Source organism: Muntiacus reevesi, chromosome 2 (assembly GCF_963930625.1).
Source record: "Muntiacus reevesi chromosome 2, mMunRee1.1, whole genome shotgun sequence".
NCBI classification, from domain to species: domain Eukaryota; kingdom Metazoa; phylum Chordata; class Mammalia; order Artiodactyla; family Cervidae; genus Muntiacus; species Muntiacus reevesi.
In genome coordinates, this window is record NC_089250.1 from 106,018,030 (window position 1) to 106,159,652 (window position 141,623).

At 50.4% G+C, this 141,623-nt stretch overlaps 2 protein-coding genes across 3 annotated transcripts; one reads left to right on the forward strand and one right to left on the reverse strand.

Annotated features, from left to right (window-relative positions):
• Positions 1-19,123: 19,123 nt before the first annotated feature.
• On the forward strand, positions 19,124-112,032 carry ADAMTS14 (ADAM metallopeptidase with thrombospondin type 1 motif 14). 2 transcript variants are annotated; one of them, XM_065919881.1, is made up of 22 exons: positions 19,124-19,205; positions 21,000-21,442; positions 45,778-45,934; positions 51,186-51,376; positions 80,870-80,953; positions 81,608-81,764; positions 83,742-83,847; positions 85,856-85,999; positions 86,625-86,757; positions 88,281-88,394; positions 90,264-90,412; positions 92,359-92,534; positions 95,130-95,263; positions 95,641-95,764; positions 96,711-96,791; positions 101,130-101,293; positions 102,715-102,883; positions 103,362-103,494; positions 105,469-105,676; positions 109,482-109,611; positions 109,732-109,842; positions 111,563-112,032. In XM_065919881.1, exons 1-22 carry the CDS (start codon positions 19,124-19,126, stop codon positions 112,030-112,032), a joined length of 3,660 nt encoding a protein of 1,219 aa, XP_065775953.1. The 2 variants fall into 2 exon arrangements, with proteins under 2 accessions (XP_065775953.1, XP_065775952.1); XM_065919880.1 differs by having other exon boundaries at positions 81,608-81,755.
• Positions 112,033-128,315: 16,283 nt separating this feature from the next.
• TBATA (thymus, brain and testes associated) lies at positions 128,316-140,618 on the reverse strand. Its single transcript, XM_065919882.1, has 9 exons — positions 140,572-140,618; positions 139,039-139,274; positions 136,719-136,874; positions 135,802-135,902; positions 134,275-134,448; positions 132,268-132,349; positions 131,317-131,461; positions 129,535-129,587; positions 128,316-128,502 (listed from the first exon to the last, which is right to left on the reverse strand). The coding sequence occupies exons 1-9, from the start codon at positions 140,616-140,618 to the stop codon at positions 128,423-128,425; spliced, it is 1,074 nt and encodes a 357-aa protein (XP_065775954.1). The 3' UTR covers positions 128,316-128,422.
• Positions 140,619-141,623: the final 1,005 nt, after the last annotated feature.

The window sequence follows — 141,623 nt, forward strand, 5'->3', positions numbered from 1 at the left end:
TGGCAGCAAGCAGAGGACATCTGAGGGACAGGAATTCAGGAGCCTGCATAGAGGTGGCCAGCAGAATCCACAGGCTTCAGACCCAGGGTCGGTTTGAAAGTGGTCTTTGCTGTAGCATAAGGCCCTCTGGAGAATTATAAAATGGTTTTGTTGAGCGTTAGCAGCCCAGTGACTGGTACATCTCTTTCTTCTCCTTGAAAAGAATTTCCATCAAAAGAAATACACTCATGACAGGCATGTTTGTTGTTCCTTGGAATCTCAGAGCAGCTTCTACTGATTTCAGAGGTGTATGAAACTTTTCCATGAATTGACCACCTGGGACAGGTGGTTAGGACTGAGTGGGGTGAGGAGGAGGCTAGGACAGCCCTGTTTGGTTCCCATTCCAGGATGAGGAGGATGGAAACAAGGCCCCTAAGTGGTCTGAGGAGATTTGGGACTAGAGCAAAGTCAAGCTCATTGTAGCCCCTTCACTCCCCGTGCAGCAAGGGGCTCCGAGCAGGACAGGTTGGGCCCGAGAGCCACCCAGAGCCCACATTACAGGGTCCGTGTACTTAACAGCAGGCTGTCCTCATTCTCAGAGCTCAGCAGCACGGATCTCAGTGCCCGGTGGAGCACTGGGGGAGCCAGCTAAGGGCTGTATAATGATCCATGAATCCATTGCACAGCCGGGGCACCTTCACAGAGCACCTGGTAGAATAAAAAGCAAGGGAGGTCATACCCCCAACACACCCCCTCCCAGTAGCTCTTGATCTGCCCCGTCAGCCACCTCCTAGCTCTCTCTTTCCTGGACAAAGGACCTCAGCGGAGCTTCCTGGGAACCCAGGCGTCCCTGGTTGCTTTTGGGGGAGGCAGCAGGCCTAGCCTTTGGGTTGACTCCAACCACAGTTCCTGGGAGTTCCCCCAGACTTCCTGAGGGCTGGAGGGCAGTCACCCACTACTCTCGGGTGTGGGGCACCAGGAACCTCAGGAACGAACTCCAGAGACCCTTCACTGAGGGAACAGGAGTCTTTGACCTCTGGCTTCTGGGCAGTAAGTTTGGGGTCACAAGCGCCAAGGCACTCATTGTCCCAGCCAGAGTCCTGCACCCTCAGGTTCCCTCCACCCTGTGGCCAGGAGCACGTCCCCAAAGTCTAGCTGTGTTGTCCACCTGGGGTTGTTATCGTTCCATACTGTGATGGTTCTCTGCTCCTGGCCACTGAAGAAGACCTTCAGATGGGCATCCGTGGCACTGAACCAGTCTCCCTGCAGACCTGTCGTCAGGAAGTTCATGACCTCCCACCAGTCCAGGCCCCTCTGCTGGGGACAGCAGTCCTGGTTGGTGGCCACCAAGCCATGGCACACACGCTGGCAGAGGTCACTGGGGTTCTTCCATTGTCCCTCCAGGAGCCAGAAAAAACTCTGTGCAAGAGGCAGTGGGTATGGATGAGCTCATAGCTTTGATTTTGTTTAATGTTTCCCTCTGACTATAAAAGCAATACTTACTCATGTTAAAAGTTTAGAAAGTATAGAAAAATTATTCAAACAACATAGTAAATGCTCTCTCAGCAGAGTTCTCCATCTCCATCTCCAGCCACATCACTGACTCCCCTCTTAGTAAGCTAGCACTGCGGAGTCAATCCTATCCCAGGAAGGCTCCTTTGAGACCTCCCAAGTGGCCTCTGCTCATCCCCCTCTGTCTCTATGCTTCTCATTGCAAACGGAACATAGCTACTCCTTCCTTCCCAGCATTACATTCTCCTTGCCCTTTCCCCCACCCAACAGGCCTCACCTCTGCAAGAAGCGGCAGTCTACCAAGTGCATGCAGACGCTGTATTGGTCCTGGAACATGGGCCAAGCCCCGCGTCACTTTCTCGGGAGAGTGGGAGAGCTGGTTTTGGCCCTGGCCAGGTAATGCTGGGAGCTGGAGCCCTGGGTGGGCCAGTGGGTGATGGCCTAATGCAGGTGTTGCAGGGTAGCCTGCTGCAGGGCATCAGACCAGAGGGTGCCTGTGCCACTGGGCCACAAGAAGTGCTATGTGTCCTCCAGGAAGGAGCCCAGGTGTCAGAGGCTGGTCACATTCATGTGTTCCCCCACCAGCCACAGCTGGGCCCAAGGGTCACAGCAGGAGGTGGGTGCCTGAAAGAGTTGTGGAGTCAGGGGCACCGGCTCACAGGGAGCTGAGCCTGAGAAGGAAGTATAAGAGCAGGTCTCTGCAGCTTCTCATCTCCCTCCCTCCTCAGCCTCTCCACGCACCACTGACTCAGTCACACCTGCCCTCTTTCTAGCACCTCCACCTCCAGCAGCGGTAGGTCTCCTTGGCAACAACAGAGCGAGTGTCTGGTGTGAAGCAGGAGCTGAGCGTGGCTCTGCTGAGTGTTCTCAGGGGCCCTCTGGAAGGAAATAGGCCCCATTCTGAAGCCAGCGGGTCTTGGTTACTGTTGCTGAACTGAACTTGGGTCTGCTCGTCCGACAAGCAGTGCAGTCAATCGGCTGACACCAGGTTGTGGTGAAGGAAAATACAGCGTGAGTTGCAGCGTGCCAAGCAAGGAGAAGGGGCGGCTCACACACAAAACAGCCAAACTGCCTGATGGCTTTCAGGCCAGGGTTTCCACAGGCACACTAGGGGTGAGGGGCGCGGGGTATGTTGATCAGCTCGCGGACGTTCTTTTGATTGATTGGTGGAGAGGTGACAGGGTGTTGTTTCGGGAAGCTCAATCGTCAATTTTCTAGTTCCAGCCAGTCTTGGGTCTGCGTTCTGGTGGTCATCATGCAGTTAACTTCTTCTGCCTGGCGAGGGGGTGGGGGTGAGTCTTAGTTTCTGCAAAACAACTCAAAGATATGTGTTGGGATGTTATCTATAGCCTTTGAGGAGGAACTAAGTGTCCTTGACTTTGTTTTATGGCTAAGCTATTATTATTGTGTTTTGTTTGACTGCTTTCTTTTGTGCTCCTCTAATTATTAACTCATTACATTTGTTCTCTGGAACTTGGGGGAATGCCTTTCTATAAGCAAGATGCAGGGGACAGGGGAGGTTTGTCCTGGGAAGGCACCACTGGTCCCGCTCCATTTCATGATCAACCATCCCAGTTTGCCCAACAGGGACTTTGATTCTGTGACTGGAAAAGTCCGGGGCAAACCAGGAGGAGTTGCTCACCCTTGTCACCCACTCAGCCAACATTTGATCTGTGAGAAGTATGGCAGAGGCCCTCTAGACCCACGTGGCTCTGGCCCCACTGTGATCACTGCATCTTTGAGACCTTGGGTGCTGTGCTGAATGGGTTCCAGTTCTGGCTCTGTGACCGTGGGCCAGAGCTTCTGTTTTCATGTCTGTAAACAGGAGCACTGATAAACACTTGCCCAACAAATCACACTGGATCATTGTGGATGTGGAAGGACCTCATGGGGACCTCTGATGAGTGGCTGCTGGCATTCTGGTTATCTTCACCCCGTTCTCATTTCAGTGGGAAGAGCTTAGAAAACTCAGCCCAGCTTGTGGTCACCATATCCGGACCCTGCTGCAGCTCTGTTTATTTGCTCTGCTTCCAGGCCTTTCTTATGGAAGCACGTTTGTGGGCCATTTAATCATTGCCTCTCTCTCTTGTACAGCTTAGTACAATTTAAAGGGGCTTTCACATCCACGCTCAATTTTATTTGTTTCATTTACAGAGCACAGACTGTACCAAAGCCCCCAGACCCACATATCTGAGTATTTTGTCATCCTCATTTACAGCAAGAATACTAAATGCACTCAGAATAACAGCGGACATTTATCAAGTCCTTATGATGTGCAAGGCACTCTGCTAGGTACTTTGCATACAGTGATGGTCCAACAAACCAGCTCTGTGATTTTCTCACTTTACAGATGAGAAAACTGAGACATGGCAGGGTGGTTGTTCAAGAAATAGTCCCCAAGTTGCAGAGTTGGTAAGTGGTGAGCCAGCATCGCTTATTTTCATTAAGCCCTTCTGGATCCTGCATCTGACAGGGACAAACCAGTAACAGTCCATAGAATTCCCCTGCCACAGTATCTATTCCCTGAGTTGGGAGCCCCAGGCTGCTGAGGTTGGAGAGAAGATGGAAAGAAGGAGGTGGAGGTGGGTTGATAAGGTACCTCCAGTTACTGCAGGTGCCCTGGGCAGGATGCGGGGGGAACCCAGGTTGGAATATTAGACTTACATTCTCCTGAGGCTTGACTTTGGTCAGTTCACCTCCACTTTCTGCCTTCCATTTTCGCACCAGAGAAATTGTTGGCCTACTAGTAGTCATCATTTGCAGCGCTGCTATTTTGTGACAGCTTAGCATTTTCTGTGGGTTACTGGATTAATCTTTGTAAGATCCCTCATGAGTAAGTACCTTTTTACTTTTCATTTTACAGATAGGGGAAGTGAGACACTTCAGAGGTGAGGTGACCTGTTCCAGGTCACTTGGGTGGTTGGTTAGTGGTGTACTGGGCTTAAACCTGGGCCTGTTTGGTTCCAGAGCCCAAAACTTTAACCTCTGGGCTAAATGTGTGGAGGCCTCAGGTTCCTACCAGCTGAATGAGATCTGGGTTCCTTTGGGGCTTTCTCTCTTGCTAGGGGCAGGAAAGTAGTGCAAATCAAGTAGGAAAAAAGTCCCAGTGTAGGAGTCCTTTGTTGGCAGTCATATCTAAGTCAGGGGCTGCACTCCAGGGGCTCCATTATCAGCCTTATATGGTCCAGGAAGTGCCCACTCCGTCTCTAGGCTCCTTCCCTCTCCTAGACTGCAGTCACCTGGCTCTACCACCGGCTGTCACCTGGAGTGTCTTGGATTCTGCTTCCAGATGCTCTCGTCCAAGGTAGAGCTCAGCCAAGGGAAGAAAAGGATGTGGCTCATGGCTTGCCCTTGTACTTACGAGGCAGGTAGGCTCTCTTGCTTAGCTTATAGTCTTATATAGCCCCCACAGTATCTTTAGGGAGATATCTGTGGGTCTCTGTATGTGTGTGTGTGTGTGTGTGTGTGTGTGTGTGTGTGTGTGCGCGCGCACACGCGCACACACGCGCGCACGAAGTCACTTCGGTCGTGTCCAACTCTTCATGATGCTATGGACTGTAGCCCGCCAGGCTCCTCTGTTCCTGGGACTCTCCAGGCAACGGTGCTGGAGTGGGTTCCATGTCCTCTTCCAGAGGATCTTCCTGACCCAGGGATCAAACCCATTTCTCTCAAGTCTCCTGCATGGGCAGGTGTCTTCTTTACCACTCGTGCCAACTGGGAAGCCCCGAGTATCTGTATATGACTGTCTTTTTGAGGATTTCTGAATAACAAGATGAAGATCTTATCTCTTCCAAGGGCAGAGGGCATATTTGTCCACTGTGTCCTCAGAGCAGTGATGAGGCAGACTTGCTAGTAGCCCCTTATTGTAAGATTGGAATTTCCTAAACTCAGGGTTCCTCATTTGTGAACAACCCTCTGTGGGCACAGTATCCATCTAGGCCTGTGTCCAACCTGGTGGGGCCTGGGGACAAGGGGATGTGAAGCTCATGCTGCTAAGAATGCCATGAGCAGCCAGGTTCTTGGTCAACCCAGGAGTTTAGGGGCTTCCCAGGTGGCGCTAGTGGTAAAGAACCCATCTGCCAATGCAGGAGACATAAGAGATGTGGGTTTGATCCCTTGGTCTGGAAGATCCCCTGGAGGAGGGCATGGAACCCACTCCAGTATTCTTGCCTGGAGAATCCATGGACAGAGGAGCCTGGCAGGCTATAGTCCATGGGTCACAAAGAGTTGGACATGACTGAAATGACTTAGCATGCCAAGAAACTGGGGACTAGCCTCCAAGAAGGGTGACATCTCAGACCCTTCATAGCTCTTCATAGGTTTGGTGATGAGGATAGTAAAGATGGAGACATGTCTTTCCCAAAGAGGAAACGCTAAGTGCCTGATGAAGGCAGAGATGGGGATGTACCCCATGGATGTGGTAGCAGAGGCTCTCCAAGTGTTGGCAGCTGGTTGGGGAGTGAAGGTCCTTCACTGTCCTCCCTGTTAATGAGGCCATAGGGCTCAAGGGAGGAGGGAAGTGTGCTCTCTGCCTGTCACTTTGGCTGTTGTTCACACTCTGTCAGCCAGGAGGAAGGAGGGCCAGGAGTTCCGGAGGCTGGCAGACAGCGCTGGCTGGATCCTATCTGAGCCCAGGCTGCTGCAGCTTTGCTACAAACCCAGAGTGTGGGATGGACCGCAGCTGTGGGCATCTCTTCCGGTGATGGCTCAACCCACCTGCTTCCTGGGCCATTTGCCCTATGACCGCAGTGCACCTTCCAAAAGCCGCTCCCTCGGGACAGAGGGAGGGCTCTCCCCTCCGTGAGGCAGTAAGGGTGTGCCTGCCTCCAGAGAGGGCTCATTTCTCAGCTGCTCTCCGGACCACGGGGCTACAGGGATGTGTGGACATATTCTGACCACTTGGTGGAGGTCAGTCACTTGCGAGTGGGAGAAGCCTGCTCTGGGCCTGCTGGAGTGGATGCAGGGAAGCGCATGGCTTGGGAGCCCTGGTTTTGCAGCTTGGACTGTACAATATCAGGTCCGCTTTTAGCCTGTTCTGGATCTGGGTTTTCCCTCCATACCTCAGTTCTCCCTGGGTTTTGCTCTCTCTATGACCTTCTCTGTTTCTCTACCCCTCCACCCCAGGCACAGCTCCACTGACCCCAAGTAACCATGTGGTGACTGAGTCAGGGGCCCTGGGAGGGATTTCTGACCCAGTTCCCACCCCTACAAGCCTCCCAGTTTCCCAGGCTGACTTGGCTAATTGATCTGGAGGCCTTGCCAAAAAACATATCCTGGAGGCTCGCGGAGTGTAAATGTGCACGGCTGGCTGTGGGGCTCACTGGCCTCAGCTGCTAGGAGTTATAAAAAGAACAGAAGTGCCAGTGGTGTTGGGGTGACTAATGGTGACCACTGGGGGTGTGGCTGTCAGCTGTGAGATGATGTGTATTCAGCCTTACTCAGTTCCCAAGGCCTGAGTGTCCCTGGAGACTGATAGCCTTTCTCAACTTCTAAATGGGGTTGCTTAAGCCACTGAGAGCTTAATCAACACGCAGAATTCAACCAGGCGTAGAACTTAATCAGTGACCTGCAGAGCCACAGCCACTGAGAGCTGGCCGTGGGTCCAGCCCTGTTCTAGGCACCGTAGGAAGCCATGCGCAAGGAGGAGCCATTGTGACCCTAACGCTTTGGTGAGAGGTGGTGTGCTTGCAGAACCCCCAGGAGCTTGGGGAGGGTGGATTTTGGAGTCTGAAGAGCTGACTCCAGGTCCCAACACTGTTGCTTACTTGGGCTGGTTATTAACTTCTCTGGACCTCAACCTAAGTCTCATCTGTAAGTGGAACAGTCCCTGCCCAACGGGGATTACATGAATCAGGATAGTAAAATAAATTTTAACCCAACATTGGGTCCTATGGGAAGGAGATGTTATCCCTGGCTGGGTCACACTTAGAATATGCAGCCACCACCCCACCCCTACCCCCAACATCCCCTGCCTGAAGGCTGAGCTGACCTAGCCCTGCCCTTAACAGCAGCCTATGGTACCCACAATTTGGGCCATCAGCATATCATTATCATTATTATTTAGTAACAGGAGATAGGAGAGGCTCTCTCACTGGGGACTTTTTACTTAAGCCCAGGTTCATAAATCATGGTGGTGATGGTCCTCTCGGGCATACTGTAGAACTGGTGTGTTTTCTTCTGCAATTCTCCACCAAGCCAATGGGAGCTTGGTCTGCAGCTCCCTACACTGGTGCCACTGTAGATATTTTCTATCCTAATCTAATATGAATCCACATGCCCTTCATGGCAATGAGTTCATACTCATGGCAATGAGTTCACACGGAGTCCCATGGAGAGTGCAGCTCACCCAGTGTGGAGGACTGAGGGGAGGGGACCTTGATGCTGGTCCATGAAACACACATTCATTGAGCATCTACTTGGGGCCAAGCCCTGGTGAGACAAAACCTGAGCCAAGAATTGCTCCATCCTTAAGAAGTTGATAAGAAATGATTTAATAAGAAATATGCGTCTTTTTCCAGACCACGATAGGAATCTCCTAACCCCACAGCAGACTTTAGAAAGCACTAATGACTAATTGATGCATTCATTCGTTGATTCGTCAAACATTTACAAAGCGTTTACCATGTTTCAGACTATGTGCTAGGTAGTAAGTAAAGGTGAGATGAGACTTTTAGTTCATAGTTATTAAACTGATAAGTGCTTTCAGCATAGGGACTTTCCAAGATAAAGATGTGGAGCAGAAGAGGGAGCGATTAGATGTTTTGCTAGCTGAGAGTGGGAGTGTGGGAGTAGTTTTGTTTCTGAGAGCATTTCATGGAGGAGGTGACCACTGATACAGGATTTGAAGGAAGAGTCTTGGCCTGCGGGATGGAAGCATGGGCCAAAGGTCCCGCCCCCCTCCCCGGGCTGAGGGAGCAGCCTGTGCAAAGGCCTAGGGGCTGAATCAGGGATAGTCAGGGCTCAGAGGCACCACAAAGACGACCTCATCCCTCCACTCCTGGTGCAGAGGGTTCAGGGACTGCTCAGAGCCACCTAGCCAATCAGCAGCTGTGTTCTGAACCTGGCCTCCTAACTTTCCTGCCAAGTGTTTCCTCTTGCTGAGCAAACACTAGGCTTTGTACAAAACATCGTCTTCCCAACTTGAATCACGAGCAGGTATACACTCAGGTGATCTTAATTTAGTTCAGAGTTTGTACAGCAGAACTGGAGGGGCTGACGTTTACTGGGGTCTGTGCAGTGCTTTCCACGGTACCTTGTACAGAGGTGTTCAGTCGCTCAGTCATGTCCGACTTTTTGCAACTCCATGAACTACAGCACACCAGGCTTCCCTGTCCACCACCTCCTGGAGTTTGCTCAAACTCACGTTCATTGAGTCGATGATGCTATCCAACCTTCTCATCCTCTATTGCCCCCTTTTCCTCCTGCCCTCAATTTTTCATTGCAGAGTTGGTGCTCAGTAAATGTCTGTGGACTGCTCCATGACTAGATGGTGGGTGACAACCTCTCCCTCTTTTGGAGGGCGCACGATGACAGCTTTCAACTCATGATGGCTTGAAGCTAGGGCTTGGGAAAGCTCTGTGCACTCGAAGGCAAGAATTTCACAGGCCAAGCGTGAGCATCTGATTTCCCTCAGTTTGAAAGGGGGCAGGTCATCCTGGAAATAAGCGAACATAGATGCACCTCCAGCTGCTCTGCCCTTTGAGTGGTGCAGGCAGTGAGGCCTGCTCAGTCACACAGGGCTTTCAGTTTCAGGGCCTAAGAAGGCAGCAGAAGTGCCAGTAATATTATGCTTTCTCTGTCCTCGTTCTCAAAGAGCTTTCAGACATGACTGGTGTGGTGTGTGTCCATTCTTACGGGAGATAGATATTTGTAGTCTCATTGTCCAAGTTTAGAAAACTGAAACTCAAAGGTGCTACAGCCCGGGGTAACCTATTGGAGCAAAGCTGGCCTTGGGTAAAGAGAGAGAAATCACCACTGCCTAAATTGTGTTTCAGAGACTCAATTTTACCATCAGACTGCTATTCCACTGTTTTGATAACATAAAAACTGAGTCGTATTCTCTTTCTGAAGTGTATCAAGTATGCAAACCAAAGTGTATATCTTTATGTTATAGTTTATATTGATATATAATTATATAACACATAGTTACTAAATTATATTATACATTAAATATAAGTTATGCATTTAATATCATAGCTTATGATATAATATCATACATTTATATGTAGATAAGATATATAATATTTATTGTTGTTCTTCAGTTGCTCAGTTGTATCTGATTCTTTACAATCCCATGAACTGCAGCACACCAGGCTTCCCTGTCCTTCACCATCTCCCATTTTATAGTGTATATTATATAAATTATATGTTAAAATATAAACTATAATGTAAAGATCTACACCTTAATAAATATCTATCTGCCATATTTCAGAAAGAGGATACTGTGATAAGCACCCCCTTCCACTGTATCTTAACGTTTTCATCCCTTTGGGCGCTAAACCCTCAGGTACTCAGTGCCACAGTGTAAGCGAGGAATTTGAGAGCAGCTTTTAAGTCTCACTGACTTTCTAAATCCTAACGCTGCCCCTGTCCACTCGTAGAAACTTTCTAGTGGCTGCTAAGAGCCCTCTGGATGGGCCAGATCCCTGGACACGACCTTTCAGGCCCCTCGAGGTCAGATCTGCTCACCTCTCTCCACCAGCCACAGGGCACTTCCTCCAGGAAACGTCTTCCAAAGGCTCACCTGTGGGTTTGGAGTCTCTGCTGTGTGCCCTCAAGCATTTGTGTCCACACCCCTCCAAGCAGGTCACCCCCCAACCTGGACTGCCCAGGTCACCCTGGGGTCACCCCTTGTCTGTCTGCCCCACACTTGACGGTGAGCACAGAACACCCAGACTGGTTTGCCATGGTCACTTCTGGACCCCCGGTGCCCAGCACAGAGCTGGGATGTGGGCATGCCAGGGGGAGGTTAGATGTTGGCCATGAGTTGGAAGCTGGGGCAACGAGAATCCATGTCCTAGGAGTGAGGGAGGTTGCTCTGAGCCACAGAGGGAGATGGGACCAGCTGTGGCCCTTTGCTCATCTGGCCCATTTTGGAAGGTTGGACTCATCCTGAGTTCCCCCCTTAGTAACCATTCACTCCCTTCCCTCCTTCTCATAGAAAACTGATTTGTCCATCTTCCTCAGAGCAGCTGTGTCTTCCGAGGAGGGCCTTGGCCCTTGTTGGGGACTGGCTGAGTAACAGGCTTAGGGAAATTCTGGACCCTGAGGGCCAAGGGGGCCTCTGGAAGCCATTACCTTGTTCTTCAAAAGGAACATAAGAAATGCAGAATTCTGCAAGACAAATGTGCTGGGTTCTTCAATTGAAAAAATGGAGAGGAGAAAAGGAGAAGGAAGTTGTTTAGATAAGAGATCTGCAAAACTTCTCTGGAAAGACCAAGTAATAAATATTTCAGTCTTTGTGGGCCATGCTGGCTCTTGAGAAACCAGTCCCCTCCACTTTTGTAGCTTGAAATGATCCCAAGAACATGTAAACAAGAGGAGGTGGCTGGGAGTGTTTACAAAACAAGCGGTGGCGGGATTTGGCCACAGGTGTAGTTTGCCTGTCCCTGGTTTAGATTAAAAGACTCTTCTGTGACGCATTAGCCAAATGCCTTGTGTGGACTTTGTCTGGACCCTGATTTGAACAAACCAAGTCTTAAAAGTAAAACTAAACAAAACAAAAAATTCTGTGACAGTTGGGGAAATTTGAACAATGATTGGATTTAGGATGATTTTAAGGAATTGTGGTTAATTTTGTTAGGTGTGACAGAGACATGATGGTTTTTGTTGTTGATGTTGTTTTGTTTTTATTTTTAAAGAAGAGAGTTGTTTAGTCACTAAGTCGTGTCCAACTCTTTGGGACGCCATGAACTGCAGTACGCCAGGCTTCCCTGTCCTTCACTATCTCCTGGGGCTTGCTCAAACTTATGTCCATTGAGTCAGTGATACCATAAAACCATCTCATCCTCTGTCACCCCTTTTTCTTCTTGCCCTCAACCTTTCCCAGCACCAGCGTCTTTTCCAATGAGTCGGTGGCTCTTTGTGTGAGGTGGCCAAAGAATTGGAGCTTTAGCAGCAGTCCTTCCAATGAATATTGAGGATTGATTTCCTTTAGGATTGACTGGTTTGATATCCTTTCTGTCCAAGGGACTCCCAAGAGTCTTCTCCAGAACCACAATTTGAAAGCATTGATTCTTCGGCACTCAGCCTTCTTTATGGTCCAACTCTTACATCCATACATGACTACTGGGAAAACCATAGCTTTGACTATATGGGCCTTTGTTGGCAAAGTGATGTCTCTGCTTTTTAATATGCTGTCTAGGTTTGTCATAGCTTTTCTTCCAAGATGGGGAAAAAGTGGAAACAGTAATAGATTTTATTTTCTTGGACTCCAAAATCACTGCAGATGGTGACTGCAGCCATGAAATTAAAAGATGCTTGCTCCTTGGAAGAAAAGAAGAGAGAGTCTTTATTATATTAACTTCTGATACTAAATGGGAGATTATGCCTGAGATCCAACCACCTTCTAGGGTGTGGAAGGGAGGGAGTAAAGAAAACAAGACCAGCTGTGTGCTGATAATGATTGAAGCTGGGTTATAGTTAATAGGGTGGGGATCTTCATACTATTTTATCTTCTTTGGTGTATGTTTGAAAATCTGGGTAGTAAAATTTTTTAAAAGTTGGGACAAGAAAGAACACCCTCTTCCATTGCCTCTGGTTATCATTGCATCTGGTGAACATATGTTACTGGCGCTAATGCAGCTATCTTGTGACTAAGAGGGGACAAGCCCGAGGATGAAATTAACCACCAAGCTTGGCAAAGTAAAAAAAGGAAGGAGGAACTGGGTGCTGGATGGTTCTGTTGGGTTGCCAGCTTAACCAGTCCAGAATGTGCCTGCTTCAGTATTCCATATTATGTGGGGTAATAAATTAAGCTATATTTAATTTTGCTGTTGTTACACATAACTCCACTGATCTAGAAAGGGGAACAGAATGGAGGCCTGGCTCCTCTCTGCTGCAGGGCGCCACTATGGCATCTAAGGGGACACCAGCGTTGTGAGAAAAGTTTGTGAGAAGTGGGTCCTTGCCAAAACTCTGAGTCCTTCTAGCAGATCCAAGTGGCTCCAGGAAATGGAAGCAGTCCCTGCTTGTGACCTACCTCTCTTGAACCCCAAAGGGCCAATGTCAAGCTGCACTGGGCTTTGGCTAGAAGGATGGGATGCTAATATTTCAATCATAGACTGCCAGTTTTTGGAGAGGAAATGGCAGAAGCAGAGTTACCGAAGGACAGCTGGCCTTTCTGGCATCCTTCCCTGCAGGGACAGAGAGAGCTCTTCTCTCTGAACCCTCAAAACACAATAACCACAACCACACAACGTCCACACACACGGCACAAACAGCATTGTTTCTAACTGATCTCATGGTTCAGCTGGTCTCAGGGGTATCAGCTGCTCTGTAATGTATGACAAATCACTGTGGTTAACTTAACCCATCCGGGTCTCCTAGATATGGTCATTAGACATTTGCCAAGAAATATGCAGAGGGAATTCTGGGGGATAAGTCTTTACCAGCATCAGGGTCTTTTCCAATGAGATGGCTGTTTGCATCAGGTGGCTAAACTATTGGAGCTTCAGCTTCAGCATCAGTCCTTCCAATGAATATTCAGGACTGATTTCCTTTTGGATTGACTGGTTGCATCTCCTTGCTGTCTAGGGGACTCCCAAGAGTCTTCTCATGTGTGTGTGTGTATATCTATCTATATATATATATATAATATGTATATATATGTATGTATTGGGCAGTGCTGTGTCTTAGTTGCAGCACACAAGATCTTTTAACTGTAGCATTTGAAATCTTAGTTGTGGCATGTGGGATCTAGTTCCCTGACCTGGGGTTGATCCAGGGTTCCCTGCATTGGGAGTGTGGCATCTTAGCTACTGAAGCATCAGGGAATGCCCTCAACAGTGATCCTTAACTAGGATCACCAGAATCCCCTGAAGAACTTGTTAAAACACAGATTATCTGGCCCCACCTTCTGAGCTTCTGATTGAACAGGTCTAGGGCCTGAGAATCTGCCTTGATGATGGACTCGGAAGTGATTCCTCTTCTGTTGCTCTGGGGAACACTGATTTGAGAGCCACTGGCCTAGACCTTGGCAGGACAGTGGGCCTCAGGTATCAGGAAGAAGATAGTCGAACTTTTGTTTGTCGTCACTTTGGGCTGAGGTGGGAGCCAATGATAAATGGCCAGAGAAGGCTCATCCAGGGTGGGAGGAGCCTAGAGTTGTGATGCTCTAAAATCATCTGACCAGGAACCTGGAATCCTGGGGTGTTATTTTGCTTCTGAGTCATCTTGCTGCGTGAGTTGAAAAGACCATGTCTGCTCCCTGGGTTAGTGCTTTATAAAATGAGAAGATGGCACTTTTTTGTATGTGCTTTATAAAATGAGAAGATGGCACTTTTTTGTATGTGTTACAGTTTTCAAGGGGGTTGAGGATATAGACTCCAGGGCAGTTGTGAGAATGGAGGCAAGTATGCAAAGTGCCTGGTCAGTAAGTGGCAGCTGTGATGACTGCTTTGTTATTTTTAATATGTTTTCAAGCCTTGGGGGAGACACAAAGGCAACTCTTCTCTCTCATCTCTTCCTGGAGCCTAGTGACCTTCATGTTGATGGTGGAATCAGAACTTGCAAGCGTATGTCTCAGGTTTCCCCCTGGAATGATTATTCTGGGAAATACTAAACTCTCCAAATTTTCTTTCTTTCTTTTTTTAAAACAGCTTTATTGAGATATAATTCACACACCATAAAATTCATTCTTCCAAAGTGTACAATTCAGTGTTTTTACTATATTCACGAAATTGTCCAACCATCATTTCTATCTGAATTTAGATGGAAGTCCCAAATAACCATTAGCAGGCACTCCCTATTCTTTTCCTCCCCAACCCCTGGCAGCAGATAACCTACTTAGTATCTCTATACAGATTTATCTGTTCTAGCCTGTTTTTATATATATCTCCCCAAATTTTCTATGAACTGTTCCTTCTCCAGCTCCCCTTCATTTGATTATTTAATATTTATTGAGGGTCCGTTAGGTGCCAAACACAGGACAGGCACTGAGGATGCAAGATGGAAAAAAGTCCAGACAAGCTCCCTGCTCCCTGTGGAACTCATGATCTGGGGGGAAGCAGATATTATCTGTGAATCACTCCGAAGAGGTAAAACTTAACAGTGAGAAGTGCTGTGAAGAAGACAGACAGAGATGGTGTTATACATAACAGGGAGACGTGACCTAGTTGGGAGGGCAGGACAGGCTTCAGTCAGTGACAACAGGGATTGTCTGGGCAGAGGCAGGATAGAGCATCCAGGACAGAGGAGACAGCCTGTGCAAAGGCCCTGAGGCAAGACGAGCATGGTGCATACCTGGAGCGAGGCTGGAGGGCTGTGAATGTATATGTCTCGGGTTTCCCCCTGGAATGATTATTCTGAGAAATACTAAACTCTCCAGATTTTCTTTCTTTCTTTTTTAAAACAGATTTATTGAGATATAATTCACATGCCATAAAATTACTTCCAAATTGTACAGTTCAGCGTTTTTATTATATCTACGGAATTGTGCAACCATCATTTCTATCTGAATTTAGGGGGGATATAGAGGCAGGAGGGTCAGCAGAAGCACCCTGTGCAGAGCCTCAGAGGCTGTGTTAGGGTGTCTAGTCTTCATCCCCAGAGTGAGAGAACCTCTGGAGGTTTATAGCAGAGGCAGTTACATGACCTATGGTGTGTTTTAAATATGTCCTTGGATGCAGTTGGAGTAGAGGTTTCAGGGGGCAGAGCTGGGGGGAGAAGGATCTGTTAGGACAAACTTACAGCAGTGGCCAGTGAAGGGATGGTGACTGGTGGTGATTGGTGGTGACTGATGGTGACAGTGGCTGGTGACCTCCTGGGGTTGGGGGGCATGTTTGAGACGAAAGTAGCTGTATTTGGGGGTCCTTTGGAGTAGATTCCACAGGGCTTGGAGTTGAGTTGGTGACTAAGGTGGCCTGGCTGTCAGGCTTCCTAACTGGGTAGATGGTGGCGGCTCTCACCGAACTAGGGCGGGATTCCCTCTCTCCTCGCCTGAGTGTGTCGGAGTCCAGCGGGTCACTGGTCACACCAGGAGTTATAAGAAAGGGATGCTCTGTGTGTGTTTCAGGGTAACATCTAAAGCACAGCAGCTGGCACTCAACAATCGACAGCCACCTGCTGCGCCCCTGAACTGTGACAATATCGCACCTCGACTGTGTCTTGCTCTTGTCCCCCCTCCCCTCTCCCAGGGGCTTCCTGGCTTCTTGCTGCAGAGGCCTGTCTCAGGCGGAGACTCTTACTGTTTTAGGGGGCATCTGTGACTCCACCTGTGAGGGGAGATTTTTTTTGTCTCAACTGCAAACCACTTCCTCCTCCTTTTGGGAGGTGGAGCAGGGGAGGGAAAGAACTGCCTGGAGGAGAGAGGCTGTGCTCCTTCCTGCTAGTGAGCGAGCAGGTGCCTGGGTTCTGAAGCGCGGGGTTCATCCTCCCTCTAGCTGGGTGAGTAGACGCAGGTCCCCTCCCTCTCTAGAGGGCACCTGTGAAATGGAGGGTGGGGCACTGGCTTGGAGACTGTCTCTGGGCATCTCCATCTCAAGTTTCCGGGGTTTTGTCTGTGCTCAGAGAACAGGCTGCCTTCCTCCCCAGGGGCTGCTCACAGGTGACCCTGCTCCTTCATCCACAGGCCGTTTTGCTATCCCCGTCTCCCCTGGTTGTCAGGCTTTCTCACACACTTGTCACATCTTCCAGGGGGTTGCTGACTGTGCAGTGCGAGCTGTTTGCATCTCCTCTTCCCCTGCCAGGGCCTTGGATGGGAGGAGTGTTGGGCAAGTGTCGGAGGGCTGTGAGCACGAGAAACATCCAAGCCATTTCCCCACCCGTGTAGGATCTCAGGTGAGAGACTGGGGACCCAGAACTTGCCTTCCTTGGGGGGTGCCAGCAGATGCCTGTAGATTGCTTTGCTCTGGCTCTGATCTTCTCCAGAAACAGGGCTGGCCACCCAGCCATTTCCCCCACTGTCTGGCCCAGACTGCACTCTGCTCCAATGTCCCCTCTTCCCAACAAAGGCTTCCTCAGCAGAAAAGAGCTTGGACATACATTGTTTGCCAACACAAGCAACCATTGTAGCCCCAGGGAAGGGGGTTGGGGTAGAGAGCCAGGGTGAGGTTTTGCTCTTTGCTTGCCAAGACTGGCTCCAGGGAAGGCCCCAGCCCACAGTTCATGAGTCAGGCTGCTGGGGTCCCAGCTGTAGTCTCTGTTTCTTGACTTAACCAAGTCTAAGGCAGGAAGTAGGGGGTGGAGTCCAGGGAGGAGACTTGGGCCCCTGAGGTTTCTAGGCAAGTTTCTCTGGGATGGCCCCAAAGAGGGAGAAAATTATCAATCACATACTATATTTTCCCTTATGTCACCACAGGGGCCCCCACTCTGCAGCTGGGAAAACTGAGTCCCCGAGAAGGGAGGCAGGCCATTTTATCCTGAGCTCCCCTGCTGAGTTCGTGGAGGCCCAGAATGGAGACAATTCACTGCCTCTCCTGCAAGCTCCCATTAACATATGGGTCCCCCTCACACTCTTGCTTCATCAGCCCTCACACACAAAACCACAGTCTGGCCCTTGACTTCACAGATCTTAAAGAACCAGAAAGAGGAGAAAGAGAACTCTATCCCAGACTTAATATAGATCAGTTTGGTAATGACATTTCAAATAACTGGATGCTCTGATGTTGCGTGAAATAGAACACACATTGCATTTCCACAGTTTAGAGTTTATGTCTGTGGCTCCCAGTATCTTCACCCTTTGACCTCCCCTTTGACAGATGAGGTAGTGCAATACGGAGAAAAATGACTTGCCCTTGGTCACTTTGTGCTGGGCAGAGTCTAGCCCAGAACAGTCTCTGACCCCTACCCTTGCCTCTCTCTCCCACTCAGCACTAGATTCTGGGTTCTAATGCCAGCTCAGCTGCACATGAGCTGTGTGACCTGAGACATGTCATTTCAGCTCTCTGAACCTGCTTCATAAATGTACTGGCCTTCCAAAATCCTGATGTCATTTCATTCATTCCACGAGTGCTGCCTCTGAGGAGGCCCTGAGTCAGGTCCTGGAGCTGTGAGGATGAGTTTTCTAGCTCTCTGCCCACAAATCGGGAACATAGTCAGAGCCCAGGGAGGGTATAGGCTAGGAAACCTCATGTGGGGAGAAAACAGCAGGAACCCAAGTTCTCTTTCAGGGGACCCAGAAATTCCTAAGAGAAGTCAGGTCAGAGAATTTCCATCCATATGTTGGCTTTCCTTTAAGAAGGCCCTATGACAAAATGTCTGAACTCAGAAGCAGAAAGATTCGGGGTCTTTATACACTTTACAGAAAGATTCTTTTATTTGGCAATTCTTAAAAACAAAACAAAAAAACAAAACTGCTGTCTCCAATTCCCATCTCTGGATTCACATGCATTTACAAATTGTTAGCAGCACATTTATAGAGTAAAGCAGGAAAGAAAGCAGGAGTTGGGCTTTTTGCCTGAATGGGTCTCAGCAACATTGCAAAACCAGCACCTATTCTTTTCTCTTAGACTCATTTTTTCCCACCAAAGGCTGTTTGGTGGGTACATGGGTGGTAAGTTTGGAAGCAGAGGATGGTTATCATTTACTGAAACATAACTATGTGCTATAATTAATACCCATTTCACAGATGAGGAAGCTGAGGTGCAAAGCTAGGATTTCAATCAGGGCTGTTTGACTGTAAAGGCAGGGCTCTCTGCCCACCTTGCTCAGCCTGGCTCTGGACTAGGACACAGATCAGTCACTGCACTTGGGGGCAGGTGACTAGACTCCAAAATGTATAGATTCAAAGGGTGGAAGAATTCTGGGGGCATCAAGACCATTAGGAGAGAAAGGAGACCCTCTCGGGGCAGGGGGTGGGGTGTTCACTATCTCCAATCCAAAGGCAGTGGACATCCCATCGGCCCAGTGGCTCTGGAAACAAGTAGGGGGAGCGGAGTAAAGCGTCAAGTAAAGCGGAGCGGAGGAGCCTAGGAAAGTAAGGGTCGTCACTCCGGGGGAGCCAAGGAGGCTGAGGGGACACTCGCCCCGGGCGCCCGGAGCCCCAGCTCTGGCTCCGCGTGGCACTTCCGATCCGCGCCCTGTGCCCCGCCCACGGGCGCTCTGCGCCCCCTGCTCCGACCCGCGCCCGGCCCCGCCCCGCCAGTGTGCCCACCCCCGGCCCGCCCCGTAGTCCCCTCGCCTGGCTCCCTGAGCGTCCCGGAGCGTCGAGGCGCTGGCGGACCGACCGCCGGCAGTTGGCACTGGGGACGCTGGCGCGTCGGTTGCTCCCCTCTCTCGCCGGCAGCCTCGGGCGCCCGGAGCCAGCGGTCCAGGCGGCGGCGCCGCGCAGGGGGCCGGGATCGGGCGGCAGGAGGCTGCGAGGCGGCAGTCGGCGGCGGCGGAGGAGGCGTAGGCCGGCCGGAGCCCCTATCGCGCCCCAGCCTCGCTTGCAGCCCAGAGCTTGGGGCTCGGCGCCCGCCCGGCCCACAGCCACATGGCTCCTCTCTGCGCACGGCTGTCCTGCCTGTTGCTCTTGCACTGTGCGCTCTGCGCCGCCGCGGGCAGCGGGACTCCAGGTGCGTGCGGGTGGGGTGCGCGGGGGCGCACCGGTTCGGTATGCACGAGGGTCGGGGTGGCCCGAGGGTGCCCGAGGTGCCCCGCAGCGTTGAAGTGGGTGGGAGGCTGTGCGCACACTCTGGCTGTGCTCTGTTTTCTTCCCCCAGTGCCGCCGAAGCTGTCGGGGATTTCTCTGCTTTTCTGGTGCGAGACTTCGAAGAGACCCCGAGAGGATTGGGGGATAGAAGCCTTTTCTGAGGGGCTGTGTATCTGTCTCTTTGTCTCAGTGTTTCTTTCTCACTCTCCTCTCTCTCCTCTTTCACTGCCTTCTCTGTCTCTAGCTTTTATGCATGTGTGTACAGATAAGTGCGTGTAGGTGTGTGTCAAGTGGTTGCCCCGCACCCCAGTGAACACCAGACACTCACACTCCTGCACAAACACACACATATCTTTCTCCCCCGGTATTGTCACCCTGTCCCTTGCAGACACTCTCTCACGGATACCAGACACACTCCACCATCAGCCGTGCAGTATGGGGTGCCCTTCTGGTGTCTCTGATCATGGGGAGGTGTCTCTGATCATGGTCTTTCCCCCGCAGAGTGCCTGCTTGTCTGAGCTCTGTTCATGTAGGAAACAGGATCCCTCTGACTGAAGTCTTGGGGGTCTTCTGCTGGGCTGGATAGAACCAAAGGAGAGTTCGTTGTCCCCCACCCCTCATAACTGCCTTGGGCATGCGGGATTTTCAGGACACATGATTTTCTAGGTTTTTATCAGTGCCGTGAAGGGGGCTGGGAGGCAAGAGATAGAGCCGTGTGGAAATGAAAATTCCTCTCAAGCTCCTATCCATGAATCACTCGGCCTGGAAGCCAGGGAGCTGTCATTCCTGCCCGGCCTGGCTGGGCTTAGCGAGAGCTGTGTAAGAACGGGCTGCTGGCACGTAGCCTGGAGCATGGGGCCATGACCTCACACTTAATTCAGTCCGAGTAGGCAGGTCACCCGTGCGTCTCCTTTTATTTTTGAAGATCTATATTTACCCAGCTTGGGGCTGGGCCATGTAGAAATTTCGGCAGCCACTGTGCTGCTTAAAAAAGTTTCCTTTCTAAACTTGGAAAAACGTACAACCTATATTCCTTCCCTTCCCTCTCCAGCTCCTCTTTTCTCCCTGATGCGTGCCCAGGATGCCCTGAGTTTCTAGGTGTGTTTGTTTTGCCAGCTGTGTTCCAGGAGCTCATCGAGGAGGGCCCTACCCCAGGCTGGGCTGGTGACTTCAGTTCCCTGGGGAGTTTGGGCACATCCGTCCTCCCCTCTCTTTGCCCAGGGGCTTTCGGGGAATTTCCTTTGTAGTGCCCAAAGTTGGAAGGTTTGTTGCTAGAGTGACAGGATTCTGTTTGGCATCATTTATTTTCCTCTGCTAAGTGTAACAAAGACCTGGGGATTATTGCGAGCAACTTGTGTCTAGCAGTTTATGAACTTGAACACTGATCATCTGAGTGCAGAGATCCAAGAGCTGAGGAAGCACTGAGAGAGAAATGGATGAATTTGGGCTAAAGGGGTCCCTCCAAAGTGACAGTCAAGGTTGCAGATCCTCTCCTGTCCCCATGGGGTTTCCAGCTTTGCAACCCTATGGGCTGTGCCTGCCAGGCTCCTCTGTCCATGGGACTTTTCAGGCACGAATACTGGAGTAGGTAGCCATTCCCTTCTCCAGGGGATCTTCCTGACTGAGGGACTGAACCTGCATCTCCTGTGTCTTCTGCATTGCAGGCTGATTCTTTACCCGCCAAGCCATCCGGTAACTCTTTCTTTATTTCCAACAGAGCTGCGCTTCTCCAGAAGACTCAGTGACTATGGTGTGACAGTTCCCTGCAGCTCGGATTCTCAGGGACGCTTCCTCTCCCATGTGGTGTCCAGACCAGCGGCAGCCTCTGCGGGGAGTATAAAGGGGGACAGGCGGCCCCCACCACCGTCGCACTCCAGTCACCTGCGGGTGGCTCGAAGCCCACTGCGCCCTGAGGGAGTGACCCTGCAGCCTGGCAGGATGGGACGCTCCTTCCTCTACTTCAATGTCACTGTGTTCGGGGAGGAACTGCACTTACACCTGCGGCCCAACCGGCGGCTGGTTGTGCCTGGAGCCGCAGTGGAGTGGCAGGAGGATTTTCAGGAGCTGTTCCGGCAGCCCTTGCAGAGAGAGTGTGTCTACACCGGGGGTGTCACGGGCATGCCAGGGGCAGCTGTCGCCATCAGCAACTGCGATGGATTGGTAAGGGACAAGCCTCTCATCAAGCTCCACTCCCCCATCCTCTCTCTCACTTCCCGCCGTCCCCCCCTTCACCTATGAGCCAGACCAATGTGGTTTTCTCCTTGGCTCCCATGTGTTTGGGAGTCCTGTGGGCATGACCTGAAGTCTGGGCCAAGTCGGGGGCTGTGCTGCTTTCCAGAGAGAACCCCACATACCCCACTGGCCACGAGGTTCACACTCTGTCGGTTTTAAAGTGGCCAAGATAGGATTGTACCTTATCCTGTTGATCCCCCACCATCTACTGACACACCGGCACCACAGCCCACCTGTCAGGGATCTGAGTACAGATGCATGCAGATGTGAGGCAGGTGGGCTTTGCTGGGGTTGGGTCCTGGCTGCACCACACATGAACCACCATGCTTTGGATATGTTACTTGCCCTCTGGTGGTCCTTTCCCTTACACGTGGAGCAGTGTTTAATCTGCACATATTTACTGTGTGTGCTCCTGTGTCCATGGTGGATATGGCACTGCCTAAGACAGAAATGGCCCCTGCCCTCTGGGACCTGATGTGCTGGTGATGACAATATGACCGACCTCACCAGGCAGCATGGCCAGTGGTTGGCACCTGCTTGGCACATGGTCAAGGCTGTCGGTATCAGCTGCTGTTACTATCTTTACTACTCTGTCCTTTCTCGTGCCCCACTGTCTCTGGCCCCGAAGCCAGCCTGCTCTTCCGTGGCTCTCTGCTCTGAGTTCCCTCTCTTAGGACTCCATCCTCCCAGGCAGGGGAACCTCCTTCTAGTTGGTTCCATGTTGCAAACCAGAAAACCACAGGTGGCTTCTGTCCTCCTCACACTCAACTCCTGCTGGATCCCATTTCCCTCGCTGCTCTGTCTGATGTGTGTCAGGCCCTCGTGAGCCTCCATGTCAGCCCCAGGGCCTGGATGGGTGCTGTTTTCATGGTCTCTGCTTTACCAGGCACAGGCTGATGTGTCCAGGAAAGGACCTGCTCGCCCCTCTGCCTTTCGGCTTTAAGAGAGGGATGAATCAGATGGTGCAATTATAATGGGGGTTCTTTCCTCACTGGCAGGGCTGGGAGCACGTCTTACCATTTTCCCGTTCTTAAGAAGTGCCTTCCTGCTAAATGTCATGGCTCCTTTGTCTAGATCAGTGTTTCTCAATCTTTTTATTCATTATCATCCTCTGGAGGAGCCTTTTAGATACGTTTCCTCTATTTGCTCCCCGATGAAACCCTAATACCATAACTATATTGAATATGTCTTTAAACTCTCTGTATATCTATGCTTTATGTATGAAATGAGTGAATTTTTTTGCTTCCCAAAGAATCAATTTTTTCCCATTGGAGACACCCAGAGCCCCCACTGAAAGGCATGGTCTAGGCAGTGGTTGTTTCTTAGAGTGGAGTGTATACCAGAATCACCTGGAATGTGAGGGTTCTGTGGAGCAGACTTGGAGGAACCCAGACAGGAAGGCCAGCTGGAGGAGGCTGAGACCTTGTTCTGCTGCCAGGGTGAGGCTTGGCTGCCAGCCCACCCTGGCTCAGCAGTCCAGGGACTCTCGTCAGCAGGAGCCCTCAGTCGGCCTTGGCTAGCACTGTGCTGTGGCCACCGGTTTCGGTTGAAAAGCCAGAGTGACATGGGAAGTCACCCAGAGATGCAGTGTCTTTACAGACAGAAGCACTAGTGCACGTCGGTGCCTTGGGCTGAATGACAAGGTTACCTGAAGTCATCAGTCACATGGGTTGTAAGCTGTTCAGTGACAGAGATGGTCTCCTTGACCACCTCAATTAATGTCTATGGGGATCTAAACAAAGGCATGAGTGGTGATCATTGCCAGTAATAGACAGCTACTCACCCTCTTTGCACTCTGGAAACCTTGTCATTGAACACAGCTCAGCCAGTGTTGACAAGTGGTCAGTGGATGCTGACATTGATGACTTGTGGCCTCTGAGTAAGCGTTCTCATTGGCTGTGTGACCTGGGCAGGCCACTCCCCCTCTCTGGACCTATTCTTTTCATTTGTCCAAAGAGGGGCTGCCCTCGCTGCTGGCTGGCAGATGGAAATCAATTCTGCGTGACATTTGCAGGAGTTGGGTCCGGTGCCAGAGGCCGTCCACAGGTAGGCTTCTGGAAGCCTGTTCCACAGTAGAACTGAGGCTCTGGGAGTGGCTTGCCTGGTCCCCTCGCCTTTGTTGGGAGGAAGGAGTGGACGTCATGGGCTGGGCCCCTGCTTGTCCCTGATAGCCCCCAGCTGTCCCCAGAGACCAGTCCCTAAGTCCAGCTCTCGGGAATCTCCCCGCCCGGTTCCCTGACAGGGATCATGGTCCAGCACAGAGGCCCCCTGCCCAGGCGGGAATTTCCTCACCTCCAGTCCCTTCCAGAAAACTGCCCTGTGTCCCATGAGATCAGATGCTATTCGCCCTCACCCAGCTGAGCCACCTTGGGGTTCAGAGGCCACAGTGCAGCCCTTCTGATGATCAGATTTAACTCTGAATCTTTATGCGCCCTCTGGATTTTAACCCCATCTTCCTCTGTATCTTAAATACTAAATACAGTCATTCATTTCAGAAAAATATGTAATGAGAGTTGGCCACAGGCAGGGCCCACAGGGAGACTGAAGAAAGTGCAAGTGACACAAAGAAAAACAGTGACAGTCACAAGTCATAGCCGTAGCCCAGGCGCAGCACACATATTGTCGTGTGCATTCATTAAGCTTATCCGTTACGTAGGTGGGGAAACTGAATCATGGGGAGGAGACACGGAGATAATACAGATAGCTTCTATTGGCACAGGGTTTCATAGTTTGTAAAACTTTCAGTTGTACGAGTTGTGTATGCATATAGTGTTGTTGCCCTGCCTTGCAGAGTTAGGTCCCTGCCCTTAGGGAACTTGGGGTACCCCACAAATAGCATCAACATTAACTTTTTGGTTTTCCATAACATAGTGGGGATGGATACTTGGCAAGTAGGAGTGACTATTATTGTTGTCTTAGCAGAGATGATATTTGAACTGGGCCTTGAAGGATGCCTAGAAGTTTGTTAGGGCCAGTGGGTGAGGAGGGCGTTCTGGGCAGTGGAAAGAGCTTGCCAGTGAGGGAGCAGCATGATGGTGGGGCCAGGGAGGGGATCCTAGAAGACACACTGGGCAGGTGAGCCTTGCTCTGACCTTGAAGGAAGCACAGACTGGGAGAGGGGCCCAGGGCAGTGATGTGGCCATCTGTCATCTGAGAAGAGTCTGGGCCCCGTGTTGGGAGACATGACTGTGTGATCCCAGGCAAGCTACCATCCTCTGGGCCTCCCTTGCTCCTGGGTGAGTCCTGGAGCCTGGACTGGGTAAGCTCAGAGCCCTTCCGCCTCTGGCATTGGTACTTTGTGGCACAGGTGGGCCTTGCTGGAGAAGCTTGAAGCAGGGCTGCTATAAGTCTGTAGTTGACTCTCCCTTCCTGGCGGGGCCTGGGACCTGTTTTTACCAGGTCTGGGCAGGGCAGCAGGTGCAGAGATGAAGGACATTAGTCCTGAGCTTGGCCCTCATGGCTGGGCAGACCTTCCAGTTGTAAATGTTCTGAACAAACCCTCCTTTGTGTGGACAGACTTGCAGCCGTTTGGACTTGAGCTGTTCTGGTGAGAAGTGCTGTCTAAATGGGTGTCTTGATCCTCATTTCCAGCTGGAATCTGCAGTGGTAGGCAGTGACCGTGACCTCTTCCACTTCTTCTGTCATCCCAGAGTCACTCACCATGGGCACCAGGACAGGCATAGGTGGGTTCTGTGCACTGTGGTTAAATTCATACCTGAAACTGAGGAGCAGGCACTTTATCTTACTTCCTTCTGGCTCTGCTGGGAGACCTGGCTTGTCAGAGTCAGAAGGGGGTCAGAGGAGGAACCCAAGAATGAGGAAGCTAGGATCCCTGCCCTGGATGAATCTGGAGGGTAATGGGACTCAGACATAAAAGCAGACAGATTGCAATCTTTTGTGAGCCAGCAGGGGGAAGACCCATTTGTTTTCATTAGGTCATCAAGGAAGACTCCTAGAGGAGGTGGCATTGGCTCTAGACTGTTCAGACATTATAAACACAAAAGAAAGTGTCAGGCCCTTGGTCAGCAAGAGAGAACTGCTGATCCAGGGCAGCCTTGAGGATGTGTAGGGGAAGGGAATAAGGGATGTGGGGAGACCCAGTCATACTTGTAGAGGGTCTCCTCTGGGGTGGGGGGCAGGTGTCAGACACTGGGGTCCCAGATTGGGGGTGGGCTCAGGCAGTGGCAGCCACCTGCTGGACCACTCCGGAGGGCCTCCCTTGGGGAGCCTGAACAATCAAAGCGACAGTCACCTCAATGCTTCTGTGACCCTAAACCTCAGGGTCTGTGGGCAGGGAGGGCCTGGGTCATCTCAGGACCCCTGGCTGGGAGCAGGTGCAGGCCCTGTGCTAGCAACTATGCCTCTGAAGTCCTGGGAAGCAAAAGGACTTTCAGCAAAAGTGAAAGCTTGGGGTGGGGACCATTTTGTGAGTCCTGGAGGGATTGTGGGTTGCAGGAATGGGGTCAGCAGAGTGGGGCCCCTGTGAACCATCTGGAAGCCAGGCAGCCAGCCTCCCGAAGGCCGCTTACCCCAATCCTGTCTCTGCCTCCTGGGGTTGAGCCTTGCCACCTCTGCACTGGGGTGATGGGGGCCGGACTGCCTCATGTCCTGCCTTTTCCCTCAGTGCCCCTGTGAGTCACGGGCCTGGCGCGGAAGCAGCCGCACGTGTGAGATTTGTCACCATCTGGTTCTGTTTTCCACCCTCTGTAGAACGTGCATTTTTAACGGGTTACAGAGGAGACAGACCCCCGCAGGCAGGGTGGGGAGAGGGCAGGGGAGGCCGGTGCCGGCTCTGCTTCCTGCTCCTGCCTAATGTGCAAGTCCCAGCAGCATTCTGAGCCTCAGTCCTTTTGTCTTTAAAATGCAATCACAGTGCCTGGTGGAGGGAGTGTGTATTGGGGATTGACAGTTTAATCAGGTGATGAGATGTCCTAAACTTGATTGTGGTCATGGTTGCACAACTTTATGCAGATACTAAAAACTATCACATTTTGTACTTTAAATGTGTGAATTGAACGGTACATGAATTATGGTTCAATAAAGCTGTTACCAATAGTACTTGGCCTATAGAAAGCCCTGTAATAGACATTTTTAGTCATTAGGAAGAAAAAATGATTTTTAGCCTTTCAGGTTGGCAGAAATTGTGGGGTTGTTCTACTCTAGTGCAGATTAGCTGCGTGACCTTAAATAAATGTCTAAATCTCTCTGTGCCTGGGATTCCTCATCTGTAAGGAGGCAAGGAGAATCTATAGGTGTTCAGAGGATTAAATAAGATAACTAAAAAAGTGAAGAGTCTGATATATGTGCAGCCTTAAAATATGGGTATTGTTAATAGTAACATTTATTGTTTTTATAGTAATACTACAATAATTACAGTTATCATTAATGGAGAGAAATAATAAATAATAACAATAATAAATAATAATAATAAATAACAATAATAAATATTGTTAAAGTCCCTTGTACTGCAACGGTAGGTAGATTATCAGTGCTCTCTGATGTGAGCCCTAGGCTACCTCTGGTTCCCAGGTTGGCCAAGCCCTGCCTGCCCTCTGCTACAGCAACTTTCTCTGCAGAATGAGTCAAATGGTGCTTGTTCAGCGCATGGGAGTGTATAATGACTGGTCTGTAATACCAGTCGTATCTGGATAGATCCGACTTTTAGTCAGATCTGAAAGTATCTGGACAGATACTTTCCACGGCAGGCAGATACTGAGAGGTGCCAAGTGGAGCATTCTCTTAACAATCCGTGGGCCCCTTCCCCCAGCCAGGTTCTTGGCCAGGCTCTGCTGATGCAGGGTTGGAACTCACACCACTCTCTGTGTACTCCAGAACCCACCATTTAAAAAGAAGACAAATGTGCACAGTGGACAGCATGAAACAAGTTCTGCATAAGGTACTTGGTAGGTGGCCTGCGGGTGAGTAGTAAAGAGGGGTACTCAGGGAAGGCGTCTTTACCAACTGAGCTGAGACCTGGGTTCGATCCCTGGGTTGGGAAGATTCCCTGGAGAAGGAAATGGCAAACCACTCCAGTGTTCTTGCCAGGAAAATCCCATGGACAGAGGAGCCTCATAAGCTGCAGTCCATAGGGTCACAAAGAGTCGGGCACGACTGAGTGACTAACTCAACTCAGGGAAGGCTTCACAGTGGAGTGTACTTTTGGGCTGAGTATAAAAGCATAAAGGCCTTCCCTGGTGGCTCAGATGGTAAAGCATCTGTCTACAATGTGGGAGACCTGGGTTTGATCCCTGGGTCAGGAAGATTCCCTGGAGAAGGAAATGGCAACCCACTCCAGAACTCTTGCCTAGAAAATCCCATAGACGGAGGAGCCTGGTGTCCATGGGGTCGCAAAGCATCAGTAAGAGCTTTTAAAGCCAAGAGATAGGAATTGTAGGCATTCATAGGGAGGGAAGTCCTGTGTCTTCATAGGATTCAGGAAATGGCAAGTCTTCTCAGCTCTCCATGGAAGAGGGGAGTGATGAAAATGTAGTTTAGAGAAGCCGTGCCTTACTGTGGGGCTTAGCCTTGCCCCTGTGCCCATAGGGAGCTGTGGGAGGTTTGTAAGCAGGAGTCACATTTGTATTTTGGGAAGATGCTAATCTTTCCAACTGCATCCCAGCACAATGCCATTGTAGCAGATTTGCCTTGGGCTCATCAGTGTCTTTATGCCAATATCCATCCTTGCCCTGGGTTTGCTCCTTGCTGGTTAGGGGTTAAGCGAGCTTTCCTGACAGCTCCTTGGGAAGCCCCTGGCCCTGCCTTGCTGTCTGTGCCTGTCCTGGGATGTGGAATATGAGGCTTGGAGTTTCAGAGAAGCCCTCATCCAACTGTCCACATGCCAGTCCCCATACATCTTGACCTGCGGGCTGCCTATCTCTACACGTCTGTGCCAACAGCCATGGGAGGGGCAGAGGATATCTGGCCCTACACTGATGCAGAGACTGTCCCCTTGCTCCATGTGCCTCTCCAGCCTTGGTGGTGGCATCTGCTCTGCAGACCCCCAACCCTTCCTGGCCGGATTGGTGTATTGTCACCTCACTCTGCAGACCCTACCTTTGCTGATTCTGTTCACACCTCCCACTGCCTTCCCCTTCCCTCTGCTTGAGGCATCTGCCATCTTGGCCACCCGGTTCGCAGAAGTCAGAAACTGTCTGATTTCTCTGCATGCTGAGCACAGGGCTGGGCTCATGATACAAGGGAGGTCATGCTTCCGGAGCAGGGCGTAACACAATAAAGAGAAGAGGGCCAAGTGCTAGGGGAGAGGTGGGGCTGTGGCAAACTCCTGTTTGAAGGGAGTGCCAGTCTGGTATCACATTTGAGTATTTTAAGGGGAAATCAGAAATAGAGATCTTTAAGCAAAGTATTCTATATTTTAAGACAGGGTGTGGGCCCAGTATAGCAATATGGCAGGTTTTTTTTGTTTTTTTTTTTGGCCAGTGTGCTGTACATGCAGGGGATGAGAGCATGACCCCTTCTACCAGACTGCCTTGGTTGAAATCCCAGCCTTACCTCTTTCCTGCTTTGTGGCCTTTGGCAATTGCTGAGCCTCTCTATGCCTCCATTTCCTCATCTGTAAAGTGAGGATAATATTAGTCACTCTATAAGAGTTGTCATGTGTGCAAAGAGCTCTTTTTGCCTAGTACCTGATAGGCTTCAGCCCTTGCTATTGAATGATGTGGATTTATTGGTTGAGTCTGCCAGTCTGAGGGATTGGGTGTGGGAAATAAGAGGAGAGGAAGTCAAGAGCACCCCGGTTTTCTGTGTGACACCCCTAGAGGGGTCTCTGGGCCTTCAGCTGGGAGGGCAGAGCATGTTGCACCCAGCCTCACCCAGGCCTGTTCATTTTTCCTCAGGCTGCAGCTTGCTCCTTGCCCCAGTTTGCATTCTTCCCCTGGAACATTCCCATCAGTCTCCTGGAGGCCAGGGACTGAGCCTAGTGACCTGTGTGTCTCTACGACCCCAGCACCTGCCGCAGGGTAGACCTTCAGTGGATGCCATGTGAGCCGACGGATGGGGAGAGGGAACATGGATGTCTTGCTTTCAGAAGTAGCATAAAGCTCATGTTGGCATCTTCTCACCCCTGCCAGAGAGGGAGGAACAGCGTGCCTGGGCTCAGGGACAGGAGGAATTGTGTAGCCATCTTTGCAGTCGTTCTCCCATACAGACCCTAGGCATGTGGCTTGAGCTCTCTGAGCCTCAGTTTCCATATCTGTAAAGTGACTATCCCTACCTTGTAGTTTTGTTGATTAGAAATCAGGCACTTAAAAGTGCTGCCACAGTGCCCAGAACAGTAAGTGGTAGCATTTGCCGCTATTATTGTGGATCTCTTGGGATAAATACAAAAACTGTGGCAGGTTTCACGGTGGGTTTCTTTCCAGACCCCTGGATGCTCGTTCTAGTGCTCTTGCTTCCCAGAAGGCCAGTGGGCCCTCCGTCTAAGTGGCCCAGGGTCTGGGTCCTGGGTGGTTTTCTACTCCTCAAGGCATCTGATCTTGTAGTCTCACCTTTCTAGTCTCCCCATGGCTGTGCCTTGCTGTCTGCCCTGGGTTGATAATGTACGTAGGATATGGAGTAGAAGCCAGACATCAGCTCACTGCCACTCCTTCCGAGCAGAGCCGGCCTCCCATTCCAGGGAGGGTTGGTCTGGGGGCTGGTTTTATTTTTCTTCCCTGGCATCTTCAGGTTGGCTGGAGGGAGGGTGGCTTCTGGACTGCTCTGTGGCCTGGTGAGTGTGGTGGGGGCTGCGCTTGCTTTCCATCTGCCTTCCAGCCTCAGTGTGGTCCAGGCCCAGGGGTGGGCTTTTGGTGAGGACTCGGGGAATTTCCGCATTCCCTGGACCCTGCAGTGGAAAGTTCCCAAACCATCTGCCAGGCCTGGCCTTCTATCTTCAGCATGCAGGCCTTCCCCTGCCTCTAAAGCCTTAGAAACAACAAGAACAACAAGAGGAAGAACAACAGTAATATTTGTAGACTGCCTCATCTCTGGCAGCTCCAAGGAGCTCCCTATTAGCATAAATAACCCTCATGTTATGAACACCTCCAGCTCAGCTTCATTGCCAGGTTTCACCCTAACTTTGGCCTGAGTGTGGGCAGCTATAACTGGAAGAGACTTTGGGGGCCTCTCGGTCCCCTCCTCACTTTCCAGACAAGGAAACTGAGGCTCAGGGAACGGAGACTCCCCCAGGGTCACACAGTGGTTACCATCAGGGCCATTGGGGTTCAGGCCCTTGAGGCCCAGTCAAGTGCTCCCCACCCACCCCGCCACGATCCCGCATAGCCTCTCCTGAATTAGTAAACAGGAATTGCTCCTCAAGGTCATAAACCCTGTAAGGCCAGGGCTCGGTGGCCATGACAACGACTTCAGAACACAGATGCTTAAGGGACTGGTCCATCAATTGCCCCATGGGGGGCGTCCTGGGAGTCCTTGGGCCTGGGTTCTGATTGGGGGTGTTTGTAAGGCTCCCACTGTAAATGTGAGTGGCTCAGCTTCTTCAAGTCATTGTCCTGAAGACTGGGAAGCCCCTTAAGAGAAAAAAAATGCCAGCCTCCCTATTAGGATTTTAAGCTCAAATGAAACCTCCTGGTGCTTGTCAGCTCCAAGTGGCCATTGCTACTGTTTTATCCATTTTCATAATTTTGGAGGGCAGTGGGCTGCTGTTTCGCACACACTGCTTGTCATGGAACATGAAAACCCTGCGGTCTCCTTTTCTTCTGCTTTCCATAACGTGGCGGAGAGGTCAGTAGAACAGGCCCTTTTAGAGAAACGTCTGAAGGTAGGAGTGTTTGCTAGGGCACGGTCATTCTGAATGCAAACCTTATTCCCAACGGGTTACTTAAAGTCCTTTGTCAGTTTTTGCTTTTAAGCCAGCCAAATATTTGTACCTTTGATCTGTCCAGAAGACACTTGTATCCCCAGGCTGCCCCACCCCGCAGCCGAGGTTCATTTCCGTCCCTTGAGGTTGGCAGGAACCTACACTCTGAATTAGCTCCTCCAGTCCAAAGAAACCTCATTGAGCCCTTGATGTTTCGTCACCTCATAATTCACAGTCCCGAGGCTGTCCCCTGAGCCACAGTCACATTTTGTGAGAGAGGTCTCTCATTAAGGGCCCAAGAGGGTTCATTTTGGAAACTTGGATTCAAGGATGTCTGCTGAAGTTGATTTTGTTCTGAAGTTGGTCCTGTGTTGTGGATCATTATATGTCCCCCCTGTGGAGAAGCTCACATGTAGAAGAGGGACAGACAGACTTATCTGGGAGGGATAGAGCATCTGCCAGGAACCACTGGAGGGGGCAGTGCTGGGTACATTTGAGCTGGGCTGGAAGGGATCCTCAGAGCTGTCTGCAGGGCATGAGACCAGCGTGGACAAGCATGGCTCCCGGTATAAAACAGGCCCTGTTTGGCTTCAGCGGGGGCGGGGGGGTGTGTGTGTGTGGATTTTTATCACTAATAATCCCCAAAGGGAAACAAATAGGGCTTGACAAGAATGACAAGTGGTGGGGTGGTCCCAGGGTGATGGCAGTGCCCTCCCTAATGGCCCTCCCCACTTCCATCCATGCCCCTGGCCATCTTTTTACCATCAGCAGCCAGAGCAGTCTTGTGGGAGCCAGGTCCTCCCCATGATACTCTTCCTGGAGAAGCCAAGCAGGCCCTGGGCGGCCTCCCTCCTTCCAGGCTGCCTGTGACACCCCTGCCATCCCTCCACAGCCCCCTCCACTCTCCTCCCTCCCCAGATGCTGCATGCACCCACCCCTCATCTCACCCCTTGCTTGTCTTCTGGGGTCCCCTCTTAGTGACATCTTCCCTGACTCCCTTATTTAAAATTTCAACTTCCAGTTCTCTCCTCTGCTTCCTGTTTCTCCACTGGTGTGCCATGTTCTATGGACCGCCTGTCTCATCTCTGGTGAAGGTCGGCCCTAGGTGAGGAGGGATTTTTGGCTGTGCCCCCTGCATACCTGGAATGGGGTCTGCTCAGTCATCATCTGAGGAATGAATGAGTAGTATTACAGACAGAGGTTTAGGACAAGTAAACTGCAGAGATGTAAGTGAGCATGTAGAGTGAGTGGGGAACCGGTGAGTGGCCTGAGTGACTGGGACGTGGGCATTTGAACTGCTAGTAATAGGGGTTAACACAAACAAACTCTGGGGAAGTGTCAAGAGTTCTAAAAGATTTGGAAAACATGCTAATGGTGCCGGGCCCTGGGCAGGGTTAAAGATAACAATGGACCTCATTTGATGGTGCTTTCTAGCTAATGTGGCTTTGTCCACTTGTCCCCTCTGTAGGGGAAGGCTGCTGCTGCTACTGCTAAGTCGCTTCAGTCGTGTCACACTCTGTGCGACCCCATAGATGGCAGCCCACCAGGCTCCCCCTTCCCTGGGATTCTCCAGGCAAGAACACTGGAGTGGGTTGCCATTTCCTTCTCCAATGCATGAAAGTGAAAAGTGAAAGTGAAGTTGCTCAGTCGTGCAGCCCCATGGACTGCAGCCCCTCAGGCTCCTCCATCCATGGGATTTTCCAGGCGAGAGGACTGGAGTGGGTTGCCATTGCCTTCTCCAGTAGAGGAAGGCAGTAATGCCTAAATGTTGTCAGGAGCCTGTCAGGAGTTCAGACATCTAGGTCCACTCATCTTTCCATTCTCCTGTGCTCATGTGCCTTCTGTAGGGCCCTCTGGAGTAGGCTGATGTCAGGGTGGATCAGAGGGGAGCCCTGGCTGGGACAAGTGACCTGCTGGGGCCCAGCGCTCAGCTGCAGCCACACCTTTTCCTGGCGCCGCCCTGCCATCCTCTGGCTTGCCTCTGAGCTGTAGGGTTCAGGCCTTGATGCGGGGAACCATTCCCCAGCTCAGGGCCTGGCAGCCACACTGCCTCCTGGCATTTGAGGGCTGGTTCCTGTCTTCTCGTCTTGAAGCCCCCACTGCTGCCAGGACTTTGGGCCAACCAGGGGGCCAGGCAGAGCTCCCAGCCCAATCTTGGTGGGCCATCCATGGTGGTGATAGAAGGGTAAGCCTCAGAGCCACGTGGCTCCTAGGCACGGGGAATGGAAACTGGTGGCGGCTGCCAGCCTGGCAAGGTCTGCCCTGGGCTCTGGCTGGGCTCCAGGGTGGGGGTTTGCCGCACAAGGGGACTCTCTGAGCACCTGCAGGTGAGGCCCTGCCCTGTCGCTGGGCCAGGACCCCTGCTGCTGGGAGGAGGGGCATCATAAAAAGCGAACGCCCTCCCTTTTAAGCACATTTGCCAAGCTGAAAAAGGTTGCAAGAAGATCTAAGCAACTCTGTTCTCCATGGGGCCAGAGGACAGAATCACTCACTGCTTTCAGCAGCAGCAGCCTCATAGAAAAGATATTGTTATTAATTGTCCTCAATCTCTGCACCATGGGCTCCTAGCTGGGGGGTTGTGACATCACTGACTGGCTGCTGGCCACACCAGTAGGTCACAGATTCCCTCCCTGCTCCCCAGACACTCTCAGCTCAGGGCAGTTTTAGCAACTCACTCTTCACTCACAGTGGAGTGGCACCTTGAGGGGAGAGGGTGGTGAGGTTCTGAGACAGCACCTAAGGCGTAAATCACATTTGGTCCAGGTGATCCTTGGCCGTGCTCAGCCCGGGGAGATGCTCGCGGTGTAACAGGTGTGTAGTCACCCAGCCTGTCCCGACTCCCCTTCCCCGCATCTCGTTCGGTCAGGGCGTGGACTCGTTGTCCTGTGTCCCCTCTCTTTCTTGCCCATTTCCTGTATAATGGCAAAATAATTCTGGTCGAACACTGCCTGCTGCTACTGCTCTCTTTGTGAAACATGGATGATCACTTAAACATCCATTTCGTACCATTACACCATTTGGAAGCTTCCAGAATTGAGGCCAGAGGTTCTGAGCCCTGGCTCCACATTAGAATCACCTGTGCAGCTTTGAGACCCTACTGATGCTTGCTCCCCCAACCCCACCACAGATGTAATTCATTTGTCTGGGCTGTGGCCTGGGCATCAGGCGTTCTGCAGATTCCACAGGTGATACTAATGGGCATCAAGGGGTAAGACCTGTTGCAGTAGCGTTCTGGCAAAGTCTGCTTTGTGTTTGATGGAAAAGCTGGGGAATCAGGAGAGCCAGGCTGAAGAAGGAAGGGAAGGGAAAGGCTGCCTTGCCTGCCGTTAGGTTGGGCCTCAGGAGGGGACATTTTCCTCTCATTATGTCATTCCCTTCAGTTTCAGGAGTGGAAACCGAGGCTTGGGAAGCATCACCCAGCAGCTTGAGTTGGAGCAAACTCCAGGAGATAGTTAAAGACAGGGAAGCCTGGTGTGCTGCAGTCCGTGGGGTTGCAGAGAGTCAGACATGACTTAGCGATGGAACAACAGCAACCCAGCTGGGAAGCGTGCTGGCTGGGTCCCGGCCACAGGTGTCTCACTGCCAAGTGTAGCTGCTACGTCCTTTACAAGGAGGTTGGGTGATAGAAGATAGGGGTGACACTGAGTTTATTTCCTTTTAAACTTTGTTTTAAAATCATTGTTATGTAATTTTTACTTGCTCATTGTAGCAGGCAAGCATTCTGTGCAGAATCCGCTTTCGTGTTTAGATAGGGGAATCAGAAAAGTTAGAAGACACCTAAACGTTTATAGAGAAGGAAATTGCCTACAACTGCACACTTAGGTAGTGCATTTCCACTAACATTTTGTCTGCCTGTGTTCCTTTTAAAAAAATTTTGTTGGGAGTATAGTTGCTTTACAGTGTCGTGTGAGTTTCTGCCGTATTGCAGAGTGAATCCGTTATCCTATCCACATATCCACTCTTTCTTAGATTTCCTTCCCATTTAGATCACCGCAGAGCATTGGGTCCCCTGTGCTGTGCAGTAGGTCCTCGTTAATTATCTATTTTACACATAGTAGTGTATGTTCCCAATCTCCCAGTCCATCCCACCCTCTACTCCCTACCTTGGTGACCATAAGTTTGCTGTCTGCATCTGTGACTCGGTCTGTCTGCCCATGTTCTTTCTCACATTTACAATTCCTGTGAACCAACCTCTCCTTAGTAAGGACTTTTTCCTTAAGGATGCTTAACCATTAGTATTTTCTCTCAGGGATTTCTTCCTGTGTCCAGACAGGGGATCTGAGCAGGTCAAAGCCAGGTTGCAATGGAGCCAGGACTTAGGGGCGAGCCATCCGTAGTTCCAGAATGTTGCTCCCTTCATGAGCCACTGGTACTCCCAGGCCCACTTTGAATCATAGTCGTGCTAATCACGGCAGCAAACTCTTAACACTTACACAGACTTGCTGCTGGCTCGGACTGTTCTAGATTTTCCATGTGTGTTTCTCCAAGCAACTCAAAAGATCAGTACTCTTATAGTCCTGAAGCACAGGGATGTTTAGTAACTTGTCCAAGACTCCAAGGTTTGAGCCATGGCAGGCCCCAGGGATCCTGGCTCTAGGGTCTCTGCATTGACCCAGCACACCCACCACATTGCTTCTCCTCGAGAAAGATCTTTGCTGCTAATGAACTGGGCCCACCACAGCTTCCCTAGCCTTTCACCCGGCAGCTCCCATGGTATAGGGCCTGCAGAGGTCGTGACCCTGGGAGTGGGCCGAGTCCACAAGCGTTCCTCCCAGATAACTGCCTCCAGCTGGTGGAGGCTGTCTGCTTCCTGTGTCTCTTCCGAGCCTCCGGCGGTTCTGGGAGCTCTGATGCCGCCCATGTGGGGTGTGTGTAGCCCTTTGGGGCCAAGCCTGGCGGCTCCCGGCTCCATCCTCTGAGGGTGCCTTCCTCCGGCCTGTCCCCAGGGCTGCAGCTCAGTGTGAACCAGCTTTCAGACTCGCCTTGGCTTGGGCTGAGGCCTTGGCAGCCCAGCGTCCAGCAGAGCTCCTGTGGCTTGGGGCTTCACATCAGGATTGAATTATGTGGAACCTCAGCGTCCGCAGGCTTTCATCCTGGCTGTGCTGAGTCACGCTTCCGTGGTAGCAGGCAGCCCGTATGCCTCCTGCGTGAGTCGGCTGAGGGCATGTGTGTTGTGTCTCCGTGTGTTGTCCCTTTCTGTGCCCCGGGGGCTGCGTGTCCCTTGTTTTCATGTCTATACGTCCTTTCTCTGCCTGTCTCGTATCTCTCTGTGTATACCAGCCTTATTAATGGCTTTATTGAGATACAATCTACATACCATGCAAATCACCTGTTTAATGAGTACAGTTCAGTGAATTTTTTATTAAATGCACAGAGCTGTGTAATTATCGTGTATGTGTGCTCAGTCTTGTCTCTTTGCGACCCCTTGGACTGTAGCCCACCAGGCTCCTCTCTCCATGGGATTTTCCAGGCAAAAATACTGAGGTGGGTTATCATTTCCTCCTCCAGGGGATCTTTCTGACCCGGGGATGGAACCTGTGTCTCCTGAATCGCCTGTATTGGCAAACAGATTCTTTACCACTGCACCACCTGGGAAGCCCATGTAATTATTACCATGTTCAATTTTAGAACATTTTCACTATCTCAAAAAGAAGCTCTGTGTCTTTTATCAGCACCCACCACCCCAAATTCGTTACCTCAGCCCCTGGCAGTGACAGATCTATTTTCTGTCTCTATAGATTTCCCTGTTTTAGACTTTTACATGAATGGAATTGTATAATATGTGACTTTTTGTGACTGACTTCTTTCACTTAGCATAATGTTTTCAAGATTCATCCATGTTGTAGAATTTTTCAGCATTTCTTTTTTATGGCTGAATAACATTCCATTGTACGGATACACCACATTTTGCTTATCCATTCATCTGCTGATGGGTATTTGGGTTGTTTCCATGTCTTGGCTGCAGTGGATGTTTGTGTAAAGGTTTTTGTAGACTTACGTTTTCATTTCTCTTGAGTTTATACTGAGTAGAATTGCTGGCTCGTGTGGAAACTCTGTTTAATATCTTGTGAACTGCCAGACTGTTTTCCAAAGCGGCTGCATCATCTTATACTCTCAGCAACAATGTATGGGGGTTAGAATTTCTCCACATCCCTGTCAACACTTGTTGGTGTCTGACTTTTTGATTCTAGCCATCCTTGTGGGTGTGTAGTATCTCACAGTGGTTATGATGTGCATTTCCATAATGACTAATGATGCTGAGCATCTTTTCATGTCCTTAATGGCCGTTTGTATATCTTCCTTAGAGAAATGCTCAGATTCTTTCCCAATTTTTCTTTCTTTTTTTTTTCTGCTTTATTTTTTGTTTTTAAAATTTACTTATTTATTTATTTATTTATTCGACTGTGCCGGGTCTTATTTGCAGCAAGCAGGATCTCAGTTGTGGCTTGTGGGATTGAACCTGGGCCCCCTGCATTGGGAGCATGGCATCTTAGCCACTGGACCACCAGGAAAGTCCCTCTATCCCCATTTTTAAATTGGGCTGTCTTTTTATTATTGAGCAGTAAGTGTTCTTTATATATATTAGATATGTCACTCATAAGGAGAGCTGAGGCGGATTTCTTATGTTTTTGTACCCCCACATCAAGCCCAGCATGCAGTAGATGCTTCATGAAAACGAGGACCTATTGAGGGAGGAAGGATGACTTCAGGGTACAGGGGTTTGTGGGTAGGGCTGCCCCCCCAACACTTGTCATGAATCAGAGACAGTAGCCCAGGATAACCTCTCAGAGGGACTGGTCCCTGCAGGCTATGTGGGATGTATCTTTCATCCAACTGACTTAACAAAACTGTGAGGGAGTCTGGAAGACTTGCAAAAACCTAATCCTTGGGTCCACCCATCCCCTCGATTTTTGACTTGAGCAGCTAGGGAATAGAGTGTCATTTGCTGAGATGGGGAAGGAAGGGGAGGAATAGGTCTGCTTTAAAGGTTGAGGTGCCCAGTGGAAGGCCAGGGTCTCTATCAAGGAGGCTGTTGGACATTCCTCCCTGGAATTCTGGGAGGGGTCAGGGCTGAGGATGTAATTTGGGAGGTATCTGCAAATACATGGTATGTAAAGTCATGGGATCAGGGGAAGTCCCCAGGGAGCATGTGTGTGGCTGGAGGAGCTGAGAGAGACCAGGACAAAGAAATGATGCCTGGCTCTGAACACGTGAGGTCTCGGGTGACTATGACGAGGGCAGTTTCCTGAAAGTAGTGGTTCTAGAAGCCCCTGTGGGGTGAATAGAGGAGAGGTACAAGGCACAGAAGTGGAGGCAGTGAGAAGTGTGCACAGCTGTGCTGTGGAGGGAAAAAGAGACCCTGGCAATAGCTGGGCAGAGCTGGGAGGGAATTTCACAGAGATCAAGTGCATTCATGTGTCAACAAAATGCTCCAGGAGAGAGGGAGGAGCTGGTGATGCTGTAAAGAGGGATGCTAATTGCAGGAGTTGAGTCTTTTTTTTTTTTTTTTTTTTAAACGTATTATTTATTTAGTTATTTATTTGGCTGCACTGGGTCTTAGTTGTGGCATGTAGGATCTAGTTCCCTGATGAGGGATCGAACCTGGGCCCCATGCATTGGGAGCACAGAGTGTTACCCACTGGACCACCAGGGAAGTTCCTAGGAGTTGAGTCTTGAGGAGGTGAGATGGGGATGGTCCTAAGGTCAGTGTATGGTGGGAGGAGAGGGAGGGCACGGCTATGGGAGTTCATGCTGCGATGGGAGAGCGTGCTTGATGGTACCTGTTTTCTCCTTGAAAACAGGAGAGGGTGGGAGTGGGGACGGTGTTAGACTTCCAAGCCCAAGGGGAAGTAAGAGCACCAGTGTAACTGGGCAGTGCTGCGGATTCCCCAGTCAGCATCATGTTCACCTGAGAGCTCTGGCCACTGATTTCAAGTGAGATCCATGGGTACCATGTGCATTTCCTCTGTCAATGTGCAGACATGGAGTGGGTGGAGACTTGGCTTGAACCAGGACAGAGGCTTCTCTGGGAGAGCAGGATGGAGGGAAGGGTGGGAGAGAGTTATGAGTGTTTGCAGAACTACTATGTATCATGGTGGAGAAGTCCAAGGTTATAAGAAGGGAAGTAAGGACTTGGAGGGGAGATTGACAGTTGGTGGAATGGTGGGGTCATGTGTTGGAAGTCTTAATGAAGTTTAATGGTAGCTGGAGCCAGCATGTTGGAGTTATTGAGGGACAGAAGGAGATACCCACAGTCAAAATTTCTGAGGTTGTAGCAGGTGATGTGGTCTTGGGGGGAGCCTGGCTGGCAGTGGCTGGGGGAGAACCTGGTGGAAGCCACTTCTGATTCTCACGCCACTCCTAGTTGTGTATGTCACCCCAGCCTTCACTTGCTGGGTTATCTTTTGTCTCCTCCAGTGGTATAGTTTCAGGTTAAATTTGCTGGAAGCCTAGAACCTAAGACAACAGAGCTGGCAGTAAAAGCCTCGTGATGGAATTTCCAGAACAAGTTCAAGCCTGAGAACACACTCTCCTTGGGAGGTGGCGGGATGCTTGGGTTGGGGGTGGCCTGCACTGCTTGATTCCCTTCTGGGGAGGCCCCACAGAGACTGGCTTTGGAAGGAGACAGAAGGGGAGACTGGGCCACTACTCCGTCTTGAAATGTGTCCTCCTTCTGGGCATTTGACACAAGTTAGCCAATCTGAGGGTGCAGCAAGGGACCTCAGGATTCCCTCTTCCCAGAGGGAAAAGGGAAAAGGGAAAAAAGGGACCTGCAGCTGTCCTCTTAGAGCCAAGTCGCTGACTCTGCCTGGACCCAAGCTGACCCTTGCTCACTGTCTCTGCACCTGAGTCAGCACAGATGGACCCTTGCCCTTGTCCAAGGCATGCCTTGGGGATCTCTTTTTGTGGCCTCCCTGGAGATCTGTCTGTTAGCTCATTGTACCCTCCCCTCCCAGTTTACATGCAAGTATGTGCAATTTTAGAATAAACATGTTATTCTAACATGTACGTACTAATTTCAAAATAATGTGGCTTCAGTTATGTGCTAAAATATTTGGGACCTCACCCTGATGACAGCTGCTGGTAACTGAGTGAACTCATTTATGACCCACAGAAGTCACCTACCCAAGCATCACCTGTCTCCTCCAGGTGACCTGGAATTATGCTTTGGACTTGGGTTTTTTCCTGAGGGGAAACCGAACTGGAAAACCACAGTTAACATGACCTGAAGGCCTCTGGATGAAGATTGCAGCAACAGGTGTCACCTTTGCAACCAAAAACAATGTCACAGCCATATTAGAAAATTCAAACCGGCCCCTCCATCGGCCATGCACCTTTCAGGAAAGGGCCCTCAGAAGCAGCCGTGTTAAAGGGTCCAGACCAGGGCAGAGGGGGGCCAGGCCTGCCCACTGGTGGGTTTCTATTTGGAGAAATTGCCTGAAGGCCTGTACAATGTGTGGCCCAATTGGATAGAATCAGCTATTTGTTGTTTTTATTGCATGAAGTCTTTCTAGTATATATTTCCTGCTTACTGTTCCCAGAGGAATAAATTATGGGTGAAAACAGATACGGCTGACATTTATTTTCCATTCTACCAGGATTTATTTTCTCCCCCTTTCTTGATTTCTTATACAGAAATTTGATTTGATTTTAGTGTCTTAAAATTAGCTACCACTTTTCAGAAGTATAAACATCTTATAAATTGAGAGACAGGAGTAATTTGGAGAGGAGGGGGAGGGCCGGAAAGCTCCTGTTGCCAGTCTGTCTGCCCTGAGTGGTGCCTGGTTTCCTGGCCAGGGCGGTGCTGAAGGGGATCATGGGCCAAACCTCTCCTGGTGCAGACAGGGAAACCGAGGGTCTTGGGAAGGGACCAGCCCAGGCTGCCTCCTGATCTGGTGGCTGGGCCTGCCTTCCCATCCCTTCTCCAGGAGGAGGGTCTTAGACACTAAGAGAGAGCCCAGACCTGGATTGGAATTGCCTGTCAAGACCTGGGTGTGATGCCCAAAATACATGAAGATGATCACTAGGGAGGTCTGCCTTCAGTGCCAGGGAGGGCTGGTGAGATCCTCAGTTACAAAGAGGTTTGAAGCTTATTTTCCAGGCTGCATGTCAAGGCCTTGGGTCTTCTCCCGAAACAGTTCACTGTGGTGGGAAAATAGGGGTTCTTCTAGCTGGGGAGAGGCCTGAGGATGTGTGGGGGAGCTAGGCTAGTCCCAGGAATCCCAGGCTTCCTTGTCTGGTGGAGCAGAGCTGGTGTGTGAGGTGGGAGTCCTTTCAGGGGAGCAGTCACTTGGGCAGTGGGCGGGGTTGGCTCCCTTTAGGGCTGAATGCTGAAGCTTTTGCTCATCCTCACGGCAGTGGTAGAATGTGGACTGGTTTCCATCGAGTGTTTTTGCCCAGAGGTGGGAAGTGAACAACCTGCTTGCTCTGCAAGGTCAGAATCAGAGGCCCAGGGACTTGCAGATGGGACTATAAGAGGAACGTCTCCTTGCTCCAAATGGGCCCCCAGGTCAGGAGCGAGCCCCGGGATGGCCTGAGGTGATGAAACCTAGTGGTGAAGAGCCACATGGAGCTGAGCTCTGCTCTAGTGCGGTCCCTAACTCGATGAGTGACTCTGGGCAAGTTATTTAATCGTTCCGTACCTCTGTTTCCTCATCCATGAGATGGGTCTAATATCAGTGCCTACCTCATAGGGTTGTTGTAAAGATGAATTAAGATGTGTAAATGTGAGTGGCAGACACTCTTAGTGTTGTTATTCTTTGGATAAGTCGTGTCTGACTCTTTGCGACCCCATGGACCATAGCGCACCAGGCTCCTCTGTCCCTCACTGTCTCCCGGAGTTTGCTCAGATTTGTGTCCGTTGAGTCAGTGATGCTACCTAACTTATTACTAGCGATGGTAATAAGACTTCACAAAGGGCAGAATGCAGGGAAGTGTGTTCAGCTCAGTAAGACAGTAAGAGTGTCCCCGCAGAGAATAGGTTACATCTTGAGAGGGGGAGCTCTCTGTTACTAGAGGCATCCAGGAAAATATCAGAGGTCCCCTGACTAGGATGTTGAGGCCTGAGACTGGGGCAGACATGGTGATCTTGAAAGGGGGACATGAGCCGGAAGGGAGTGCCTTGTAGCCCAGCCCATTCTGTGTGCATCTTTTCTGTACCCTGCAACCCTCATGGAAGGCCCTGAGGTCTGGTGGCCATGGTGACTCAGCGGGTGGTGAGGCACAGGGCATGCCAGATTCTGAAGAATCCTCTGGGGCAGTGGGTTAACCAAGTTCCAGAGTAGGGGAGGCTACGGTGAAGTGACCCAGTGTGTGTGTGGGGGGGTATCACTGAATGGAGTCTTCTGCCCCCTGGTCTAGAGAACTCTTTTCTGCTAGAGGAGAGATATGATGGGCAGAGAGAGAGCAGCTGCGACCCTCGGTGAGCCTGGGTTTGTGTTAGTTTGGCCTGGATGAAGCACAGGTCATCTGACTTCTGCTTTAAGGGTCTCTTGCTTTGCCTAGTCCAGGGGGGTTCAGTGGGGTGGGAGCACTGGCCTCGGGGAATAGACGGGCATACAGAAGGTAGGATGGGATGGATGGGTGGGGGCCTTGGTGGACAGTCTCTCTTGGCAGCTGAGCTGCAGTAGCTTTGGGTGGAAAGCCCTGGGCCCTGCCGCCCTGTGTACCCTGGAAGACTGGCTTCCGTCAGGGGCTGTGCAGTGGCAGAGGCTCTTCGACTTGGCCATCAGTTATGCAGGGCTCCCCTGGTGGCTCAGATGGCAGAGTCCACCTGCAATGCAGGAGACCTGGGTTTGATCTCTGGGTCGGGAAGATCCCTTGGAGAAGGAATGGCTACTCAGTCCAGTATTCTTGCCTGGAGAATTCCATGGACAGAGGAGCTGGGCAGGCTACTGTCCATGGGGTCGCGTAGAGTCAGACACGACCGATTGACTAACACACTTTCTGTGCAGGTTTGGCATAGCCTCTGCCCATGAGCCTGAATGCCTCCCCAACCCCACACGGCTCTTCCTGCTCCTACATCTGCATCCAGGCCCCTTACCTGCTGTGTCCTTTCCAGCTCATGTGGGTTTCTTTTGCCACCCCATCAGTTTCTCCTTCTTTCACCATAATAATTACCCTCCCTCTGGCCATGGAGATCAAGCAAGAACTACCAATCCCAGGGTGACCGTGTGAGTCAGGCCAGACTGACCACAGGTCTCCTGGGCTGTACCAGATGTGACTGTGCAAGGAAAGCCTACTTGTCTCTGGGGTCAGAGCAGAGATGTACCTGTGAGAACATACCTTGTCTAGGGGAGTGAAGCTGATGCAGAGGAGCCGTGAGGAGGGTGCAGAGAGAGCCAAGGCACTGGGCCCCTCATTTCCAGTGCCTGCACCTGCCATGGTTTGTCCAGCGACCTACATGCTCCCCTTTGGTCCAAGAGGGTGCAAGCTGAATTTCTGCCCCTTACAACCATGAGCCTGGTGGGTCCCTGTCCATCAGGTACACCTCCCAGAGCACCAAGCCCAGCAGTTTGGCCATCTTCTGCTTCTCTGTGGTCTCCTTCGTCCAGATGAGGAACAACTCATAGCCAAAGGCTGGGCCTCATTGTCTGTTTTTCACTGCCCTGGGCACGTGGCAGGTACAGAAGTTAAAAAGAGAGAGCACTTTAAAAGAAAGGACACCTGCTTAATATAGAGTTTGACGTTGACATTTTAATAAGCAGACTGGAGCTTTTGCAGACAGTTGAGTGTCTCTTGATAAAGTGGCTACCTTGAGGAGCTCCAGACTTACTCCGGTAATGCTGCTAATTTCCCTAGAACATTTTTTGGCCTCCCGATTGGTGCAGAAGGCAGCTCTCTTGGTTTTGATCCAAAACGGTGTTGGCAGTTTCATGAAGGGACATCGCTGGGAAGGACAGGAGGAAGATGGGCTGCTCTGGGAGGTTCGATGTCGTGTGTGCGGGAAGCCTTGACGGGAGTTTACTAAGAAGCAAGCTCAAAACAGGCTGAGGTGGGAAAACTGGTGGAATTTAGTTGCGTAAAGTAATGACTGCTTTGAAAAGAGGCAGCTCCTATTCAAACAGGAAGGCCCAATAGATTTATAAAAATGGTTTCCTTCATTCCCTGTTTTGTGTTCACAGCTGCGTTCCCAGTGTCTGGCACAGGGCTGGTATGTAGTAGGCACTCCATAGGTGTTTGTTGAATGAGTGAAGGAATTCAACAAGTAAGTATTTATTAAGGATTGCCTCCTATTTTCCAGGCACCGTGGTGGGTGTCCCTCACTGCTTTATAGAGCTGACGTGTGCGTGGGGGCGGGAGACTGTATAGCTACACATGTATTCACACACATTTCGTTGTATGTTTCATTTACCCCTGTGAATATTGCCTTCGTTTGGGACCTAATAACATGTTGGCTGGGCTTGGCCAAGGTTATATTTTTATGTTTTTTTATTTCCAAAGTCAGCACTTGATATTTTTAAGGGACTATTTTGATGCAGGTGAAAAATCAGATTAAAACATCAAGCACACGCTCCTGGGGCACTGTCCTCGCTCGTTTAGTGTCAGCAAACACGAGCTGCACACACACATGCTTTAAATCTGAAATAACAGCACTCTTCGGTGGAATTGGGGTCCATTGCCCACCTTAGGGGGGCTTCCCAGGTGGCACTGATGGTAGAGAATCCGCCTGCCAATGCAGGAGACATAAAAGATGCAGGTTCAATCCCTGGGTCAGGAAGATCCCCTGGAAGAGGGCATGGCAACCCACTCCAGTATTCTTGCCTGGAGAATCCCATGGGCAGAGGAGCCTGGCGGGCTACAGTTCATGGGGTTGCAAAGAGTTGGACACGACTGAAGCGACTTAGCATGCACGTACCTTTGTTTAGAGGAAATGTTACGTGGAACCCCATGAGTGCACAGCACAGTAAAAGTGGATCTGTTATGGACACGATGGGAGGGAGGGAGGGAAGGAGAGAGTGGGACGAATGGAGAGAGTAGCGTGGAAACGTCTACACTACCATATGTAAAATAGATAGCCTGTGGAAATTTGCTCTATGACTCAGGGAACTCAAGCCAGGACTCTGTGACAACCTAGAGGGGTGAAATGGGGAGGGAGGTGGGCCGGAGGTTCAAGAGCGAGGGGACATGTGTATACCTATGGCTGATTCGTGTTGATGTGTGGCAGAAACCAGCACAATATTATAAGGCAAGTATCCTTCAATTAGAAATAAATCAGAGAAAAAGGAAAGTGGCTCTGCTCTGCTTGTGATGGGCATGCGGGCCTTTGCTTGGCGGCCTAACACCCTCTTCCCACTTCCCTGCTGGCATCTGAGGGTCCCCAAGCCTCTAGAGGAAGAGCCTGCTCTTGTGTGGTCACACTCATTTGCACACACATGCACACCTGCTCTGCTGTGTGTTCACATCTCTGCTCTCTCCCCCTTCCCCCCTACTTGCCGCACCCCTGGTTCAGGCCGGCCTCATCCGTACGGACAGCACCGACTACTTCATCGAGCCCTTTGAGCGCGGGCAGCAGGAGACGGAGGCCGGCGGGAGGAAGCACGTGGTGTACCGGCGGGAAGTTGTCAGGCAGCCGTGGACAGAGCCCCTTGGGGACCTTCACAATGAAGGTAGGCTGTGGTCTGGGGTGCCAGGTCTACCTCCCTCCACATCGCAGGGATGTTTTCAGGTAACTTCTAGCCTGGGCTTTTCAACTCCTGGCCTCAGTCTTCTCGTTGGTGTAATGGGTCTGGGCCACATAGATCTACTGTACCAGCAGGGAAATTGCCCTCCATTTTAGGGGCTACCACAGCAGGCTGGAGTAGGGGCTAGAAGAGCAACTTGAGCCCCCTGAACAGTGGTCCTTGAGTCTCGGAGCGGCTCATCGTAGCTTTGCAAGGCTATTCCTCTGCCAGGACAGAAGGTGGAATGACTGCAGTTAGCTTCTCCCCCTGGAAATCATCTCCACCCCTGGGAACCACAGGAAGGAGGTTCTTAGGGCACTCGTAGGGAGACTGCCTGGGGTCAGGCCACCAGAGTCAGCTCTGTGTCCAAAAGACCATTTAAAAATCCTGCCTCCAGGGACTTCCCTGTGGTCCAGCGACTGAGAATCTGCCTGCCAATGCAGGGGTCACGGATTCAATTGTTGGTCCAGGAAGATTGCACTAAGCCCATGTGCCCCAGCTACTAAAGCCTGCACACCCTAGAGGCTGTGCTGTCCAACAAGAGAAGCCACTGCAATGAGAAGCCTGTGCACCACATCTAGAGAGTAGCCCCCACTTGCTGCAACTAGACGAAGGTCCATGAGCAGCAACAAAGACCCAGTGCAGCCAAAAATAAGTGAATAAATAATTTTTTAAAAAAACAGCTTAAATGTGAAAAAAATATCCTACCTCCAGTATTGTTTACTATGTGACCTTAAGCAAGTTACTTAACATCTCTGAACCTGTTTTTCTAATCTATAAAGTGGGATGGTCATTGCTAATGCTGAGGTTTTATGTGTTATAATGTTATAAATGTTGTAATGTAGAACTCCCAGCATGGAGCTTGGTGTGCGGTAGGTGTTTGATGAATGGTTGCTCTTGGTAAGGCCTTGTTTCTAAGGTAACTGCTGCCGTGTTGGGGTGAGAGTCTCTGAGAGGGACCCCTATGTAGCCGGTGAGCAGCACCGGAGCCTGCCCACCAGCAGTATGCAGGACCCATGGTTGAGCCAGTGAAGTGGTGAATGCGTTGTGTACTGGTCCTAGGCCTGTGCCAACTTCATAGTCCAACTGAGCTTTGTCTCAAAGCCCCTTTGGTCATGAGGACATGCGTGGATTCCACCCTCATTCCTGGGTGGAATCTGGCCATGAGTGACACGCCCTCCTGCCTGGGCCCTGGCAGAGTTGGGCCCAGCGTGAAGGAATGCCTGGAAACCAGCTGTCCCCACGTACAGTGCGTCCTTTGAAGCCTCGGCTGCTCTCCCCATGTTGCTCTTAAGTGATGCCACACGTGTGTTATGATGGGGGAGGGCTCTGCAGTTATGTTATGATGGGGGGGGGGGGGGTTGGACAGAGCCTCGGGTGGCTGGGCAGGGTTTCAGTGGCTCGGTGGTGACCCGCACTGTTATCTCCACCACTGCTGGAGGGAATGATGAGTCTCCCTTGGGCTCTGTTTTATCTGAGGCCAGCTCTGAATCTAAAGACCACAAATCCTCCCCTTTGAGAGAGACCTTGGGGAAGTCCTGCTGCAGGGCTGTGAGCCTGGAACCAGCCCCACAGCCGGCCAGCGTGCTCAGCGACTGATGAGCGTGATGACGTCACGTGATGAGACTGGTGGCATCAGCGTGATGAGCTCTGGGTGGGGTTCACGCCTTGAGCGCTGCTCTGTCCCCCCTCGTCGGGTTGCCTGGCTCTGCCTCCTGTGGGCAGCGTTGTGCCCTGGGCCCATCTGGGTTCTTCCTTAGAAAGACAAGTGTGACAGGGAACTGTCTTGAAAACCTGTGACTCACTCTGTTATTTTAAGGCGAGCAGTGGGTCTGAGCCTGGTATGTGAAGTTCTTTTGAGTGTGCCTGTCTCCACTTAACATTCTTGGTTAAAATGAAAGGTTTGACCTCGAAGGCTGTGCCCTGGATGTTCCCATGCTCCCTCAACCCACAGTCCTGCTCTGTAGCCCTCTTCCCACCATCTAGGTCACTGGAACCTGGGTGCTTGTGTGCCTGTAGCCAGAATTCTGGCTCCTTGGCTGGAGTTCGGGGCTACCAAACACCAGGACAGTTCATCCCCTCAAGGGCAGCCTGCCAGCCTGGGGCTTAAGGCTGCTGTTGCTGCCTTTTTTTAATTGAGAGAAAATCCATTTTAATGTATACAATTCAGTTTTTTTTTTTTAAACTATATTCACAGTTTTGTGGGATCACCATTATTGTGAACACTATCACAATTACATCCCACATTAATGGGATCACCATCACCATTATCTAATCCTAGAACATTTCCATCACTCCTGTAAAAATACCACATACTGATGAATCAGCTGTCACTCCCATTTTCCCCTTCTCAACTCCCTAGCAACCACTAATCGACCTTCTCTCTCTAGAGCTTTGTCTCTTTTGGACATCCCCTACAGATGGAATCGTACAGTCCGTGGCCTTTTGTGACTGGCTTTCTGTCACTGAGTAAGTAAGGTCAGTCTCTGCTGGTGCGTGTCTTAGTACTTCACTCCTTTTCATGGCAGAGTAATATTCCACCCCATAGAGAGACTACATTTTGTCTATCTGTTCATCTGTTGGTGGACATTTGGGTTGTTTTCATTTGGTGGCTATTATGATAATGCTACCGTGAACATTCATGTACAAATTTTCATGCGAACATATGTTTTCCATTGTTTTCAGTATATACGTAAGATGCTATAAAGATGTAGGTCCTATGGTAATACTGTGTTTAACTTTTGGGGGAACTGCCAAACTGTTTTCCAAAACCGTTGCACCATTTTACATTTTCTTGAGGCTTCTTGGGTGGGCTCATTGAATGTTTCTGGTGACCTGCTGCCCCCACCCTTCCCGCTTTGAGAATTTCCTACATGTGGCCTGAAGGATGAGAGACACATAGAAGAGGGTGTGAATGGATCATCTCCAAGGTCTGTGGCTGATGTCAGCAGGCCCTCCCCAGTGCCTCTCATGGTTTTTTGAGACAGAAATCTGGGTGGACCCTGTTAGGGTGTGATAATGGGGAGGGGCAGGCCTGGGTTTACTTTCCGGATGTTTGCCATGAACTTGCTGTGTGACCTGAGATGAGTCAGGTGACCTCTCTGAGCCTGTCTTTAACAGACCTGGCAAAGAGAGCTGTGAGGAGTCGAGTTCCCCTTTTCCCTTGCAGTGCTGAAACCTCCAGGCACTGCTCATGTGTTGGGAGTGGCTATTATGATTCAACTCACTCCGTGGAGAGAGCCTTTGGCCTTCCTCCTCCCGTCCTGGGGGTCTCTTCCCCTCTCCCCCAGGAATTTGTCTCTGGGCTGCTGCGCTCACTGTTGGGCTCAGGTTGCAGGGCCCCTGGGAGCTCTGGTGCAGTGTTATCTACAAACAGAGAGGCACTGACCTGAGGGGCAGTGAGGGTGGACGCTGGCCCAAGCCCTGCTCACAAACCGGTGCATTGCTCAGAGGGCCAGCTGCCCATTTCTGCTCTCTCCTCTAGGCACAGTGGCCATACATTCCCCAACTCTTAAATCTAGGGCATGGCAGATTCCTTTGCATGGCAATTGCCACTAACCAAAGGGAAAATAGAAACAGCGTGAGCACTGTGATTTCTTTTTGCTCCACACTCAGCCTTCAGTCCCTGGAGTACCCATGTGCATGGAGGCTCAGAAGCAGAACTTGGGTGCCCATCGAGTCATCCCTGAGGGTTACCACACTGTGGACGGTAGCTCCTTACCCTCACTCACAATGGGTCCTGCAGTTGCATCTCCCTCTTCTCGGAACCCTCTGGTCCCCATGCTGCAGCAGGTCTCCTGCTCCCGCTCCGGCCGGCTCAGGCTCAGGCTCAGGTGTGCCCTTCTCCAGAAGCCTCTCCCAGCTCCCCAGTCCTGGTTTGGGTCTCGGTGTGGAAGACTGCCCTAGTCAGCCCTCCTGTCTAGTAAGTATGGGGCCCCTTCGGCAGCCACATCTCTGGATATGTACTGGGACTGTAGTGATGGCATCTTTACAGCCTCAACCCCATCTTGCAGGCAGAGGGGTTTTCAAATAACTGTTGGATAAATGAATATTCTTAGAAATCAGTGCACAAGAATCAGAGCCTCAGGGTGGGATGGCAGGAAAGTCATTAAGACATTTGCAGCTATTTTGAGAGACCCTTGCCTCCTATCCTGCTTCCAAAGCTTCCCCTATGCTGTCCTCATGTACTCCTCACTCCACTGCCCCAACGAATGTTGCTCCAGTCCTTATTCGGGCTATGGTGTACATGACTGATAACTGCTTGAGATGTTACCTTTCTAAATAGCCATATGTTTCAAAGCATGACCTTTTGATTCAGATAGACCTGGACATGCTTTGAGCCTTAACTTGTTTACTTGTATAATGGAGTCAATAATCTGACAGAGTTGTCTTTAAGGACTGGATTGGATTCGATTAGGAGTCAGCCAACTAAGGTCCATGAGCTAAAGGAGGCCTACCACTTGTTTTTGTAAATAAAGTTTTATTGAAACACAGAGACACTCACTTGTTTATATATTGTCTGTAGTTGCTTTTATATTTCAGTAGTCAAATTGAAGAGCTGAAACGGACCAGATGAACCACAAACCCTAAAATGTTTACTATCTGATCCTTTACAGAAAAGGTTTGACAGCTCCTAGATTACGTCATACAAGTTAATAAATGCTGGTTAAATAAATAACCTTAGCTAAAAGGTCAAAGCTGTGATGGGGAAATTTGGAGTTGCTGGCAATGATTGAGAGGGATTTGAGGGGCATGGGTCATCCTCCAGGGGTCCCTAAAATGCCTTCCATAGGCCGTGGTAATATCACAAAACATTTTTTCCTGTATTATGATGTTTCTACCCACTGCCATCTTTGATTTTTACAGCAAGCATGCCTGGCAGGAGATCAAGGATTATTCCTTCCCATGTCACAGGAGGGGAGGGGAGCGCAGAGAGGTGGAGGGGCTTGGGCTGGGATGTGACAGGGAGATAGAACTGAGCGGGAACTGGAGCCAGGGCCAGTTCTCACCCCTCCGCTCCTCACTGCCTCAGAGATTTGCCACATCCTCACGTCAGGGGGAGGGCTCATGCCCACCCATTACCTGGCCTGGCACAAACCCTCATGCTGTCAGAGGCAGGGGTCGCTCAGCGGGCGGCATCATGGTGACAGTTTCTCACGTGGATTTGAACTGCCGTTTCTTCCCGTCCCGGTTCCAGCTTTTGGCCTGGGCGACCTTCCCAACCTGCTCGGCCTGGTGGGGGACCGGCTGGGAGAAGCAGAGCGGAAGCGGCGACACGCCACGCCGGGCAGCTACAGCATCGAGGTGCTGCTGGTGGTGGACGACTCGGTGGTGCGCTTCCACGGCAAGGAGCACGTGCAGAACTACGTCCTCACCCTCATGAATATCGTGAGTGTGCCCAAGGCCCAGGGCTGGGTGCTGGGGCTGGGGTGGGGGCCGCTGGTTTGGTGGCGCTGGTTTTCCGGGTGGGCTCAGGGAAGTCACTGCCTGCTCCCCCGTCCAGCTGAACAGTTTCCATGTTAAGATGAGCCTGAGCTGGCCTGGTGTCCATCCTGGACCTTGGCCTGGTGTCAGCTGCATGTGACTGTGCTGAGGTACCTACAGGCAAACTGGAGCTTGTGGTCAGTGGTTTCTGGCTTGGACATATTCAGAGCCTGGGTCAGGTGAGGCCAGGGGTCCCACTTGTCTTAGAGTTGAAGGGATTTCCCTGAGATTCATCATCTGGGGAAAATGCCCAATCCTAGGCTGTAGAGACTGGCCACTGGGCTGTCGATGTGTTAGCAGAGATCCCAGCCCCCCAGTGTGTGGCCCTGGGTGTTCACAGAGATCAGGCAGGCAGGGAAAATGAGGGTTCTGGGTAAATTTTGAGACAGGTGAAGCAGAGAGGCCATGCACTGTCCACAGTGAGTGGTTACTGCTCAGCTTTTGCCAGAGGTGCTCATGCAGAGATGCAGGGCTCTTGTCATGGATAGGCCAGCTTTTTGTTTTTTGTTTTTTTTAAAGAAAAGTCAGAAATGCAGATAGTTTTTTTTTAAACTTTTTATATGGAAAATTTAAATTGTGATATCTAAGTGAAACTCCGAATTTTTAAAATGCTAAAATAAAAATGCTGTGAATGCTGAATGAAACCTATCTACATGTCACATTTGGCCTCTGGGCTACAGATTGGCAGCTCTGACCTAAAGGTGCAGAGATGAGGGAGACCAGAAAGGAAGGGAGGTGGAAAACATCAGAGGTGGGCTCTGCACGGGTTCTCTTCTGACAAGAGGCCTTTGTCGGAAGTGCCTGTGGCTGTGGCTCTGGGAGGAGGGAACCAGTCTAGTTGCAAGTGGGGCCAACAGTGGACATTGATGATAATGTGACTTTCATGAGGGGAGTGATAACACATCTCTGGGAATGGAACAGTTGATGAGCAGAAGTGTCAACCCCACGGTCATGCCAATCCTCGGGCAACATTTATAGCAAAATAAAATAGCATGATGCTGCGTGTGCTGTCTGGTGTCCATAATCCAACCACACGGGAGGTGAGGTAGCTGCTGGGAGGGCATGTGGCCAGCCCTTTGTTAGCTGTGTGACCTCAGGCAAGGGACCTGTATCCTTCCGACTCTGTAACTTACAAATGATGCAATACAAACTCGAACTAGACTAAGGAAAACAGGGCTAAACATATGGGCCAGGTTGTGGGAGAACAGGATGGAACTGTTTTAAGTGTAATTGGTACTAGAGGCCTACATGGACTCTTCAAGTCCTCTTCTCTGTCTGACATTCTAATTCTCTTGACGAACTTCTCAAAAAGACAGATTCTGGCTATGAGCATTATGAAGCTGACTTTTTTTTCCTCCAATTTTTAAAAATCGTGGTTAATTTGCAATGTTGTGTTAATGTTATTATATGGCAAACTGATTCAATTACACACATATATATATACACACACATTATTTTTTAAATATTCTTTTCCATCATGGTTTATCATAGGATATTGAATATAGTTCTCTGTGCTCTACTGTAGGCCTCGTTGTTTGTCCATCCTGTATATGAACGCTTACATCTGCTAACCCCGACCTCCCACTCCATCTCGCCCTCAACTCTACCCTTTGGCAACCCCTAGTCTGTCCTCTATGTCTGTGATTCTCTTTCTGTTTCATAGATAGCTTTGTTTGTGTCATATTTTACATTCTACGTATGAATCAGTATCATATTTTACATTCCATATATAAGTGATATCATATGATATTTGTCTTTCTCTTTCTTGTATGGTAATCTCTAGTTGCATGTTGCTGCAAAGGCATTATTTCTTTCTTTTTATGGCTGAGTAATATTCCATTCTACATATTTATCACATTATCTTTATCCCTTCATCTGTTGATGAATATTTAGTTTGTTTCCATGTCTTGGCTCTTGTGAATCGTGCTGCTATGAACATAGAGGTATATGTATCTTTTTGAATTATACTGATAGTTTTGTCTGGATATATGCCTAGGAGTGGGATTGCTGGATCACATGGTAATTCTGTTTTTAGTTTTCTGAGGAACCTCCCTACTGTTCTCCACAGTGGCTGCACCAACTTACATTCCTACCAACAGTGTAGGAGGGTTTCCTTTTCTCCACACCCTTCCCAGCATTTGTCATTTGCTGACTTTTTAATGATGTGTGAGGTGGTACCTCACTGTAGTTTTGATTTGCTTTTCTCTAATAATTAGCAATGTTGAGGATCTTTTCAGTGAGGCTGATTCTTACTGCTATAGCTCCCTGACCAGAGACAGAAGAAGTTTCCCCTTGAGTTCTCAGGCAAAAGTTCCTGGAGCAGGACTCTGAAATTCAAGTCACACGACCACTCTTTGGGCCAATCACTATATGTTGGAGAAGGAGACAGAGTTTCCCAAAGGACAAGAGGGACTGGACACAGGCATGGGCCCTGAAGAAATTGTTCTGAGCTCACCAGGCACCCCAATCGGTGTCCGTTATAATAGTATTTAATCCCTGAAAGCCTCCATTTTTCATAATATTGTCTGCTCTTGGGTTGACTGTGTATAAAGTCTTTAGCACACCCTCGGCACTCAGGGAGTCCTCAAGCAGTGTGTTCTGCATTCTTATAGCTGTATTGTTTTTGTGAGTGTGTGTGGTTCTTTGTCTAAGTCTCTGAAGGTGGAGTCCTTGAGGGTGAGAACTTTGACTTAGACTTTTTTTGAACCCCCAAGAGCACACAGCATGGGTATTTAGTCCAACACCTGATAGGTGATCAGTAAATGTAGAAGTGAATGGTGTCTATGGGAGAAGCACGGAGCCAGCATGGGAAAAGGGGGAAACAGTATACTTCTGTCTGCAATGCCTCTGTTAAGAAAAGGGCAAGGGTAGAGATCAGCTCCAATTACAGGAGCCCCAGGGGGGGGAGGAGTGCCAGGAAGCCTGCCCCTTGCCACTTCTTTGTTTGAATACTAATCCTGTTATTCCTGGGGACTGGGATTTGATCCCTGGATTCCCTGGAGAAGGAAATAGGTAGCTCTCCAGTGTTCTTACCTGGAGAATCCCATGGACTGAGGAGCCGCGGCTACAGTTCATAGGGCCACAAAAAGCTGGACATGACTGAGCGAATAACACACATACACACAGCCTGTGGTTTGCAGCTCAGAGAGCAGAGGCTACCACTTGTGCCCTTTGAGAAAGAGAGGGAGGGTAACTATGTATATGAACACACCCACCTCACTGGAGCACTTGACCACCCACCCAGACTCTATAAATTGCTAGTCTGACCTAAGACCACACAGCTGAATACTAATCCCATTAGTCAGAGAGCCAAGTTGGCCCCTGGAGCCAGCAGGTGGAGAACAGGAGTGGGGGAGAGGGAGTGGGGAAGAGGCCAGGGGAGCGCTTAGGAAGCCCTCAGTGTTAGGACCCTCCGTCCTGGATCCTGAAGACCCCAGAAGTATGAATGGGCTCTATTCACAGCCCCAGAGTTTGCTAAAAGATAATTTTCAGAAAAAAAGCAAAATCATGACTTTCATACAAAAATAAAAACGGGTGTCATGTGAAAGATTTTCAGTTCAGTTCAGTCACTCAGTCATGCCTGACTCTTTGTGACCCCATGGACTGCAGCACACCAGGCTTCCCTGTCCATCACCAGCTCCCAGAGCTTGCTCAAACCCATACCCATTGAGTCAGTGATGCCATCCAACCATCCCATCCTCTGTCATTCCCTTCTCCTCCCACCTTCAATCTTTCCCAGCATTAGGGTCTTTTCAAATGAGTCAGTTCTTTGCCAAAGTGTTGGTGGCCAAAGTATTGGAGTTTCATCTTCAGCATCGGTCCTTCCAATGAATATTCAGAACTGATTTCCTTTAGGATAGACTGATTGGATCTCCTTGCAGTTCAAGGGACTTTCAAGAGTCTTCTCCAACACCACAGTTCAAAAGCATCAATTCTTTGGCTCTCAGCTTTCTTTGCAGTCCAACTCTCACATCCATACATGACTACTAGAAAAACCATAGCTTTGACTAGACGGACTTTTGTCGGCAAAGTAATGTCTCTGCTTTTTAATATGCTGTCTAGGCTTGTCATAGCTTTTCTTCCAAGGAGCAAACATCTTTTAATTTCAGGGCTACAGTCACCATCTGCAGTGATTTTGGAGCCCCCCAAAATAAAGTCTGTCACTGTTTCCATTATTTCCCCATCTATTTGCCTTGAAGTGATGGGACCAGATGCCATGATCTTCATTTCTGAATGTTGAGTTTTAAGCTAACTTTTTCACTCTCCTTCACTTTCATCAAGAGGCTCTTTAGTTCTTCTTCACTTTCTGCCATAAGGGTGGTGTCATCTGCATATCTGAGGTTATTGATATTTATCTCAGCAATCTGGATTCCAGCTTGTGCTTCATCTAGCCTGGCATTTCACATGGTGTACTCTGCATAGAAGTTAAATAAGCAGGGTGACAATATACAACCTTGAGGTACTCCTTTCCTAATTTGGAAGGAGATCCAGCCAGTTAATCCTAAAGGAAATCAGTTCTGAATATTCATTGGAAGGACCGATGCTGAAGCTGAAACTCCAATACTTTGGCCACCAACACTTTGGCAAAGAACTGACTCATTTGAAAAGACCCTAATGCTGGGAAAGATTGAAGGTGGGAGGAGAAGGGGACAACAGAGGATGATATGGTTGGATGGCATCACTGACTCAATGGGTATGGGTTTGAGCAAGGTCTGGGAGTTGGTGTTGAACAGACAAGTGGACTTTAGGAGAACAAGTAGGAAATAAGAAAGTTTGTGATGATACATGTTTATTCAGGTGCAAGTGATCTTTCTTTTTTTTTTTTTTATGGCCATGAAATTCTCCTGGGGAGAAGATTTATAGTAGCTCATTTTCTCGGGAATTACTGCTTTGTCAAAGGAGGGAATTTCTTTATATATATATAAAATTTATTTTTTTATTGAAGGATAATTGCTTTACAGAATTTTGTTGTTTTCTGTCAAACCTCATCATGAATTAGCCATAGTTATACATATATCCCCTCCCTTTTGAAACTCCCTCCCATCTCCCTCCCGGGAATTTCTGAGATGCTTTATTTCTGCATCTGTTGAATCTCAAGTGTCTTCAGCTTAAAATAATATTTATACCAACTCTGAGTTCTGAGTGGTTCCCCACCCAGGCCAGGAGTGGGACCCTGGGAGCGACCCCAGGAAGTGAGTGATTGGATGTGTGTGTGTCCTGGAGGGACCATGGCCAGTTCGTGAGGTCCCTGCTTGGGTGGAAACTCACATGTTGTAGGTTCTGTACCACTGTGTGCCCTTGGGAAGGCCCCCACCAGACACATGGGCACTGAAGACCCTGCAGGGGGGCCTGCCATGGAGCCTCTTCCCATGGTCTCGGTTCTGTGTCTTCTCAGAGGTTCTGGAGTGCTGTTGGGAGGCTGGTTCCTTGCTCACTGCTGCCTTGCCCTTGTGGGAATGGGAACAGAGGGGTGCAGCTTACTGCAGGGGCTCCTTCCTCTCGGGAGAGAGGCTGAGGGCACTGAGATGGACCTCGCCTAAGGAGCTGCTGCCTTGCAGACCTTCAGCTGCTACAGGGGGAAAGCGAAGTTTGGGGTTCTGACTTTCCTGGGGGACAGCAGCCAGCCAGCCAGAATCCCACCTGTGACCATGAGTGGAGGGGCCCAGACAACCTCTCCCTCCCAGGAGACCAGGCAGCTCATCCTGTCCATTGTGTGGAAACTTGTATTTGGCTGGAATCCTTGAAGTCCCGCTTCCTTTTAGGATTTCGTGAAGCCGGGAAAAGAGGGGTGTCCCTTTGCCCTTCCCTCACGGCACCTGTCTGCCTGTGACTATTTCTGATCCTGGTTTCCAGGGCCAGGGCTGGCCTGGCGGGATCAGAGAGAAGAGATCTGGTTCTCAGGGTGGATGGTGCTAACCCAGGGAGGAGGGGCAGAGCCCTCTGTGGAACTCAGAATGATCTGATCAGACCCCAGTCACTGCGGCTCTCAGAGGCTTCTTGCCTCTCACTTTTCTTTTGTGTCAACCTGGGGATGTACCATAAATATTCATAGAGCTTCAGATGTTGGGCAACGACTCCTTCTCAGCCCTCCCTCACATGCTGTTGTGCCCTGGATGGACTTGGCTTTCTCTGTGCCTCAGTTTACCCATCCGTATAGAGGATGTTTCCTTAAGGCTTCTTAAATCTCAGAGCGAGGGATCATGTTTTAAAAACTTTTATTAGAATATAGTTGACTTACGATGTTGTGTTAGTTTCAGGTGTCCAGCATAGTGATTCAGTTATTTGTTGTTGTTTAGTCACTGAGTTGTGTCCGACTCTTTTGTGACCCCATGGATTGTAGTCTGCCAGGCTCCTCGGTCCATGGGATTTCTCAGGCAAGAGTACTGGAGTGGGCTGCCATTTCCTTCTCCGGGGGGATCTTCCTGACCCAAGGATCAAATCCTTGTCTCCAGTATTGGCAGGTGGATTCTTTACCACTGAGCCACTTGGGAAGCTCCCAATATACTCGCTCTTTTTCAGGTTCTTTTCCTATATAGCTTATTACAGAATATTGAGTAGAGTTCCATGTGCTATACAGTAGGTCCTTGTTGGTTATCTATTTTATTTGATAATAAAGTATGTTTGTTTAATTCCAAGTTCCTAATTTATCCCTCCCTAGCACCTGATGTTTCCCCTTTGGTAACCATAAATTTGTTTTCAAAATCTGTGAGTCTGTTCCTATTTTGTAAGTAAGTTCATGTATATCATTTTTTAATTAGATTTGACATATGAGTGATATCATGTGATATTTTCTCTATATTTTCTTTTTCTGTCTGACCTTGTATGATAATCCCTAGGTCCATCCATGTTGCTGCAGATAGCATTATTTCATTCTTTTTTGTGACTGAGTCATATTCCATTGTATATATTTACCACATCTTTATCTATTTCTCTGTTGATGGACATCTAGGTTGCTTCCATGTCTTGGCTGTTGTAGGTAGTGCTGCAGTGAACATTGAGGTGCATATCTTTTTTTTTTCCATTTATTTTTATTAGTTGGAGGCTAATTACTTTACAATAGTGTAGTGATTTTTGCTATACATTGACATGAATCAGCCATGGATTGCATGTATCTTTTTGAATTATGATTTTCTTTGGATATATACCCAAGAGTGGGATGGCTGGGTCATATGATAGTTCTATTTTTAGTTTTTTATGGAACCTCCATACTGTTCTCCATAGTGGTTATATAAAATTACATTCCTACCCTCTCCAGCATTTATTGTTTATAGACTTTTTGATAATGGCCATTCTGACCTGTGTGAGGTGATAACACCTTGTAGTTTTGATTTGTATTTCTCTGATAATTAGTGATGATGTGACATCTTTTCATGTGCTTTTTTGGCGATCTTTATGTCTTCTTTGGAGAAATATCTATGTATATATTTTGGCCATACCACGGGGCTTGTGGGATCTTAGTTCTCTGACCAGGGAGGGAACCCTTGTCCCTTAAGTGGAAGCATGTAGTCCTAACTACTGGACCACCAGGGAATTCCTTTCTTGTTGTTGTTTAGTCACTTGGTCATGTCTGACTCTTTGTGACCCCATGGACTGCAGCACGCCAGGTTTCCCTATCCTGCCATCTCCTATAGTCTGCTCAGGCTCATGTCTATTGAGTCAGTGATGCCATTCAACCGTCTTGTCCTCTGTTGTCCCTTCCTCCTCCTGTGTTCAGTCTTTCCCAGGGTCAGGATCTTTTCCAATCAGCACTTCACATCAGGTGGCCCAAGTATTGGAGCTTCAGCTTCAGCATCAGTCCTTCCAATGAGTATTCAGGGTTGATCTCCTTTAGGATGGACTGGTTTGATGTCCTTGCAGTCCAAGGGACTCTCAAGAGTCTTCTCCAGCACCACCATTCAGAAGCATCTATTCTTTGGTGCTCAGCCTTCTTTATGGTCCAACTCTCACATCTGTACATGACTCCTGGAAAAACCACAGCTTTGACTATGTGGATCTTTGTCAACAAAGTGATGTCTCTGCTTTTCCTGAGAGATGTCTACTTAGATCTTCTGCCCATTAGAGCTGCCCACATAGAGCTGCATGTGCTGTTTGTGTACTTTGGAGATTAATCTCTTGTCAGTTGCTGTGTTTGCAAATATTTTCTCCCATTCTGGGTGTTATCTTTTCACTTTGTTTATGTTTTCCTTTGCTGTGCAAAAGCTTTTAAATTTAATTAGGTCCCATTTGTTTATTTTTACTTTCATTTCTATAGAAGGTGGATCAAAAAAGATACTGATGTGATTTATGTCAAAGAATGTTTCCCCCATGTTTTCCACTTAAGAGTTTTATAGTGTCTGGCCTTACATTTAGGTCTTTGATCCATTTTGAATTTATATGTATGGTATTAGAGAATGTTCTAATTTTATTCTTTTACATGTAGCTGTCTGGTTTTCTTAGCACTGCTTATTGGATAGACTGTCTTTTCTCCATTGTGTATTCTTGCCTTCTTAATTGACCACAAATGCGTGGGTTTTCTAGCCTGTTCCATTGATCTATATTTCTCTTTTTGTGCCAGTACCATACTGTTTTGATTACTGTAGCTTTGTAGTATAGTCTGAAGTCAAGGAGCCTGATTTCTTCCAGCTCTGTTTTTCTTTCTTAAGATTTGTTTGACTAAGGGAACCACTTGAAATGTAAGGGGCAGTTTTCAGCATTTAGTGAGCATCTACATAGTGTGTAGACAGTACACACATAGTGTGTACATAGTATTACATATGGACTCCTGTTCTAGGGGACCTTTGAGGGCAATGCAGAAGGAGATGGTGTCCCTGTGGACTTCTGGAAACAGGAAGACTTTCTGGAGGCATTTGGTGCTGAGCCAGCCTTGGCAGGGAGAGGTCTGGTAAGGTGAAGAGTGTACAGGCCAAGAATGGTGGCAGCAGTGTGAAGGGGAGGTGGCAAATGCCTGCAGAGAACTCTCGGGAGGGTAGCTATGGCAGGATGGTCCATCAGGCAGTAACATGGACTCTCAGATGGAGAGAATGCAAGAAGAATAGTGCCTGATGGTGGCACACAGGTGGATATATGACAGGGGCACATGGATGCCAGAGGCCAGCTGAGGCTGTGATGGGGCAGCAGAAGGAACCAGGACTCCAGGACTCCAAGCTATTGTGAGTATCTCAAATATCACAGTGTCATTCCTGTTCCTATCGCATGTCAGATGCAGGGCTGAGGACTTGACGGGCAGTCTCCTTGAATCCTCACTGATGCCTTATGCAAGTGATGTTCTGCAAGTCTCAGAAGCCAAGTGACAAATGGTAATGCTGGGATTCAGACTCTTCACTGTCTGATTCCAAAGTTAGCTCTTTCATTCCACTGCTGCTGAGGCAGGACTTGAGGTGGGAGGGTTGCTGGACTTCCAGCCCTGGAGGTGGGAAGCATGCTGCCCCTTTGCAGAAGGAGCCACTTCCTGAGATGGGTCTCCCTGGCAGGGTCGGGATCATGAGCTTCACCGTGAGACGTTCTTGATCTTGACTGTGGCCAGACTGGCTGGTGCTGTCAGGTACCCTCTCATTGCCTGGGGTGATGCACCGAATCCTCTCTGGGATGAAGAATCATGTGGATATGAGTTTCAGAGATCCTCCTCAGGCCCGGAACCAGAGCAGCGGGAGGTGAGAAGGCAGAGAGGCCCTTTCATCAGTCCTCCCCAAGCCAGTCTGTGGCTGGACCCCTCTTGGCATCCCCCCTGTCTGGGTGGTAGGCCCCCTGCCCACCTCGATCCTTACCTGGCCCACTCGGATGATACTACAAAGATGCAGAGCACCAAGGCCTCTCAGATGCCCTACTTGGAGAAGCTTGGCACCTCTTCTAGATCTTGGAGGTTTGGCTGTCAGACCTAGACCTTGGTGCCTCACCCGGGAGCACGGCTTTCTGTTGTCACTAACTATGTTAGATATTCATCGTACCAGCTGGTTCAGAACAGCACAAAGACCTCTTTCCTGCTGACAGAGTGTTGCTCTGCCAGACCTCTTCCCTTCAGGGATATGTGAGTAGCTCAAGCTCCCTGCTCACTGGGAGGATGCAAATCCCCTTCCTCCCTCACTTTATGTCTTTCCTCTTCTTTTGTCTCTCCCCAAGGAGCTTTCCCAGTGCTTGGATGGCACTCAGAGACCACTCCCCCAAAAAAGCAAAAATTCATTCACTTTAAGGTAGTGGTTCTTGACTGGAGGCAATTTTGCTCCCCAGGGGACACTTGGGAGGGTTTGGAGAAATGTTTCTGGTGTCACAGCTGGAGCAGGTGGGGTGTTCCTGGCATCTAATGGGAGGGGCTTGGGGATGCTGCCAAACACCCTCCAGTGCACAAGATGCCCCACAGGAGAGAACCATCAGCATCAGAGTGACCTTAGTGACCACGTGTGAACCGCCCCCTGCCCCCTCACCCTACAGTATAAATCCAGAGTTCCCTGATGGTCCAGTGGTTAGGAATTACACTTTCACTGCTGAGGACCTGGGTTTGATCTCTGGTCAGGGAGTTAAGATCCCATAAGCCATGTGATGCAAGCAAAAAAACAGGGTGGGGAGGCGGATTATGATCTCCAGTTGCCCCACACAAGAAGTCTACTGGGTAAAGAACAGTGTTCCCCACAGGCCCAGTGCTGTAACTTCTGGCAGGCACTCCTGGTAGGAGAGACGTAATGAAGAGGACTGCTCCTGTGTGACGAGAGCCTGACAGCTCACCAAAGGCTCTTGTGTCCAGCTTCTCCTTTGCAGGTATGGGACACTCTGGAGGCCAGACTCCTGAAACCCTGATTCTGGGGTGATCTCCTAGGCTGCTTGTCAGCCCCCAAAGTGGGAGGTAGCCATTTAAAACTAAATAGCAGATGCTGTTGGTTGAGCCCATGCTGTGTGCCAGGCGCTGCTGTAACACTTGACTTCTGCCCCGCCCTCTGTCCTCAGGCCTCCACACACTCAGAGTGTGTGTCTTTCCAGGCCCCCTCACGGCCCCTCTTCACTCACAGGCAGTCCAACCAGGGCCATAATGGCCCCTGCATTTTGGAATAAGTCATGGGAGAGAAATGCTGAGTATTGTGGACTCGTAACAGGGGCTCTGTTGGGCTGGGAGGCCAGGCCCTAGGCACTCTGGAATCAGCCTGCACAAACAGCCTAGGCATGAAGTGGCCTGAGTGGCTGGGTCCAGGAGGTGCTGGGAACCCGGGGACAGTAGCACCTGAAGAGGTGTGCTGTTTAGAAGGTAGCTTAAAGCGCAGGCTTGTAGTCCACACCAGCCTGTGATCGTGAACTTGTGGGGTGGGGATAGAGAAGCTGAGAAAGGAACAGGAGATTGAGCACCCTCTTCCCACCTCCCAGAGAGCAGCCTCACCTCTAAGATCTCACTGGTGACCTCGAAGGCAGGGCCTGCCAACATGGCTTATGAGTCAGCGTGACTCCCTAGTGAGGTCTCATTGCTAGCCCAGGGCACAGCAGGGCCCAGCTCTGGCTCCTGAGTGAGTCAGCGTCTGAGGGCTGGGGGAGAACAGGGACCTCAGGCTGCGGGCAGCAGTGTGTCACTGGCATACATACACGTGTATGCATACAAGCACATGTACAATACAAGTGTTTACACACGTGCATGTACATGTGCCCACGTCTATGTGTGTGACACGAATGCATGCACATGTGCACACACAGATGAATTTAGACATCTGTGTAAACACATGCCTGTTACCATTTTGATGAAATCAAACACCCCATCAATTGTCAGATGCTCTGTTATTTTATGAGCTTGAGGAAGAGGAAAAATACTACTAATTAAATTCTGATATAATGCTTTCTTGGGTTTCCTAGGTGGCTCAGATAGTAAAGAATCTACCTGCAATGCGGAAGACTTGGGTTCGATCCCTGACTTGGGAAGATCCCCTGGAGAAGGGCATGGAAACCTACTCCAATATTATTGTCTGGAGATTTCCATGGACAGAGGAGCCTGGTGGGCTACAGTCCATGGGGTCGCAAAGTCAGACACTACTGAGCAACTATCACACCCCACACTGACACAATACTTTCTTATCACTTAGCATTTGTATTTGTACTTATTGTAAGAGCTCTTTATTTAGCCTAGTTTAGGCTTAGATTTTGATCATATATTACTCATTTTTTTATAATTTGAGTATTTATCTGGCTGTACTGTGTCCTCATTGTGGCACTGAGCCCATCTATCTTCATATGGCACATGGGATCTTGTGGCATAAACTATGGGAACTCTTAGTTGCAGCATGTGGGATCTACTTCCCTGACCAGAGATTGAATCCGACCCCCTGTATTGGGATCATGGAATCTTAGCCACTGGACCACCGGGGAAGTCCCCTTGATCATACATTACTCTTGTACATACATAGATGTGACAATATGGGGAAGTAAAGTATTCTCATAGTTTCCTCACATTTAGAGTATTACTTGTCTAAGTCACTTTCAGTGTAGGGTCATCAAAATCTGTGCTTTTCAGCACAGTATTGTCCCCTGTGCCATCAGGAGCACGAGTGATGAGGGAGAAGCACTCCACTCTTCCTCTGAAATGTCATCCAAGGCACCAACACCCATTCTTCAAGCTTCCACATGGTGTTTTCTTTTTTAATTTAAATTATTTATTTTAATTAGAAGCTAATTACAATATTGTAGTGGCTTTTGCCATACATCGACACGAATCAGTCATGGGTGTACATGTGTCCCCCATCCTGAACCCCCCTTCCACCTCCCTCCCAATCCCATCCCTCAGGGTCGACTACAGTGCACCAGCCCTGAGCACCCTGTCTCATGCATCGAACGTGGACTGGCAATCTATTTCACATATGGTAATATACATGTTTCAATGCTATTCTCTCAAATCATCCCACCCTCACCTTCTCCCACAGAGTCCAAAAGTCTGTTCTTTATCTCTGTATCTCTTCTGCTGTCTCGCATATAAGGTAATCATTACCGTCTTTCTAAATTCCATATATATGCATTAATATACTGTATTGGTATTTTTCTTTCTGATTTACTTCACTCTGTTTCATCCACCTCATTAGAAGTAATTCAAATGTGTTCTTTTTAATAGCTGAGTATTATTCCATTGTGTATATGTACCACAGCTTTCTTACCATTCATCTGCTGATGGACATCTAGGTTGCTTCCATATCCTAACTATTGGAAACAGTGCTATGATGAACATTGGGGTACACATGTCTCTTTCAATTCTGGTTTCCTTGGTGTGTATGCCCAGCGGTGGGATTGCTGGGTCATATGGCAGTTTGATTTCCAGTTTTTTAAGGAATCTCCACACTGTTCTCAATAGTGGCTGTACTAGTTTGCATCCCCACCAACAGTATAAGAGGGTTCTCTTTTCTCTGCATCCTCCCTAGCATTTATTGTTTGTAGACTTTTTGATAGTAGCCATTCTGACCAGTGTGAGATGGTACCTCATTGTGGTTTTGATTTGCATTTCTCTGAAAATGAGTGATGTTGAGCATCTTTTCATGTGTTTGTTAGCCATCTGTATGTCATCTTTGGGGAAATCTCTGTTTAGTTCTTTGGCCCATTTTTTTGTTTGGGTCGTTTATTTTTCTGGTATTGAGCTGCAGGAATTGCGTGTATATTTTTGAGATTAATTCTTTGTCAGTTACTTCATTTGCTATTATTTTCTCCCATTCTGAAGGCTGTCTTTTCACCTTGCTTATAGTTTCCTTCGTTGTGCAAAAGCTTTTAAGTTTAATTAGGTCCCATTTGTTTCTTTCTGGTTTTATTTCCATTACTCTGGGAGGCGGGTCATAGAGGATCCTGCTGTGATTTATATCAGAGAGTGTTCACCCTATTTGTCCTCTAGGAATTTTATAGTTTCTGGTCTTACATTTAGATCTTTAATCCATTTAGAGTTTATTTTTGTGTATGGTGTTAGAAAGTGTTCTAGTTTCATTCTTTTATAAGTGGTTGACCAGTTTTCCCAGCACCATTTGTTAAAGAGATTGTCTTTTCTCCATTATGCATTATTGCCTCTTTTGTAAAAGATAAGGTATCTATAGGTGTGTGGATTTATCTGGCTTCCCAGGTGAATTCTACCAAAAACTTAGAGAAGAGCTAACACCTATCCTCCTCAAACTCTTCCAGAAAATTGCAGAGGAAGGTAAACTGCCAAACTCATTCTATGAGTCCACCATCACCCTAATACCAAAAGCAGACAAAGATGCCACAAAAAAAGAAAACTATAGGACAGTATCACTGATGAACATAGATGCAAAAATCCTCAACAAAATTCTAGCAAACAGAATCCAACAACATATGAAAAAGATCATACATCATGACCAAGTGGGCTTTATCCCAGGGATGTAAGGATTCTTCAATATTCACAAATCAATCAATGTGATACACCACATTAACAAATTGAAAGATAAAAACCATAAGATTATCTCACTAGATGCAGAGAAAGCCTTTGACAAAATTCAACGTCGATTTATGATAAAAAGCCTCCAGAAAGCAGGCATAGAAGGATCATACCTCAGCATAATAAAAGTCATATATGAAAAACCCACAGCAAACATTATCCTCAATGGTGAAAAAATTAAGGCGTTTCCTCTAAAGTCAGGAACAAGACAAGGGTGCCCACTCTCACTGCTACTATTCAACATAGTTTTGGAAGTTTTAGCCACAGCAATCAGAGAAGAAAAAGAAATAAAAGGAATCCAGATTGGAAAAGAAGAAGTAAAACTCTCACGGTTTGCAGATGACATGATCCTCTACATAGAAAACCCTAAAGACACCACCAGAAAATTACTAGAGCTGATCAATGAATATAGTAAACTTACAGGATATAAAATTAACACACAGAAATCCCTTGCATTCCTATACACTAACAATGAGAAAACAGAAAGAGAAATTAAGGAAACAATTCCATTCACCATTGCAATGAAAAGAATAAAATACTTAGGAATAAATCTACCTAAAGAAACAGAAGACCTTTATATAGAAAACTATAAAACACTGATGAAAGAAATCAGAGATGACACAAATGTCATCAGAGATGAAGAAATCAGAGATGGAGAAATATATCATGCTTATGGATTGGAAGAATCAATATAGTGAAAATGAGTATACTATCCAAAAAATCTATAGATTCAATGCAATCTCTATCAAGCTACCAACAGTATTTTTCACAGAACTAGAACAAATAATCTCACAATTTGTATGGAAATACAAAAAATGTCAAATATTCAAAGCAATCTTGAGAAAGAAGAATGGAACTGGAGAAATCAACCTGCCTGACTTCAGACTATACTACAAGGCTATAGTCATCAAGACAGTATGGTACTGGCACAAAGACAGAAATATAGATCAATGGAACAGAATAGAAAGCCCAGAGATAAATCCACATGGTGTTTTCTTGATCCTACTGGAAGGTGGCAGTGCAGGTTTTCAGACAACTATGGTTTGCATACTTTCCTCAGATAGTCCCTGAACAGTTCATTATGAAATGTCAATGAATTGCAGTATACTATGAAGACATCGGGAATGACAAGAGACTCTTGCTAGAACAGGCAGTAGCAATATACCAGAACTGCCACTTGGCCTTCTACAGCTATAAACAGGGAGGACAAGCATCCCAGCCTCATGAGATGCAGCCTGCATTGAAGCGCCTTGTCTGCAGTTACCACATGCCCTTTTGCTAGAAAGGTTAGAGCTTGAGGGACAGTAGAGCTGGCCCCAGGGCCCAGGATTGAGAAAGGGCCAGAAGTGTTGTTGTCGCTGTTCCCCTGCCTTTAAGCAATGCTGTTTGCATCTCCTCAGGTTCAGAGGCACTGAGGGGCCCGGGTAGGCACATGACTGGCCTTGAATTTCAACTGTGGTTGCTACAGTTGTGTGTTGTCTATAGTTGCTGTCCTAGACAAGTGCCTCCATCACTTTGGGCTTGCTTTTCTAGCCATGAGAACATGGATAACATACCTTGTTCCTTGGAGCTCCTTGGAGGAATGGCTGACTCTAGAATTAGGGCCGGGAATACCCGAGATGAGCATCTTGTAATACCAGAAAGTAAGGAAGTACCCCTCAAGACCCCCAAGCCAAAAATGATAGGCATGTGTTAAAAGGACAGGAGCCAAGTGAAAGAGCTCCTGACGGCTAAAGCTGGGACAATTCCAGCAATAAAATAAACAATGAGGTGTTGAATTATAACCCAGAGTATCAAATAAATATCCACAAGTCCATACTGATAAATGAATGATTCAATACATAAATAAATGGAGAAGAAGAAACAAATCTCTGCCAAGGAATTTCAAATAACTGACATAGATCCTCTGCCCTCGAGGAGGTGGATTTTAACTCCCTGCTCCTCAAGTGTGGACGGTGCATAGTGACCTTCTTCTAAAGAGCAGAGCATGGAAGCCGGACTGAGTGGCGGGGGAGGTAGTGACTCTGCAGTGGAGAAAGCTGGCAAGCAGCTTCTCTGCAGGTGGTCAAGGTCCACATCAACAGTGATGTCATGTTTGTAGCACTCACTTTTATTTATTTTTTTGCCATGCCACATGGCATGTGGTATCTTAGTTCGCCCACTAAGAGCCCTGCAGTGGAAGCACAGAGTCTTAACCCCTGAACCACCAGGCAAGTCCCATAGCATGGACTTGTGACATAATGTGATGAGGGTGTTCACCTCTGTGATCTTCTTCCCTGAGTCCATATCCTCAGTTTAATCATGGAGAAAACATCAGACATACCCAAATTGAAGGAGCAGCTGCAAAATACTTAACAAATATTCCTAGAAACCACTTAGGCCATCAAAAACCAGGAAAGTGTGAGGGACATCAGAGAGGCGAAACAGTCTGAGGCAGCCAAAGGAGATGTTAACTGTTGTTGTTCAGTGGTCAAACTGTGTCCAACTCTGCCACCCCATGAACTGCAGTATGCCAGGTTTCCCTGTCCTTCACCATCTCCCAGAGTTTGCTCAAACTCATGTCTATTGAGTTGGTGATGCCATCCAACCATCTTGTCCTCTGTCATCCCCTTCTCCTTCTGCCTTCAATCTTTCCCAGCATCAGAGTCTTTTCCAATGAGTTGATTCTTCCCATCTGGTGGCCAAAGTATTGGAGCTTCAGCTTCAGCATCAGTCTTTCCAATGAATACTCAGGGTTGGTTTCCTTTAGGATTGACTGGTTTGATCTCCTTGCTGTCCGAGAAGAAGATAAAATGACTAAATGCAATGTGCTGACCTGAATGGGACCCTGGAGCCAAAAAAAGGGACAACACCCCTAAATTAGGAAAATTGGAAAAAATATGGACTTTATTAAGTACTTGCATGGTAGCTCAGGCGATAAAGAATCTACCTGCAATGTAAGAGACCTGGGTTCGATCCCTGGGTTGGGAAGATCCACTGGAGAAGGGAATGGTGGCCCATTCCAGCACTCATGCCTGGAAAATCCCATGGACAGAGGAGCCTGGTGGGGTACAGTCCATGAGGTCACAAAGAGTTGGACACGACTGAACGACTAGCACACACACACACAAAGTGTGTCAGTACTGGTTCATGCATGGTGACAAATGTATCATAGTCATGGCAGATATTAATCACAGGGAACTCCACATTCTCCATGCTGCTTTTCTGAAAATCTGAAGCTATTCTAAAATTTGAAGTATATTGATTTAAAAGGAAAGAAGGGTTATGACTTCTGTCCAGGCAGGTTGCTGGGAGGGTTTGTGGAGATGATGCTGGGAAGTGTGGGCTGTGTCAGCCCTTGGGTGGCAGTGTACGCCCTGCCATGTTTGAGCACAGGGCGGGCCTGAGACTAGCTTTTTCCATGTTGCCCTCCCTGTGGAGCCCTGCTGGACCTAGCTGCCGAGCAGGAGGTGGACATTGTGCTCTGTAGCCCCTCAGAAGCAATGGTCCCTAGGAGTGAGGTCGGCCCCCTTGGGGTTGGCCAGGAACTGTCTCTGCTGGAAGCAAGAAGGAGAAGCCCATCTTAGCTTGGTCCAGGAGGGAAGGCTGCTGGCTGCCAACTTGGTCCAGAAGGGAAGGCCCACTCACATGGGCTCCCGAGGGCTTAGCTCTCCCCCTGCAACCATGGGCTGAAACATGGGCATTTCTGCTGCAGGCACCCTGAGTTTGACCCTGCCTTCAGGCAGAGCTTCCACCTAGTAGACCCTCCTTCCCTTCTTCCTACTCCCTGGGCTTGACCACAAGGCTCTTGGGAGGCCTGGCCATGCAGGGTTACAGGAGAGCAGAGAAAGGATTTTTACAACAATCCCTGACTGTTCACTGGATTGTTTGACTGTTCACTGGACATAGAAACCCCCTCCCTTCATCTTCACCACCACCCCAGCCAGCCTGTCACCGAAACTGGTTCTGGATAGCTGCCGTGTATAGTGGCTAAGAGCCACAAAGATTTGATCCCAGCCCTCCCACTTTCTAGCTGGGACCTTGGGCGAGTTACTTACTTAACCTCTCTGAGCCTTGGATTTCTGACATGTGAAACAAGAATAATTCCTCCCTCCATAAGAGTGCCCTCAGCAGGGTGCCTGATACATTGTATGTGTTGCATGACCAGAGTTGCCTCCAACCCTAGTTCTCTCTAGCCACTGTCTCCCTTCTGTGGTTTTGCATCCCCTTGATCAGAGTCTTGACCTTTGCTTGTTTTTCTGGTACACAGCCAATAGCCATCCCAGGCCAATATGTTATGTGGAACTCTAACCTGGGGGGTCTTGGCAGATGACCCTGAATTTGGCTGAGGTGCGGGGAGCAGGGAGACCAGACACAGTGTTCTTTTCTGCCCCATGGGTGTGTCTTGGAGCAATCATGCTTGTGCGTACAGCCACGGGAAGCAATTCCTGATCTCCCCTGAGCTGGCTCATTGGCCTCACCTCTGGCATTTGAGAAGTAGTCATGGGGGGCGGAGGCTGACAGAGCCAGGCCTTGAGTGCACAGCCAGGCCAGAGCCTGTTGGGCAGCAGCCCTGTGTGTGTGCCAGAAGGCTGGGGTCCTGGGCCACTCAGGCAGCCTCACCCTCTCTCTGGGGCTCCAGCACCACCTCAGGACTGTGGGTAGAACCCATGTGCCTGGCAGCCTCTGCAGTTCTGCTGAGCATGGCAGTCATGTCCAGCCACCTCCTTGTCCTATGTGGAGTGTCATTGTAGCTCCAGCTGAATCAAAGCCACTGAGGTCCCGCTCAAGGGCCAAGACGGGTGTGTATAGATGAGCCAGAGCCCCAGAGACAGTTGGACTGGGGGACCTGAAATGGCAAGGCCAACCCTACTTTTGGAGGGTGGAATAAGAAAATTTAGCTGCTTTCTTTTCATTATCCTTATTTAATCTAAGAAAAGATCAGACTGTCTCTCATTGCTGAACCATGCACCTATCACAGCCTCAAAACTCTTCATCCAGTTTTGTACTTAGGCTGTCTTCGGGGACAGGGTTCATCTTCCATCTTCCTTTCCTATGGATCCTTTAGTGGGTTCCATGGGCCTGTCTCAATTTTCTTTTACTTGCTAATGTCTTCAGTTCATCATGGTTCTTAGAAGATGGTTTACTGGGTCCAGGATCCTAGGTTGATGGTTTCTTGGTGCTTTGATAATGTTACCTCAGGGTCTCCCTAGTTACTGTTGGAAACCTATTCCCAAGTCCTTCCTTGGTGAGTGACTTTTCTTCTTTCTCTCTTGCTGCCTACAGATGTCTTACAAGACATTCTCTTTGACTGATGTGAGCTTGGAGGGAAATTCCTGAGAGACTGTGAGCACTGTCTGTCCCCAGGAGTGGAGCCGATGCACTCAAGAGGGAGACTTGAGGCCAGTGGGGGCGGTGCACAGGAAGACTGAATGGGGCTCATGGCATGGGGAGCTTTCTAAGGGCCAAGAGTGCCTTGATGGTCTAGGAAGAAACTCCCTGTCATGTGGAGGTGGCCTGAGTTACCTTGATTGCCAATAAGTTTGGGGCTGTCATGGTGGCTTCATGTAGTTCCTGACTTCCCCTCCCCTACATCAAGCCTCTGCCCATCTCCTGTGAAGAGTTGATGACCTTCTCAGTCAAGGATCATTCTGGATCCAACAGTAAGACCTGTCTGATCTCTCCTTCACACACTCACTGTCTTCCTCTTTCCTGACCCCTGGGGTGGGGCATGAGGGGTCTGCATCAAGGGCTTGGTACATCTGTCTGTCCCTTTAGTGTCCAGATTATTTCAGAGCACCGAGGGGTCGCTCCAGATGGCATGTCCCTTCCTGCTTGCTCTGTAGCTCTGTATTTGCATTTAGGACAGTAACCTGGGACTGGGAGTTTGCTTTAGGAAGTACCATTCAACCTCCCACCTGTATCAAACACTTGGCTCTGATTCTGCCTCCTGCACAGAGAACAGCAGCCCCCTCTCTCCCAGCGTGCCAGCCTGGAGATGCAGTGTTAGAGCAGGGCTCACTGCAGCCTTTGATCGGCGAGCTTGGCCTGCTGAGTGAGGGACACAAATGAGTAACGTGGCAGGATTCTGGCAGCACTCTGCCTAGTCCACTTTGGAGAAAGAGGAGAGCAGGAAGGCAGTGGCCTGGGTACTCTAGTTTGTTTGTTTGTTTGTTTTCCTTTGGCCATGATGTCACAAGGCATGCAGGATCTTAGTTCCGCTTTCCCTGTCCTGGGGTCACTGATGGGTTTACATGTGTATACGAGGTGCCCAGATGTGACTGTGTGGAGCGTGCATTGCTTATCACCCCATCCTTGGTTGCTCTCTTACAGTGCACATCAATGGGATCTGAGACACCCACCGTGCCCTTGTGTGGCAGGAAGACCCTGTAGCGGTGTTGGAGGGGCTGAGATTTTGGGGTTCTTTGTGTCATCCTACTGCTGCTTGAATATCATTTCAGCAGGTCATCAGAGTCCTCAGGGTGGAATCCTGTGAGGTAGAATACATGTGCGTGGTCTTCTAGGATGAGTCATGGGCAGGCGGTAGAGAAGGATGTTAATCTGTTTATGCATTTGAGCACTTGGCTCTCATGATGTCTCTGCTCCTGCTGGAGAGGGGAGGAGGGTGGAGGGAGGGCCCCCCGCCCATCGCACTGTCCACTGTTATGTGTGCTGGGCGTTGGGGGGCCTGCTGTCCCGCAGCAGGCACTGGTCTCTGATCCTAATTGGGTCTAGACCTGGGTGCCAGGCAGGGCGGAAGCCTGATGCTGGCCCCTCTGGGGTCTACACACTTATGGTTGGGAGAGTGGGCTGGGGCTCCATGGTGCCCGGGCTTCTGCTGCTACAGCTGTGTGCTCACAGGCTCTGTCCTTGCTGGCCCAGGAGGGGTGCGTCAGCACAGGAACAGATCTCTGGTCCCTGTCCCCACCTTCCTATCCCCGTGGGACTCTCACGTGTAGGGTTGACCATGCCGTTACTCCATCTGCTGGACAGCAACCCCTTTGTGGATTATAGTTTGGTTCCTTTGCTCATGAGCTGAAAGGCATGGTGGGGTAAAGTGGTGCGAACAGGGTCATGCACAAATCTCCATCCTTACTCCCAGGAAGCCGTGCCAGCAAGAGTCAGAGGGTGGGTTCCACTTCTGCTCCATCACTGACTGTACCCATGGGCCTCTCTGCCTGTGGTGCTCACTCGTCATCCCCAGATATTGAGTTGACATGAGCATCCACATGCCAGCCCATGACAGCCATTGTGGTCCCCATTCTACAGAAACAGATTCTAAGGAGTCACCTGACATGCCCCAAGCCTCCCAGCTGGTAAGGGGCAGTGCTGGGGATTAAACCCAGGACTCTGACTCCTGGCGGTTGCACTGCTGGGTACTGACACTGACTCAGTGAACACATCATTTCTCGTCCTGGATAAGCCACTTCTCCTAGGAGAGTAGTTACATAAGTGATGGCTCATCACATGTAGATGTTAGAGGTGATGCTTTTAAATCCACAGAATGGTGTTTCGTGAAATAAGAAAATTGCAAGCAGTATATTCAGTATTATTCTAATTTTGTAAAATGACACACATGCATATACATGTGTGACGGGAAGCTGTGTTAATGGCACTTACTATATATCTGGTTGATACTAATAGGAGACTTAACTATTTTTTCTTATTTTTTATAACTTGGGAGCTTCTTTTTTTAATTGAAGTATAGTTGATTTACAGTGTTGTATTTCTGCTGTATGGCAAAGTGGTTCGTTTATACACACAAGCACACATATATACATTTTTTTTTAAAATATTCTTTTCTATTATGATTTATCATAGGATGTTGAATATAGTTCTTTGTGCTATATAGTAGGATCTTGTCTATCATTCCATATATAATAGCTTATATCTACTAACGCCAACCTCCCACTCCATCCCTCCCCCAACACCCTCCCGCTTGGCAACCACAAATCTATTCTCTAAGTCTCTGAGTCTATTTCAGTTTCATAGATAAGTTCATTGGTGTTGTATTTTAGACTCCACATGTAAGTGGTATCTATGGTATTTATCTTTGTCTGACTTCATTTAAAATGATAATCTCCAGATCCATCCATGTTACTCCACATGGCATTATTTCATTTTTAATGACTGAGTAGTATTCCATTGTGTGTGTGTGTGTGTACCACATCTTCTTTATCCATTCATCTGTTGATGGACATTTAGATTGTTTCCATGTCTTGGCTATTGTGATTAGTGTTGCTATGAACACAGTGTGGTGCATGCATCTTTCGGGATTATAATTCTGTCCAGATACATGCCCAGGAGTGAAATGATTACTGTATCATGTGGTCATTCTATTTTTAGTTTTCTGAAGAACCTCCATGCTGTTTTCATAGTGGCTGTACCAACTGACATTCCAACCAACAGTGAGGGGGGTTCCCTTTTCACCACATCCTCTCCACCATTTGTTATTTGTAGACTTTTTATTGATGGGCATTCTGACTGTTGTGAGGTGGTACCTCATTGTAGTTTTTATTTGCATTTCCCTAATAATTAGCAGTGTTGAGCACCTTTTCATGTGTGTATTGATCATTTGTATTTCTTCTTTGGAGAAATGTCTGTTTAGGTCTTCTGCCCATTTTTTGGATAGTTTTTTTGTTGTTGAGTTGTATGTATTGTTTGTACATTTTGAAAATTAAGCCTTTGTTGATCTCATTGTTTACAAATATTTTCTCCTATAGGTTGTCTTGTCTTTTTTTTTTTTAAATAATATACTTTGCTGTGCAAAAGCTTATAAGTTTGATTAGGATACTCCTTTGTTCAAGATTAATTGACAATAGGTATGTGGGTTTGTTTCTGGGATCTTGATTCTGTTTCATTGATCTGTATGTCTTTTTTGTGCCAATGTCTGATGTCTGGGAGGGTTATGTCTCCTGTTTTGTTCTTTATCTTTAGGATTACTTTGGCAATTCTGGGTCTTTCATGGTTCCATGTAAGTTTAATTTGAATTATTTGTTCTAGTTCTGTGAAAAACTTCATAGGTAGTTTAGTAAGGATTGCATGGAATCTGTAATTTGCATTGGGTTGTGCATTTTAACAATATTAATTATTCCAATCCAAGAGCATGGTGTATCTTTCCATTTGTTTGAATCTTCTTCAGTTTCCTTTGTTAATGATTTATAGTTCTCAGCATATAATTATTTTACCTCCTTGGTCAGATTTATTCCTAAGTATTTTATTTTGGGGGGTGTGATTTTGAAAGTTACTGGGGTTTTTTTACTTTCCCTTTCTGATGTTTAATTATTAATGTAAAGAAATGCAGCCAGTTTCTGCATGTTAATTTTGTATCTTGCTACCTTACTGAATTCAGTTATTAGTTTTAGTAGCTTTTGTGTGGAGTCTTTAGAGTATATAGAATCATGTCATCTGCATATAATAACAGTTTTACCTCTTGCCTTCCAATTTGAATATTTTTTATTTGTTTTTCTTGTCTCATAACTGTGGATAGGACTTCTAATACTATGTTGAGTGGAAGAGGTGAGAGTGGGCATCCTTATCTTGTTTCAAATTTTAGTAGCAAGGTTATCAGCTTTTCACTGTGGGTTCATCATAAATAGTTTTTTCTATGTAGAGAGAGATTCCCTCTGTACCCACTTTGGTAAGGATGTTTATTATGAGTGGTCTGTCTAGTGCTTTTTCTATATTTATTGAAATGATCATGTGGTTTTTGTCTATTGTTTAAGTGGCGTATCACATTGATTAATATGTATATATGGAACCATCCTTGTGAACTTGGGATGATGAATCCCACTTGGTTGTGGTATATAATTTTTTTATATGTTGCTGGATTCAGCCTATTAATATTTTGTTGAGAATTTTTGCATCTACATTCATCAATGATACCGGCCTATAATTTTATTTTTTGGTGGTGTCTTTTGTGGTTTTGGTATCATAGTGGTGGTTGCTTCATAGAATGTCCTTGGGAGTTTTCTCTCCTCTTCAACTTTTTGGGAAGAGTTTGAGAAGAATCAGTATAGATTCTTCTTTGAATGTTTGGTATAATTTGCCTTGAAGCCATCTGGTCCTGGACTTCTGTTTGTAGAGAGTTTTAAAATTACAATTATAAAATTCTGTTTCACCTCTAGTGACTGGTGTTTTAAAATTATGTATTTCTTCTTGATTCAGTTTTGGTGGGCTGCATGTTTCTAGATACTTGTCCATTTCTTCTGGGTTATCGAATTTGTTGGCATACAATTGTTCATAATATTCTTATATGGTTTTTTGTGTTTCTGCAGTATTGGTTGTTAGTTTTCTTTTTCATTTCTTTTTTGTTTATTTGAGTTCTGTCTTTTCTTCTTGACGAGCCTGGTCAGAGGTTTGTCAATCTTGTTTACCCTTTCAAAGAACTACTTCTTGGTTTCATTGTTTTCCTTTCTCTCTGTTTTATTTCCTCTCTGATCTTTATTGCTCCTCCTTTCTTCTGACTTTAGGTTTTGTTTGTTCTTCTTTTTCTAATTCTTATAAGTGGTAGATTAGCTTGTTTATTTGAGATTTTTCTCATTTTTTTGAGGAAAGCTTATATCACTATGAACTTCCATCTAGAACTGCTTTTGCTACATCCCATAGATTTTGTATGGTTGTATTTTCATTGTCTTTTGTCTCAAGATATTTTTAAATTTCCTCCTTGACTTCATTGTTGACCCTCTGTTTTTTTTAGAAGCATATTGTTTAGTCTCCATGTAATTGTTTCTTCCTCACTTTTTTCCTGTGGTTGATTTCTAGTTTCATGCCATTGAGGTCAGAAAAGATGCCTGAGATAATTTCTATATCCTTAAATTTGTTGAGGCTTGTTTTGTACCCTTTTATGTGGTCAATCCTAGAGAATGTTCCATACTCACTTGAAAAGAATGTGTATTCTGTGCTTTTTCTGGATGTAATATCCTGAAAATATTCATTAAGTATGTTTTATTGTATCATTTAGGATATGAGCTGTCTTATTGATTTTCTGTCTAGAAGATCTGTTCATTGATGTGAATGGGGTGTTAAAGTCTCCTACCATTTTTGTATTCTTGTCTTTTTTTCCATTTATGTCTGTTAGTATTTGTTTTACACATTTGGCCATTTAGGTCTGTTACTATTTGTTTTACACATTTAGGAGCTCTTATATTAAGTGCATATATGTTGACAAGTGTAAGATCCTCTCCTTATATTAATCCTTTTGTCATTATGTGCTGTCCTTCTTTATAGTCTGTGCTTTAAAGTCTATTTTGTCTGATATGAGTATTGTGACCCCCACTTTCTTTTAATTTCTGTTTGCAAAAAATACCTCTTTCTATCCCCTCACTTTCAATCTATGTGTGTTCTTTGCCCTGCAGTGGGTCTCTTGTAGGCAGCATATTGTAGCGCTTGTTTTTTAATCCAGTCTGTCAGTCTGTATTTTTTGATTGGAGCATTTAGTCCATTGACATTTAAGGTAATTATTAATAGATATGTATTTATTGCCATTTAAATCTTGTTTTCCTGTTGATTTTATATTTCTTGTCTATCCCTTTGTTTGTTTTTCCTTTTGTGGATTGCTGATTTTCTTTTGTATTATGCTCATGTTCTCTTCTTTTTAATTTTTGTGAATCTATTGCATATTTTTGATTCGTGGTTACCCTTTTTTTTCAAGTATATTAACTCCATCCTATATTTACTTGCCTTAGACTGATAGTCTTATAGGCTTAAACACATTCTAAGAAATGAAAAAAATCAACATTTCTAACTCTCCTCCCCCACATTTTATGATTTTGATGACCATTTTTACATCTTCATGTTCATCCCTTTGCTGTTAATTGTGGTTATTGCTTCCACAGAAATTTTTTTCTTTTTTAAATCTGTGTACGGTCTTATTTAGGTGATTTGCTTTCCAATTGTGATTTTCTCTTTCCTGTATATTCTGTTTTAAAAAACATATTTATTTATTTGGCAGCACTGGGACTTAGTTGCAGCGTATGGGATCTAGTTCCCTGACCAGGGATTGAACCCAGTTTCCCTGCTTTGGGAGCATGGAGTTTTAGCCACTGGACCACCAGGGAAGTCCCATCTTTCCTGTATATTCTTATTTCTTTTCTATTTAGAGAAGACTTGTTAATATTTCCTTTGGAATACATTTAGTGTTGCTATATTCTTTTAGTTTTTGCTTATCTGAGAAATTTTTTCTCTCTTCTTCTATTCTAAATGATAATATTGTTGGGTAGAGTATTATAGATTGCAGATTATTTTTCCCTTCATGACTTTGCATGTGTCTTGCCTCTCCCTTCTGCTCTGCAATATTTCTGTAGAAAAATCAAGTGATAGCTTTATGGGGATTCCCTTGTAATTAATTCTATGCTTTTCTCTTGCTGCCTTTAGAATCCTCTCTTTAACTCTTTCCATTTTTATTATATCTTTGTATAGGTATGTTTGGGTTTACCTTGTTCGGGGCCCTCTGTGCTTCCTATACCTGGATATCTGTTTCTGTCTTTTGGTTTGGAAGTTTTCAGCCATAATTTCTTCAAGTACATTTTTAATCCCTTTTTCTCTTTCTTCCTCTTCTAGAATCAGAATTATGTATCAATTGGCATGCTTTATTTTATCTCATAGTTGTTTTATATTGCTTTCATTTTTTTTTTTCATTTTGCTTTCTGTCTACTGTTCTTATTGGGTGATTTCCATCATTCTGTCTTCTAGCTCATTTATTTGTTCTTCTGCATTATTTATTCTGCTATTCACTGCCTTTAGTTCACTTTCATCTCAGCAAATGAGCTTTATTTTTCTTGGTTCCTCTCTATAGTTTCTAGTTCCTATTTACAGTATTCTGAATTTCTGTCAGTAGTCTTTCTTAATTCATTCAGTATCTCCTTTTTGAAGTCAACGTCTGTTAGACTCAAGAGGTCTGTTTCATTGTTTGTTCTTTCAGGGAAGTTATCTTGGTCTTAACTGGGAATGGTTCCTCTGCCTCTTCATTTTGCTTATATTTCTCTTATTCTGTGAGTTTAGGAGAAACAATTGTCTACTGTGGTCTTAGAGGGCCATTTATAGGTGGGACCATCCTTGTGTAGCTTGTGTGGGCTTAGTATTTTTGGTGCGAGGGCTGCTTTTAGTAGGGATGCTTGTCGCCTCTGTCCTCAGTGTGTGCTGAGGATCCCCTTGATGGGGATGTGCAGATGTAGCAGTTGGTGCCGGTCATGGTGTTCTCTGTGGCAGTGGCGGCCCACATGTGCCCCTGGAGCACGCCATGGGAGCAGAGGGAGTCTGCGACCACTTCTGGAGCTGAGGAGGTGAAAGCAGTGGCTTGAGACAGCTCCTGAAGCCTGGGGCAAGGTGCTGGGGAGGATGGTAGAGGCATGTGACTGCGCCTGAAGTCTAGGGGTGGAGGGGAGCAATAATGGCAGCTCATACACACCCCTGGAGCGCCTGTAGGTAGTGTCCTGCCACCTGAGAGCTCATGTAGGGAAAAAGGCTATACTGGTGAGTTTTGCCCCTGCTCCTGTGCACTGCCCATACAGTGGCACCTGGTCTCCAAGGCAGCCCAGGCCTCCTCTGCATAAACCCTCAGATGGGGTCACACCAGAGTCCTGCCCCTTTGCTCATAACCCACCCTGGTCCCCTCCCGAGGCCCGATCTCCAAAGCCCAAGCTTCTGCGCCCAGCCCCTGTCCACATTGGTGGCCATGTGTCTCAGGCTGGGGAGTGCAGAGTGATGGTACTGACCATATGTACAGGTTTCTTTCCATTCTAGCTGCTTCAAACCAGTTGCTGCATTCTCCTCCAAGGCTCCAAAGCTTCCCCTCTGTCCCAGCTGACTTCCCTGCTAGTGAGAGGACTTCCCAGGTGCAGGAACCTTCCCTCTTTAATAGCTTCCTCCAAGGGGCACAGGTCCAGTTCTACTGCCTTCCTCAGTTTTTTGTTTTTTTTTCTTCTTTTTTGTCCTGCCCCAGTTGCATGAGACTGTCTTGCTCTTTCGGAGGCTGGGAGTCTTCTGCCAACATTTGGTAGATATTCTGTGAGGACTGTTCCACATGTAGATGTATTTTTGATGTACTTATGGGAGGAGGTGAGCTTCATCTTACTATTCCATCTCTGGATCACCTCTTATTTTTTTCTTCTCTTTTTTGGGGGGGGAGTTGCTTTTCAGAGTTTTTAGAGTGAAATATTTTATATCCAGGAATAAAAGTTATTTAAGACAAAAAAGCTGGAGTGGTCTAGTGGGACCACTCAGGAGATGGACAACTTTAGGAGCAGGTGAGCTGCCTGTTCTTGGAGATGGACAAGCAGAGGTGGTGTCCATCTGTCATGGACATGGTTCCAGGACTTGCTGAACAGGCGAGTGAACGGGGGCTGTGTTCTTTGATGAACTGTGTCAGGACTGCCCCACAGGTCCCTGAGCCTGTGGGAGAAGGGAGTAATCCAATGCACTGCTCCTTTCCTCCCACTTGATCGTGCCTGAGAATCACTGGGGAGCTTGTTCCAACTCTGATTCTGATTCTGATTCAGGAGGTGGGCCCAAGACTCTGCATTTTTAATGAGCTCCAAGTGATTCTGAAGCTTCTGGTCCAAGGCCCTGAAGCACTTTCCCCCTGGATTTGCTATGGAGGAGTGCCCAGGTATTACAGAGCAAGCAGATGATGCCACGGGTCACAGGAAAGGTAAACAGGGCTGTCAGGATGAGTGACCTGAGCTGAGTGGCATTTCTGAAAGGCCTCTTCAGAGATGTAAAAAGATGAGAGTCTGAGTTGCTGGGTTTGAGAACAGGCCACTTCCCACTATGGCTTTATGGAGAGAGCTCAGTGTTAGAATTCTGCCAGCCAGTATTTGAGTCCCAACTCTGCAACTCATTAATTGTGTGTCCTTGGGCAGATTCTCTTGCCTCCCTCTGCTTCAGTTTCTTCATCTGAGGATAGGAATGCCTGCTGAATAAGGCCATGGTCAGGATGAAGTAGGATAACATGTCAGGTACCTGGCATTCAGTGGGCCTTTAATGAACACTGGCTTTTCCCAACACCATATACTTGTCTCTTCTTGCAGGTGGATGAGATTTACCACGATGAGTCCCTAGGGGTCCACATAAACATCGCCCTTGTCCGCTTGATCATGGTTGGCTACCGACAGGTAAACCTCTTTGTCAGCAGGCAGGATTGGGAGGGAGATGGGGGTGAGGCAAGAGCATCAGACAAGCTAGGGTGTCGGGAATGGGGAGCAGTGTCTAGGAAACATTTTATTTCCAGAATCAGAGCCCAGAGACCATGAGAGTTGAGGTCTCAGTGGCAGAGGCATCTGGGGTTGATAAGTGGGACTTACAGTTTCCCTCCAGTAAGATAAATGGACAATCCTTGATCCCTATGCCTGGAGGTCCCACTCCTTGAATTGATGGGGATAGTGGGGCTTAGAGAGGCGACAGCGACCAAGATGAGTCCTGCTAGGGTTGGGTCCCAGGCTCTGTTGCTTGTTCTTCCCCATGTGGGAGTAAAAACAGAGTTTTCTTCTAGAGGCTACTGTGACAATGAATGTAGAGAGGAAAGGCTCAGAACAGCACCTGCCTGTCAAGGGATTAGAGATCATCAGTTCTCAGCAGATAGGGGTCCTGACATGGGGCTTGGCACAGGAACATTCCCCGAAGCAGGGCTGGACTCTGTGTCTGCGGCAGCCAGAGTCAGTGACCCTGGGGAAGGCACTGCTATCGCTTGGGCCTCGGTGTCCCCTGCTGATGGGAGCCTGTTGTGGTCTGCGGGATCTGACCACCCACCCCGCTCTCTGGCCTCACAGTCCCTGAGCCTGATCGAGCGAGGGAACCCCTCTCGCAGCCTGGAGCAGGTGTGTCGCTGGGCCCACTCTCAGCAGCGCCAGGACCCTGGCCACGCAGAGCACCATGATCACGTCGTCTTCCTCACTCGGCAGGACTTCGGACCCTCAGGTATGCAAGGTACTGTATTTGCCATGGCCAGGTGTGTGCAGCTGCAGGGCAGGGGCCGAGGCTGTCTCTGGGGCCGCCCTAGGAGGACTGGAGGAATTTTTTCAACAAAAAGATCCTTGGGACTTTGGAGCAGGACCTGGCCGGACAGGTGGGCAAGCTTTGCAGTGGTTTCTTAGGGACCAGGGAGAATGAAGGGGTCCCACTCTTGTCCCTGCTGCTTTGGTTGAACCTGCAGTTGGCTGAGCATCAGGCTCTGGCCCTGTGCTCACCATCCTGGGACTTGGCTGCGTGAAGGTCTCAGTGACCTTCAAGGTGCTCCTACCCACACTGTATCCTTCCGTCTTCAGAAGCTGGTGGTGGGGAACCTGCAACAGGGCCAGCGTGGACTTCTGGAAGGAAGGCCTTGCTCTCCCTGCTGATCCATGACTCCGCAGCCCAGTGAGCTGAGCTTACTCATCCTCAGAACTCTCCCCACTGTGGAGTGGAGGAAATAGTCGTATATTTGCTGTCCTCTGTTCCCAGGCTGCTAAAAGGCCCGAAGGATGCATGCAGTGTCTGTGATAGAGGCTGGCTGAGTGTGCTCTGCAAACTCAGGAAGCTTGGATCACCTTCCCCCACCTCTAGCTTTTTGTAAGGGGAAACCAAGGTCCAGAGTGGCAACAAGATTTGCCCAGGCCCCACTGCAGAGAGGAGACAGAGCTGAAACTCAGAGTGGATCTCCAAACACCAAGTTGAGGGCTTCTTAGTGTTTTCTGGTCTGATGCTAGAAGAGGTCAGCCTGTACCCAGCAGGGCTGCTTGTCTGAATCCGTGAAATCCTCAAGGCGAGCTTGTACACACACAGATCGACACACACATGTACAAACGTGTACTCTTGCCCGGCACACGTGCACACACACACCCACACACGTGTGTACTCACATGTGCTGTTGAGCACATCCAGACCTCCAGGACAGGTAGGACCCCAGAAACCTCTACACCCCCAGGGCCATCTCAGGAAAGGGTTTTGGCAGTTCTGAAGACAGAGAATAGTGTCTGGCCCTGGCTGGCCGAAAGCCCAGGGCAGGGAGCGTTCTCTGCCATTGCCCCCTCTGCAGAGGTCTTCCCCAGCCCAGGCTGCCCTCCCAGCCGATTACGGGCCCTGGGGAGGTGGGGCTGCAGCCCCCTAGATCACAGGCCTCTCACACAAAGCCCCTCAGCCAGTGCTGGCCTCACCGTGGCTGCCATGTGCTGGCCCCCTGCGCTGCCCGCGTCTCCTGAGGCCTGCACAGTCGTGTCTTCACTCTGCCCATGTCCTCCCCTCCACGTGTCCACCCCCACCTCCCCAGAGTCTCACCTCTCCCCCAGCCCCAGCTCTAGGCCCCTCATAAGTCATTCCCTGGTCCCTTCAACCCCTCCTGTTAGACCCATTCCCTGGGTGACTCCCAGTCATCCCCACACATCCCTTTGTGCTCCTGGAATTCTGGCCCTCCCGGCCCACCCCTAAGTAACCTGCTGACCCTGGTCTGCCTGCAAAGCTGTCTGCCGCTCACGGGTGTGGATGCGCTAGAGGAAGGGGGTGCAGGCTGGTCCCTGATTCCTCTATTCTCCCCATAGTGTCTAACACACTGCCAGCTACCACACTGCACAGATGTGTGGAGCTTGTCAACTGACCGACTGGCTGGCTGGAAGGCTGCAGCTTGGAAGTTGGGTGTGTGTAGGCTTGGGCACACTGCCTTGTTTAGAGGAGGAGCTGACAGGCGCAGGGAGCCACAGGCCAGGAGGGAAGGCATCACGCCTTAGGATGCGGGGGCAGCTTGGCCCAGGTGCCATATTGCAGCTGCATACATACAGGGCGGGACGTTGCAAGAATCCTTCTTCCTCCCGGGACCCTCTGGCAGTGACCCGATCCAGATGTGCCTGCAGTGGCTGGCTCAGCACAGACCTTGTTGCGTCCTGCCTCACCTGCGTGTGACCTCTCTCTGCCCTCTCTCCCCATCCCCGGCAGGGTACGCGCCTGTCACCGGCATGTGCCACCCCCTGAGAAGTTGTGCCCTCAACCACGAAGACGGCTTCTCCTCGGCCTTTGTGGTGGCCCATGAGACCGGCCATGTGTAAGTGGCCCTGTGGGGGCGGGCTGTGCCTTGAACTCCAAGCAGGTCTGTGGGTATGGGAGGCTTTGTCCCAGTTCTGGTTCCCATCCCAGGCTCCTGGGAGATGCCAGAGGAGCTTCCCTCGGAGGGAGGGAGCCCTGGGGCCCAGAGAGCAATTCTGAGTCTGCCTTGGGCCCAGCCCCCAAATCCCAGGGCTGTGGGAGACCAGACATGGCCCTGCCTTTGGCAGCTCAGTGAGTGTCCCCTCAGAGGCAGCACTGTGCTCTCTGGGTGGCCTATGTCCCTCTGTCCAGTCACCCCTTGAGGCCTTCCCTGCTGCTTGCATGTGGAGCGCTGGCTAGAGTCCATCTTAAACAGGTGCATGTAGATCCAGGACTCGGGCCAGGCCGGTGGCTGGCTTACATGATCCTCAGACTTGGATTTGGTTTAGAGGGTATTCATTCATTCAATCAGCCAGTAGTTCTTGAACACCTGTTGTGTGCCAGGCCCTGTTCTAGAAATAGGGCTTCCGTGGAGAATGGGGCACAAAAGCATGCAAGACGCTATGTGCTGGGAGAAAACAAATAATCCACCATCCAGTGTCCAGTGGTGATGCACACCTGTCACAGTCACGCCTCCTGGCCTTGTCTGTCCATGGGGCAGGGCTTAGGGACATGCCCCCAGCTTGGCTGTCCCCCAGCCAAGGCGTAGAGTGAGGGCCATTTTTTGCAGCTGGAAGGACATGGGAAGGAGTGGGCCAGCTGCAAGGGCGAGCCTGCCACCCATGGTCAGCCGTGTCCCTCTCTGCATCTGCCTGCCCCCGTGGTTTCACCCCAGTCCTGCCCTTCGTTGAGTGGGTGGCACCTCCTCTCTGGGGCCTTCGTTTCCTCAGCTGCAACACAGAGGCTGGCACCGGGGAAATCTGTGAGGGCCCTGCCTGCCTGCCCTGGCGGCCAATACTTACACATATTCTAGAGCCAGGAGTTTGTCTTCCTGTGTGTGGGGGGGTACTCTTCACTCACAGAGCCGCTGCCTGCAGAGAGACAAGATCAAGCTTAGAGGCCCACTCTTGGCCTTGAGCTCCAGAATCCAACACTCGTCCTGGGCCTCCACATCCCCAGAGGCCCAGAGGCTCTGTCTAGTGGTGTCTGTCTAGTGGTCAAGGCCAGATGCAGATGTCTAGGAGTGTGTAAGAATTTAGAACTTTTGGGCTTCGGTGTTAGATACTAACTATAAAGGGCTTCCCGATAGTGCTAGTAGTAAAGAACACGCCTGCCAATGCAGGAGACGTAAGTGATGTGGGTTCGATCCCTGGGTTGGGAAGATCCCCTGGAGGAAGGCACAGCAACCCACTCCAGTATTCTTGCCTGGAGCATCCTATGGGCAGAGGAGCCTGGCGGGCTTCAGTCCATGGGGTTGTAAAGAATCAGACATGACTGATGCAACTTAGCATGGACACTAACTCTAAAGAGCAAACTTCTACATTTAAACTATCATTATGGCAGGTGGGTACCACACACATAGCTCTGTAAGGCCAGGTCTAGGAGAAGCTAAAGAGGCTGGTACACAGGGAGAGTGCCATAAGCCAGGTCGTACTGAATAGAATGAAATTGGTCCTTGTGCACAAGGCCTCAGGTTTGGAGGGGAGACAGTGCATGGTGTGCGAGTTGTTAACCATGGTGCAGGTGGCCCCTGCTGTGGTCAGATAGCCCCTGGGCAGGGTGGCCAGGAAGGGTGTCCTGGGGCCAGAGTGGGGCTTGAGCTGCTTTCAGACACTGTGAGGACGTTAGGGAGGGTTTGAGTAGGGGGCTGGAGGGCAGAATGAGCTCAGCCCCATTGAGGGGCAGTGTGGGGCCTCAGCTTCCATCCAGTGGGGTGGCCCTCCCCGCTGCACAGTGGGGAAACTGAGGCCAAAAGGCACAGTCTCAAGCTTGGTCAGGGCAGAGTCTCCAGCCCACCTGCTCATCTTCTCAGGGGTGGGCTCGCTGGGTGTGACTCAGGATTGCCCTCTCTGCCCCCCCACCTCCAGGCTCGGCATGGAGCACGATGGTCAGGCGAACGGCTGCGCGGATGAGACCAGCCTGGGCAGCGTCATGGCGCCTCTGGTGCAGGCTGCCTTCCACCGCTTCCACTGGTCTCGCTGCAGCAAGTTGGAGCTCAGCCGCTACCTCCCGTAGGTCACCTCCGCCCTCTGCCTCTCCGCCTCCCCCAGCATCTCCCCTCCCAGCAACATCCCGCCCCTGACACAAGCTCCAGTCTGGTTTTGCTGGTCAGTTCCTGGGCCTTTGGGGATGTGGAGGCCCAGGATGAGTGTTGGATTCTGGAGCTCAAGGCCAAGGATGGCCTTGAGTAGATTTGGGTGGAGTAGGTGCCAGCAGAGATACTGTCGCTAACCTTTGCAGCAATCAGCCAGGGCCCAGCGTATGTCCTGCACGGTGGGCTGCTTTGTCTTCTTCTCTCAGTGCAGTGAGCCCTCAAACTGTCTGAGATCCAGCCCTTATTTTGGGCCATGGCATGAACTCTGTAATGTGGGTGAAATGGGCCCTATAAGAAAGCCACATGCTGCATGCCTAAGGCTGGTCCTGGTGCCCTTGCCTTGGAGCCCAGACACATGGTCATGAGTGGAAGTAGGGGCAACTGCGGGGTAGCCCATTTTTCCTGGAGAATGCAGCAGCTAGCACAGAGCAGCAGGTGGGTTCCTGCAGGCCTTCCCAGCTTGGTTCCTGCCCCCTCCTCTGTGAAGGGAGAGTTGGGGTGTTCCTGCCCCACCCGGCTCACCTCCCTGCCTCTGCCGGCAGCTCCTATGACTGTCTCCTTGACGACCCCTTTGCGCCTGCCTGGCCCCAGCCCCCGGAGCTGCCTGGCATTGACTACTCAATGGATGAACAGTGCCGCTTCGACTTTGGCACTGGGTACCACACCTGCTCGGCGGTGAGTTCCCATGGCCTCTGCCAGCTGGGATGCCAGGTCAGCCTCCTCGGTCCCAGGCTGTTCATTCATGGAGCCACCACAGGGGGATACAGGATGACCAGGGTCCAGGCCCTGCCACCTTCTGCTATGACCCCACCGCACCCAGTCCCATGGAGGGGTGGGAGACAGTGTGTGGGTGGGGGGATGCTGGAAAATGCCTAGAAGGATGGGAACAGAATAGAACACAGAGAGTGGGCCACCAATGGGGTCCTGGCGGGCCAGGCTGGCGACTGGGAGAGTTTATCTGCCTGGTGGCTCGTGTGTCAGATCAGGTACTAGCTCTGGGCTAGTAGAGAAATAGTTGCCACCCTCTGCTGTATGGGTGTTTGGCAGGATGTTTGGGCAGACTTCCCACCCTGGTGAAGTTCTCCTGTGTCCCACCTAATCTCTCTCCAGGGGGTCAGTTGCATGCTCCCCCCACCCTCTGCCCTGTGCCTGAGATGGTCGATACAAGGGAGCAGAGCCCTGTTCTTCCCTGCAGGACAAGGCAGGGAGAGCCTGGAGTCTGGCAGTCAGCTGAGCCACCCAGGGGAGAATCAAACAGCCGCTGAGCAGGGCCCAGGCAGAGGCTCAGAGAAGGGGACATCCCAGGGCAAGGGGGATGTCCCAAGGGGTCAGGCCTTGGTGCCTTGAGTACGTCATACCTCCCCCATCCAGGAACGCAGCCCCCTCCTCAGCTCTGCAGGACCTGAAGGCCCTGTGTGTGGCCATCTTGTGCATGGCTCAGGCCACACTGGGACACCTGGTCTCCACTTTGAGGGTGGAGAAGCAGCTGGGAAATGGGATTTCAATGGCCAGAGGCTGTGTTTGTAGGACATGAGTCTGGCTGGCAGGGGATGATAGGAGAGAAAAGATTGGGGCTTTCCTAGACAATGTGAACTATAAGGTTACCAGCCTTATATGAGGAGATGGCAACCCTCTCGAGTATTCCTGTCTGGGAAATCCCATAGACAAAGGAGCCTGGCAGGCTATAGTCCGTGGGGTCGCAAGAATCGGACATGACTTAGCGACTAAACCACCACCCCAACCTTACATGAGAGGGAGATGGGAATCCTGACCTTGTCTGGGTCCTGCATGGTCTGGGCTAGACTGGCAGCTCCCTCCAAGTCCCCCACATGCCTAGAACTCAGGGACCATCAGCAGACCCAGCCTCCCCACAGCCTCAAACCGTGGTCCCTGCTCAGTGACAGAGCGGCCTCTGCAAGACAAGGACGGAGGCCTTGGAGGGGAGCATAGAGGCATGTGGGCTGTGGGGGGCGCCTTCTTCTCGCTGGGGTTGCTGGAGGCCACTGGCACTTGGGGGGGAGCTGAGCTGGTGGACGTGTGGGGCTCTGGTTGGATGGGCTCCTCCTGCCTCCGTGGCGGTGTTTGGCCCCAGCGCCCACCCATACCCTGCCCCCTCTCCGTCACTGTCAGTTCCCCTGGACAACTCGCCAGAGCTGGAGGGCCAGTTCAGCTGTGACCCCCTCCCCCTTGCCGCACAGTTCAGGACCTTCGAGGCCTGCAGGCAGCTGTGGTGCAGCCACCCCGACAACCCGTACTTCTGCAAGACCAAGAAGGGGCCCCCGCTGGACGGGACTGAGTGCGCGCCAGGCAAGGTAACTGTGGGCTGGGGCTGCAGGCAGAGTGCCTTCCTGGGTGCCGGCCCCCGGGGGGACCTGCCCCTCTGGCCAGTGTGGGCATGGTGGGAGTGTGGGGCAAGAGTGAGCCTTGCGTGCAGGCAGTTGGGTGTGGAGTCCTCACAGGAACTCACACACACCCCCTCTCCTCCCCCGGACCACAGTCTTTGGCTTCTACTGAGAGCAAGAGTTTGGCCTTGTCTCATAGTGCATCAGCAATCATGTTTACTCCCATTTTACAGATGAGGAGAGTGAGGCCCAGACCGGTTAGGGAACTTGTGGAGGTCAGACAGAGGGTGATTAGCAGAGAAGGGGGTGAAGGCAAGGCTCCGGGTATTCTGCCTGCTCACCTCCCCACTGCTCACCATACTGCTTCTCACCACTCCACCCCCGCCCCCCCAAAGCTGCCCATTCACTATTTTCTGGTGTATGTTTGCACACTCTCTCGTGTGTGTGTGTGTGTGTGTGTTGGGGAGGGGTGTTCAGGGGTCCCCAGGTCTGAGAGTCTTGAGCTGAAGTCTGAAACCCACCTCTGCTCTATTGCTGGCCCTGCCTCTCCCTGCAGCTCTGTGTGGTGACCTTGGGCCATCCTCTGACCAAGCATGTCCCTCTCCTCGGCTTCTTGTGAACTTAGGAGCCCTGTCAAAGCAAATGAAGGTGCTGGGAAGAAGCAGGGTGCTGCCCCCACCAGCCTGTCCTCTGCCCTTCACCCCCGGCCCTCAGCAGGCTTGCGTCTGTAGATGGTCTGTCCCTTCACAGATGGGTGGAGCTTCTTTTAAAAATCTCTATCCCTGCAGAGTCTGACTCAGTCTGGGGGTGAAGCTGAGACATCCGGAGTTTTAAAAGTTCCCCTAGTGACTCTGAGGCTGAGAAACACTCAGTTCTCTCTTGAAAATGACCTGGAGGGCTTTACTGTGTTTCTTACCTATGGCCCCACAGGACAAGGGAAGGGGGTTAACCTGGGTTGAGCTCCCCTTTGTGCCTGGCCTTGTGCTGAGGCCTTTGTGAGTGTGGCTGCCTTCAGTTCTGAGAACAGTCCCATTTAACAGGCAAGTACCCTGAGGTTCAGCAAGGTGAAGTGAAGTGAAGTCGCTCAGTCCTGTCCGACTCTCTGCGACCCCATGGACTGTAGCCTATCAGGCTCTTCCGTCCACGGGATTTTTCAGGCAAGAATACTGGAGTGGGTTGCCATTTCCTTCTCCAGGGGATCTTTCCAACCCTGGGATCGAACCCAGGTCTCCCGCATTGCGGGCAGACGCTTTACCGTCTGAGCCACCAGGGAAGCAAGGTGAATCTCTGCCAAAGCCACACACAGCTAGTAATGGCCAAGCCGGGATTCAAACCTGGGCTTCTTGAACTGGAGGCACGCACCCTCCACTGTGTGGCTGAACCTCCTGGGTAGCTGGCTTTCCCTCCCATGAACATACCTGCTTGGGGTCCCAGGTGGTGATTCCGAGGTACAGAGCCAAGATCAACTCTAGATTGTGTGGGAAGACTGTGTCTTCTCTCCCTTATCCGCTCTTTGTGCCTCTGGGGGTGGTAAACCAAATAATTGCAGTTCCTGCCATCATTATTATTATCACCTGCTGTTATTGGAGGGCTCTGTGTGAGTGCTCACTGCAGCCCTGTGGGTGAGTGCTGTTGTCCCCATTGTCCAGCTGAGGAGTGGGCTCTGAACGGGATATCCTTTGCTGAGGGTCCTTCAGCTCACAGGAGGCATTGGATTCTGTGTGCCCCCTCGGCTGGAGCTCTCAGCATTCCTTTCTCTGGGCTCACCCACGGTGCCCAGTATGGCCCTTTCTGTGGCAGTGGCTCCAGGGTGACCTCACACCCTCTGCTCCATCCCAGTGGTGCTTCAAAGGTCACTGCATCTGGAAGTCGCCGGAGCAGACTTATGGCCAGGACGGAGGCTGGAGCTCCTGGACCAAGTTTGGGTCGTGTTCACGGTCCTGTGGGGGCGGGGTTCGATCCCGTAGCCGGAGCTGTGACAATCCCCCGTGAGTGCACTTGGCTGAGGTGGGCAGGGCAGGGGCCTGAGGGGCTTGGAGGGGGTGGCGCTGGGGGGCAGGGCCCAAGAAAGAAGGTCCCCTGCAGGTAGCTACGTATTCCAGTGGATGAGGACCCAAAATTGTTGCGGGCACCAAATCACTTCCACCTCGGTCAGACGTCTCCTTTTGGGTCTGACATCTGAGAACAGGCCTGAGCCGGTGATTCTCAGTATCTCATGTGCAGAGAGTCTGGGTGGGCCCAAGGTTTGGTCAATTTAACAAGCCCTTCTGTGACCCTGATCCTCCAGCTAAGCTTTGAAAAAACACTGTTCACTAGCCATGTTTTAGGAGAATAAATTCCCCAAATCTGTTTCCTACTACATGAAGCAAAACTTCCTTCAATTTTTCTTAGCTCTTTCTAATGTCAAATCCTCTCCTTACCTCCCCCCCGCCATTTTTCAGTATTCTGGGGGAGCAATCTATTTCTCTCTTTTATCCTCTCCATGGGGTTCCCCTCCAGTGGTTTTAGTACCTCTGAGCATCAGCTTTTTATGGCCTCCATCTCCCAAGCTGATGCAGTCTGCTTAGAATAGCTTCATGGGAGCTGGGGGCTGGCCCAGTCTGGCCCTGTGGGTCTGCTGGTCCCAGGAATCAGGGATGCAGAACCTCTGTGGGGCAGGGCCAGCTTAGCCCTCACAGCAATGAGTGATGTGATGGGGACCTCAGAACGGCAGGATCCTAGGATCACAGAGGCTCAGTGATGGTCATCTTCTCTCCAGCATCTTCAGGAGTAGTCCTTCCCACTCTGCTGTGTGTATCCCTCCAGGGATGGGATTCTCAGTGCCTCCTGGAGCAGCCTGTTCCTGTGTCAGATGACTGTGCTGACCCTTTACAAGTAGGAGCCAAAGAGAACAGCCTTGTAACTTCAGCCTGTTGAGGGTATGAAAGCTGGGTTAGAGAAAGGGCCAGCGGTGCCCACTCTGGATAAACCACCTCCTGCTCATGGCACATAGTTATTCCCTTGATCGAAGCTCCTGTTTATTGAACTGCTCTGAAATAACTCTTTTTATTTTATGAGGCTTAAATGAAACATTGTGTGTACTCTCAGCACCATGCCCGGCACAGTTTCAGCGCTAATGAAGGACGGCCTCTGTTCTAATTACTCCAGTGTATGGACCGCTTTCCCTGCGCCAGGTGGGGTGCTCAGCACTCCTGTGCATAAACCCACGTAACCCTCCCAGCACCTCTGTACAGAGTTCCAGTAACCCCATTCACTTGAATACTCTGTACCCGTAATCTTACCGAATCCTTTTAACTTAATGGGGACGAGAGTACAGATTGCTTAAGGATACCTTTTTAAAATTTATTCTTCACAGACACACCAGGAGGTAGATAAAATAAGAGGTGTTATGGTCCCTCCTTGAAAGGGGAAATTAAGGCATAGCAGGACTTGGGTGTAGATTCAGCTAGATCTTTTGACTCCAAACCCAAGTCTCTTTTCCCACTCCTTAGTTTGTGGTGATAGTAAATGGAGGTGGATGCAAATGAGAGCAGTTGAGTCATGTGTTGGGGGCCTACTGTATGTCAGGCCTGTGCAACGGGTGAAAGAATATGCGAAGATGAGTAAGACTGATTTCTCTTCCAGCCCAGTTGGAGCGGTTAGTCTTTCCCTCTTGTCTTCCTCCTCTCCACCCCATCTCTTGCCCCGTTTCTTTCTTTCATTCTCTCTTCTGCCTGATCACACACACACAAACACAAAAACAGGTGGCATATGCCTGAAGGGACCAGAAGACTCTGAGCTCAGCAGCCCTCACAGTGGGACTCCCCCCAATTTCCAAGTTAGTGGGGCCCCTTTTTATGCTCCTCTAAAGGGCTGAGCCTCCCAGGTGGGTATGGGAAAGCCTGCCACCCATCCAGCCTTTCCAGCCAGCACGGTCTCTCTATGCCTGTCCCAGCCCAGCTTACGGAGGCCGCATGTGCTCAGGGCCCATGTTCCAGTACCAGATCTGCAACAGCGAGGAGTGTCCGGGGCCCTACGAGGACTTCCGGGCCCAGCAGTGTGCCAAGCGCAACTCCTACTACGTCCACCAGAACGCCAAGCACAGCTGGATCCCCTATGAGCCGGACGATGGTGAGTGGGGCCCTGTTCCCTCCACCTCCCGCCCCATGGCCTTGGGTATCTGCTGGGTCCTTATCTTCCCAGACAGGGCCTTCCATGCCTGGCCCACCAGTGAAGGTGGAGGGACAGTGGCGGCACCCAAAGGGGCATTGCAGTTGGCAGGTTTGCCTATGCCTTTGTGCAGGCCTTTGCACTGTGTACGTCGGGGGCCCACCATCCTCATGAAAATCATCCTGGATTTGAATTCTTATGCTGTTTCCTGGCAGATGCGAGAGCAATGTCTTGAGCAGGGGTCCCTTGGCCCAGAAGTGCCGTTGAGGCTGGCAGCAGTGCTGGTGGCGGGACGGGTGCTTTCAAACATGTCCTGCATGTGCGGAAGGTCCGGTACAGGTGCTTCCTCGCGTTGCATCACCAGTGTCCAGAGAAGCTCAGTCCTGTAACTGACCATGTTTTTAGGTTTTTACTGATTGTACTACTGTTTCAGGCGTTAATGAAAATGATTGGAAAGTCAGGTCAATGGGAGCCTGTGAGATCCTCCCACTGAGCCTCTCCAAACTGCCCTGGACACTGGCCTTGGGACTCATGCAGAGGGTCAGGATTTTGGAGCTAAGCCAGCGCCTATCTGTTTTGGAGCTTTTTTAGTGATGTCTCTCATAGTGGCAGAGGACGAGATGGTTAGATAGCATCACTGACTCAATGGGCATGAATTTGAGCAAACTGAAAGAGTGAAGGACAGGGAAGCCTGGTGTGCTGCAGTCCATGGAGTCTCAAAGAATCGGGCATAACTTAGTGATTGAACAACAGTAACTCGTAACGGCAGAGAGAAGCCAGTGAAGGGCTGGGACTCATGCCATCTTAGTGCCTTTAGGCTGGAAGGACCTTCAGCTGTCCTCTGAATCTCCCTTGCCTGGCCAGGCCTCTCCATGGTCCTTCCACTACCTGATGCTCACCCACTACCACCCAGCCCTCAGCCTCAGGCAGTACTGATCAGAATGGCCTTTGCTCTTCTGAGCCCAGGGCCTCCTCCTTGTAGCCCTGGTTTCAAAGCATCCACTGCAAGACCCTCCATTCTTCAGCTCTCCTTTAGAATGAGAGTCTTCAAGTTGGAAGGGACCTCAGAGGGCCTGCGTGTTGCCCCCCAGCGCACAGATCCCTCCAGGACGTGCTTGCAGGGAGTGTCTCCTCCCTGCTTAGAAGCCCCCTAGTCTGGGGAGCTCACCACTTCCATGCCACTGTTGGCTGGCTTTCAGGGCTGCCTGGAAACCCACTTGCTTGAGGTGTACTGGTTAGGGTCTTGCCTTTTTTGGGGAGGGTGAAAGCTCTGTACCCCTCAGCCCCTGACCCAGGTCCCACTGGAAGTATGACTGCTCCTGTGTGTGAGATCCAAAATGATACTGGATATTGTCTCTAGACTCAAGTTCTGAGTGCTGGGACGTGATGTCAGTGGGCAGCAGGGACCTTAGGGTTGAGGAGCCAGGAGCCAGATGGTTCCTGACAAATTTTGCTTTGGAAGCTTTGCAGATCCATCCAGAGCCCACAGGCTGCTGTAACACGGGCTGGAGAGGGCTGTAAGGTCAGTGGGACAGTTGGACTTTGGGTTTTCCCAGGACTCTTACACAAATTCCAGGAAGTTAGCTAACCCCCAACCTCCCTTTTTCTAAGAAACACAGCAAGTGTTTATATGTTCTCCAGAACCTACTTTTATAGGACATTAATAGCCTAGACAGAGAACAAGTGAAGTGAAGTTGCTCAGTCGTGTCCGACTCTTTGCGACCCCATGGACTGTAGCCTACCACGCTACTCCGTCCATGGGATTTTCCAGGCAAGAGCACTGGAGTGGGGTGCCATTGCCTTCTCCAAGACAGAGAACATTTGATTGTTAAAACTAGAAAGGACCTCCGGAAAGGACCTCCTTCCTTCCATCACTGCTGCTCCATTTTGTAAGCCCAAATCCAGACCACTGTTCTGCCTTACTTTTACGAAGCCTTCTAATGTTCACAAACATGTAGAGATTCACTATCATATGTGTGACTGGTGATGTGTATGTAGAGATCAGAGCAGAGCCTGACCCAAAACAGACAGCCTGGGTTAGAATCCTGGCTCTGCCACTTCCTGGGTGGCTGAGTAGCCGTGAGCAAATTCCTTAACCTCTTTGGTCCTTGGTTTCCTCCTCTGTAATATTAGAACCTACTTCCTGGGGAGTACTGAGAGGTTTAAATTAGCTAATTCACAAAAAGCATTTAAAGTTGTATGTCAAGAATGTATAAAGGTTTTTAACATCTGGCACATAGTAAGCTTTCATTAAGTGTTGGCTAATTGTTGTTGTTATTGTTTTATCACATGCTGTTTCTTAACAGTGTGATGTGGCATTTACTGATGGGGGTAATAAATAAGGAACTGAGGTTCAGAGAGGTCAGATAAGTTACCCAAAGTCACATGGCTCCTAAGTGCCATAGCAGGGCTTTTATGCCCAGCTCCACACCTAGTTCGCCCTGCATTGCCCAGATCTGGTCCCTGGGACTTCCCGTCCAGGTCATGCGCTAGTGTCAGCCTAAGCCAACCCACTTTCTGCGAGCCCAGCCGGCTCAGTGTTCCCTTTCCCCACAGATGCCCAGAAGTGTGAACTGATCTGCCAGTCAGAGGACACAGGGGATGTGGTCTTCATGAACCAGGTGGTTCATGATGGTACTCGCTGCAGCTACCGGGACCTCTACAGTGTCTGTGCCCGCGGCGAGTGTGTGGTAGGTGGCCCCCTCTGGACCCACCCTCTGCCTGCCCCAGGGGACTGGAGGGCTGCAGCGCTTCCCCCTCCTTCTGTTCCCTGGGAAGACAGGCATCACCTCACCTTCCCTACCCATGACACCTCTTGTCCTCAGCATAACTCCAGGATGCTGGAAAGGGGTCACTGCCCAACTCCATTCAAGGAGAGAGTCGTGGCTAGATTTAAGAGCTTGGCTGTGTCACATAGCATGTTTGTGGCAGAGTCCCGTCCAGGAATGCGTCTCAGTCTACGGTCCTTTCATGTCTGGGGATTGGAGAGCGGGCCAGGGGCTGCCGGCCCGCATGTGGCTGTGCGGGTGTGGAAGCCTCCTTTTGCTGACCCCATCTCTGACTTCAGCCCGTCGGCTGTGACAAGGAAGTTGGGTCCATGAAGGCAGATGACAAGTGTGGGGTCTGTGGCGGCGACAACTCCCACTGCAGGACTGTGAAGGGGACGCTGGGCAAGGCCTCCAAGCAGGCAGGTGAGCAGGTGGGGGTGGCAGATGACCAGGAGCAGTGGGGTCCTGTTCCAGCCAGGGCCCTAGAGAATGAGCCATCCCTAGTTGAGCCCCTCCCGACTTGAGCCACGCCACAGTTCAGGTGGAGAGAGGGGACCCTGGAGCCTCTGCCCTGACTGTGATCCCTCACCATCCAGGTGTGCCTGCGCTTGGGCTCAGGAGCTCAGAAGCATTTCCTGCTCGGCGCTGTGGGTCATAGGAGCTGAGCTTGGCCTGGGCCTGTTGGTGGGAGTGAGGGTGAGAAAGGTCTAAAGATGAGGCCCAGGCTGGACTAGCAATTTTCCTTTTCATCCTCATCTTTTACCTTGTTTTTTCATTTGTTGTTGTTTTTTTTTTAACTGAAGTGCTTGCTGCTTTGAACTCCTGGTCCTTTAAGTTCCTTGACTTCTCTCCATACCTTTATTGAAAAGGGCCAGATATTAGTCCTTTACACTTTAGTTTGAATTAGATTCATTTCCCCTTTGGGAGTATTTCAGCTTTGCCTTGTCTGTCCTTGTTGGGGGAATGTTGATGGTTCTGAGAAAGGTTGGTTTTCAGGCGTTGGATTGGGAGGATCATGGGGACCCCCTAATGCTGGATCTTCATGGCTTGTTTCATCAAAATCCCTACAGTGGCTTTAAGTATGAGAAGGAATGGAAGAGTGGAACCTCAGGAGAGAAAAGGAGGGTCAAGACAGTGGGAAATAGTAGCAAGTGACACATGCACTGAGTCCATAGTTTTTATAGAGCATTTAAAACTATGTAAACTGTGATCCTCTCAGCACTTTGTGAAGAAGGGCCTCATTCCTATTTACAGATAAGGAAACTGAGCTTCCTGGGTACCTATGAGGAGTAGGGGTGATGGGAGATGCTGGGCGTGGTGTTCCCAGCTCAGGATGCTCATGATTTTTCTGGAACTTCTTCTGCGGCAGGGGCTCTCAAGCTGGTGCAGATCCCAGCAGGTGCCAGGCACATCCAGATTGAGGAGCTGGAGAAGGTCCCCCACCACATTGGTGAGTACGGGGTGCTGGGTGATAGGCAGCCAGCCCCTGGGACCTGCCATCAGGTCTGGGGGAGCTGGGAGAATGGAAGAGAAGACTCTAATGTAGGGGGCATTTCTTGAATTTGAATAATGTGAGAGAATGCTTTTTTGTTGATTGATTGATTTTTCATTTGTTTTGAATTGGCAAGAGGCTCCATGCTTCAGATTTCAGAAGGTATGAAAGGGGATCCAGGGGAGATTCCTTCCACCCTCTACCCCAGGAGCATTTTCCTTCCCCACGGGCAAACACTGTTCATTTATTGTGCACATAGGTACCTTTTAAAGGTAACCCATTTTCATAGAATGTATTAGTTAATGTTTGCTGTATAATACATCATCCCCGAACTTAGCAGCTTCATGCAGCAAGTGTTAATTAGCATAAGTTCTGTGGATCCCCAGTTTGGGCTGGGCTCAGCTGGGTGCTTCTTCTAACTCATCCTCCTGGAAACTCACTCACCCAAGTGCAGTCAGCTGGTGGGTCTGTAGGGACCTGGTTGGTCCTGGCTGTCAGCTGGGTGACAGGGTCATGTCCCCAGCTGGCTAGCCTGGGATTATGCACGTGAGATCTGTCGCATGGTCCTCAGGAGTGGCAAGAGCAGGCAAACCCCGGTGTGCAAGCCCATTTCAAGTCTCTGCTTGCATCCTGCTTTCTCATGTCCGAGTGGTCTAAACAAGCCTCATGGCCAAACCCAGACTCAAGAGGTAGGAACAGAATATCTCCTAGTGGGAGACGTGGTACATCACAGTGCAAAGAGGTGAACCAACAGGAATAGGAGGTATTTGTGGCTGTTTTTGCCGTCTATCAGAGGGACCCTTCAATTATTCTTATTATAATGATGCTTAAACACATAATCTCTAAGCTAGATGCCGACCCTTTATATATACACCAGTTATACAGCTATAAAACTAAGACATTAAAAATGACAGCCCCCCAAATCAATCAGTAGAATTAAAATTAAGACCATAAATGTAAGAAGGGGAGATTTTTGTGTATTTTTTTTGCTTCGTTCTGTTTTTGCTGAAACTAAATTGGCATCAAAAAATGAGCATGTGCAGAATAGGCAAATCCATAGAGACAGGAAGTAGGTTAATGGTTGTCAGGGACTGGAGAGAGGGAGAAATGGTGAGTGACTACAAATGGGTCTCAGATTTCTTTTGGGGGTGATGAAAATGTTCTGGAATTAGATAGTGGTGATGATTACACAGTCACAGAATCGCAACCTTTAAAAGGCAGTGTTGTATACCATGTGAATTTTATCTCGATTGAAAGCACGTTAGTATGGTTTGGAGCAGGCTCCTGGCGAGCAGGTGGGCAGAAGGCTGCTGCCTACACGCTGGGCAGTGCTGGGTTCCCCACACTTGTCTGTGTTCAGACTCCTTACAGAGGGTGCATGGTTGTGATGTCCCTGGGCCGTGGTAGGTCCCAGAACCCCCTCTTAACCTACCACAGCCACCAAGATGCACTGCTTATTACCAGCTCATCATGAGCACAAATACAAAATGTAATATCTCTGGGAAAGTTCATATATTACAAAAATGCCAACGTTCGTATTTTTAGGTTATTATTAAAATAATAGAAAACATTTTAAAAGTTTCCTGGAGAACTTGCACTCCCTGTGCATCTACATTAGCCCAGCTGTAGAAATTCCTCACCTGCTCTGGCGGGCACCTGAGTGGAGTTGAAGTAGGCAGAAGGCAGAAGGGGAAACTGAGGCCCTAAGTGGGTTATGGGCCATCTGTGTACCCTCATTCACCTGCAGGATGAGCCAATCTGGACCCTGGTCTCCCATCTCCCAGCCATGTGCCCCTGCCAGCCACACCTCTGGCTGTGAGATAGGAGGGCTTTGGCTTGGCCATCTCCCTGCATACCTGCCTGTCTAGCTCTGGGGAATTGTGCCAGCACAGGGGCTGGGGAGGGACAGGGGCAGGGAGAGAAGGTCATTTACCCTTGAAAGAAGGTGGTTACAAATACTTCTCTTACTGCAGCCCTACGGATGATTCCATACTCTCAGCAGCCCCTTGGGCTGCCTGCACAGCTCCTGCCATCCATCCCTACCCTGTGCAAATGTCTAGCCTTCCCAGGGAGCTAGCTCAGTGGGCTTGCAGGTAGCAGATGGGCTTCTGCGGAGGTTGGGGCAGAGGCTCCTGGCATCCAGGGCAGGCCCGGGGTGAGCACATTCACTGTGTTTGTGGGGGGGAGTCTCTGAGGGTTAGAGCTCTCCAGGAGCTTGGGTGGGTAGGAAGCAGAACTGAGACCTGTCGTTGGCACAGATTGTGTGACTATTACGTGTGAGATCCACAGCAACCCTGGGGAAAATGTGCAGAAAAAGTATGTGTGAGTGTGTGTGCATGTGCCCCTGTGTGCACATGTGTGCTGACAGGGTGTGTGCTCTCTGGAGAAGCCTGGGACAGGTGGCCGCCTTGGCAGTGAAGGCCAAGGCCCTGTCCAAATACGTTTGGCACTCCTGGAATTTAGGGGCATGGACTCTGAAAGGAAGTGAACGGAGAGAAGCTGTGCTGGTAACATCCACTGTGTGCGGGGCCTGAAACTGGCACTCTTCATTGCCTGAAACCTCATGACAACCCTCTTATTACCCCATTTTGCAGTTGAGGAAACTGAGGCCCCGAGAGGTTAAGAGAATTGCTGGAAGTATGGAGTGGGTCAGTCGTAGGGCCTGGGCTCAGAGCTGGTAGGATCTGGGTGGTGGAGAGTCCAGCCCACCACCCCCTGAAAGGTGGGGTGTACAGCCAGGGACTGGGGGACAGCAGTAGCTGTGAGCTGTGGGGACAGACAAGGGCCCTGCCTAAGGCGATGCTTGACACTAGCCCGAAGGGTCTGACCATTCAGGAGCTGGGAGAGATGAGGTTGGGGGGGTGGTAGGGGCATCTTTCCTCCTGCTCACCAAAGAGACTGGCCCTCTTGAGAGCTGGACCAGCAGCCTCTGCATGTCCAGGACACACCCTTGCCCATCTCGGAGCCTCTGATTCCCCATCTGGATTAATAACAGCACCAACCTCAGAATGCATGTGAGGGTTGCACTTTGGCAGTGAGCAGAGTGACCAGCCTGTGGTTGGTGCCCTGGATCCCTGGCTCTTAGGTTATAATTACCCCAGGTGGGGACACCCCAGGGCTCCAGATCCTTTGCCCTCCCCACCTGGCTGGGGGCTCGGGTCCCAGGGTGCAGCTCTTCTCCGACCCCTGATGCTTCCAGGGTGAATAAGGCTGTGAACTGGGGCCTTTGCTGGGGTGTCTGCAGCCTACACACCTCCCGCCTGCCAGCCAGTTCCAGTTATAGGTTGTGAGTTACTCACTGGCTTGGACTGTAAGGGGTAGGCATTTACAGATTTTTTTTTTTTATCCACCCACTCTGTGGTCAGTTCTGTTCTGGGCCAGGGACACTGAGGTAGAGGAGATATCCTGACAGGCTGTGGGAGAGACAGGATGTCTGTAATTGCAAGTATAACTCAGACGCCGCTTTGATGACAGTAGTAGTGCCTACCGTTTATTATGTGCCAACTGCATGCCATGCACTTTGACTCGTTCTTTATATATATCAACTTTAATTGTCCCAAGAGCCCCATGGCAGGGTAGGTGAGCATGGGATACTGTGATTATCCTCAGAGGGCTTTCGCAATTTATAGATGATGAAACTGAGGCAGCACAAGGATGCTAAGTAACTTTCCCAGATCAATCTGACTCCAGAGCCTATACTCTTAGCCTTTATGCTCTGCTGTAGAGGTGATTTGGAGAAGGAAATGGCAACCCACCCCAGTATTCTTGCCTAGAGAATCCCATGGTCAGAGGAGCCGGGTGGGCTGCTGTCCATAGGGTCGCACAGAGTCAGACATGACTGAAGTGACTTAGCATGCATGCATGCATTGGAGAAGGAAATGGCAACCGACTCCAGTGTTCTTGCCTGGAGAATCCCAGGTACAGAGGAGCCTGGTGGGCTGCCACCTATGGGGTCGTACAGAGTCAGACACAACTGATGCGACTTAGTAGCAGCAGCAGCAGCAGCAGCATAGAGGTAGTTACTGTGCTGAGCCTTAAATGTGGGTGGAGATCTGTCAGGCAGAAAGAAGGGGAGACCAGGTGAGAGGAATGGTGTGCACCAGGGTCCAGAGGCAGGGGTGCTGTGTGGGGGCAGTGGGGCGACCCATCTGATTGGGGATAGGCCCAGGTGGGGAAGGAGTGACAGGTAGGCAGAGAGTCCGAGGGGCCCACGGGGATGGCCTTGAAGCCCCGAGGTGTGGCTCGTGCTCCTGTGGAGGGGAATAGAAATCTGTGTGACCCTCTCCCCATGGCCAGCGGTGAAGAACCAGGTCACAGGCAGCTTCATCCTCAACCCCAAGGGCAAGGAAGCCACGAGCCGGACCTTCACCGCAATGGGGCTGGAGTGGGAGTACGCAGTGGAAGATGCCAAGGAGAGCCTCAAGACCAGCGGGCCGCTGCCCGAAGCTGTCACTGTCCTGGTGAGCCCTCGCCTGCGCGGTGGCCCCTGCCCACTCCCCTTGCTGCCCTAGCCCTAGCTCACCATCTCTGCTGCCGAGCCAACACTCCTATTCCTGTTCAGGTGTCAGGCCAAGTTGTCCTCTGTACTTCCAGGCTGGTGGGATGGAAAGCGACAAGGGAAAAAGAATCTGTTGTCTCACTGTCCGATCAGAGACACCCCCTTCAGGGAGCCTGTTCTCCATAATGCAGGCTCAGAGATAGGGCCCAGGAGGAGCTGGAGGACCTAGGTTGGTTCCCCCTGTTATTCTATCGTCTTCTGGTGTTCGCTTGCATTGTGACTTTGCCAGCAAGTGAATCCAGTGGCCTGTGGCTCAAGGGTGCTGTCTGACATTGCCAGCTACTGTCCCAGCTGGCGCCCACCTCTGCCCACACCTCCTCTTCTTAGACCATAAGCCAGAGCTTATGGATCAGGGATTGTTAACTTGGGAGACCAGACCAGGAGAGGCTCTGTTGTCACCGACTGGTGGCAGGGAGACCCTGGACATGCTTGGTTCTTGGTGATACTCTCGCTAGTCAGGGAGGTCCTGGAGGACAGGGTCTGAAGCCAATCGGTGTCAATATATTAATTCAGTCCAACATGTGCTTCCTGTTCACCCTCTATTTACTGCCTACTCATACACCTATGGCCAATTGATTTCCAACAAGAATACCAAGAACATTCAATGGGGAAAGAAGAATCTCTGCAACTAGTGATGCTGGCACAACAGGATATCCACAGACAGAAGAATGAAGTTGAATCCCTGCCTCACACCATATACCAAAATCAGCTCAAGATAGATCAAATCCCCAAGAACAAGAGCTAAAGCCATAGAACTCTTGGAGAAAATAGAGGGATAAATCATGACCTTGGATTCCTAGATATGATACCAAAAGCATGAGCAATGAAAGAAAAAAAAAAAGAGAGAGAGATAAACTACTGGTTTTCATGGAAATTGAAAGCTTTTGTACATGAAAAGACATTTTCAGGAAAGTGAGAAGATAACCTGAACAGAATAGGGGAAAGTATTTGCAATCATATATCTGATAAGAGTATCATAGACCATCTTCTGGAGACAAGCAGTGTGAGTGCTCTCGTGAGCAGGACAGACCAGCAGACATGGTTCCTGCCCTTGTTGGAACTTAGGAGCATGGGAGGGAGAATCACCGATGGGCACACAGGCTGTTCAGGCCAGGCACACAGTAGGTGCTTGGCCTGAGTTTCCCTGTGGCTGTGGGTCTGAAAGTCCTCCCCAGGCCATCCTTGGTGCTGCCCCCTCCTGGCTTCCACTGGTTCTGCTTCTGACCCCACATCCTCTGGGGTGACTCCTCCTCTCTGGTCTCCCTATGCTGGCCTTGCTCCCCGCCATTCCAGTTGTGTGCCACCTCCTCCATCTCCCCTCAGGTGCTCCCCCCCGCTGAAAGCAGCCCCCGCAGCAGTCTGGCCTACAAGTACATCATCCATGAGGACCTGCTGCCCCTTATCGGGAGCAACAACGTGCTCCTGGAGGAGACAGACACCTACGAGTGGGCACTCAAGAGCTGGGCGCCCTGCACCAAGGCCTGTGGAGGAGGTACCAGCCTGCCTGACTGCAGCGCCCTTGTGGAGCAGCCCAGGGCCTCTTGGGAGAGGAGCAGGAGGAGTCAGGGGCCTGAAATTGTCTCCACTTACCGTGTCCCCAGCTCATGCCTCAGTTTCTTCTTGAAGGTCTCTGGGGGTGTGCCAGCCTGCCTGGGTAGGGCCTTGGGGTTGGGCTGGGGGTGCTAGAGTCAAACCTGGGGCAGGGTCTCTGCCCTGCAAGGGCCCCCCCTTTGTGCAGAGGGGCTGTGGTGCAGAGCCATATCCCCACCTTCACTATGGCAGGGACACCTGAGATGGGCTGGTCAGGTGGCTTCCTTAGAAAGTGACTTTGGGAGGAGATGTTGCAAATGCACAGAGGGAGGTGGGACTGGCTCCTGACCCTCCAGAGCTCACAGTCCCTGAGGCTCTGGGCCAGGATAGTGGGGGGCCTGGCGGAACCGAACCCCCACAGCAGGCTGCCCTCCCTCCAGGGATCCAGTTCACCAAATACGGCTGCCGGCGCCGACGAGATCACCACATGGTCCAGCGGCACCTGTGTGACCACAGGAAGAGGCCCAAGCCGATCCGCCGGCGCTGCAACCAGCACCCGTGCGCCCAGCCTGGGTGAGTGCTTCCAGGGGAGGGACGAGGAGGCTGAACACAGACGTCCCGCAGCCCTGACCTCAGGATGAGGATGAGCGTGGGGGCATAGAGACCCTGCAGTCGGGACTCTGAGCAGAGGGCACCCACACACAAGACTCTGCCCCTGCCCAGCACTGCCCACCTTGCCCATCCGTCCCCTCTGAGGTTTCTAATTAGCTTTCACTCCCAGAAAGAGGAAGATGCCACCTTTGTTCTGTCCCTCCCAGCATCCTTTTACAGGTGGAGAGGCTGAGGCCCGATCTGTGGACCCAGCTTTCTCTCCATGATCCAGGGGGTCTATGGAGGTGAAGAGGAGCTCAGTGCTTCTAGGGCCTAGGCCGGGGCATGTCCACCAGCTCCTCTGGGCAGTCATCTGGGGCCCAGGGATGCAGCCCAGCCTGCCAGCCACCAGCCATGTTCTAGCTCCTGATTGGAATTTCCTGGCTCTTTTGATAACAGGGTCATGTTCTTGGGGCTATTTGGAGAAAAGAGAGGCTTTTTTCTCTTCTCTTGGGGCTTAGGGGAGAAAAGAGCCGTGATTGGTGTAGGATCGAGATCTGGCCTCTGAGCCTGTTGCCCAGCACCCCCTCAGCCCCGGGCAGGTTTCTTTAGTGGCCCTCAGGCAGGGCCGAAGTTAGTGGGCCAGCAGGAAACCACAGAGAACCAAGTCCGCCCTCCTGCCTCCCTGGAGTCCTCTCAGGGTTAGGGAAGGGATTCCAATTCATCCTTGCTGACCTATAGCAGCTCTGTTCCTGTAGGGTGGAGGGGCCTGGGGCCAGGGCAGGAGCTGGTGACCAGGGCAGGTGCTAGAGCCTGCCATGGCCTCCCCGTGTCCAGCTCCAGGCCATGGTCCCCAGCATCCTCGCCCTCCATGCTTTTTTCTGACGCGTTACTTTTTATTCTGGCCGCTTTCCCCACAGACACTGGTGGTCACAGAGTATGTGGGGCTAACGCCTTCATGACCCTCAGCAGGTTGCCCGCCGGAAACATGGCTTGTCTCTTCATGTGTTAAATGCCAAGTGAAGTTTGAGGGCTTTTGGTTTTGTTTTCTAAAGGAAGGGGTTGACTGAAATCCCTGGTTTATTAAATGATGCCTCAGGAAACAGAGGAGTGGCATTTGGGGGCTGCCCTCCCTCCATCCTGCCACAGGGGTCTTGCATTTTCTCTTTCTAGACAAGAGCAGTTTTGCTTTGGTCTAACTCTTCCAGTGGGCATCCACTTAAGATGCCGCTGGGAAGCTGCTCTGTGGCTGAAATATGCTCGGAGACCACCAGCTTGGCTGATCAGCCAAAGCTCTGCAGGCAGTGATAGTGGCAGTGCCTGCATTTATGATACACCTGCTGTGTGCCATGCACCCTGCCACATGCTTTACGTATACATGTCCTTAACTGTCCAAGAGCCCCCGGAGGCTGGGGATGCTTCTGCTTCTCTTGTGGCACGCGGACTCTCTAGTTGCAGTGTGGGCTCCTGAGCTCATGAGATCTGTGGTTTGCAGCACACGGGCTTAGTTGCCCTGCAGCATGGGGGATCTTAGTCCCTCAACTAAGGATTGAACCCATGTCCCCTGCATTGGAAGGCAAAGTCTTAACTACTTGGCCACCAGGAAAATCGAGTGTTGAAACAATCCTGATGTAAAGGTGGGCTAACTGTGCCTTAGAGCGGTCAAAAGCTTGCAGGGTGCAAGGACACGCAGAGTGGCAGGATTTAAATAGGCATTATAGCATTATACCCATTTTTTAGACGAGGAAGCTGAGGAGGGAATAAGTGACCTCCCTAAGGCCGCATACCTGGTGGCTGCAGAGTCAGGTGGGTGGCTTGGCTTGGCCCCCAAGCATTCTGAAACCCAGACCTTCTCTCTGGCTCCTGCCTCCTGTGGTTCAGAGGGTGGGAGCAGCTCTGGAAGAAAGTATGCCACAGTCCTGCCTTCCCGCTACCTTTCTCCCTGTCTGTCTCCAGGTGGGTGACGGAGGAGTGGGGCACCTGCAGCCGGAGCTGTGGGAAGCTCGGGGTGCAGACTCGGGGGGTGCAGTGCCTGCTGCCTCTCACCAACGGTACTCACAAGGCCATGCCGGCCAAGGCCTGCCCCGGGGAGCGGCCTGAGGCCCGTCGGCCCTGCCTCCGCGTGCCCTGTCCACTCCAGTGGCGGACAGGAGCCTGGTCCCAGGTGAGCTGTTCTCAGAGGGTGCAAGGGGCTGGGCTAATAGGCACTTACCCTGGAAAGTCCAGAATGAGGTGGGTCTGGGAGGGGGAGCTGCCGAGAGTTCTGGTTGTCCATGCAGGCAGATTTTCTGACTGAATTTCTTTCCCCACATCTGATTTGATTTTTCTCAAAACTAAGTCCAACAGCTTCCATGTATGCTGGGACATGGATTCTGTGCTTGGCCTTTACATTATTCAGTATCTGCTTTGACCTTCACTGAAAGCTAGGAGGCCTGGGCTAATATCCCTGTGTTTTAGATACACAAATTGAAGCACATTCTTTTTAATATTTATTTTTCTTTGGCTGTCCTGGGTCTCACCAGGATCCTCCATCTTCACTGTGGCATGTGGGATCTAGTTCCCTGACCAGGGATGGAAGCTGGGTCCCCTCCATTGGGAGGACAGAATCTTAGCCGCTGGACCACTAGGGAAGTCCCTGAAGCACATTCTTGCATTCAGGAAATATTTACTGAGTGCCAACTACTTCCCAGGCACGCTGTGCTAAGAAGGCCTAGAACCCATTACCAATAGACCTGATTCGTGTCCTTGTGGTGCTTACAGTCCAGTGAGGGAAACATGAGATGAGTACCAGAAACAAAAGCATGTACGAGCTGCAGTTGGATCTGAGCAGAAGTAAGCAGGGTCATATATCAGGGAGGGCCTCTCTGAGGCGGTGACATTTGAGTTGTGACCCGAGGTATGAGCCATAGGAGGACCCTGAGGCAGGAACGACCTTGTTATATTCCAGAAACAGAAAGGGACTAGAGCTGAATGGGAGGGGCAGGGGTTGTAGGATGGCTTTGGAGAGGTGGGCAGGGGTCAGATGCTGCAGGGCTTTATGAGCAGTTAGTTATTCTAAGAGCAGTGGGAACCTTGAAAAGTTTTAATGTGTATCACAAGCTCTGATTTCAGGTTTAAAGATCACTCTAGCAGCTCTGTAACAAATTCATTGTTGGGAGGTCAGCGAAAGAAAAGGGAGACAATAAGAAGGCTGTGGAGTGGTCTAGGGACCACAGGGTCTTGTGTGTTCTTAAAAATTCATTGGGTTTGAGCTTTGAAGACATTATGTAGAGTGAAATAAGCCAGACACAAAATGATGAATACTGTATGATTACTTCGGAGAAGGCAGTGGCACCCCACTCCAGTCCTCTTGCCTGGAAAATCCCGTGGACGGAGGAGCCTGGTAGGGTGCAGTCTATGGGGTCGTGAAGAGTCGGACATGACTGAGCGACTTCACTTTCACTTTTCACTTTTATGCATTAGAGAAGGAAATGGCAACCCACTCCAGTGTTCTTGCCTGGAGAATCCCAGGGATGGGGTCGCACAGAGTTGGACACGACTAAAGTGACTTAGCAGTAGCAGTATGATTACTTAACGTGAGGTACCCACAACAGTGAAATCCATAGAGACAGAAAGTAGAAGGGTGATTGCCAGGGGCTGGGGGAGAGGGGGTGGGAAGTTAATGTTTAATGGGCGCAGAGTTTCTGCTTGGGAAGAAGAATCAGTTCTGGACCTGGGTGGTGAGGGTTTCACAATAGTGTAAATATACTCAATGCCACTGAACCATGAATGTAAAAATGGTCTCAATGTAAATTGTATGGTCTGTATATTTGACTATAATTTTTGAAACCTCAACTGATCACAAAGATAAGCACAATAATGCTTATTTCAATAGAAAAATACCAGGAAATATTATATATATATATATATATATATCCATTCATAGGAAATTATACCAAAAAACCCCCCATGGTCTGTTCACATAATAAAATACTACACAGCAAGAAAAATAAATAAGCTTGAACTGTACTTATCAACATAGATAAACCTCAGAAAAATAGGTGAGAAAAAGCATTGACGTATGAAGGACAAAAACACTTCCAATGGGGCTACCATTTATGTACAGTTTAAAAAGACACAGCACAATATTTGAAAATATGCCAGAATGCTGATTTATTAACATTGCTAGTGGGCTGTTTGAACAGGTGTTCATGACCAACTTCCTCATACTTTTCTGTAGGCTTGAAATATCGCACAATACAGAGTATTTTATTTTTATTATTATTAATTTTGTGGGTTGCACTGGGTTTTCGATGCTGCATGCAGGCTTTCTCTAGTTGTTGTGAGCAGAGGCTACTCTCTAGTTGTGGTGCATGAGCTTCTCATTGCGATGGCTTCTCTTGTTGCAGAGCACGGGCTCTGGGGCATAAGGGCTCAGTAGTTGCAGCTCTCAGGCTCTAGAGCTCAGACTCAGTAGTTGTGGCCCATGGGCTTAGCTGCTCTGAGGCATGTGGAATCTTCCTGGACCAGGGATCAAACCCATGTCCCCTGCATTGGCAGGTGGGTTCTTATCCACTGCACCACCAGAGAAGTCCAAAACAGAGTATCTTAAATAACTAAAAATCCCCACACAACCCATGCAGGGTTTATATTCTTCTCCGTAACATATAGCTTTATTTGTTTGAATGTAAAACAGACAGATTGATGGTCCATAAGGGACCCCTTACATAAAACAGAGGTGACAGCTGGTGGAAGATCGTTGCCCCCGTAAGACTGGCAGAAACATTCCAGAGCTGTTGGTGCTTGTAACTCTTCATCCTGGGAAGATGAACTATCTTTGTCCTGTGGTTCTGTGTGGTGTGTGACCCCTGTGTCTCCCTGGGTTGTCACCTGCCCCGGTATGTGAAGTAGACCTTTGCTAGTCCTTCCCATCCCACTAGGAGAGGCTGTGCTCAGTGCTCGCAAAACCCAGTGACCTCAGGAGGCATGGGTTTGATCCCTGGTTGGGGAAGTTCTGCATGCCGTGTGGAGTGGCCAAAAAGAAAGCCCAAGACAAACAAGCCCAGTGACCTGGTCACATGGGACACCCTTCCTTGCTTTTCCTGAAGTGACCCTACTGATCTATTAGAGCATGGGGTGTCCAGGAGATGGTGTGTGTGGCAGTCCTCACCCATGACCTTCTGCTCCTGGCACCCATGCCAGGACACTTTTGAGCATGCCTCTGCATGCTGAGTTTTGGAAAGCAAAGTCATTGAATGTCAGAGCTAGAGGGGTCCTTGGGGACCCCAGCACCTAGCTGTCTTGGCTTAGCTGGTGTTACAGTCTGGGTTCCTGCAACCCGTTGACAACGTATCATCAAGTGCATAGACCTGCCTCAGGTCCCTTGGACTGGTGGATGGCAACAGGGAGTGTGCCAGGGTGATACACAAATTATCTGAGGACCCAGGCACAAACCAGACACAATGGACATAAGCGGTAGTGCCAGAAGGGGGTCCCATAGGCCCGCTCCAGGAGGTGGGGAGGCTCGGGGTGGTCTAAGATCAGGACAGTGGCTCTTTCCCACCTAGTTGAGGAATATTTGGGCTTCCCTGGTGGCTCAGATGGTAAAGAGTCTACCTGCAATGTGGGAGACCCGGGTTCAATCCCTGGGTCAGGAAGATCTCCTGGAGGAGGGCATGGCAACCCACTCCAGTATTCTTGCCTGGAGAATTCCATGGACAGAGGAGCCTGGCGGGCTACAGTCCACAAGGTCACAAAGAGTCGGATACAACTGAGTGATTAAGCCACAGCAGCAGCAGAGGAGTATTTGAGGTTGCTGCAGTGACCTGGAGAGGCTGTTGAGTGCAGTCCTTGCACGTCCCCCTGGTCAAGCAGAGACTTGGCACCCTCCTCTGTACACTTCTGTCCTGCACATTGGCTGGGCTTCGGAGCTCACCATCTCCTTCCTGTGTCTCTCCACCCACCCCGGCCTGCCCCACCCCCCATGACAGTGCTCCGTCACCTGCGGAGAGGGCATCCAGCAGCGGCAGGTGGTGTGCCGGACCAACGCCAACAGTCTGGGGCAGTGTGAGGGGGACAAGCCGGACACGGTCCAGGCCTGCAGCCTGCCCGCCTGCGGAGGTGAGCCGGGTAGGATGGGGGTTGGCCAGCTTCTCTGGCCTAGACCTGAGGCCCAACCTGGCTGGCTTCCCAGCCCACTGGTACCCCCCAGTACTAGAGCTTCTCCCCCACCTCTCCCAGGAAACCTCCAGAACTCTACAGTGAAGGCAGACGTCCGGGAATTTGTGACCCCAGAGGGGCAGTGGGTGCCACAGTCTGGGCCTGTGGATCCCATCAACCAGATATCATCCAGTAAGTATATCTCTGGATCCTATCCCTTTCCCAGCCTCCCAGTGTCTGGCATCACCAGCATGGGCCGTGCAATGGAGCAGACACAGCTTCCAGTCTGTCCGTGTGACCTTAGTCTCCTGAGGTGACCATCACCACCTCACAGCCTTGGATTCCTCAGCTGTGAGCAGGGGGTGATGCTTGTATTGGTCCACGGTTCCTTATCTGCTGTGGCAAAATAATTGAAAGATGCAAATGTCTCCCTGAATCTGGTGGCAGACTCATTGGGCAGCAAAATCTGAACTGGACTAACAAGAGATTATTTTTTTGCTACAGAAACATTGCCATATTTGGTTACAAGGTGACCTCCCAGGCCCACCGGGGATGTTATATAATATGAATACACTGAAGATTACTTCTCTAACTTCCAAAGTTCTGAATTATGAATCATATCTGGTTCAAAGTTTGGGGATGGCAGTGGTAATTTTGAGCTGTCTTTATAGGGCATTTGAGAGAATTAAATGAGATAATGCATGCATTCCTGACTAGCTGTCAGCTAACAGCAACAAAAACAGTAGCAGTCATTTCTCTCTGCTTCATGATCCTGAGCCTATCAGTTCATCCTCTCTTCTTTCCATCTATCTGCCCATCCATCCATCTATCCACCTATCCATCTATTAATAAATATTGACCAAGAACCTATCAGGCTTTATGTTCTGTGCTTCCTTCCTAGGTTTCTTCTCTATTTCCCTTTCTTATTGTCCCAAGGACCAGGGTCTGTCAAGATGAGTAGCAGAAAGATCCCAGACCCTGACTCCTAGCGAGAGGACCAGTTGGTTGGATGTGTGGCCTCATGCACATCTGTGAACCTCTCTGAGCTCAGCAACTTTATCTGTAAAACAAAGGGGTCTGATTAAATGTCTTCAGGTTATCTCCTGGCTCTAGTCTTGCTGCTGCTCTGCTCCTTTGCTGAGGCTCAAGCGGTGCCAAGTGTCTGGTTTCCTTTCCTTTCACTCTTGGGAGCGAAGGGAGGCTCTTACTCTGGTCCTAGAATTCTGGCGCCATCTAGAGGTCACTTGTTTTCCATTTTCTCTAATCTTTCTCATTCCCCTTAGCCTGCACCCTGCCTTTTCTCTCCTTGCTGCTTCTCCTTCCCCATCCCCTCTTCTTCCTTGTCCCCTCCCTTTCCCCTTCCTTCTCCTCCTTTTCTCTTTCCCTGGCAAAAATTAGTAGAAAGCTAAGCTCCTGACTTCACATTGTCTGGAAAGACCTACCTGAAGTTATCACAGAAATGCAAAAGCATTTTTAGATGACATTTAAGCCAAAGCAAACAAAACTAATATAGTAAGCACCCCTCTATGCCAAAAACTTTTAAAATGCTATTTTCAATAATAATATTATTATTTGGTAAATGCCAACCTTATCCCCATTTTACAGAAGAAACTGAGGGTTGAAGAGTTTAAGGCCTTGCAACTTTTAAGTGGTAGAGCCCTGAATGGAACCTAGATTGGCTTGATTCCACACTTAGTGGTAAGGGGCTTAGTGTTTCACATGTGTGCTGACTGGTGGCAGGACGTTTAGGCTGCTTGTCACACTGGGTTACCAGCTGCCTGGACCTGGCTGGAGCGGATCAGATACCTCAGGGTTGACTGGGAGACTGGAGGTGGGAGCTGGAGGACTGAGTAGGCGGTGGGACCTGGCAGATGGGCGCCTCCAGCATCGGTTCCTTGTGCTGTGTGTGCAGCGGAGCTCTGCGTGCGGGACAGGTCCATCTTCTGCCAGACAGAAGAGCTCGATCGCTACTGCTCCATCCCCGGCTTCCACCGGCTGTGCTGTGAGTCCTGCACCAGGACGACCTTGAGCCTAGACCCTGGCCTGGCTTCACCACCACCCTTCTCCACTCCTGGGAGCCCCTTCTCAGCACCCGTGGCCCCTCCAGATGCTGTGGAGCCCTCTGTGGGGCCAACGGGATCAGACTACCGTCAGCGAGACCAACCCACACCGCTCCCAGGACCCCTGGGCATGAGCGCCCCCGTGACCCAAAGCGACTTTGCTCCCCAGAAACCAACCCCTACCGCATTCCGGGACACTTCAGCGAGTGCCCCCTGGGGCTGGACCGGGGCCCCTAGCCCAGCCTCTGAAAACAAAGGGCAGCTCAGGGAAGACCCGAAGCATCCAGGCACCAGCCTTCCCTCCACGGCCCCGGTGACATGAGCCCCGCCTCGCCCTTCCTGCCAGTCAAGTTTACAATCTGTGCTGCCCCGAGACCCCCGGCTCAGAGGACACACAGCGGGGCGGGGGCCTGCACGGACTGCCTTTTAAATTATTTGCCTTCTTGTCGTTCTAATTTGGGGCTGTGACACTTTACACCCTGTGAAATGGGTGTATGGGGAAGAAAAAGATCAGGGAAAGTCCTAACCGGAGATACCTCAACAAGCAGCCCAGGTGACCGAACCGAACCTCTCAGGGGCTCCTGTCTGTCTCTCCTGCCAGGACTGAGGGCCTGCTGCCACCCCTCCCTCACCCCTGGCCACCGGGCCCCACACCGGACCCCTTTGTCAGGACTTGTGAGGACCCCGGTGGAGGCTCTGTCTACTGGGCCCCTCTGCCCAGTGAGGCAAAGCAGGACAGGGAAGGTGGAGGGAACACTCGGAGGTGGTCTGAGAGGAAGTGAGCTGGGGGAATTCAGCTACAGGCCTAGGGTGGGTGGGAGGCAAGTTCATCTCAGACTCAGCTCTTTGTAGCAAGAGCTCCAGACAGCTCCTCCGGCCAAGGCCAAGGAGCAGAGTCCAGCTTGAGTGTGTGGGCGGGAGGGCAGTGTTGGTGGCCACGTCTGCACCTGCAGATGGCACTTCTTGTGACTTCCAGTGCCTCCAGGTTACAGGTGGGCCTCCTAACCTCACCCCAGCCCCCACCCCCTGAGAAGGGAGCTCTGGACGCCCTGGAGCATGTGTCCTCACCATCCAGGAGATTCCCAACTGGTGCTAGACCCCTGGCTGGACCAGGAATGGCAACTGTGGTCCTCGCTTTGGTGCATGAAGGGAGCGCGGCCTGGAAGGTGACTTGGGGCACGCAGAGACATGAGTTCTCAGGCTGAGCCCCATCTGCTGTTGCCCTCTATCAAAGACCACTCCCGCTACAGTCAAGGGTCTTCTCCCACCTGGCTTAAGCTGGGCCAGAGGTGTATTTGTGGTGCTGGGTAGGGGTAGGAGGGTGACCAGACTCCAAGGCTGAGAACCAGAGTCCACCCATAGCCAGACTCTGGGGTTGACAAGAGTCAAGTGCCCCAGGGCAGGACATGAACCGCTGCCCCATGGAGACACTGGCCCATGGTGCTTAGGGGCTCAGCCACCCCCCACCCCCACCACGTTACCTCCAATGGCAGGTAACTTCCTTGGACCCTCTGGCTCTCTGGAAGCCACCCAGTTCCCAGGACCTCTCCCAGGGGTCCTCACTCTGAGGCCTGCAGAGGGTCTCCCAGACTCCTCAGCAGGCCGTAAGGTGCTGGCCAGTTCTTCTGTTCCCAGGGCAAAGGGGCCATTCTGAGCCAGGCTAGAGGAATAGGGAGAGCAGGCCCCGGCCTGAAACCCCCTGAAGAATGGAGGCCCTAGAGGGGCTCCCCAGGTACCCTCTCCACCTGCTGCCGACCCCTCCCAGGGCATCTGGGACACACACTGAACCATTCCTGTGCGACCCAGCCCACCTGTGTCAAGTGCCTTTGAGAGCGAGATCTTTAAATTTTTATGTATTTATTAACATTGTCCTTGGTGTTTGTTTTGGACTCGAGAAAGTTGTGGTGTGTTTTTCTTTTTCTCTTCGTTTTAGCGAAAAAGGGACAGCAAGGTCAGAGCTCTACTGTCCTGGGCTGGTAAGATGATTGGGGTTGCGGGTGGGCAGGGAGGGGTCGGAGCCACAAGAAGACTTGGCCCCCAGCCTCCTCACCTTGGTTGCGCTTGTTCTGGGGCTTCTCTGAACATCACCTTGGTGGAGAGGCAAGAGCAGCGCTGGGGTCCTGGGGGTCCCACCTAGGCTGTTCCATCAAGTAGCTGTGTAGTCTTGGGCAAGTCACTGTCCAGAGTTTGGTCCAAAGGGTAGATGCACCTGGGAGGACTTTGGGGTCTGCATATGGTGGACGTACTCATGAGCAGAGCTATTCAAACACATGGGGGGTGGCTTCTTTGCAAGGTGGTGAGTACTCTTTCCCTGGAAAAGTCCACGCTGGACGTGGATGTCGGACAGGAGGCGGAAGGAACATGATGGGTCTTATTGGGCGGGGAGGGCTGATGTGGAGGTTGCGGTATAATTTAAAACTATGGATCCATGCCTTACTCCTTGCCCATGACAGACGTCACTAATCCATTACCACAGTGTACCACAGGCCCCTCCCTGACATTTGTGGGGCCCAGGACAAGGGCACAGAGGCCCCACCCAGGGACCTCACATGCCCACATGTGTCTAGCTTTCAAGTCCAAGCTCCATTTATATCCCTGTGCAAATAGCTTCCCCTTAGAAACTAGCCCTTCTAAACACTTCTGTCACTTGGACCTAGGGGTGCATACGTGGTGACCCAGTCACACATAGGGGGCTGCCTAGGGAGATGCTACCACAGGCCCTAGAACTGCGCTCAGGACTGTTGGGGTAAGGAATGCTGTAGGCCAGTGTGCTCAGAATGTAGCCTTCAGGAGGGGACTCATGGACCTTGGGGGAGGGTACCTGACCTTGGTGCAAGCCACCTTGCCATGGTGGGTAGTGTGGGTGGAGTGGGGCCCTCTAAGATCCCCAAAACCCCAGTTCTAACAGCGGTGCTGGCACATTTCATGGGGCAGGGATAGCACATGGAAAATGCCAGTGTTGGCCGGGGTTGTGCCCATGGCAGATATTGGCAACCCATCACTGCACTCTTCCCCGCTGAGCCCAGACTCCCCCTGGAGGCCTTCACATAGTGCTCCAGGTACTGACCTCCGATCAGTTGCCATGGCCAGGACAAGAAACAGTGATGTTAGACTGGGTCAGAGAATTTAAACCTTCACACCATTGGGAACCTTTGTTCGGGCTCAGCATCTCAAAGCAGGACTGCAGTGGCCCAAGTGGAGGAAGAGGGACCAAGAAACCAGCCCTGAGGACCCTCCTCTGACCTCAAGGACCCCATAGAGTCCTGTGTGTGGACGACACAGCTCTAGGGAGCCTGTGGGCTCTAAGGTTCTGTGGGGCCCTCAGCCCTTCTGCTCATCCGAAAAAGTGTCAGTGAAAGCATTTGCCTTGCCCAGCTGTGAAAACAACGTGACCAGAAAATGCAAGAGATGGTGGATGAGGGGTCTCCTGGGGGTGACGTTGGTCACTGGGCTATTCCTGGAACGGGCTTGAGGGATCCAGTCAGCGTGGAGGATGGATGAGCTGTTGCTGTGCCACAGCAGACCAGAGTCAGGGCTTGGGTTCCTCGAAGTCCCCAGCCTCCACCTGTGGAATCCTGCCGCTTTCCCAGTCTCCCTGTAGCCCTTTCATCCCTGTGGGTCCTGTTGCTCTTGGAAACCCAGGCCATGGCCCTGACCAAAAGTTACCCATACCCCGCTTAGGATGTAGAAAACTACAGGAGGGCATCAGTTCTACCCTTACAATAAGAAGCCAGTAAGCTGCAGTGTCATGCCTCTTTTAGCCTGTTATGGGGCTGAGGTTTCAAGGTAAGCAGGTGGGTTCAGTTTCAGAGGGTGACAGAAAGAGAGGCTCCACATGCTCATCTACCTCTGGCAGAGCATGGAAGGAAGTGGTCAACAGAGAAGCAGGTAAGAAAATGCAACTGAAATTTTAACCCACTTTTAAAGGTTATGGTGACAGTTTGGAATCATTGGGAGCTCTGTGCCCAAGGGGAACCTGCACCTACTCATCCAATCTTGTCCATGGTCCTCAGCTGGATGCACACGAGGACGATCTGGGGCAGGACAGGTGAGCCTTGAGTCAACCCTCTGGGGCTCTGGCTAAGTCTGAGAGTGCAGATTAAGAAAGCAATTTCAATTCATGGTGCACCAGGACGCAGGCTACCTGTACATGGAAAACCAGAAAGCCTTGCTCAGAGAAGTGTAAGAATAGCTAAAGGAAGTCTCAGTATGGTCAAGTTCTCAAAATGACCTGTAAAGGTAATGCTGTTCCATTCAGAATTCCAGCCGGCTGGGTGTTCTTTGGAAATTGCAAACTGATCATAAAATTTTTATGGAAATAAAGAGGACTTAGGATATTCAAAACAATTCTGAAAAAGAACAAAGTGGGAGAATTTATACTACCTGATTTCTAGACTGATTGTGAAGCTACATTAACTAAGATGGTTTGGCATTGGTGTAATAGATACACAAAACAATGGAACAGAATAGAAAATCCAGAAATAGACCCACACAACCATGAGTTCTTAACAAGATGCCAAAGTAATTCAGTCAGGATATGATAGTCTTTTCAATAAATGATGTTAGAAAAATGGAAGCTCTGTATAGAAAGAAAGAAACCTCAGTTTTCACCTCATATCATATGTGAAAATTGTCTCAGTCAAAATGGGTGATCAACTTAAAGGTAAGAGCTAAAACCAAAAACTTATAGAGGAAAAATGCTTGTAAAAAATCTTTGTGACCTTGGGTTAAACAAAGATGGCACTAAATGGGCACAAACCATAAAAGGTAATGTTGACAAGTTGGACTTAATCGAAACTAAAAACTTCTACTTTTCAAAAGACAGTGGTAAGAAAATGAAAAGGCAAAATAAATAAATAAACAAGAAACAAAAAGCAAACAAACAAACCAAAAAAATCCAAAAACAACAATGGGAGAAAACCAACCAACAACACAAGCTGGGAGAAGATATTTTCACATAATATATCTGATCCTGGACTTGTATCCAGAATGTATAAAGAGTTCTTAAACAATGCCCGCCCCCCCCCCCCCCCCGCAAATGGGCAAAAGATTTGGACACTTTACTGAAAATGTACAATGACAAATAGGTACAGAAAAAGATATGCAACATCACTGGTTGTTAGGGAAAGGGGAATTTAAATAGCAAAGAGATTTTATTTCATAGCCATTAGAACAGCTAAATGCTTCCCTGGTGGCTCAGATGGTAAAGAATCTGCCTGCAATGTGGAAGACCTGGGTTCGATCCTTGGGTTGGGAAGATCCCTGGAGGAGGGCATGGCTACCCACTCCAGTATTCTTGCCTGGAGAATCCCCATGGACAAAGGAACCTGGCAGGCTATGGTCCATGGGGTCGCAAAGAGTCAGACACGACTGAGGGACTAAGCACAGGACAGAACAGCTAAAATTAACAAGATTGGCAACATCAAGTGTTGGGAGGATGTTGGGCATCTGGAACTCTCATTCTTTTAGGTAGGAATGCAAAGTGGTACATCCATTTAGAACATTCGGTCTGCTTCTTATAAAGTTGAACATGTATTCACCTACAACTCAGTGATGACTGCCTTATGTATTCACATGAGGGAAATGAAAACATCTGTCCACAAAGCAACCTGTATGCAAATGTCCCTTAGCAACTCTATTCAAAATAGACCTTGACTGGAAACAACCCAAATATTTACCAAATAGTGGATGGATAAATAACCTGTAACATATCCATAGAATGGAATACTACTCATGAACAAAAAGGTGTGAACCACACACATGTACATGCACACATCAACATGCACAGATCTGCAGAGCGTTCTGCTGAGAGAAGACAGGCCCCAAAGACTACACACCAGGTGAGTCCCTTCATAGGAGATTTTAGAAAAGATAAAACAGATCACTGGTTGCCAGCGCTGGGAGTGGGAGGGAGGATTGACTGTGAGTGGGCATGGGAGGACTTTGTGGAGGACTAGACATGCAGAGGTACCTTGATTGTGGCGGTCACACTCATTTTAAAGTGAATTCTCCTATATGCAAATTCTGTATCAGCAGAAAATATTAAATCACATAATGAAGGTAATGGGAGACGTCTCACCCAAGATCTCTGCAAATACACTGTACTGTTTTCCTGGAGAAAACATCTGCTCCCCTCTCCCATTTGATTCCCAGCATCACCATTTACCACCTGGGTGGAACTGGAAGAGTTATTTTACCTTTCTGAGTCCTAGACTCTCATCTGTAAAATGGGCATACTTCTTTCTATCAGAATTGCTCATCACTCTTGGAGGTGCTGAGTGCTGTGTCTCTGCTTACCTAGGAGGTAGGCTGCTGGAGAAGAGTAACGATTCTTTCCTTATTTGTGTCCTCTCTTCACCCTCTGCCTCCCAACAGGCCTCAATAGAGGCCTCTGGGACTCCTGGCTGCATGATGCTGCAAGTAATTTGTAAGGACAGCCAGAGGTACCCAGGCCAAGCCCTTGGCTCCTAGGCAAGGGACCTGTTCCTGCTGATAGGACTCCCTGGAGGCAGGTGACTACCCAGGGCTGGCAGGGCCTCATCCCAGAGAAGTGGAGGCAAGAGGGTACCCGCCTAAGCTCAGAGGCCCAGGACAAGCTCAGGCTCCACACCAGCACTTGGCTTCATGTGTGGGCTGCCCAGTCACCACCCCGCTTCCAGCCTCAGCTCCCTTATTTGCAAAAAGGGAATATGAAATGACTCACAGGTTGGTTTAGAGCAAAGGAGACAGTGTCTATGAAAGTGTTTAGCAAGTGAGGGATTATGGTTGCTACTAAAATTCTGGTGATGGATAGTAACATAAAAGAGACCTGCAGGGAGCCGGGAGTTGGACTGGGGCCTGGTTCAGTTCTGCCTCACAGAGGCCCTGCCTAAAGCCATTTGCTGGCTCTCATCGCCCTTAGGGAGGAGACCAGAGTCCTTCCCCTGGCTGCTGAGGCCCTGGTGATCTTCCTCAGGGGATGTTTCTCCACCTCTGCTTCAGAAAACTTGGTGTACTTATGGGTTGATCTCCACGGTGACTGAATAAGGCCTGTCCTCCCCCTAGACCATAAACCCAGGACAGTGGGACTTGCTTTTAATAAATGCCGCATTTGCAGGATAAAGAAACAGGGATGCACAGAGGTGGTGGGTTCTTTGCCTCCCTGCAGGGCCCCACAGGGCTCCCGAAATTCTCCGTGGGAGCCAGGCCCTAGAAACCAAGAGGCAGCTGGAAGCCAGGGGTGGGGTGGGGAGCCCACTGGGTCTTGCAGCTGGAGGTTATGTCTCCTTGGAGAAGACTGTCACTGGCTGGATCAGTGAGAGGAAGCTTAGGCCTTCCATTCATATAGGATTAACAGCAGGAGACAGTGTACAGATGTCTGATCCAGCTGTGCAAATGGGTAAACTGAGGCCCAGAAAGAGCAAATGGCTATTCCCAAACCACGCCAGTGGTGGCAGGGCCCAGGCCAAGAGTCAAGTTTTGCCTACAGTCACGAAGTATGTTCCTGACATATCTCAGGTCTCTTGGGCTGGTGATTTCCCACCCTTTGTCCCATCAAAAGTCTAAGTGCTGTCTGTGCAGGAGGAGGAGCGTAGGCCTGGGGAGGTGATGGGGGTGTGGCCTCAGGAGTCTCCTGTGGAAAAGAGCAGAGACCATATTACTAGGTTTTAGTTCATTTTTTTTTTTTAACAGAATCATCACTGTGATTACCTCTTAAAAAAATTTTTTTTTGATGTGGGCCATTTTAAAGTCTTTATTGAATTTATTACAATATTGTTCTGTTGTTTTGATTTTTTGGCTGTGAGTCATGTGGGATCTTAGCTTCCAGACCAAGGATGAAACCCGCACCTCCTGCACTGGAAGCATGAATCTTAACCACTGGACCACTGGAAAAGTCCCTGGGTTCTAGTTTCGACTCCGTCTCTCATTGTGTAACTTTTGGCGAGTTATTTAACCTTTCTGAGCCTCAGTTTCTTCATCTATAAAATGGGGATAATAATACATATTTCACAGGGTTAGAGTGAGGATTAAATGGCTTATTTTTGCCTGCATTGCATACAGAGTTGCGGTCCATGCAAAGCCCTTAGGACAGTGTATGCACATGGTAAGTGCTACGTGAGTGTTAGCTGTGTTTCCAGCCTCACTCCCCGCTCCCCAGCCTCCTGAGGGGAGAGTGGTGGTGAGGGTCCCATGCAGCAGGTTCACAGGGGCTGGAGATGGCCGGGAGCACAGGAACGCCTGTCTCCACCAGGCTATCCTGCCGTGGGCTGCTGACATCCGGGAACTTCCTGCGTGACTGAGCAGAGGCAGCCTGAGAAGGGTGGGGTGTGCGCGGGCCGGGTCACCCTGTGCGGACTGAGGAGGTAGGAGGAGGGCACGGGTGAGAGAGGCTTTCAGCCGCACAGGGATGCTGGTTGGGGTCCTCTCCTGGGCAGAGGGAACCGGGGGAGTGGTTCGTCTATTTCTGGGCAGTTAGGTGGAGGGAGGTGCCTTTCAGGGAGAGCCCTTGGTAACATCCATTGGGAGGATGCTGATTCAAGGCAAGGGTTCCCTAGTATGAACACTACCGAAGATTGGGAATGATGGTTTGTGGGTGAGGGTATTATCTGGGGGCTTCTGGCAATGGGAGAAGAGAGATGGGGGGGCGCCTAGTGGTAGAATGCCAGGGACTAACAGCAGAGCTCTTCCCTAGGACCCACAAAACTGCAAAATCTCCAGAAATCCCCAATGTTCATTATGACTGGATTCCTCCTGGTGATTTGTGCAGGAGCCAAATTTGCATCTGGGTTGATGTGAGGGGCAGAGCTGGGGTCAGAGGCAGCAAGCCCCCCAAGTCTCTATGTCTCCAGGAGCCCCAGAAATCTTTAGACAATGGGAACTGGTACAGTTCAAGGATTTCTCACCTAGAAGCCATGGGCAGGGGAATAGAGGGTCCCAGAGTCCCAGGGGACTCAATACTGGGCAGGAGACCTGAACCAGGAGCTGGGATAATATCCTTCGCTGCTACTGTGCTCGGGTCTGACACTGGCAGAGGGCCAGTTTGTAAGGTGCTTTCGCTAGGTAACCGCATTCTTTGTTTGCCTCTGCTTTACAGACGTGGACACAGATGCACTCAGTCAAGAGACCTGCCCGAGGACGGCATCCAGAGCTGGAATGTGAGCCCAGGTGGGGATTCTGTCCCGGAGCATCTGTACTCTATCCCCAGGAGGCCAGTGAGTAAAGGGACATGGCCAAGTGCCCTGGGTCAGGCAGAGATGGGTGAGGGGCATCTGCTGGGTAAGCAGTGAGAAGAGGTGGTCCCTCTAGTTCTGCAGGCTCCTGAACAGAGGAGCCACGTGGCAGCCTCTGCTGGGGTGGGGAGGGGGCATGCTGGAGCTGGGGCAGGGAGAAGAGGGGTGCTGGAGGCAGCCTCGCACCCAAGTTTGGGAGGGCTGGGGCTTCAGGGTGCACTGGCCTCAACTCACTGTCCTGGGGTAGAGTATTCCTCCTGTGGCCCCTCGACCTTCCCACCCATGCTGGGCACTGCTGCCAGGCTGGCATGAGGCTTTCATCAGGTTGCAGGTTAATAAATCTCACTCTTCCTCGAGGCCCGAATTGCAGGATTGTACTTTATCTCAGCGTGGTGCTGCAGGAAAGAAAAAACTCTTTGGAATTCAAATGTATGAAAACCTTATGCTGTTCTAAATGTAACTAGGGGAGCTCACTAAGGAATCTTGAGAGGCTTTGATGAAGCGATCACCACGGACCAGAAGAGAGCAACGTCACTGAGAGCAAATGACTGCAACTGCTTTTGCCTTCTAATGGAGCAGCAGAATTTATATCACAGAGTAAGTAGGTCTGTGCTGCTGGGGGCACTGGGGAAAGTGAGGCTGGAGAAGGGGCCTTTTGTAACCATTGGGGGCACCTTTAATGGGGAGAAAAAACGGCTGTAGAGAAGGGGTGGGGGAACCACAAGACCAAGATGGCAGTGGGGACAGGGAGGAATGGCTGGATGGGGACTTTGGGGGATACAGTTTGCCTAATGGGTCTAGTAGTTTATTTTTTGACCTTGTCCCCTCAGTCCTTGGGGAATGTCCACCCCCCACATTAAGGACTTTGCAGGAGTCAGGATTTGTGTTTATTTTGGTAGAAATTGAGAAAAATGAAACGATGCACAGTTGAAGATAAAATAGTGAGCATAGCCCTGGAAAGTAGGAGGGGGGCAGGGCAGAGAGTGAGGTCCTGAGCAAGTGGCCCCCCACCCCCCACACACTCCAGGAAGTCACAGAAATTCTGAGGAGTGCACCAAACTGTGCAGAGACTCTAGGCAGTGAGGAGCTCAAGGAGCGGGAACCACACAGTGACATCTGAGTGGCAGTAGAGATGTCACCTCTGCTTTAGCAGCTTTGTTGACGAGGCAAGTATTTGTGCTGGGATAGTTGGAGTAGGGCCTCCCTGCAAGCAGACCCCACTCCTGTCCCATGGAGCCAGGGTAAGCATTTGTGTTCTTGGAGGGAGTCTGAAAATTGTCTGGACACTCAACTTTGCAAATGGGGTGATAGGCCCCGGGAGGAAGTATGTACATTCTTGGGGTCACCCAGTGGGCTATGGCAGAGCTGGGTGGCTCCTAACCCAGAGTGAGGAAGAGGCTGGGGTGGCAGGGACAGGAGAGAGAACACCAGGAGTGGGAAGGCGGCTGGGCCTCTCGTGCCTGGCTGGTGGTGGCGATAGGGGAGAGCTGCCCAGTCGCTGCCAGGGCTTCCTGCACGCTCTGCCTGGAGGTGCCTGACTGAGCTGGCCCCAGATAAAGAGACAAGTTCTGGGTGTTGCCTGGATGGAGAACGGCAGAGAGGAGGCACCCATCAGGCACCCCCAGCCCCCAGCCCCAGCGCTGCCACCCTAGCTATTAGCAGAGGATGACATTCTTCCATGGGGAGGTGGGTCGCAACCTGCAGAGCCCCCTCCTCCACCAGCCCTCTGACCCTACCTCGGGAAAGCCCAAAGCCTGAGCTCCTGGGTGAGTCCTCTCGGTCTGCCCAGAGCCCATGCCCCGCCAGCCTAATCTAGACCTTTGGTTCTGGTGGGCAGCACCCACCTGGAGGTGTCTCTAGCCCCCATGGGTGAGTGAAGGAAAGAGTGTGGTCCTCCTGGGCCAGCGCTTCACGGGTCAGGCTCTGCCAAGGCCATGGTGGCTGAGGCTCCAGAGCAGCCAACTCCCCCAAGCACTTTATGAGAGGCAAGGGCCAGAGCTCACCCTCAGTGAGTCGCGGGGAAGGGTGCAGAGGAGGTGGGGGGCCCTCAAAGGGGTGGTATGGGCATGAATGAGCTGCTTAGACAACCTGACCAAGTCCTTGGGAGCTGTGAGGATGGGATGACCCTTTCTCTACCCCTTCTGCCCAAGTGGAAGCTCACAAGGGCATGAAAAGAGGACTCTGGTCTCCCTGAAGCCAGGAAATCTTAAAATTGTGAAAGCTTAGGGTGTTTGAATCATAGGATCCCAGAAATACTTGGTATTGGGATTCTGGAAATCACTGGAGTGTAAGATTTTAAAGCACGTTTTAATGCACGATGCTCTTTTATTTACCATTATGACTTGGAGAATGAAAAAATACATTAAAAATATACTAGTAGTTTTCTTTAGTATTTTGACTCCATTTTTACTTTTCCCAGTTTTCTCTGTTTTCCAAAGATTTGCAATGAGTGTGGGTTATTTTTAAAATGAAAAATAACATGTGAAAATAGCACTCTGCCTCTTATCACCAGAGGCAGTACACTCGTGTAACTTGAGTGGAGGCCGATGATGTCCTTTTGTTTGGGGCAGTCCTTTTTCCCTCTGATATGCAAAAATATTGAAGCATAAAAAGATTTTTAAATCAGTTGCCAAAATATAAAAGTCTGGCACTTGTAGAATCTTAGGAAAAAGACACCAACCTTCCCAGAGAGGTGAAGCAGCCTAGAACTTTTAGCTCAGGAGAGCCTAGAACTTTTGAGAACAGGAGCTCTCAGAGGACTTCAAAATCACCTGGCCCAGCTCCTCCATTTATATCTGAGGACTCTCATGAGAAGGCAGAGTCTTGTGTGAGGTTACCTTCTTCTGTGGCTCCCATCTCTGCCAAGGGCGGCAGAGCATCTCCTGGGCGGCAGGCAGGCAGGAGGCCTTGTGGTGTTGCTGACCACTCCTGACCTTGGCCCCAGTGCTGTCTCAGACTGGAGCTGCATCTGACGGAGGCTGGCCAGATCCAGAGTTTGGAAGCTGCCAGCTTTGTCTGCATACAGTATATCCACTTGGTCAGGGGGGGAGAGCAGAGAAGCCCTTGAGAACAGATGGTCACAGGAAGTGCCTGGTATAGGCGAGAAACTAAACAGTGTGTTTTGAATGAATGAATGTATGAATGAATCAGTGAGTGATTGTGATGGTCTTAGTGAATAAGAGCCTGGGTCATACCTGAGACCTGAGTCTTGGTGGGCTGCTGAAGCCAACACACCTCCCAGGGACACTGTACCCACTGTGCACTCATGTTCTTAGCATCATTATCCACAACAGCCAAAAGGCAAAAGGACCCAAATGTTCATCAGTGGATGGATTGATAAACACAGTGGAGTATTACATACAATGAAATATTATTCAACCTAAAAGAGGAGGGACGTTCTGGGACTTGCTACAACATGGATGAATCTTGAGGACACTTTGGTAAGTGAAGTAAGCTAGTCACAAGATGACAAATACTGCATGATTCTACTTATAGGAGGTACTTAGAACAGTCAAATACGTGGAGACCAAAAGTAGAAGGGAGGTTGCCAGGGGCTTGGAGAGGAGGGAATGGGGACTTATGGTTTAATGGGTATAGAGTTTCAGTTTTGCAAGATGAAAAGGGTTCTGTGGATGGTTGGTGATGATGGTGACCCAACAATATGCATGTCTTTAATGTCACTTCCCAGATAGCTCAGTGGTAAAGAAACCTGCCAATGCAGGAGATGCAGGAATTGCAAGTTTGATCCCTGGAGAAGGAAATGGGAGGTCGCTTCAGTACTCTTGCCTGGAAAATCCCATGTACAGAGAAACCCAATGGGCTGCAGTCTATAGGGTTGCAAAGAGTCGGACACTGAGTCACTGAGCATGAGTGATATTACTGAACTGTATCTTAAAAATGGTTAAAACGGTAAGTTTATATTAAAAGTACATAGCAATCAATTCTATTAAGAAGTTATTTTATTCTCAAGTAATGGGGAAGAATGGGGGAGGATCAGAATCATCAAGTGTGACTGAATCCATGGCTTTGCCTCTTGGAACAATGATGACCAATGATGGTGTCATCTCAGAAGCCGACATTCCTTCCCACTCAATAAAAAAATTCCAAGAGCAGCGGTGTTTATTCCAGTTTGGGTCGTATGCTTATCCAATCCTTGAGCCAGTCCCTATGCCCAGGGATGTGATACTCCAGTTGGATGGAGCTAAGTTTCAGGCCCACCTGGAAGGAGGGCAGGGGACATCTGGGCACCCCAACGGGGGCTTCCACAGTGGGTAAGGAGACTGGATCCCAAGGAGGACCTAATAGCAGAGAAGATTGGAAGGGAAAATCTGTCTTCTTGCTTCAGTCAGAGCAGCAGAGGGTAGGGAGAGGAGAAATTCCAGGGTGTGAGCCAAAGAAAATTTAGAAGTGACTCAGAAGTGGCCATGGAGTCCTAACACCCAGCAGAAGTCCCCTTGATGGCCAAACAGGGGCTCAGACAGAGAGCACTGCTAAGCAGAGCACAGAAGCTCTGCAAAGACAAGTCGCGCTTACACACCACAGCCCAGTAACCAGCCCGGCCTCCACCCTGCCCAGGACCTGAGGTCAAGAGGGTGCTCTGTGCAAGTGACAGTGCAGGCAGGCCTGATGCCACTTGCATTTCCAGGAAGGCCAGTGACGACTGTGCTTTGTGAGATGTCTGGAGCCTTCCAATTCCCCCAGCTGGCTGCCCCTTGGGCAGTCAGCAGCGACTCCCTTAAAACATGGAGAAAGTAAGCAAGCCTGTTGGAGGACTTTAAAGAGGGCCAGGAAGTCAGCAAACCCTGCTGAGCTCCATATTCCAGAGATGGAGGAAGAAGGACCCAGAGGAAGGGGGGTGAAGTTACTGGAAGTGAGGGATGGGTCCACTTTTCTCTTTGGAGACAAGTGGGCCTTGGGGTGAGCCTGGGAGGTGGCAGCTGGCAGGAAGTAAGGGGCACTGATTGAGGAGCCCACAGCCCTGGGTTTGAATCCACTACTTATTGGCTGTGTGACTTTTGATGTTACCGTTGCTCTGAGCCTTGGATTTTTCTAACTGTGAAATCTACCTATGGGTCGCTGTGAGCCCTGAATGAGATCAGATCATCCCAGGCAACCAGAGGTTAGCCATCTGTGTTTTTGCAACAGAGCAGTTTCCCATTTGCATGTCATGTGTTTGTTTCCACAGTGTTTCCATGTGCACTTGGTTCAGTTTGATTCCCTTATCTTTCTCCTAACAGATTGTAGAGCTGCTGAGAAAGATCTCATCTGTTCACAGTCTACCCTCAAAATACACAGGTAAGAAGCCAGACCCAGAATGTCTTCTCTTTAAATACAGTAACAGTGTGTGCAAAGCCAGGCAGTGACACAAGCATTCTGCAGGGAGTTGTCAAAGCAAACACAAGATGGAGAAAGCAAAATAAATAGAATCAAAAGATGGGCTAAGAAACTTAATTTTTTCTTTAGAGGCTATACCTTGAGATATTTTAAAATAGCAAGTGTCTCCATTACATAGTTGTGTATTTAAAAATTACATATGTATTTTCAATTATATATATATTTTTTATTTGGTTGCACCAGGTCTTGGTTGTGGCATGAGGGGTCTTTGATCTTCCTTGTGGCATGTGAACTCTTAGTTGCAGCATGCGGGATCTAGTTCCCTGACCAGGGATTGGACCCAGGACCCCCACATTGGGAGTGAGGAATCTTAGCCACTGGACCACCTGGGAAGTCCCCTAAGAAACTTAAAAGGGGAGGTACCCTCCAGAGAATAAGAAAATTATGATACTCTGCTGGGGCAGATGTATGATTCTACTAATACTAATATGGTGTATCTAGAGTAGTCAGACTCAGAGACAGAAAGGAGAGTGCCAGGTCTTGGGAAAAAGGGGGAAGTGGGGAGTTATTAATGGGTTTCAGAATTTCAGCTTTGCAAGATGTAAAGAGTTCTGGCGATGGCTGATAGTGATAGTTGCATGTGGTGTGAATATAATTAAAAACACTGAACTGTACACTTCAAAATGGTTTAAATGGTTCATTTTATGTTATGTATATTTTATACGAAAAAAAATTGGAAAATTTTTGTGGGCTTTCTGGGGGCAAACTGGTGGCAGGGTTGAGGACAGAGCAGGAGGAAGTCAGCGAGATGGCATGGTTTTTGGTTTTGTCTGTATGTTTTGTTTTTGGCTGTGCCACTTGGCATATGGGATCTTAGTTCCCTGACCAGGGATCGAACCTGTGCCATCTGCAGTGGAACCATGGAGTTCTAACCACTGGACTGCCAGGGAGGTCCCAGGGCATAGTTGTTATAGATGAAGCTGCCACCAGGGAAACATCCCTAGTAGCCAAGGACCTTTTAAAAACAGGACAGTTTTATACTGACCATGAAGCTTTTTGCTGGATTCACAGCAAATCCCCACCCAGTCCCTGTTCTTGATTGAAGCCTGCTGAGCAAAAGCTTTATGTGAAAGGGGTTCCCTGAATTGACATCGGGAGAATGGCAGCGGTGCTGGAAGTGTAGAATGGAGCCACAACCTGTGGGCGGAACCAAGTCAGTAGAAGCAGGAGCTCAGAGCCGTAGTGACCATGACATTGTAAATACTCAGTGCCAATCCCCCCAGCCACAACCAAGAAGTCTGCAGAAATCTCAAGGAAGACATTGCCTTCCCAGAGAGTCAGGGCCATCTTCTCTATATCTTAAAGGATAGAGATACCCCAGCTGCATCTGGGTCATATTTATGTAATATCCCTTTCATTTTCGATTTTGTCAACCACCATGGTGCTAACTCTATGCTTGTCCTGAATGTAAGCCCAACTTTTGGTGCGAGTTACTGTTCACAGGCAGCAGAGTCCAGCAGATAGAAGCACGATTCTAGAAGCAGATGTGTTGTGTTTGGATCCTGGGTTCTCACTTTATTATGTGGCCTTGGGCAAGCTGATTCACCTTTCTGACAGTCACTCAGGTTATTCATCTAGAAAATGAGAGTGATTCTCTGCCTCCTAGGGTTTTGGGTGAGCATCAGATATAGTACCACATATAAAGTACGTACAATGATACAGAATGCTCATCAGTAGCTAGTACTTTAGTCCTGCCCCAATGTCTGGTAGGAATTCAGTCGTTGCTATGGATGAGTCTTCTAAAGTGGCCTGTGAGTTCCCCACCTCTGTGCTAATCTGCCCAGAGCCCTGTGAGTCCTGGCCCAGGGGTGAGCACAGCCCTGTCCACCCCTTGACCTTTGATTCTCTGGAAGCAAACAGAAGCAAGGAAGCCCCACACAGGGAGGCTCTCTCCAAGGGAGTCAGGATGGTTTGGTTCAGCTCATCCCCCTTCCCGGAGTAAACTACATAAGCACAGACCTCCTGCTAATGGGAGAGTGGAACTGTCCTCTTAAGGGGAAGACAGTAGTTTAATGGGCTCCATGTGATAGGAAAACCAGTACTGCTGTTGAGGACTCGGGGACGGAGTCTTCGAACTCAGGGGCTTTTCTTGAGGGAGGCGCAAACTCCTCAGCTCCCTGCCTTTGCTGCCTTCTCTTCTGGGTTCTGGCTGGAGTGCACTCGAAGAACTTGAGCTTTTCCAATGTTCTCTGGGATGGGGATGGGGGACACAGCAGGCAGGAGAGTGTGAGGGAGCTGCCCAGGAGATCTGGGGAGACCCCTGCTCCCCGCTCCAGGCCCCAGTGCCCAGGTCAGGCTTCTGCTCAGGCTCCCCGGTCAGCTGGGAGGGACTGACTGCCTTCCCCCAGCCTCACCTCCACCCTCTTCTACGTCTGGGTGTCACGACTACATCCAGGTCACTGTCTGCACAGTACCTACTCTGTGTCAGACACCGCCCTGGCACACAGGACCCCTTACAGTCCGGGGCGGAGAGCAGTGTACGTCAGCAATGCCTGTCTTCTCTCCCTGCAAGCTTCCTCCCTTCACCCTCCTGCCCTGGCCTAAGGCACCCCTTTCCTCCCTTGTCCCCCCTCATCACCTCTGGACCTCCACAGTCCATTCTCCACACGGCCGCCCGAGGGGTCCCCCCATGCCCCAATAACCCTCCAGTGGACCCCATGCACCCTGCGTGAGACCACACGCCTGACCTTCCCTGGGGGCTGGCCCTGCCCACCTGCCTCACTTCTTACCACTGTTCCCAGCCCACTAGGGTCCAGCCACCCTGGTCTGCCTGCCTGCTCTTTCACCCTCACACCTGGCAACGGAAGCCTTGTCGCAGGCTTTCCCTGGACCCACAGAGGGTTGGATCCTTTCTGCCTCTTGGCTCAAGGGATCTTCTCCATGCCCCCGCCACCCCCCACTCACAGTCCTTCTGATTCTCCTATTGCCCTGTTATTTCCCGTGTGGCACCGTCTCCCTCAGGTGTCTTTGTGGTCTGCACGTCTCTCCCTAGGATGTAAGCTCCAAGGCAGCGGAACCCATCTCTGAATTCTCCCCCAGTGATCCCCAGAGACTAGCACCTGGGTACTAAGGATCTGCTGAGCGGATGGATGGATGGATGGATAAAATGAGCAGCGTCTTTGGGCAGGGGCCCATCTCTAGACGGGTCCTTGAATCCCCCAAGGGATCTAGCCGTGGTGGGCTTCAGTGAGCCCCCCAGTGCCCTGCTGTGGGACTCTTACCTGGTTGTTCGCTTTTTGATAGAGGTGGTGTCTTCATCTTCTTCGGGGATTGGCTAAAACCAACACAAGGAGAGCTAGGAAGGTCAGGCTGGAGCCAGATAGCCAACTGAGTGACAGGGCAGGCGGGGAGGTGGGGAAGGTGGCCCTGGGAAAGGCAGAAGAGCCAGCAGGTATCTGTCCAGGGATGGCCCCACCCTGAGCAGGACCCCCAACAACTGTCGCACCATCGCTCACTGTGGCCACAAGGAACCCAGACCCTTCTCTAGGGAGATGCAAGAAAGGCCACTGCACTGGCCCTCCCTTGGCCTGCTGCTTTCCTGTAGATGGGAACCCTAGCGAGCCCTAGTGAATTACTGACAAGCATGGATAACGCTCCTATCCTGTATAGGCTCTGCACTTCAGTAAGCCTTTTGATGCACCCGATGTAGTGTTTCTTCTCTATGACTTTAGGAGAGGGGGTTTTTAAAAGAGTGAAACTGAGGCTCACAGATGGGAGGTGGCTTGCCCAAGATCACCGTGAAGTTGCCTTACCACTGGTCTCAAGGTAAGAAAACCAAGTTTGGGGCCAGAGCGAGCACCTGTACCCTCAACACATTCAAGCCAGCACTGCATCCCACCCTCCTTCTTCTGGGCTGCCCAGTCTCCAGCCACTCCCAAATTTCACATTCCCTATCGCTTTGAATTCCTGGCTTTCCCAGCCCTCCTCACTCCTGACTTGCCCTACTCTTGCATTTGCTTGTTCAAGATACACATCTCCATGTTCACCCCCACTCTACTATGTGGCAATCTCTGGGCATCTGCCTCTCCAACCAGCTCCTCGGTGACTCTGAGTGCTGCTGGGCTGGGAAGTTGGATAAGCCTGAGTCTGCATGCATGCTAAATCACGTCAGTCTTGTCTGACTCTTTGTGACCCCATGGACTGTGGCCCACCAGGCTCCTCTGTCCATGGGATTCTCCAGGCAACAATACTGGAGTGGGTTGCCATTTCCTTCTCCAGGGGATCTTCCTGACCCAGGGATCGAACCCTTGTCTCTTACGTCTCCTGCATTGGCAGGTGCGTTCTTTACCACTAGCGCCACCTGAGAAGCCCAAGGCCGAATATGAGTCCCAGCTTTTCTGCTGCCCACCCGGGTGACTTTGGACTGTCATTCAACTGTCCTGAGCCTCAGTCTTTTTATCTGTAAAATGGGAAGCCATACTGCCTCCATGGGTGGCTGCATGGGCTAGAAATGTGTTAAACACCCAGCCAGGTCAGGTACACACAGTGGACACTCAGGATCGCTGGTCCCATGGCTGACACTCAGGCCCTGCTGCCCTGCTGTGTGCAGCCTCCCCTCATCTTCTCCTTGCTCAGCTTGTCATTAATCCTTCTTTCAGCCATCTGGAGGACTTAGTACCAGCACAAAGTTACTTCTGCCTGCCTTATGTTACCCTTCCTTCTCTGCTTATGTCTTCCCAAGGCCCAGGAGCTCCTGGAGAGCTTGATGTGTGTGGCTTATCCATCTCTGTTTTGCTACAAGTGACACAGGTCACTGCCCCTCCTCCCCCCATATCCTCCACAGCAGGCCTCTGGAGTCTGGACTGGCAGAGAAAGCCTCTGAGCCATCAGGTGGCACCAGGGGTCCCAGGGAGAGCGGGGCCCCTTCCTCTAGTGCAGGCACAGGCAGCCCAGGCTCTGGCCTCCTTCCCCGGGCCTCCTCGGGCCACACCTGGGCAGACAGGTGGCTGAATATGAGGGAGCAGTTCCGGGAACAGAGGGGCAGGTGAGGGGTATGAACCCACCTGTAGGGTAGCTGGGGCCTCTCTTGAAGTGAGTCTTGAACTTCCAGGAGCTGGTTCAGGAGTTTTTCTTCTGGGATGGACACTGGGGGTTGGGGAAGGAGCTGAGCCACCGCGGTCTGCAGGAGCCCTAGTGCCATGTCCTTCTCTGCAAGCACAGCCGAGATTGGGGGGAGGATGCTCAGGGGCAAGACCTCGGCCACCGGCCTGCTGCTGGATGGGGTGGGCAGGAGCAGGGCCTCCAGCTCTTCTGCCCCACAGGAGTCCGTGGGGAGGGCCATGCATCTCTCTGGCCCCTATGTGTGCAGCATGCCTCAGCCTTCCACACCTTTACACACCTGCTCGTGTGTACCTTATTCTTGGTTTACCTGCCATCACACCCCTGGCCCTCTGGGAAGCCTGCTGGGTACCCGCCTTCCTCCGCCCCTTCCTCCTCCCCTTCCTCCTCCCCTCTGGTCCAATCAGCTCTCTGGCTCTCATCGTTCCTCATTCCTCTACTTAGATACACTCTCCACTCACCATCCCAGTGTGTATGTGTACGTCTGTTCACGTGTACACGTGTGTGTGCTCCTATATGTGTGTATTTGCATGAATGTGTATGTCCATTCATGTGTACACATACGTGTGTGCATTTGCATCTCTGTGCATGTGCGTTTCCCACAGTGGTGGATTAAGGTCTGTCTGTCTCCCTCCCAGGGGGTGAATCCTATGGTCAGAATGGAGGAGGGTTCGCTCTAAGGAGCAGTGTCATAGAAACCCTGTGGAGGAATGCGGAGGAGAGGGCAGTGATGCTGTCTAGCTGGAAAAGGTTAGTGGCTCCAAAAAGGAGGAGCAGCCCCCGTGTAAGGCCATGGGACGGGAGACAAGTGACATCTAAGTCCTGCAGAACCAGAGGACACGGCCGTCAGCAGCCTCCACTCAGATGAGGACCTGGGCCCAGGACGGTGTCCTCACCCTTGGCGGGCGCGTAGAGTAGCCAGAACTGGATAGAATTCAAGGAGTCTGTCTGCAGAATTTGCGAAAGCAGTTCCAGGATCTGTGGGCAAGAGGACAGGCCTGGGTCAGCGTGGCTGGACAGCATGTTCTAGCTGGCAGCACAGCCCCTCCCCATAAAGTGTTCTCTCCCCACATCCTTGGCTAGACTAACCCCCACGATGGTCCCTGCCTACCCTCTGCATGGACTTTACACTTTGTAGAAAGCTTTCTCTGCCAACAGCCCTGGAGGAAGGTTCTTCACCCCCTTCCTGGACAGACGAGGGGTCTGAGGAGGCCACCTGGCAGAGATGCTGTGGCAGAACGAAGCCTCTGAGTCAGTTTCTCGGACCCCCATCCCTGAGCCCTGTGTGGTTGTACCCCAAGGTCCCTCGCTGGGACTGCGAGGTCAGAGCTGGCCGTCAGCTCCTCAGAGACGCACCGAGTCCCGATTGCCTGGGTCCTTGGTGTGGGAATTTCAGGGACCTCACAGGCCTCCCCTCCCTGAAGCGCCCGAGCTCAGAGTCTGGAGATGTTAGCAAAGAGGTGGGCTGGTCCCTGTGGACGGCTTCAGGGCTGTAGCCAGCTGGTTCTGTGCACCACTTAGTCGGCAGTCCCTTCCCGCCCAGGGCTGGGCTGTCTTCGCTCCCAGGGGCCTCCTCAGCCCACTCAACCCCCCACATCTTTGCTACTTCAGGGCCCTTCCCCCACTGCGTCCTCCAGTAAAGGGTCCGCGGCAGGAGATCCAGGCCTGTCTGAGGAGGGCTACGGGGGCTCCCTAGGCTGGGCTGCTGCTGGCGGCGGCGGTGGCCACGTGGAGCCGGGGCCTGCAGTGGGTGGTGGAGCTCCTGGAGTCCTAGGAAAGTGGGGTCCCCTCAGTGTTTGGCGGCCAGTCTCCCCAGATCTGCCACATCTGTGGCAGAGTTGAAACTGGGCCAGGCCTCGCCCCAGGCCTCCGCCTGCTAGGCTGCCCACCCTCTCCCCCGGGGAACCCGCCTGCTGAGGCGACCCCCACCCCCCATTGGCCTGGGGCTCTCCTCCGTTCTCCGCATCCAACTTACCTGCCCTGTGCCCCCTCCCCACAGGACCCGAGAACCTACTTCCAGGCAAGGTGAGGCCGCCCTATGGTGGAGAAAGCACTGTGTTTGAGCCCCTGCTAGGCCGCTCCTTCTCTAGGGACCTGGGCCACGGGCCATCACCCGGCAGGGCCTCAGCCTCCTCATCTGTGGGGTGGGAATCCCTGCCCTGTCTGCTCTGTCTGTTCCCTGAGAGCTGTCGTAAGGCTCCAAGGGGGCCGCGTGCTGTAAAGCGCTGGTCACGGGGCAGGTGTCAAGATGCGGCCACAGTCTGGCCTCTCCTAGAGAACACGTGCACCTCTGAACAGAGACTCGCACTGCCTTGCCCACTGGCATGAGTCCTGCATGCCTCGCAGGCCCTAATGGGAAACTCGAACACAGAGGAGGGGTCTTTATGCTTCGCTGCAGCACAGACCAGACCCCTCCAGAGTGTGGGGACCTGGCTGGGACCAGCCTTGCAGGCTGCGGGGGCAACCCACTGGGTGTGGTGAGGAGGCACAGGGCAGGGCCTTCACCTCCATGCTTCTCATTCCACCACTGTGGCTCCCTTCCTTAACTCATCAAGTACCACCACGGGGCCAGACCTTGTGGTAATGCATCTGTTCTTCCAGTTTGACTAAATGATAGAACTAAGGTCCCTAGAACGGAAAGGACTTAAAGATGGAAAGGCTCACACAGAAATCTAGAGGCAGCTGGGGATTGGAATCCAGGCTCCTGACTCCCAGAGCTGGGGTTTTTTAGTCTTAGGGTCTCAGGGACAAGACCTTCTCCCTGGGAGAAGCAATACTTGAAAGCACTTTGGAAGGGTCCTAGTTGGATCCCCATGAGCCTGGGAGCAGGTTCCACCAAGTTCTCTGCCCTCAGATGAGGGCCTCCATAGGGTCCACAGCCCCCAGCCTTCCCAGAACCTCACCAACAGCTCCTGATCCTGTAGGAGGAAGGTCTGGTCTCCTCCATCTCTGCTTGCAGGCTGGTTTTGGCCCTGGTGGGAGTGGCGGCGGGCCATGACCCGGGTAGAAGCAGGGATGAGCCTGCCAGTCTCTGCTGAGTACTTTGCCCCCTGTTCCCGCTGAGGCTCCTCCTTCTGCTAGGGAAAAATGTGGCCAGAGACTCCAGGCAGAGAGGAAGAAGAAAAAGCAGGGGGAAAAGGTGAAAAGAAGAGGAAGGAGGCCAGGGACCCAGGATGTCAACCAGGCTGGCCTCAACCTGTCTTAGACCCCCGCTCACCAGTGGGGGCAGCCCTTCCTTTATAGCCATTGCTCTTCCTCCAGGAATTTTACTGAAGTTCAGCTGCCCCCATAGTCCTCAGTCCTGCCTGGGTAGTCCCTCCTTCAGGTCCCTCCCCTCAGCCCATCAGAGATTTGAAAATAGTATCCTGTGTCAAGACCCCCACTACCTTCCTTAATTCTTAGCTCAGCTGCCCCCAAACCTGTCCCCCACAGCTTAGCATCCTTTCTTTGCCCTGGAAAACCTTCCTGAGCCAGGTGGGCACGAGGCCTGGGACCTCCTGCCCCTGGAACTCCAGTTAAGACTGGTAGTATCCTTCTCCCCATTTTATTTATTTTTAATATTTATTTATTTGGCTGTGCTTGGTCTCAGTTCCGGCATGGGGAATCTTTTAGCTGTGGCTTGCGAACTCTTTAACTGGGATCTTCCTGGACCAGGGATCGAACCCGTGTCCCCTGCACTGGCAGGTGAATTTTTAACCACTGGACCACCCATTTTAAAGATAAGAAAACTGAGGCCCAGAGAGCTTAGCTGAGTTACCCTGAGTGTTACAGCGAGTTAGCTATGGAACGAGAACGAGAACTCTGCTGCCCAAGACAAGGGTAGGACCAGTCTCAGCCAACAGGGGCCAGGCCTGTCCTAGGACCAGTTCCAGCTACCTTCATGCTGCCTCCTACTTGTCTTTACTAGTTTATCAGCAAATAGCACTCAGGCTACCCCCAACCTCTCTGAAATCCTTCAGTGATTCTCCACCCCTTTGTCAGGTAAAACACGAAACTAAGTTCAGAAGAGAAGCTGATCTTGCCCACATCCAAAGTCGGCCCCCCTCCGACAACTCTCTCAATGCTGCCCACTTATCTCCTGTACTTTTAAACCCTCTGTTTTCTAAGACGATGTCCTGGATTTTCTAGCTTGCGAATGAACATCTGTGCCAGATGCCTCCACCAGGAACGCCTCCCCCTGTCCTCTTCTAAACTATGAACCCTTCCTGGATTTCTCCACCAGGGACACTGTGTCCTCTGAACCCTCACTGTGACCTTGTCCCTTGGGTTGTATTCAGGGACCCCTCCCCTCTGCCAACAGCAGTGCCTCCCGCCCTCCTGAGAAGGTTTGCTCTGTGCTGGTGTGGTTGGAACCACGTGGGAGCAATTTAGTTACAAAGGAGTGGGCCCATTTCATTTCTTCTTGGACAGCTCCTTTGTTCTGCACCCACCTCCTTGCTCTTCAGCTCACTCTCCTTGCTCTTCAGCTCACTCTCCTTGGTGAAGATGGCCACCCGGGAAGCTAGGTCCTTCAACTCCTTCTTCCAGGCCTCTGGGAGGAGGGGGCAAGATCTGGCCAACTGATCCCGGGGGTCTCCCCGTGCACCCTCCCGTTGTGCTGAGTGTGGAAGGGGGATAGGTGGAAGAGCCTCCTCTCCTCCCTGCCCTCCCACCCAGCATCTTAAAGGGAAGGGCATTTTCACAGGGCAGGTGATGCCCTTGAGGGAAGGAGCTGGAATTACACTATTGGTGGATGGGTGGGTGTGCTTGCTGCTGACATTTGTGTCCCAGCCTGTGTCTTAACTGGGAAATGCTGGAGAATGTTTGGCTATGTGTACCGAGATGTTTGTGATTCAGACTAGTTTTGCCTCTTTTAGGAAAATGAAGCCAGGGCAGAGATTCGGTCGATAGGCTGTGCCAGTTGCTACAACACTGAGCGGCTCCTGGCCAGGTTGGTAAAGGGGACTGCAGGAAGCCTTCTGGGCCCCTCCGCCCCTTCTCCAGGATCCTCCCTGCTCTTCAGGGAAAGAGAGAGGCTTGGCCCAAGTGGAGGCCTCTGAAACGCTGCCCCAGCACTCTCTGTGGCTAACTCTCCTGACTGGCCGGTGCCTGAGCACACAGGTTACAAAATTCAGTATTTCCAATACTCTTCCTGGCTAGAGCTGGAAGTCACATGTCTGTTGCCCACATCTGTTTGTCCTCTGCTTGTTCTGACTCCTCAGACACTTCAGATCCAAGCAGGGGTGCATTCCTGAGTACCGAGGACCCCCACTCAAGAGCCACGGCCTTTTCCTTCTCAGGCACCTGCCCAAGCCAGGCAGCCCTTGGGGACAGGTATAGCCCCAAGGTAGAGGGCCCCAGTACCCACCAGAATAAAGTCGGGGGTCCCGATTGGACTGCGGGTCTCCAACAGGCACTGAGATGGTGGGCATCCTGATCAGGTAGCCGGGTAAGAGTGTGACTTGAGGGGAGGTGGCCAAAGAGAGCTCGTCCCTGACGACACAGACAGGCTTCCCGGTGAGATCTGTTAAGGGTTGGAGGCAGTGGGAAAGGGGACCTGGTTGGACCCCAAGAACTCCAAGAAAATGGGAGGAGGCTGGTGGGCAGGGAAGCACTCAGCCCCACTTCTTCCAGTAAACACAACCCCAGAGGTGGCTAGGGCTGGGAGGGCCTCTCAACCGCCCTGACCTTACCCCTGGGGACACAGCATGGCAACGAAAGGATGGGCTCAGGGTCACATAGTGAGACTGCCCGAGAGGAGATGAGAACCCGGGCTACCTGGGACCCTCATCTGGGGGTCCCGCTGGTTTTCTGTGACAGGGTAACGAAGTGCTGGTGTGAGCGCACAGACTATGTGGAGCAGACAGAGGCAGGAGCTTCAAGAAGAGGAGTGGGAGCAGGGCATTAAGCCACAGTCTGTGGCGAGAAGGGCCTGGGCTCAAACCACAGGGGCCGAGACTCTCTGGATAAAACTTCATGCCATCGGTCAGCCTTGCAGGTCTGAGTGCATGGCAGCCTGGGGGTGGTGAGAGACAGTTTACATGTGAGGAACCTCCAGGCTCAGGTCTGTGTGGGACTATAGCATCATTGGCTTCCCAGGTGGCACTAGTAGTAAAGAATCGCCTGCTGATGCAGGAGATGAAAGGGACGTGGGTTTGATCCCTGGGGTCAGGAAGATCCCCTGGAGGAGGGCATGGCACTCCAGTATTGCCTGGAGAATCCCTTGGACAGAGGCGCCTGGTCGGCTACAGTCCATGGGGTCACAAAGTTACTGAAGTGACTTAGCATGTATGCAATGGCATCATTAGATGGTTAAGCTTTGGGGAGCAGCAAGGTTAGGACGTAACCGCAGTGTCTCACTCCCTCCTCCTGGAACACTTTCCTTTGGTGCCAGGACCCCTCTCTCTCCCAGGTCCTCCTAGCACACCAGTCACTGTTCTGCTGCTTCCTCTTCATTTCCCCAACCCCTTAACCTTGGGGTCCCCAGATTCATGCCAGGTTCTCCTCCCTGGCCTCTCCAGGGTCCTGTGATGACCCCCATTCAGCACAACTCTTCAAACACCACTCCCATTTGCATCTCTGCCTGAAACTGACACGACTGCCTACTTGGCACCTCCCCTCGGGCTTCCCCACCCTGCCTCCCCTTGGACTTCTAAGAGGTATCTCACATGCTGCATTTCCCAGCTTCTCAGACCAAACCCCGAACCTTCCCATCCTCCACTGGCCCTGTCTATAGGCTCCTCTATCTTAGTCAGCGCAAACCCAATTTTCCAGTTTCTCAGACCAAACACTTGGGAGTCAGCTTGACTCTTCTCTCTGTCTCACACTCCATTTTTAATCCATCAGCCAAGTCTGTTGGCCTCGCCTTCTGTATCTCTCTAGAGCAGGGCCACTAACTCCTCCACTGCTATCTCTCTGGTCTAAGCCACTATCCATTCAGAAGCCAGCAGAGCCCTTCTCTTACTTCTTTGCTCTCAACCCTCTGATGGTTAGTCAGATGGTTGCCATGTGACTCAGTGAGATGGCTTAAGGATGACCACGGTGAGCTCCAAGGCCCACCCAATGTGGGCCCCGCTGCCTCTAATGCATCTCACTTCTCCTCCTCCTTATTCTGCTTCAGCCACACCCGCGTCCTCACTATTCTGCAACAGGAGGCTCTTGCCTGGGGGCCATTGTCCCGGCTCTTCTGTCTGCCTGGTACATCTTCCCCCTGAGATCCACATGGGTCATGCCCTGTCTTCCTTAGTCTTTGCTCGACTATCATGCTGTTGGTCAGGCCTTGGCACTTCCGATCTCTGACACCTTATCTGTTTCCTATTCTTCCCCACTAAAGGCCAGCTCTGTGAGACTAGTGACTGTCTGTCTTGCTTGGTCATAATGCCAGGACCTAAAACATGCCCGACTCATAGTTCACACTCATTAGATCTTTGATGAACAAATAGCTGAGTGGATGAAATGGCCTGAGTCAGAGAAGAGAGCACAGCTCTGGAGCAGAATATTCATCCCTTTCTCTGATTTGTAAGGTGGGGGAATCGGCAGTGACGTAAATCCTGCAGGGCTCTGCAGTCTGCCCTTGGAATCCCCACCCTGCCCCAGGTAGGTCTTGGCTTGGCCCAGAGTGGCTGGATCCTCCCTTTCTAGCGGCCCCCCGACCCCCACTGTCAGGCCCTGGCCTGCCCCAGCCCTACCTTGGATGTGGGTCACGTGCTGGGGCTGGGGGTGGTGCCTGGAGAAGAAGGAGTGGTGGCTGAGGCGACCAAAGCGGTAGGCACTGGGGGTTTGGGGCTTGGACGTCCTCACTGCCTCTCGGATCAGCTCGAAATCCACGATCCCTGGGATCATCAGTTCTTTCTGTGGCCCGCTTTCCCCGTGGCTCCTTGGCTGGCACTCCGACTTCCTTTCCAGTTTCGGCTCAGCCTTTGGGCTAAAGGAGAGGACCAGGGAGAAGCAAATGGAGCCCGAGGCAGCGGTTCCCACCTGAGCTTATGGGAGTCCATTCCTGAGATACTCTGAAAACTGCTTAACAGATTCCACCACCACCCCCATGGCGCTAGAGCCAGGCCTCCCCCAGGGTCCTTTCGCAGCCATGCCATCCAGCCCTGAGGAACTTTCTATCTTCCTATGATGCCTGAGTAGAGAGCCAGGATCCATCTGAGAGAACTCAGATGGAATATCCCAGCACCCCAGCTTTCTCTCAGAGACCATTTCCGAAGCCAGAAGGAGAAGCCATAGACCCACCTCCTCATCCAGATACCTGCATTGGAGCAAAGGTACATTATGTACACCTCCAGGGCCAGGGGGCTGACCCTAGCACGGGCCTTTCCCCAAGCCAAACAGTTGGCGGCCCAGGAGAAGCCAGATATAGGCTGTCACCCGACCCCCCCTTGCCCTCACGGGCAGTTTTGGCCCAGACTCAGCATCCAGGAGCTGATGCCAAAGTCGGACTAGGCCAGCCAGTCCTCTTCCTGTGGGGGCCCCCCTGGGAGCTGCAGAACTGTTGGGCTGGCTATCTGGGCTGCGTCGCTGTGGAGAAGCTTCAAGCTCTTGCTTCGCTTCGCTTCGCTTCACTGGAGACAAGCGTCTCAGGTTCTCCGTCTTCCACCTGTACCCCTTCCCTCTCCTGGGGATGCTGTGCCTCTCCCCAGAGGAACAGGTGGAGTCGGTCCAGCAAGGATCCAGGGGTGGGCTGCTCTCCTCCAGGGACCTGGTTGGGACCACCTGCCTGCTCGCTGTCTGCTTCCCCTTCTGGCGGCCCTGGCTGAAGGGAGGCCCTCTGGAGGTGTGTAGATGGACTCTGGATATGCTAAGCAAGGCATTTTGCCTTGGAGCCCTCTGAGGATTTCGCTGACCAGGCCCCTGAGTTTCCTGTTCCATCCTCAATTTGCTTCTAAGGGATCTGGGACTTAAAGAAATAAAGTAAACCTTCCCTGAATGTCACTGTTAGTTGATTTCCCCTGCCCCCAACTAACAGTGGAAGTCACCCCCTGAAACCCCTGGAATGCTTATGCTCCTGCCCCGAGCCACCACACCCTCTCCCGACCCAGGAGGGGCCCTTGCCTGTGATGTGTTAACTCAGGCCTGAGAACCCACTGGACGTCTGACTGATAGCAGAGGGAAGGCAACCTCCACTTGGACCCTTGGTCTGTTGAGCTCTTTTGTATTCTACCCTCCCCAGCTCCCTCCACCTCCTCCGTCAGCAGGGAAGGCATTGGGGACCTTACCTTGGCAGTGAATGCTCTGCCAATTGGGCCCTCACTTCTGTAGCCATTGGGGGACCTCTAACAGAGTAAAGACTGGTGCTGTTAATACGAGTGTTGAAGATGCATAACAGGAACAGACACTTTAGGGGAAAAATTGGCAATATCTTATAAAATTGAACATTTGCATGCCATGTCCCAGTATAACCCAGCAATTGCATGTGTGTGCTTGCTAAGTCATTTCATTCGTGTCTGACTCTTTGCGACCCATGGACCATAGGCTACCAGGCTCTTCTGTCCTTGGGATTCTCCAGGTAAGAATAGTGGAGTGGGTTGCCATGCCCACTTCCAGGGGATCTGCCCAACCCAGGGATTGAACCCGAATCTCATGTCTCCTGCATTGGGAGACAGGTTCTTTACCACTAGTGTCACCTGGGAAGCCCTAAAATTGAATATTTGCATGCCATATCCCAGCATAACCCAACAATTACTGTTCCAGAAATATACCCCAGAGGAACTCTTGCAGATGTGTAAGAATATTCAAACCAACTTTGTTCAAATTAGCAAAAACCTGGTGACAGTTTACATGTCCAATGCAGAAGAGTGGATAAATATGCCGTGGTCCATTCAGACAATTGAACACTGTATTGCAGTGAAAATGAATGAACCACAGCTACATGCAACAACATAGATGAATCTTACAAATGTAATGAATAGTCAGGGAAAGCAAATTGCAGAAGACCATATAGCCTGAGATCCTGTTTAAAAATAAAATTCAAAAGCAAGCAGAATTATCATAAAGGTAATAAAACAAAAGCAATGAAACTCTGCAAAATTCATGTAGTGGCTATTTCTGAGGGCAGATAAAGAGTGGGGGGAGAGGAGCACATAGGATGTCTTGGTGCTGGTATTCTAGTTCTTGGTTTGAGAGGTGCTTTTATTAGCATTCATCATATTACTAAATAAGCTAGATGACATGAATGAAAGATAAGTGTCAAAGCCAAATTGACACTTCAAGGTGATTATGAATCTTTAAGTGGAGTGCTGGGGTTGCAGGTGCCGAGGATGGGTTGAGC

What these genes read in the sequence shown, in the direction of transcription:
- TBATA (XM_065919882.1), bottom strand. Translation starts at nt 140,618, where the DNA reads ATGGCTACAGAAGTGAGGGCCCAATTGGCAGAGCATTCACTGCCAAG. An exon ending in TACAGGATCAGGAGCTGTTG is followed by an intron (nt 132,350 to 134,274) that starts GTGAGGTTCTGG and finishes TCTTGCCCACAG; the next exon opens with ATCCTGGAACTGCTTTCGCA. An exon ending in ACTCTACGCGCCCGCCAAGG is followed by an intron (nt 131,462 to 132,267) that starts GTGAGGACACCG and finishes CTGTGCTTGCAG; the next exon opens with AGAAGGACATGGCACTAGGG.
- ADAMTS14 (XM_065919881.1), top strand. Translation starts at nt 19,124, where the DNA reads ATGGCTCCTCTCTGCGCACGGCTGTCCTGCCTGTTGCTCTTGCACTGT. An exon ending in CGGACCCTCAGGTATGCAAG is followed by an intron (nt 81,765 to 83,741) that starts GTACTGTATTTG and finishes CATCCCCGGCAG; the next exon opens with GGTACGCGCCTGTCACCGGC. An exon ending in CGGAGCTGTGACAATCCCCC is followed by an intron (nt 90,413 to 92,358) that starts GTGAGTGCACTT and finishes TGCCTGTCCCAG; the next exon opens with CCCAGCTTACGGAGGCCGCA.